Below are 143725 nucleotides of genomic sequence, written 5' to 3'. Positions count from 1 at the left end.
ATAAAATGCACTTTCTCAATTGAGGTTTCTTCTAGTTGGTTTCAAGCTGACTACAATCTACCTACAAAGGGGCATTCCTGAGGTTGGCTCCACCACAGCACAGCTTTTGAAAAAGTGTGTATAAAGGAGTGGCGGACAAAATTACTTTCGTTTCTGTAATATTCCTTTATCTTGATTGGGTATATGACTAAAAAGGATATTAGCATGTGCGATCACTCTCTCCCTCCCTTTCAGAGAGGGGTGTATACTATATCCCAGGTTAGGCTGGAATTCAGCAATCATTGTGCCTCAGGCTCCAGAGTCCTCTGATTACAGGGCTCACACATTGCTTACAGTGACTATTGACTGACTGGTTGTTTAGTTTTATGGCAAGACCCAGCTGAGTCTGAGTGGAAGCCATTTCTGCCCACCCCAGCCTTCCAGTCCCCTGGGTTCCCTCAGCTCAGATTGGTCTAGCCTAGCTCTGGAGAAAATGAACTTTGTGTATGGAGAGGCTCGTCGGCTGGAGAAGTGTCACTGTGAGAGCCAGAAGTTTCAAAAGAAATACCCAGAGCAGCCTGGTGGTAGTAGAAAAAGCTTCCAGAACACGAAGAAATACCGAGTACCTTCTCAAATAAATACCAGGTGCTTTCTCAACTCTACTTTTTGATCCAGAAGCAAATGCAGCTGTGTCCTGCCTTGTTTGTCTTTGTCAGCAACATCATTCCACCCGCCAGGCCATGATAGGTCAGCTAAGACAGAACCACCACCAGGATTTCTTTCCAAATATTGCCTGCACTGGTGAAGTGTGTGCAATCATCAAAGCTGCTGTCCTAGGTGGGGAGTTCCAATCCACAAAGGAGGAGAAGGGAAGCCCCGTCCTTGACTCATCCCCACCTTTCCCTTCAGGACGACACAGCATCTCCCTTCTTCAGGACCTGCCCTTAAACGTTTGAGGCTGTCTCTCTAGGCCCTCAGCGGGGCAATGGGAGACTCAGGCCGCTGGCACTTGAGTTTGTCCTCCATTCCTGCTCAGCTTCTTCACTGACAACCTCTCTCACATCCAAATGTTCTAGTTTCTTCTATTCCCTTTCTAACTGCCCAAAGGAGTCAGAACCTAACAGTCCCTTCCTTTTACTACCTTCTTTTGGTGGGGTAGATGGAAAGGACTAAATTATAGAGAAAGGTAGGAGACACACCAATAGAGGCAATCACCAAACTGATTTGAAAACAAAAATGTACACATTGTTAGCTAACTATATTGAAAACTTGGGCCTAGGATTGGAGTTTAGTTGGTAGGATCTACTTAGCATGAATAAAACCCTGGGTCTGATAGCCAGAATCCCATAAACCAGGCATGGTGGCTCAGTCCTGTAGGGCCAGCACTCTGGAGGTATGGAGGATCAAAGTGCTTTTTTATTTGATTGTATTAATATTTCTATTTACATTCTTATTATTTTTTATTTCTTTTTTAGTTTTCCTTGGGGTCGTTCACTACAAGGGCGAAGAGCAGATACAGAGGGACAGGGAGATGAGTAGGATTGGGATATGTGATGTTGAAATTCCCAAAGAATCAATAAAAAATTATGTTAATTAAAAAAAACAAAACAAAACCTCTTCAAGGATTTCAGTATAAAGATACAGGCAAGTAAACCAATGGCCCTGTTCAGTAAACAAACATTTATTCGTTGTTTGCTTTTGTTTTAGGGAATGCAACCCAGGATCTTGAGCTGCTAGCACGGAGCTCCATCCACCCCAGCCACCTCCGGTCTCACATGAAGCAGAATTACAAGGATGGCACTGACCCCTGGTTCACTGAATCCACAGAAGCTGCTTAAAGAGAATTCACTAGGCATGTGCCAGAGATGAATCAGATAAACCCTGGAGACCCCTTGCAGCAATCTGTAAGCCTTAACACAGAGTTCTTGCAGAAAGAATTATTGACATTTCAGTTTAGAACTTGGCCAAAAAGAAAATCCTCAGCATTTCTGCTACTGAACATGAAAGCAATTGCTCTAGGTCACATTCTCAAAAGCCTTAATGGCTCCATGTTACAAGAAAACACTGGAAAGCTGTACAGGTGCTATGATTAGCTGGTTCTTTGCTCCATCGGGTTTTCCCATTCATCCTGCCCCAGATGTGATTTATGACTGGTACTCACCCTCTCATCTTTGATGACAACATTGCTGCTCACATGCCTTTCCGACTTCCTTTGTTCACCTTCAAGCCTTACTTTTCAGGAGTAAATCAGTGTCACAGTCTGTTGTGAGCAATTCATCAGAAATCCTAAGAGCCTTAAAACCCTGGGCTGAGGATGTAGGTCTGTGAAAGAACATTTGCCTAACAGTGTGAGGCCCTGGCCCCTGGCCAGGGTGCCTCCTCCTAGCAAACAAAATACCACCAGCACACTCACCACTCTGGGCACCTAGCTTTGATTCCTTCTGGGATCTTGTCAAAGAAAGCTATCTGAAAGGAACACAAAACGTAAGCAAAGATGTCTTCTGAAGTATTCCTTCCTAGGAACCCTACTGTCAGGGGTTTTTGTCACATTCCTTCAATAAATATATGTTCAGTCTGCTAAAACAAAATAAATAAATGTCTTCTGAGTCATTATTTCTACCTTTATCCTAAACAATCTTAAGAATACATAAAAGTAGGCTAACATATGGAATCCCCATATACCCACTAGCCACATCCAATGATTCATAGACGCAACTTAAAAAGCATTATTAAAAATCTCTCATTGGGCTAGGGTGTTGTTGCAGAATTTCCTTGTCCCACCAGGTCTTACCATTCTTCACAGCCCCAAATAAGCTATATTAATCATTATGCTATATTAATTATTAAACTTGGCCAATGGCTAAGGCTTCTTATTGGTTAGCTCTTTCTTAATTATTAACCCATTTCTATAATTCTATGTATTTCCACGTGGTCTTGGCTTACTGGAGAATGTCCAGACCTGTTATTCTTTTGACAGCCTACATGGCGTCCTCCCTTGGCACCTCTCTGCCTACCTTTCCCAGAATTCTCCTCTCCTAGCCCCATCTATCTTCCTGCCTCTATGAGCCAAACAGTGTTTTATTCGTCAACCAATAAGAGAAACATATATATATATATATATATATATATATATACACACACACACACACACACACACACACACACACACACACACACACAAGGACATCCCCCATTAGGGTGTAGCTCAGTAGTATTCCTGCTTATGTGTTTAAAATCAAATCCTAGCTATTACTTTATTATTTATTTTACCAGTGCATAACTCCACGTATATCTTTGAAAAACCTGGGCAGGTTTTTCCTATAATTTATTTTTTGTTTTTTGAGACTGGCTCTCTCTACAAAGCCCTGGCTGTACTGAAACTCACTATGTAGATTAGGTTGGCCTTTAACTCAGACAGAACCATCTGCCTCTGCATCCTAAGTGCTGGAATTACAGATGAGTAGCATTATGTTTGGATCAACAGGATTTTTAAACATAAGCTACATCCAGGATATCTAGAAAGAAGAACAATACCCATTCTATAAGCAAATGTCCCAACTTGTCTTAAAATTGAATCTTCTCAGTTGTTTTGTGCAAGTTGCCTCCAGACAAGATCCACACATGACATGTGATTGTAGGAGATCTTATATCTGGAGTGGGAACCCTAACCCTTAACACTTTCCATGACAGTGACAAAACAAGGCAGCTCCAGAAGCTCCCAACCCCAGACAGTGACACTTTCTTGTAACATGAAAAGTAACATACCCAGAGACTGATATTGGGGTTCAAACTTCAAGCTAAAGGTCAGAAAAACAAAGCAGACAGCCACTAATTCTTACCTTTACCTCAAGCTGAAAGGGCTGATTCATGAGCTATCCTTAGCATGGCTGGAGATTGAATGCTCATATCTTCAGTGTGGCTGGAGAATGAATACTTCTCTGAGACCTTGCTCATGTCTTATATACTGCTCATGAGTCCTGGGATTAAAGGTGTGAGCCATAATTCTCTTTAGACTGATTCAATCTTGTGTAGATCTGGGTGGCCTTGGACTCACAGAGATCCGTCTACCTCTTAACCCTGAGTCCTAGGATTAAAGGTATATACCACTACCTCCTAGCTTCTGGCTGTTTGAATTAAAGGTGTGTGCCTGGCTTGTATGGCTTGTGGCTGACTTTGCTTTCTGAATTTTCATGCAAGCTTTAGTAAACCATAAATAATATATCACCACACCTTCCTATTCCTACAGGGTCAATCCAGGCTAAGCCTTCTGTCTGTAAGCCATTGGCCTCACTGCCAGACCCAGACTGGATTTGCTACAGAGCATTGCTGGCCACTGGAGCAACAGAGAAGAGCCTTGAAGGGTCTCACCAAGGCAATTTATTGATTAGCCTTTAAGTTTATTACTCTTCATCTCATTGGCCAGACCTTATCACATAGCGCTAACCAAAGAAGGCCAGAAGTCACAAATAGGGACGGTTCAGTTAATTGCATTCATGGTCACCTGTCTACTTACTTTACTTCAACTGCCCTGTGAATTTCCTGAAAATGGAAGTTAATTCTAGAGCTTGATTAGCTTCAAGCTCAGTCACTGTGACAAGAGTATCTCACAGGCTGCTTGGTGCTTCATACAGTATCACACCAGGAGAAATTCAGTATAATGGACTGCAGCATTAACAGCCTCCACTCCCACAGCTCGCTTTATGCATTTTTAGGATGACTCTGGTCATTGCTGTGTGACATAATCTGGAAATCAGGGCAGACTGGAAACATGCCTGCCTGCACTTGGGTTTCTTCTCTCACTTCCTTGCTACGTTTTAGAATCACTGAAGAGGCTCAGGGTAGGTCACTGAAGTAACTTCCCGGGGCTGAGAACTATCCCAACTGAGGCCACCTAGTTCCAACAAACCTTTGATACTTAGCCTAAATTGTCAGCTGACCACAGAAATTAGCCAATCAGGTACAAACTAGAAAAGACCTGCCAAAATGGTGAGGTGAAGCTGTTGCTTTCTTCCAGGACATTTAGTGCTTGTTTGTAACTAAGTAGAAGCTAGCTTATACATATGCCACCTAGCCCAAAGAAGCCACCGAGTCCTGATTTGCTTGGAAGATAGGAAAGGCTTACAAGGGGAGAGCCAACACTGCAGCTGGAGTCTCTTCTTGTTTCAGGAAGTAGTCTTTACTGTTAAGACTTGCAGATGTCTAGGTGAGGCCTAGCGCTTTACAGAGTGCAATCCACTTTATCCAAAACCTGACAATTTAAATGCTTAGTTTAATAAAAGTGAACACCTTCAGGGCTGGAGAGATGGCTCAGAGGTGAAGAGCACTGGCTGCTCTTCCAGAGATCCTGAGTTCAATTCCCAGCAACCACATGGTGGCTCACCACCATCTGTAATGAGATCTGGTGCCCCCTTCTGGTGTGCAGGCAGAACACTATATACATAATAAACAAATCTTTTAAAAAAGTGAACACCTTCACAGAAACACCCAGAATAATGTTGACAAACCTCTAGTCAACATGAGCCAGCCAGTTGACCAAATTAACCATTACAAATATACTATATAATGGGTTGAACTCCATTCTCCACATGACACAATAAAGTCATAATAACTGAGGCCATGAGTGTGACCCTACTTGAGCCTTCAGTGCAGATATGACTAGTTAGGATCAGATCATACTGAGTAGGATGGACGCTTAATTCGATACAACTGGTATTCTTAGGAGGGGAGACATGGAGACAGAGGGAAGAAGGTGGATTTTGCAATTTGGTTTTTTTTGCTCCATTGGTCACTTAAATAAAATAAAACAATAGTAAGACATAGTCAGAGAAGTCTTACTCAATCATTCTATCCACTTCATAAAAATATCAGGACATAAAATGATGTCAATAATGACTGTTTTGGGGAAATACAGATTATGTTATTTCTTTGACATCTTTTCAAATCATAAATAAGGGAAAAAAATCATCAAAATTAAGATAAAGCATCATGAACCAAAAAACAACAATAACAATAGCAACAACAGCAACAAAACAACCCCCAAAACCAAAACCAAAACCAAAACCACAAATTGGCTTGCTTTTAATCTGGCTGGGTCCCAGGACTGTAGTCACACCTCCCCTGAGTACTTTTCCTCCCCTAGACTCCCATACTGCTTACTGCTTTTACTGCTCACTTAGCTTTTGCAACAATCACTTAATAAATTAAAAACTCAATGCACAGAGATCTGACAGGCTCTATAGTAGATGCTATGGAGGCACAATGAGTTATACATTTTCATATAGAGTCATTTCCTTGAGTAAGCTGTATATTGAAGTCAAAGTTTCCTCATCACCTCCAACACTGCTGACTCACGTAACCAGAATTTCTTTGTCAAAAATACTGAAGAAAATATGAATAAACATGGAAACAGTGGTAAAAATCTATTTAATAGTAAACATACCAAAGAAACATATTGTGCTTCTAGAACTATATTTTAAAAGTAGTTCAGAGAATTTTGTTATAATTACTAGGAAAGACTTGAAACTGCTAGTCCCTCTGCAGAAATGCTATGCACAGATGCAAAATGATCGAAGGCTGAAACAATAATGAATCTCAAGAAAGTGGCATAGCCATCTCGTGCCTGTAAGGGAAAAAAAAAATCAATATAGATGCTTTTAGTAATCCTAGCAAACTATTAACAGGCAGTTGGCAGAACAGAGGCTTTGACGAAGAGTAACTTTCTAACGTGTAACAGAATATAAGGCAGAGTTCAGAAGACAAGCCAGCTTTGTCTAGCAGTTGTCTGGGAGTGATTCATCATGGTATCTATCACTCTTGGTTTTATGAAAAACAGTGGGAGGACTATAAATTACAAATGTACATTGCTGACCAACTGTTTTACAAGTTTCTTTCTAAAGTACTGTTTATGCTAAGTGGTTTCTATCAGTTAACGATGCCTTGGATATACTATCCTGAAGCATGACTATCCTATCACATTTATATAATTTCCCTGGAAACCAATTTGGCAATATATGTAAAAAGCCATAAAATATTTATACTCTTGTACCCAGCAATTTCATTCCATGAAACTTAATCCTAGGAAATAAAATTTTAAAAAGGTGAAGGTCATAATGTCCAGAGCATGTATTAATGTTCCCTATGAATTATTTGTAATGACAGAAAAAAATAAATTAGCTTAAATGTATGTAAATATGTAAACAGTACCTTAAAAACATAATTATAAAGCCTGGGATATAATATTGTTTAAAAAATGATTCAATGTTTTCTACACATTTTTGTTGTAACTATCTGAGCTATATGGTCAACAGGTACAAGAGAGAATGGAATCATTCTGCTATGACAATAATAAAAGAGTGAGTGGTTTCCAGCCTCCCAATCTGCCTCACTACTTTCCAAATGTTCTATATAACCCTCCCCAGTGAGTCTTTAACAGATACCAAAGAATACAGAGGCTTCCTAACCATAACCATAGAATCAGCATAATTAATCTTTAATTGGTGGTCCCACTGGCCTCTCCAGTCCCTGGATGACGAGCCCCAAAGATGCTCTGTCTGTCTCTGCCTCCCCAGCACTGGGTTTCCATGTGGGTGCCACCATGTCCCACATCTTTGTGTGGGTGCTAGAGAGCAAACTCAAGTCTTAACGCTTACACTGTCAGTGGACTGGGCTCTCCCCACCCTCTGTGAAGAGTGTTTGAAATGCTGATTTCAAAGCAGTTGCTGGCAGGATGCAAAGCTGCAAACCCCACAGGTAGGAAGCCACTCTAGATGTCTTGGAGAGCAGCTGTACACCAACACGGGCTCCTAAACACACTTGGAGTGTTTTACTAGTTTCTGTTTGTTTAAAACAAGGGCTTGGCAAGCTAGCAGAGAGAGACAGAGGACTCCTGATGAAGCAGCAGCTTAGGTCAGCGGGTGTTCATTCCACTTGACAAGGAGAGCCCAATGGAATGCTGTCGGAAAACATTGATTCTCTTTCCACTTCAGCTCTCTGGCTTAGTTGTTGCTGATCCTATGCTCTAGTTCCCTTATTTAAACCTCTCTTGTCCTTTCACGTGTAATTAACATCTAACTTTGACATCTCAACCCTTTTAGTCTCCTAGTCTAAATGGCTTACAGAATCAAATGAAAGAAAGTAAACAAATACTTTAAAAATAAATGATTGAACAAAATTAAACAAATAATGAATTCAATTCTGTTCTATCCATGTAGCCACTTTCTCCAGGATTGGTTAGAAAAAAAAGGTGTAATTAATAATACATTTAGCTAATAATATTATTGAGAATAATCTCTAATGGTTAGTAGGCAGAGTATATTCATCATGAATAACTCATACTAGGAAAGTTTAAAATCTAAATTAGGTTCACTAAAGATAACCCTATCTCTATAAAGTATGTACACTTACCACAATTTCTTCGTTTTGAAGCTGCCCCTCTGTGTGTACTAAATCTAAAACACAAATTTAATAGAAATAGATTAAAGTTCAAATATATGAGGATAGCTATGAAAATTTGTGCCCAGCAAAAAGTGATTTTATGGCAAACTATAAATTAAGCCAGATTTAAAGGAATTATCATTATTTGGGGGTTGATTTGATAAAAGACATTTGGATTTAAAAAAAAACTAATGAGCTATAAAATATGCAAATATAAAAAAATTGGTAAAATGCAGGAAACCCCCCCCCTTTATTGATTAAGCTCTTAGTAATTTCAGACTTTTATGGAAGGAGCCATTTTTCCCACAGGAAAATTTCACTGTGATGTAGAATGACCTGTGACATGATCTCTTCTGGTACTCGAGTTTAGTACATACTACTGGAATAATTTACTTAGCCATGAGTTATTTACATTGAGTGTTCTTTCAGAAATGTGAACTATTTAGTTAATATAATAATACCTTTTGACATTAATTTGTACCAAATAATGTACAGAACTTCAAAATCTATCCAGGACCAAAGGGGAAGTCTTTGGGAAATAAGAGCCTAGAAGCTTTTTTTCTGCTCCCTAATGCTTTCCTTAGATAATAAAAAACTATTATCCTCTTCTTTCTTGTGCCTTCTCCTCTGGTCTGGTTATGCTCCCAAGCAATAAATATTTTCCACTTTCTAGCCTGGTATCGTGGTATGTACCAGAAATCCTAGCACTCAGGAGACAGAGGCAGAAGGACTGATTATAGTAAATTCCAGATCAATCTAGACTACATACAGTATAAAAAACTGTATAAAAAGTGGTGGTTGGAGGTGGAGGCTGGGGTCCTCAGAGATGGCTCAGTGGTTAAAAGCACTGACAGTTCTTCTAGAGGACCTAGGTTCTATTCTCAGAACCCACAAAGCAACTCACAACTGTCTGTAACTACAGTCCCAGGGGATCTGATGCTTACCTTTTGGCCTCTGTGGGCACCAGGCATGGTGTATAGATATACATGCAAACAAAATATCCATATACATTAAACAAATAATTATTTTTTTTAAATTTAGGGTTTTTTCTTGAATTATAATATGTTTATACTCTCTTTCTTACATATTTATAAATTAAGTTTATATTGTGGTAAGTAGACCACATGCCCACTTCCTGGTCTAACTACATGAACAGTACAATGCTAAAATAAGAAACCAATTATAAACTAGTCTAATTCATACTTTCCACATTGCCTGCTGCTGTCAAATTTAGGCCTTCCTGGGGTTCCATGTAATAAATTAGCATATTCTCCATATTTCCTTGGAAGGCACTATTGTAACCTGTGCTGTGTTCTAAAGTTCTGCCTGTCCCCCTGGCAATAATAGCTAGTGATCTACATTTGCCTGGTTCACTAGGTTTATGTTTTCTTTTCTCCCTCTAGTTTCATGTGTTTTTATTCTACTGTTTTCATGGTACTTGCTAAGAAAAGGAGATGGGCACATGAAGTCATTATGTATGTTTGTACTTAAATGGAAGATAGAATTTAGCTGATGATGTTTATTAAAAAACTTTTTTGTTGAAACAGGGACTTACTATGTCATGCTGGCTGGCCTAGAAAGATCTATGTAGATCAAACTCAGAGATTCCCCCTACCTCTATTTTCTGAATCTTGGGATTGAGGACATGTGCCACCATACCCAGCTTAGTTTAAATAAATAGTATCATTAGCCAGGAAGGAAAGGCACAAAACCAATATTTGCTTGCTTATCATATATAAACCATTAGCTCATAAAAGCCTCTATTTTTGATAATCTAAAATTTGAACATGTTAACTGTTATATAAACCTTATGTGAAGAAGACTACAAAATTTATATCTTTCTAGGCCTTATCTGTGTTAAAGAATCATTAAAATCACCTTTTATTTACCAAAATGTAGTTGGTATCATAGAGTAAGAGGCCAGGCGTCTACTCCCTTGTAGCACTGACCACGCCCATTGGGGGGTGGAGCGATGGGCGGAGGTGACCTGAGGTAGGAGGTCGGAGGGGGCCAGGAAGGCGCTCTCTTTCTGGCGTGACTCGGACAGGAGAGGATCGGGTTGAATTTCCTGGTGTTCATCTGTCTAGGTTGTAAGTTATTTCTCCCTGAATAAACATCTATTCGGCCTATTTGTTTATCCTGATCCTTATTTACCGCAATACTCCCTCATGCTCAGAAAATACTGGCAGCATACATACCTATTTCAACCCACTGCTCAAAATCGAATGGCTCTTTAGATGTGGTCTTTTCAATCCTCAAGGTCCGCACTGCCATTATAAATAGGACAAATAAATGCTAATTAGCAATTTAATTCCATTTTGTTGTTTCCCTGCTACTTGACTGCCATAGATTGGTGGGTACTATACAAAGTGCTGAGAACACATCCTGGAAGCTAAGACTGTTTTTCCCTAAGTCCCTATGGCAAAATGTAACAATGTGTAATGGCAATCTTGCCACTGTTCATCACTCAGAGCACAAATCTAACAGAGCTTTTCTGAATCTGGTTATTGTCTGGAGTGTTTATATAGTGGTTGCAATTCTTCTGGTAGCCATGGTTGTAAGCCTTTATGGAGAACATGCTGAGTCAGGCATCTTTGTTCATTCTTTCTTGGCTAAAGTCTTTATGAGAAAGGTATTACTAACCCACTTTCCTGATGAGGACACGGGCTTACAGAAGCCAGACAAGGTGTCCAATGGACTAAAGCTAGCAACTGCAGAACAAGAGTTCATTTACACATGAGGCCTTTCTGCTCTAGGTCCTCCATAATTCATTACAGAAGCATACCAAGAATGCAGTTATCTTTCTTCTGTATAAGCAGAAGGACCCCACATGACACCCCCCCACCAAAAACTATCCTTCCCCTTCTCTGTCCTATTCTGGAGGGGCTTGCTTCTATGGATTGTTTCTCCTAGACCAACTAGCTTCTCTTTGGAGCTGGCTAGTGGCAGGCACCAGAAAACTAGAGGGTAGAAAGTGAAAACTGGATATTTTATTTACACTCTGTCCTGCTTCATACCATATCTTTGATAGTGGTCCTGTGCCTTCAAGACTATATAGCTCCTGCTAGCCAGGTCCCTCCATACCGCCCCCAAATCTCTCTGAGGTCTGGTAACACTTTCCTTTCCTAGTCCCAGGACAGCAGTAGCTCCCTGCTGTAGCTAGTTTCTGAGAGCCATTATCCCTTATTCATTCCTGCAGCTCAGGCCAGAATTATATAAGTAGATCTATTAATAAAGTCTCTTCATTTGAAACATCTGGGATCTATTCTGTTTCCTGCCATGATTATGTCTGATACACTTTATCACAGACAGGACTTAATGTTCCAAGGGGAGATTCCATTCCTAATCCCCAGAAAAATGTCATTAGTGATAGAAGAATCAAAACTATCCAGTGGGAATAATCTGGGTTATCAGATTTACGGAAAGAATCTGAGACTATAGGCTAAATGAACCCAGGATGAAGATGTCATAGGACTGAGCATCCTGGCAAGCCAGCTTCTTACATCCTAACTGAATCTTCTGCCAAAGACTTTCACACAATAAGCTGCATGGAAATTATGATGTGCTTTGGAAGGGTTTCAAATTTACAGTTTAAGAGAGGCTAACTGTGCTGAAGGCAGTTAACCCATATTCTCCACCTCCCACTTTAGCAATAAAACAGGGTCCCATGCTGTATAGAAAAACTAGCTCTTTGCCAAAATGTGACATGTGTCCTCTGCCTATGGAAAAATCAAAGAATAATACAAAGTTCATATGTGACTTGCTTACCTAAGTAACTTTGGATCACAAGCTTTTCAATCTTTACATGTTTGTGAAAACAAATAATGAATTCCTGGGGAAACATGCCGGTGGTGGTCCAAAAGGTTTCTGGATTCCTAATGTTAATTTTAAAAGAATAAAAGGAATAGGCAGATATAAAAATTAATCATAATGTTCTAATGAATGAACATTAAAAATGGCTACCGTTTTATTTTAAAATCCCTTTGTAACTTAGTTCTGCCTATGAATTCCCCAACTTTAGTACTTATTTTTAAACTACTGATGGATACCCTCTTTTAAATTGCTGAAACAAAACTGATGTCACTCCCATCTAAAAGTCTTCAGCAGCCCCCTACTGACTGTAAACCCAGCCTCTTTATTTCCATCATTAAAGTACATTGCCTCCCATTACTACATCATCCCATCACTGCTGCCACAGCCAGCTGCTTACAACTCTCAAACACATCATATAGACTCATGCTTCTCTAGCTAACTTAATGAGCTCTCTTGACCTCAAAGCCCTTCTTCCTCTTGCAAAAGGTTTGGTTCCCTACTCCAACTCTAGCAGATGAGAAATTATGTCCTGTGTTTTCCACTTGCCTCATAGCATCCGTTCCCACCCTAGACACATATCTATTGCACTTTTATGGCTCCTATGGACCCAGACACTTGCCTTTCTTTACTTTTAACAGGGTCGTCTTAAAAAGTGTTTATTATTATGTATACAATATTTTGTTTACACACCAGAAGAGGGCATCAGATCTCATTATAGATGGTTGTAAGCCACCAAGTGGTTGCTGGGAATTGAACTCAGAACCTCTAGAAGAACAGTTAGTGCTCTTAACCTCTGTGCCATCTCTTCAGACCTAACCTTTCTTTATTTTTATGTTTTAATAACTATTATAGTAGGGGACCCCTAGTATATGAACAATGTTTGCTGAAAACAAAACATGAAGTTTCAATTAAAGTCTCATACATATACACTATATATACATACATACATATGTGTGTGTGTGTGTGTGTGTATAAAATTTCTATAGTCAATACCGTATATAAAATAGTCTGTTGCATGTATGGCATTGGCTATAGGAATAATCATTTCTACTTTAAACAATATAAGCCTTTTCTTTGTTTTTTGGGAGAAAAAGTTACATATAATAAAAATTAAGTATAATATGTTTTGATGAATGTATATTCTTATGTAACTGATTCACTAAGTTAATGAATATTCTCAATGAGGATAGAGCACTTCCCCATGATTCCAGAAATTCCCTTATTTTTCCTCCAGACAGTTTCTTTTGTTTGTTTGCTTGTCTTTGATTTTTTGAGACAGGGTTTCTCTGTGTAGCTTTGTATGACAGGATGGCCTTGAACTCAGAGGGATCTGCCTGCCTCTGCCTTCCAAGTGCAGGGATTAAAGGCGTGCAGAGCCCTCCAGACAGGTTCGACATTCCCTTAGCCAACAACTGCTTTGATTTCCATCATGGGCCTTGCAATGATTTTTGAAATGACTATTACTTTCTGCAGGAGGGTGAACCAGGGGCCTTGTATGCTCTACGAAAGGTTGTACTGATGAGCCACATCCTTAGCTTGTTCTGCCCCACTCCCCTCAGTCCAAGATGTAACAGCCCTAGCTGCCTGGAACTTGTTCTGGAGACCAGGCTGGCCTTGAACTCACAGAGATCCAGCTTCCTTTGCCTCCTGAATAATGCTGGGATTAAAGATGTACACACCACTGTCGAGCACTTGTGCTGTTTTGTTCTTTTTTTTTTTTTTTTGAAGCAAAGTTTCACAAGTTTGCTCAGGATGGCCTGAAACTTGCTATGTATCTGAGAATGACTTTGAACAGTTAGTTCATCTTCCTACTTCTACATCTCTCCACCTTCCAAGTGCTGGGATTACATGTATGCACCACTACACTCAGTTTATACCATTCTGGGAACTAAATCTGGGCTTCATGCATGCAGGCAAGCACTCTACCAACTAAGCTACATCTCCAGCTTCTGTAACTGAAATTTAGAAATGTTTACTTCCAATTAAGATATAGTAATACAATTAATTTTAATAATACCTTGATTTTTGTATCCACTGAGTTTACTTACTAACTCTACTAATCCCCCCCTTTTCTTTCTTTTGAGTCAGGGGGTTGAGACAGGGTTTAACTATGAAGCCATCTCACTAGCCCGAAGGGCTGTTTTTTATGTAAAACTGGAAAAGTAGAAATAATGTCTATCTACTTAAAAATGCATAAATACTATGTGCTCCATCAGCATAATGAATATTGTTTGACAATAAAAATTAAATAATAATATGTATTACAAAATAGAGGAACTTTAAAATCATGTAAGTGAAAGGATCACAACAGTATCCATGGCAACAGGGTGTGGTAGCTCATGCTAAAATAGGAGGATCCTGGCAAGTTCAAGATTTCCAGGCCAGTCAATTACATACTTAGACTTTGTCGTAAAAACGCAAAAAGGGGGCTAGAGAGATGGCTCATAGGTTAAGAGTCCTGGATGTTCTTGCAAAGGACCTAAGTTTGATTCCCATTGCTTACATGGTGGCTCACAACCATCTACAACTGTAGTGCCAGGGAATCTGACACCCTCTTCTGGCCTCTGTGGGTACCAGGCACACATGAGGTGTACAGACAAAACACCCATACCCATAAAGTCAAAAAAATAAAAAAACAAAACCAATAAACAATAGATTTCATGTGAGATAGGCATGGTGATAGCGCATGTATAATTCTGAGCATTTAAAAAACAAAGGGAGTAGGATTGCTTGAGGCCAGCCCAGGATACACAATAAATTGCTTCATTTAATAACATCCTGCTTTAAAAACAAAACAAAGAAACAAAAAACCTCAAGCCACAATATGTATGTTTCTATTTATATGATTTATATGTACTATGCTTCTTTCTCACAGTGTGGGGGTAGATGAATATTTATTTAACTTCACTGGGGCACTCCTGTCCTAGCCTTCCAAATGCTGAGATAGCTCACATCTAGCTTTGTTGTTTCCTTTGTGGAGTTTCTTTTCTCCCTTTTTACTGACATATTAAGTAGAGAGGACAAAGGCAGGGTCAAGAAGAAGTAACGCATTCATGTTAATCCTTCTTTCTAGGGAAGTGTGATCCCAGGATTGGGGGAACAGAGGCAGAAAGATCAGGAGCTCAAAGTTATAGTGGGTTCTCTGCCAGCCCGATTACAAGAGACTATATCCCCCAAAAACAGGACAGACAATAACAAAAATAATAATAATAATACAACTAACTTCTAAGGAAAGTTAAAGCATTCACTAGGGGCATAAGATAAATCTCCATTATAGGAATAAATTTACAGCATCACTTTCTCCAGGTAACTCTGTAGCTGTTTCCATTTAGATAAAAACAAATCTCTGAGCAGGAAATAATTTATAACTGTATAAATCCTGTTTGTGTTTGCTAGAACTACATAGATTAAAAATCTCTGGGGTTGGAAAGATGGCTCAGCACTTAAGAGCACTGATTCCTCAGAGAACCTAGGTTCAATTCCTAGCACGCAAGTGGCAGCTTATAACCGCCCATAACTCAAATTTCAGGGGATCTGATGCCCTCTTCTGGCCTCCATGGCACCAGACACGCACATGATACAAATGCATACATGAAGGCAAACACTCATATACAAAATTTTTAAAGGCTTTAGGGGGGTATTTGCATAAGCTTGCCTTAGAAAAAATTATCTATCTCCAATTCAAGTGAATGATATTTCTGGAAAGACTTCTATTCTAAATGAACAACTTAAGACAAATCACAGTTCTGTGTGTATGTGTACACTCATTTTTCTATACCAAGTCATTGGGATAAATTACTTGACTTTCACAGGGAATATAAAACAAAGGAAAACAAAGGCAGATATTAAGGTGTTTTTTTGTTTGTTTGTTTTTGTTTTTTTCTGAGACAGGGTTTCCTCTGTGGCTTTGGAGGCCGTCCTGGAACTAGCTCTTGTAGACCAAGCTGGTCTTGAACTCTGTCTCACAAGTGCTGGGGTTACAGGTGTGCACCACCACCCATCTAGGTATTAAGTTTTTTATTCAAGCCTTAAGTTTGAATTATCATACAGAACCTTTAGTTGGAGTTGGAGGACATGGGTGTTAGTTGGTTTTGTTGTTCGTTTATCTGTGTGACTTTTTTTTAACAAATTGTTTTGCCTTTGATAATCCTTTTGTTCATCTTTAAGATGAGTTTGAAAGTATTTTTAAAAAGGTTTATTTGCTTTGTGTGTATATGTGTGTGTCCATGAACACAAGAATGTCTGCTTATGCTATTTGCCCAGACAGTTCCCCCAGAGGTCAAAAGAGAATGTTAGATCCCTTGGAGCTGGAGTTACAGGAGTTTGTGAGCCATCTAACATGACTGCTAAGAAGGAAATTCTAGTCCTCTCCCAGAGCAACAAGCATTCTTAATCTCTGAGACATGTATCTCTTCAGTGTTCCTCCCCACTTTGAGGCAGGGTCTCACTATGCAGTCGAGGCTAGCCTTGAATTCAAGGCAGTTTCCCACCTGCCTCACTCTCCCAGTACTACAAGATTATAGGTATGAGATAAAATGCCCAGTTGAAGATCGTTTTTATTGTTTTGGTTTTTTCAAGACAGAGTTTCTCTGTATTGCTTTGGAGCCTGTCCTGGAACTAGCACTGTAAACCAGTCTGGCCTCAAACTCTCGAACTCAGAGAGCCACCTGCCTCTGCCTCCTGAGTGCTGAGATTAAAGGTGTGTGCCACCAACACCCAGGTGGAGATAGTTTTTATATGTGTTTATCACTTCCCAAATTGTAAAACTCTATACAAATTTGCAGTCACATACATGTGTGTGTATACATTTATATATGTGTACATGTGTAAAAATCACTCATGATTTCGAACATTAGTCAAGTCTAACAAATATTTGGTGTTCTAAATCAACAAAGTAGTTAACAAGCAGTTCAAGATTCTGTAGAGTCAAAGGTAAACAAAACACAGACTGATTTCCAAGAATTTTGCTGAGAGAGGACACTAACAGTATAAACAATTACAAAAAATAAAACCAAATCACACAATTTCACAATAGGGATTTAAACGAATGTCCCTGGAGCCTAGCAAAGACATGAAGTAACCCTGTCTGAGGGAAAAGGTGTTACCAAGGAGCAACAACTGACCTTGAAGGAAGAGGTCTGATCTGATTGCTGAGTTCTTGCTCAAGCACAATATATTATGGAGACTTACAACATCTCCATCTTACAACTGGCTCTACTTCAATAATTAAAACCAGTGTTTAATGTGTACACCTGTCTTCCTGCAGCTCTAAAATTATACGATTCCACCAGTCAAACTGTGGTTAAGTATACACATTGAGAGGATTTAGAAGAGTAATAAGCCAGAATGATGTAAGAGGGGTGTTCTCAGACTAGAGAGATGGCTCAGTAGTTAAGAGTACTGGCTACTCTCCCAGAAGACTCAGAACCCACAAGGTGGCTCACAATGGTCTGTAACTCCAGTCAAGGGGATCTGACATTCTCTTCAGGCCTCTCCAGGCACTGTACACATCTGGTATATAGATACATGTGTAGGCAAAACACCACATCTAAAACCAAATTTTTAAATAAATAAATAAAAGAGGTGTGTTCTCATTAGCCACTTTTTCTTGAAGTTAAAGGTCTATGTAGAATAAACTCTAGGCCTGGCCAAGTGGAAATTGGAATGAAGTACACAATGCAGGATGTTTCAGAATATTTATTTACACTGTAAAGATGTGTCTCTGGCTAAGGATCCTTCTGATTGGTTTAATGAAGGGATAAATGGCCAATAGCTAGACAGAAGAGAAAAGGTGGGACTTCCAGGCAGAAAGGAAGGAGAAATCAAGGCAGAGACTCACGGATTCCTCCAACAAGACACAGAGAGGAAACAGGAATGGAAGAAAGGTAATGCCACATGGTAAAACATTTATTAATATAAACATTAAGTTATAAGAGCTAGTTGGGAAAAGCCTAAGGTAAGGCTAAGCTTTCATAATTAATAAGTCTCTGAGTTGTTAATTGTAAACTGGTGGGCCAAGAAAGTTCAACTACAGCAGGAAAGACCAGAAGTGAGGCATCCTACTCAGCAAAGATGTTGTTTGGACCAGTGAGCAAACAGGCAGTATAAAAGAAATAACAATGTTTATATATTTCTATTTCCAAGAGAATTTGGAATTAAACTAAAACCAGATATTAAAATTTATTCTTCTTTAGAATGAAGTTGCTGTCTTGGATTTTTGTTTTGGTAACCCCCTTTTAAAAAAATCTATTTATGAACTAGACAGACAGCTCAACAGTTAAGAGCACTGGCTCCTCTTACAGAAGATCTGATCTGGGTTTAGTTCCTAGCACCCACATGGCAACTCACAACTGTAACTTAAATCTAATAATTCCAGTTCCAGAGGATCTGACACTTTCTTCTGTCCTTGAGTATTGCATACATATACACATATATAAGCAAAACACCAATACACATAAAATAAAAATAAAATTTAAAACACACACACCCATTTGCAAACTAGGAATGGTGGAACACAACTATAAGCTTGGACTCTGAAGGCTGAACAGGAGGATTTTGAGTTTAAGATAAATCTAGGTTACACTAAGACCCTGTCTTAGAAAACCCAAAGCACAAATAAACAGAAAAAGAGCTGAGGGAACAGCATGATGGTAGAGTACTTGTCTACCCTGGGTCCAATTTCCAACACTAAAAAAGAGAAAAAATTGAAAAAAGAAAAACAAAAAACTGAACCTGTTTGCCCACGGAGGTCAATCTAAGAATTATTTAGGATAAAAACCTTAAATATTCACAACTGAATTAGTTTGAAGAATGACTCCAGAAATAAGATACTATGAAGTCATCCACCTCACTAAATGTTTATTAAACTACTTAATAGTGCCAGTGGTTACAAAATAGGGCTCCCTGCTCTAACCCTAACCCTGGAAGTAGGACAGAAGGAACAGCCACTCTTACCCATCAATGATATTCTCAGGTGGGTGCTTTTCATCACTGGAGGTAGCCAGAATCACCTCAGTCCCTTCAGAACTTGAACAGAGATCAACCTTCCTCATCTCAAAGTGTTTAGCCTGAAAATTTTATTAAAATACAGTCATAAAGAAGCAAACTCTCTATTCTCAACAGAAGAGAAAGCAAAGCTGTTGCCTAGCACACGGTATAACAACCAAGCTATTCAAAATGTGGGAGGGACGTAAACATGTTTCTGCAAACTCTTGCCCTCTCCCTGGGATGACCTATAAAGTACAATGATTCCCACGTCCATATTCCACAAAATGTCTTTGACTACTTGATCTAACATTATTCTGCTTCTAAAATTAAAGCCCTCAGTTATTATATAAAGATAGTTAACAAGCTATGGTGACATAAATTATGGGTGATTTTTTTTATTGTAGTTATATAGCTGTTTTTATGAAATTTTTTAAAATATGGAGGGTAAATGCAGGTTTTTTGTAAGCATATATACTTTGGGGATTTCTGTTTTTGAGACTGGTCACTCTGTAGCCTTTTTGCTCCAGCCCCACAAGTGCTAAGATTACAGACATGAGCCTCCACACCTGGCCGTATTTTTTTTTTTTTTTTTTAATTTTTCTTTCAGGGGGAAATAAGGTCTCTTATCCTCAGGGTTCTTTCTCTTTTGTCTACTCCCTGTGAGTTGGGTTTTCAGGCCTGCCCCCCAGGCTTACTTACAATTTGACACACTATCTTTGGTTGACTTTTTGAGGTGAGAGTTTTGCTTTGTTAGCCATGCTGTCCTCAAGAACTCCTATGCTCATGTGGCCTCCCCCCTTCCGCTTCTCCAATAGCTAAAATTACAGGGACTCATAACAACAGCAGCTATGATTTTGTGACTAAGAACATGAAATAAGGAAAGTGGTAACTTTATTTTAAAATTCTGAACTAGTCATCTGGCCAAGAGACTTAAACCCATCTCTGCTGAAGTCATCATGTTGAGCTCCACTATGGTGGATACAAGAGGATTTTCTCAGATCCTATCCTCTGCTTCTCCTACCTGTTCTGATGGTGATGCAGCTAGATGTAACCTGACAACTCTGTGGGTGCCTCCGAGAATGCCAGAAGATAACCACAGGAATACCATATACCTCCTCTGAAGGTCTCTTATTGACAATTCCCCAGTGCTGAGCTGACTAGCACATACTACATGTGGCTCTTTTTTGCAAGGGTACTAGGTTCAGTTCCTAGCACTCACATTGGGCAGCTCACAACTACCTATAAGCTCAACTCCAGTGAATATGATTCCTTCTTCTGATGTTTTATGTGCGCGCGCACGCACACACACAATACTCAAGATACAAATCGTGTTTCATAAATGTATTTCATAAATTGTGTCTTTATAAATGTCTTCTCCCAATCCAAGCTTGATTTTTTCTTTTTAAATTTGTTTTTGAAACAGCTCCTCGCTATTAGCTTAAACTCTAATTTTCCCGCCTCACCCTCCTGACTGCTCAGGTTATAGATGTACTTCACTATGCTTGGTTTATGGCTTTGGCTTTGATACAAGAGTCGCCTACCCAACTATAACGTGCACACAAAAAAGGTACCAAATCACAAGCATATATTCAAGAAAGCTTTAGGATATAGAGCTTGTAAGAAGCCTCCCTCATCCCTTCCCAATCCTACCTCTGCTTCCTCCCTGCAAGGAACAGTGATCCTATTTCTAACACTGTGAATTAATTCTGTCTAAATTTCATGTTCATGGAGTTTTAGTTCAGGCTTACTGGTATCTGGCTTCTTTCCCTCATCATGTTTATGAAATTTATCAATGTCACATGCAGCACCATTGAGTACGGTTAGGTACAGCTGCAGCACAGCCCCCAGGCATGTCACCTGACATGAGATCAAAGAGACAGGAAGCTGGTGTTAGCTGAAAGCAAAGAAAGGTTTCTTTGGGTTTGGGTACATAAGAGACAAACCCAGTGAAGGAGAAATTAAGCTTACTACTTAATTATTTGAAACCAGAAGTAAACTGAACATCTAAAATTGCAACATGGTCTAACCCAGCATAAGAATTGATTTGTCTCTTACCCCAGCTCCCAGACAAAGGAAAATTTGTGAAAGATGTGAACTCTCCAGGGGAAAATTATCTATTTACTCTACCTTCTGTTGAGACACTACATCAAATAAGGTTAGAAGCAGCTCAACAGATGACTCGGTCCTGGAGTTCCTCATGTGCTAATTTATACTAGAAGTTACGAAGACAACTATTCATAAATCTGTCAAATAATTTAGAAAAAAACATGGACAAAATGGATGAACAGAAAGTGAGTTTCACAAGACAAATGAAAACTCAAAAGGAACAACACAGAAGTTTAGGAATTGGAAAATACAGTTACTTAAAGTTAAGAAAAAAGTTAGCTGGGCTTAACATCACATAGAATTTGGCATTAAGCAAAGATTGGTGGGACTGGCAAAATGGCTCAGTCAGTAAAGGCACTTCCAGCCACACTGATGTGACTTTAATCCCAGAACACACAGTGGAGGAGAGAATCAACTCTGCAAGCTGTCCTGACTTCTACTTGTGAACCATGGCATACACATGCACACCAACACATAAATAAAGAAATAAAGAAATAAAGAAATAAACACGAAGAAAAAAGTAAAGATCGGTGAACATAAATATGGCCTGAAGGTGTAATGTAATGGCAAAGTACTTGTCTGACACTAAAAAATATATAAATGTACATATATATATATATATATGTACATTTATATATATATATATATATTTGCTGCTTTTCCAGAGGATTCAAATTTAGTTTCTAGACACATCCTAACTCCATCTCCAAGGGTTCTGACACTCTTTTCTGTTCTCCACAAGCACCTACACACATACGGCATACACACAGAAACACACACACAGAAACAAAAATAAATCTTAAAAAAAAATAAGTGAAGGGAGCTGGAGAACTGGCTCAGTGGTTAACAGCACTTGTTGCTCTTGTAGGAGAGCCAGGTTTGGTTTCCAGCACTCATGTAGTAGCTAACTACTTTCTGAACTCCAGTTCCAAAAGGTCTGATGCCCTTTTCTGGCCTCTGGGGCTACTATATGTATGTGGTGTGCAGACACACACACAAGCAAAACACCCATTCACATAAAATAAAAATAAATTAAAAAGTAAACAAGTGCAGAGCATTGGACTTATGAGATAAAATCAAACTAGTTTGAAATATGCACAATTGGAATTGGTGTCTTAGAAGGAGGAAATGGAATAATGTAGGAAAAATCATGAAGAAATATGGCTGAAAATTTCCCCAAATCTATAATATAAACTCATAACTCCAAGAAATTCTAAACTTTAAGCTGAACAAACACACAGAAGCTTCTACTTAGGCACATTAGTCGACAGCTGAGAAAAAGAAAAACTGAGCAAAAATCACAGTAACATATCTCTGGAAACACCGATACCTCCAGAGGTGTACTTTATTATGTAGGTCGGCTTTAGTCCAATCAAAATTGACCTCCCAGCACATGGTTCTAGGCTACATCCAGATCTGTGAGAAAGAATGGGAAGCACTAGAGATGAAAAATACACCATTAACACAATAGCTTAACATTTTCTCAAAAACACCGCTGACCTGGGCTGCAAGCACAACTTAGTAATAGAGTACTTGGCTCATATACAAGCATCAAACAAGAACTACAGGAAAAACCCAGGACTACTGAATGGCCTAAAAAATAGCCTGGTGTGGTGGCATGCGCCTATAATTCAAGTACTTAGAAGGGGGAGGTAAGGGGTTAGAAGCTCAAGGATACTCAAGCGTATAGCAAGCTGGACACCAATCTGGGCTATACAAGACCTTTCTCAAAAATAAAAAACAAGGCAAAGGCAATAAATAATACAAAGCAAGAAGAAGGTGATAAAATTATACTTATAGATCATGTTAGTAAAATTCTTAACACCGAATATGAAGTAATATAATAGTAATTCAAAATAGACTAGGGGGCTGATACAACTCAGTGGTAGAGTACTGGACTCTCAAGTGCAATGTCTTGGGTTAAATCTCAGTACTGCAAAACCAGAGACAGATGGTCAGATGGACAGATGGACAGACAACAGAGACACTAGGATGTTAAGGACGCATGTCATAATCCTAGGATTATATAGTAACTAATAATGATTTGGTACAAATGATGGAAGCTTGGTCTCTATACTGTAAGGTAGTGGGACCTTTAAGAGATGAAATGGACAGGGAGGCAAACGGTTACAACAGGCCTCCTAAAGGGATTATTAATGGGTTTTATAGGAATGGATTCATTTCTGTGAATAGACCTGGTCCTTCCCTGCTCTCCTGCTTCCTTCTTTGCCTTGTGACCTCTCCCCTACATGCTATCACCTATGAAGTCCTCATCCAAGTCAAGCAGATATTCGCATGTTCTTTGCCCTCCAGAATGGTATGTTAAATAAACTTATTTTCTTTATTAATTACCCAGCTTCAAGATTTTATTATATAAATACTAAACAGGCTAATAAAAAAGCCAGAAGAAAAAAATGCAATGCCAGAAAAATACCTGACTATACTGAGAGAGGGCAGGTACACAAATTTAAACAAAAACAAATGATTTCCCCATTTACCACTACTAAATTAAACACTAGATTATACTGAATTTAAGAATCAATCAAATAATATTTTCAAGAGACACACTCTAATGTTATGTAGGCTGAAAGCAAATGATAGAATATGGTATAGTTTTTCTTCCTTCCTCCTTTCTTTCTTCCTTCCTTTCTTCCTGGACAGGGTCTTTGTACATAGCCTGAGCTGACTTTGAACTTCCCATGTAGTACACACTGACCTTGCATACTTGATCCTCCTGGTTCATCCTCTCATGTGCTGATTATAGGCCTGTATCACTATGCTTGACAGGTATACATTTTAACACTTAGCAAGGTTAAGTCCTTCTATTTTTTGTTTGGCACTACACCTCGAAAATTATTAGAAACAATTTCATTAAATTTATAGATTAAATTGGAGAGCATTGGCATGCTTCTACAAATACGTGTCATGTGTCTAGTATATGTCTGCATTTACTTAGGATTTTTTAAGTCCTTAAAATATTATACAGTTCTATCAACATCTCTTTACCCATCTTAAATTTTTTTTAACTCTTGATCACTATAGTTCCTACTACTGTTGTAAAGGGGATCTTCATAAAAACAACACTCAAAATTCCTTATTTTTAGCCAAACAATGGGCATTTACCACATTTTAGCATTTAATGTCACATTCGCTGATGTTTTACTTATTGTTGTAAGAATTTTGTGTACTAGTTAAAACTTTTTCTTTTAAATATGAATAAGCATTGCACTCTATCAAATATATGTATTAAGATGACCATATGGCTTTTTAAAAATTTTTATTTATGTATGTATTTTTGTAGGTATGATTGCTCTGTTTGCATGTACATCTGCATGTCAGAAGAGAGCATGAGAGATCCTATTACAAATGGTTGTGAGCCACCATGTAGTTGCCAGGAATTGAACTTAGGACCTCTGGAAGAGCACCCAGTGCTCTTAACTGCTGAGCCACCTCTCCAGCTCCATATGGCTTTTCTTAAGAGTATTAATGTGGCCAATTAAATAAATGTTTCTAATGCTACAATATTCCCAGGTACCGCCACCCTCCCCCCAAAAGTTTATATGCCCAAGATGTATTATTTTTATCCAAAGATTTGATACTTTCATATTTAAATTTTTCTGCCATTTAATCAATTTTTATAGCCCTGAGATTAAGATGATATTTCAAAGAAAATAAGGAGCTGGAAAGCTCTTTTTCTAGTTGTTGAAACAATTTTATATAGGGTAGGGATTATTCGAAAATAGAGAAGTAGTTTATTGGGAGAGTGCTTGCCTAACATGTTACTTAAGTTTGGTAACACACACACAAACACACACACACACACACACACACACACACACACACACACACACACACACGGGAATGGAGGGCAGGGGATATTTGATTCATACCTGGCTAAGTGTTTGTAGGGTCTGTTTATGTTGTTGTTGTTTGTTTGAGACAAGTTCTCACTATGTTTACAATGCTGACCTCAAACCTATATTTCTCCTGCCTCAGCCTCCCTAGCACTAGAATCACAGGTGTGTGCCTATGTAACATCCAGACCAGCACTGCAACAAATTTTTATTATTTCAAATTTGGTAGTTCTATTCCAGATTTCTATACCTTCTCCAATTAATTTTATAATAAATTTTAATAGTTTTATTTATTACTACAGAGTGTGTGCATGTGTTTATGTGAGTGTAAGCCTGTGAAGTCAGAGGACAACTTTAAGGAGTCAGTTCTCTCCTTCTACCTTTAGGTGGGTTCTGGGTATCAAACCCAGATGGCCCAATCTCATATGTACCAAGCACTTTCCCAGCTGAGCCATCTTGTAGGTCTAATATTAATTACTGATAACTTTTAATTCATTTATTCACTTTCTATTATAGTTTAAAAACAGTTATCAATAGTACTGGAGCTGTGTCTGTATCTATACTGTGAAAACCATGTTCTAATATATCTGTGTGCATTTTTCTTGACCAATCTTTCCACAACCTTTACACTATTGATACCAGAGAACTGGTATTGAATGAGTATTGTTAATCCTTATTTAAAAGAGGAAAAAAAATGGAGAATTCCTACATATATGTTGATGGACATAGATGTTAATTACAAACAAAAAACAAATTTGTTGAATTTTTTCAAGAGAAGGTTTCTCTGTGTATCATTGGCTGTTTTGGAACTCACTCTGTAGATCAGGCTGACCATGAACTCAAAACAGATCCTGCTGCCTCTGCTTCCCGAGAGCTGGTGTTTTACCACATCTGGCCTACAAATAAAATTCTTAATTTAGTAAGAATTGAAAATACAGACACAGATAAAATTGAAGGTAATAATAACATTAACTACCAAGTTGCACCAAAGCAGCTTACTTTTTATTTCTTGGAATTTCTACCAATTAGGAACACGTTTGTTCTGAGCATTTTAACAAATATTTTCAAGGTAACTTGGGACCAGGGAAATAAAGGATGGATGACAGTACTTTTAGCTGTTTTATAACTCTTTGAATAGCTAAACTCAGAGAATAATTATTAGCAAAACAAAATCTTATTATCCTATTTAACATTTTTAAAATTTTAAATCTCTTTTTTACAGTGCTAGGAATTGAACCCAGCTACAGAGTAAGCTCCTATCTGCCCCTCCCCTACGGTGGAATTAAGTGAAGATATTTTACATAACATCTTTGTTAATTAAGGGTATAAGAAGTATGCTTATCAACTCTGTACATAACACAAAGCTGAGGTGTCAGATAGTACTGGCTCTCAAAAAGAAATGGTGGAAGGATGGGGCGAGCTCAGCTCTACAGCATGTATGTGCACAGTACATTCATGACCCTGGGTTCAAAGGAGGGAAGATAGAGAACAAGCTGGAAGAAAGTTTCATTGGTACAAGGTCATGCTCACCATTTACTTATTGTCTATGGCTGCCTTTGAGTGGCAGAACTGAGTAGCTGTCACAGAATATAAAGCCTAAAATATTTGGCCCTTTAAAACCCTTGATCTAGATGTATTAAAATTCAACTGGTTTGGTCCATGACGGAAATCAACACCAGACAACACTGTCCCAAAGGTAAAATTTTAAAATGCTAATTTAGATTATACAAAGAGTTAAGCTAGTGCCTGCCTGGCAAGCATGATGCCCCAGGTTTGATCTCCAGCACCCCAACAACAAAACACAACTTAAAAGGTTAAAGAGGTATTATTACATTCCATCCAACAGGGGGCCCACATGTACTAAGTGCCAAGGCACAATACCAGTAATGATTAATACAATTTGTAACTGAAATCTGGTTCTTGTCAGGCTGATAACAGACACACAACTAGTAGCTGGGTGCCACTAGTGTGAATCACCTCTAGAATACTGTGTTTGGTGCTAGGATAGAGCCTTTTAAGGACATTATGCATTTCCAAACTGACAGAAAAAGTTCAGGAGCATGTCTCCCTCCCCAGCACACACAAACAAGTGTAATAAGAAATTTAAATAAAGATTAAAAAAAAAGTTACAGTGCTCCTTCCAGATGCACATCCTCTGCCAAGGATGACGAACAAATTTGTCGTGTATTTGTGATGTGAATGTCTCAAAACAGGGTAAGAGAGAATCAGCACATTTTCAAAAGAATTTCAAAAGGAATGATGTCACATATACTGGGAAGGTGAAGGCTGCTGGATTGGAAGTGAGTTTAAGGCCATACTGGGCTATCAGAGAACTATTCTAAAAATTAAATAAAATAAGGGTTATCATTTAGGAAAATGTTCTCATATTGATGTATACAGTAGATGAATGGGATACTGTGTGTGCTCTACAAATGTTCAGTTCTTTTCTTATCTCATTCTTAAATGAATTAAGATGTATATGGAAAGAGCAAATAAGTACTTTAATATATAATGTATTTCATACCTCCTAGACCCACCAGTATCTATCCTATTAGACAAGGAAGAAAAGGGCAGAGATTGGGTTTTCGTTAAGTTTTTGTTGCAATTAATCAGAAAGAGGCAAACCAACCCCAAGTTAACCCATGAAACCACTCAGCAGGCATGTTTCCATAGCTCCAAGATGCCAGGTTTGAGAGGACATGATTGACCTAAGCAAGCATGAATCCCATCAGGGAACTCTCTACCAAAGTGGGAGGCTCTAGGGTACCATTCTTTCTGTGTTCTACAATCAGGACACTGGGTGCCTTATCCTTCTCCAAGGCCATTGGTTTTCTTCACCCGTGTACACAGTGAGGCCGTTCTGGTACTTCTTTCAGAAAACCTCTGGGTCAAGTCCTGGGTTGATTTTCTTGTTGGCCAGCATCCTTGGCTCTGAGTGCTCTTACATCAGCACGCCCCAAATCCTTTCCTATACCATCCACTGGTAACTCTTGTGTAAATTTTAAAAACTGCCATCTCTGTCTCCCATGGTAGAGACCCAGGCATAATCTTCCCACCTCCTCCACAAGCCCCAGACCCAAGTGATCTAAAATAGCCTAAATGCACCCACATCGACTTCAAATATAATTTGTAACTGTTTTGATTTTGTACGAAGATGATGATGTCTTACATTTGGGTTATTAACTGTGATTTGTAATTGTTCTTCCTTTTGAGGGGTCAAAGCATCATTTCAGGTCACTACAAGGCTCTGGGGTGGGGGTGGGGGCTTGGTCTCCAGGACTGAGAGAGAGATCAGGCCCTCGTCAGGCTGCCCTCTCGCAGCAACGTCGCCGCACCTCCCGCGGTCGCCTGCCGCGTATCCCTTCACAACCGCTCCCTTCCCACCCGCATCCCTCCGCCACCAGACTCCCACCTCTCCGGTGCCCGCCCAACGCGCAGGGTAGACCCACTCGCCTGGGCCTCGGGTAGCTCCGCGAATGGACCTTCGGCTCGCGATCCCCTCCTGGTGTCCCGCGCCCCGCCCCCGCCCCGCCTCGCCCCGGCCCCGCCCCGGCCCCAGCGGAGTTCCCAGGCGCGCGCCCGGCGCAGCTCCGCCCCGCCCTCTCCCGGCACTGGACCCGCCCAGATACGCCAGCTCGCTCGCGCGCCTTACCCTGCTCCGCGACGCCTCGGGGGCCCACAGAAGTCTCAGGGGACACGCCCCTGTGCGGTCACGCACGCGCACCGTCCAGCCCCGCCCCTCCCACCCTTCCCGCTCCTACCCAGCTCGCTCAGACCCCACGGTCCCACCCCACTCTCGACCCCGCCCCTCCCCGCCCCGCCCACTTCCAGACCAGGCCACGCCCCTCATGCCGGCCCCGCGCACGCGCGCCTACCCAGCCGAGGCCTCCCCCGCCCCGCTGGTCCCGCGGTCCCGCGGCGCCAGGTCGCCCCCAGCCCCTCCCTCTTGCCACCCTCTGTGTGTGTCCCACCCTCACGGGCTTTGTGGCCTAGGTGCCGAGCCGCTTCCTGGTCAGCCGCGCTGTGGAGGAAGGAGCCACCAGTGAGGTGCTGCCGCTCGCTGCCCCGGGCAGGGGCACAGGTAGGTGGCGGCCGCGGGCCGGGCCGCTTGCCGAGCCTCGGGCAGTGCGTGGGGGCGGGGGCGGGCAGAGTGTGAGGGGCTGGGGGAGGGGAAGGCCCTGGGGACGAGGTGGAGCTGGCAGAGGCAGAGGTGGGAGGATGAAGATGTAGGGGTGTCTGAGGTGGGCTTGAGGGTGGGGTCGGTGGTGTGTGGGGTTAGTCTGATCGGGTGAGAATTAAGGTTCTGAGCGGAAGAGGGAACGGATTTAGCTTGGGTGAACTTGGGGAGAAGCTTGGGTGGGGGTGCTGGGGAAGGGGTAAAAGAAAAGGGGTTGAGGCGTGCACGGAGGAGAGGAGCTAGGGTTGGAATAGGGGGAGGGGTGGGGCTTGGGGGCAGGGAAGAAACAAGTTGAGACTGGATTGTGAAGTTGGGGATAGTGAGGCGTGAAGAAAGGGGATTGTGAAGGTTGGGGACGCAAAACCGGGAAAGAGATGGAGAGACTAGGGAGCTAAGAGCAACCCTGATGGTGAAGGGAAGAATGGTGAGGGAGGGAAGGATGGGGGCTGGAAAAGGGCGCGGGGAGGCAGATGGAGATGGGATTGAGTCTGGAGGTCTGGGGCCGAATTTTGAGGGGTATAGAAGAGTTGAGGTGTGAGAGGAGATGGGTAGAAAAGATGGGGAGTGGTGAATGGTCAGGGTTACAATGGGGGTGGGGTGGGGATTGAATTTTTTTGTTTTTTGTATGAAAAGCTATAGTGTGGGTAAGACGATAAATCAAGATGTGGGAGAGATTAGCTTGCTCTTGGGGAAAGTAGGGGCCTGGATGTGAGGTGAGTTTCTGCAGCTTGGGGAGAAAGCAGGTAGGGAAGTGCAAGTTACAGGAAAAAAAGAAGTTGTGGCAAATTGAATAATGGCGGTGACACAGAACAATGAAGGTGGATTGTTAGTTGGTTAGAGATAGTTTAGAACTTCTTCCTGTTCGGATTTTTATGTTAAGAAAAAGTCTTTAAAAGCCACTACATTTTCAAATAAACCAAAGGTGTCTGTAGTCTCGGGATGAAGGTCATGGGTTGACAGATGTTTTCCTGGTGTGTGGATATGGCGGATTTCTGCCCTGCCTGCCTGTCTCATCCTTAAGACAGCCCTGGTTCTGTTTCCACCCACTCTTTCCTTAGATGACCACTGTTTTGGCTTTTAATATATTCCCTACCCTCTTAACCCCCAGCTTGAGCCACTCACTGTGTGAGTACCAGAGAGATCAGATGGCCAGCGAGATTAATTTTGAGTGTTTTAAAAACATTTTAAAGGCTGGGTGTTGTATTTTTATTCTTGAGGTACTGCATCATGCAAGTGGAAAGATGTTGTGCTTTGGAGTAATACAGCCCTGTGATTGAATCCAGGCTGTCACTCAGCAGTTGTGAGCCTTAAGTAAGTTACTTCATTTCTCTGAGCCTCTTCATCCATTAAGAGACAATCCTGATCTCATAGGATCAGTGACTGCATGACATCATTTTATGTTGTACCCAACAGTGCTTGCCAGCTGGTAGGTATGTGGTAGCTTTCAATCACATCTGGTATGATTAACAGCAATCATTACTTCGGCCCATTTATTATTCTTAGGAGATTGTTAAATTATCAACTAAGGTTGGGTGTTTTTTGATATTTTTTGTTGTTTTTTTTTTTTTTTTTTTTTTTTTTTTTTCCTTCAATTAGCCACAGGCTCAGCTCACAGTTTAAGCACTATTATCCTGTTGCCTTCTCTCCCCTCAGTAACCAGACTGGGATAATTATGATGCTCTTTGCTTAGAAACTGTCGTGTTTAGTTATTTTATCTTGTCTCTTATTTGAAGAAGCTATAAAGAACTGAAATTTTAAGGTTGTTTCATTTATTTGAAGAAATGATATGCTTTGTGCTAACTTTAGCTTCACTGAGGTAATGTGCTATTGTACCAGACTTGTAAGCTGTTTCTCTGTAGTGGGCTGGAAGACCCACCAGCCTGTCTGTCACTCTGTTAATCTGACTAGAGCTACAAGAGGCCTACACTGAATATTATTATTCTTGCAGATGCCTATTATCTTAATTTTCTAGTTTGAATGAGCACCTCCCTCAAGCAAGAAAAAGCTCTGTCTCTTAAGAGGTCAACTTTGTAATAGAGCACCATGAACAATAGTGAGGGACAAGCAATAACTAGTACAGAAGCTTTATCCTTTATGGTTCTTAAGTTGAAAGTTCAGACATTCATTTAATCCTTAGATCATTTTATAGTACCTCACAAACTTCAGGAAGTGCCTTATTGGGAGAATGCAGGATTAAAAAAAAAAAAAAAAAGTTACCATGAATCTGTAAACTCAGGGTAGTTCTTCAAATGCTATAACGGAAGAAAGCAAAACCTTGGATTACTCTTGGACAAATGATGTAGAATGTAGAAACTGAATTTCTTTTTTTTTTTTTTTTAATCATTTAAAAGGAGAATGACATTTGATGACTAGCCTAAAGATATGATACTGTTGTAACTACCCCCTTTTTTGAAAATGATACTTGGAAGGTAAAGCTGGCAGGATTGGGGGCAGAGTAAGGGATTAGCTTCCAAACTCTGATCCCAACCTACTTGTGCCCTCTGCTGGATGGAAGCGCGCTTCTAATTTTCATGAATCCTTGTCATCCATTTGTCCCATTTTACTGCTGAGTTTATGGAAAGTGACTGTTAGAGATGAGGAGTAAGAGCAGTGCATGTATGGAGAACCTGAGTTTTTGCCTTTTTCTCCCTTTTTTCCTCCCTTTCTGTTTGTCAGCACTATGGTGTGTTGGCCCACCAAGATACATAATCTTCCATAGGATTTGCTTTTCTGCCATTACAGTTAGAGCATTAGACTAATATGGAGGCTTATGCCTGTAATCCCAGCACTTGGAAATCTGTGGTAGAAGGATTGATGTGAGTTTGAAGCCAGCGTGGACTATATAGTAAGTTCCAATCCACACTAAAATGGTGGTGATGATAAAATATTTTCTTTCCTCCACTCTCTGTTTATTTTTTGTCTGTGTATCAAAGAATTTGTTTTTAGGGCCATACCTAGTATCTACTTTCTGATACTTAGGTAGAGTAGCTTCTGAAGATCAAAATATATTTTCTTTTTCTCCTGTTTAGGATTAAGGTCTGTGAGGTTGAAGGGGCAGTGGGAGGTGGCATCTCTTCAGCAGCAGACCCTGAGTGCTGGCCAGAGAAGAGTATGGAGTCTTAGAGCTGGCACTGTTGCAAGACTTTTTTAAAACCGGTTTTTACTTTAGTTGTTTTGTTTTGTTCTTCTCCCTTGGTAGTACCAGTAGCAGTACAGCCCATCATCTGCTCTGCTTTTCTACCACCTGCACAAGGGCTGACAAGTGGGGGGAGGAGCTTGCAGCTGTTGCCTGGATGAGAAGCTGGCTCCTAGCAACAATATCAGAGCACTGAATCTGCCCCTTTGAGGTCTCACTCAGTTCAGCACATATCTGTTGAGTGCTTACTCAGTACTAAGCACCATGTTAGGCCTCAGTAAGAGATAAACCAAGTGCCTTTCCTTCAAAGCGCACAGTTTGGGTACAGTAAAAGTGAACATAGTACCCAGTGCTAAGTGTTGTGTAAAAAGAAAAACACTGGGTGCTCTGGGAAAACAAGACAGACATGGACTGGTTACAGGGGTTGAAAAAGTTTTCCAGGAGAATGGTGAGTGATGTTTGAGCTGAATGTTAATGATGGGCAGGAAATAGCTAGGTCAGGCAGAACAACCAAAAGCGGTAAACGAAGCCAATCTCAGTGGGTCAAGTGAATGGCCAGTTTACCAGTGTAGTGGTGGTAGGGCCACAGAGTAGGACATAGTGGATGAGCCAGAAAGGCAGAGACTCCAGGGCTAGGCTGAGCCCTCTTTTCTGCTGTACTTTATACACATAATTATTCTTGGGAGAAAAATGGATAGCAGTGATTCCCACAAACAGGATCATTGTTTGATCTCCAGAGACTCAGCATATTTGTCATTCACTTAATTGTTTGCTGACACTTGTAAGTGGCTTCAGGGCCACACTGTAGGCATTGCTACAGAAGCTGAGTTCGTTCACTCCAAAAGTCAACCAGAGTCTTTGAGAGATAATTTCAGAGCCCTTTAGAAGTATTGACAGGCCTATACTGTATTAAAATTCATGTTCTTCTTGTTGGAGAAATAATAATGTGTTGCCTTTGCTTTATTTAATATAACAGTTTCTCATGTAAATTGAAATCTTATTTGTCCAAGAAAACAAGTATTTATTACAATTAATTTCTTGGATGCACAATGTTACCAACATGACTGAAGGAACACCAACTGCTTTTTATTTTTTACTTACCTCAGAGTGCTCTAACAGAACCTAAACAGATCTGACATTCTTGAGGACTATAATAACTCTATTTAGCCTTTTTTGGGGGGTGGAGGAGCTTTATCTGTAAATTCAAGTTCAACAACTTGTTGCTTGTGGTTTACTTAAGGCTTATGGAACTAAACTAGTTCCATTCTCCCCAGGGACTGTAATGTGCCAGAGCCCTGTTGCGGAGTCTGTATGAATTAAATGTGGTCTTTCTGTGTGCAAAAGCAGCAAAGACATACCCAGAAGTAAATCAATAAAACAGTGAGCCAAGTGCAACAAAGAGATGTGTGGAAGGTGCCAAAGTAGCAAGGGAGTTACTTACCTCTATTTCTCCAAACTCCAAAGTTTCACTGGGTTCATAATACCCGATGAAATGGAGTATAAACTTTATTTACTAACACTCCAGTATTGGACATTGAGCATGTTCCTATTGCTCTGCTAACATAAACTGCTGCTGCGAGTTAACTTCTAAAAGAATTGTTGCTGCCATTTTGGTAACTTCTGAGTGTGTTTTAGAAGTGAAATTTGAGGTTAAAATTCTGAAAGATGAATAGATTACTAAATCATTGAGAAAAGTGCAAGCAAAAGAGGCTCTTCAGATGGAAACAGTAGGTGCCTTATAGTGACAAAGTTCTCAGCAACTGGTGAGTTTTGCTTTCCCCATAGTGGAGGATCATAAAGGTATGGGCATAGCAAGGTCAAGTTCATGTTGCAGATAACATTTTAATTGGATTTGCTTTCATGTGCCTTTTACAGTTGAAATCAAGGCAAATGGCTTGCTACCTCAACTCAGAAACCCACGTGGATCCAGGGCCTGTCTACGTTCGTGAAAATGGGCAATTACACATGGTCAATCTGGCTCTGGATGGTGTTAAAAACAGCCTGCAGAAGCCACGGCCTTTCAGACTCTTTCCCAAAGGCTTTTCTGTGGAGCTGTGCATGAACAGGGAAGACACTGCACAGAAAGAGAAGACTGATCACTTCATCTTCACATACACCCGAGAGGGGAACCTGCGCTACTCTGCCAAATCCCTCTTCAGCCTGGTGTTGGGCTTCATCTCCGACAATGTTGATCACATTGATTCCCTTATTGGCTTTCCTGAGCAGATTGCTGAAAAGCTATTTTCTGCTGCTGAAGCCAGACAGAAATTTACAGAGCCAGGTGCAGGGCTCAGGGCTTTACAGAAGTTCACAGAGGCCTATGGGAGTCTGGTGCTTTGCTCACTGTGCTTAAGAAACAGGTGGGTACCCATTAGTATATTTGAGTACTTCAGTGGATAAGTTTATCCTGTCAAGCCCCAGGGCTTAGTGGGTTCGTAAACTCTGCCATCAGACAGTACTTTCAGTTTCAAACTTAAACATTCAAAGTACGGGCCATTTCTTTTGGGGGGGGGGGATCACTGGCTGTCTTTCTTCATCTCCTACAACACTTAGCCTTATTTTGAAAATGTTCTGTAAGGATTAGGTGGCTGCCATAGCTATTTCAATAGATAAAAATATTTAGCAACCAACTTCTCTTTTCTCTTCTCTCCCCCCCCCCCCAATTTGAAATATGGTCTTGCTATATTGCCCAGGCTGGTAAAAAGCAGTTGGGTGTGCCAGGTAATGGTGATGCATGTCTTTAATCCAGCTCTCAAGAAGCAGGGGCAGGTGGATTAAAGGCCAGCCTGGTCTACAGAGAGAGTTCCAGGACAGCCAGGCTACACAGAGAAACCCTTTGTCAGAAAACAAAACAACAAACAATAAAACATTCTCGGGCTTAAACTGTCTTCCTCCTCAACTTTTTAAGTAAAAAGTGTATACCATCATATTCCCTTGGAGTCAGCTTTTGTCATAAGAGGACACAGGAAAGACAAGGTATGACCTGCCAAATTTCTCTGGTATACCTTTGAGATTAGTGCTCAGAATTCTTGGTCCTGTTTCAGTTTTAAGAACACTAGATATTGAGTGTTAGATTATAAAATAACTAAAAAAATGTGAGATTAAAATATCAAACATCCTCAAGTTTAGAAATTCAAAGTTAAATTTCCAATACCCAGGCCTGTCTCCTCACAAAGCAGACTTTTCTTTTGTGACTGATTTGCTTTTGCTTGTGTACTTTTATGTGTTTATTTAAAATGTGTATTCTACTATCATTTACAAAAACTTTGAGAACATCTACTACTTTTAAGGGTAAGAATAACCCTAGCAAACAGTTCAAACATGAGCACAGAAGAATGTAGCAGCTCTCTCTTCTCCTATTTCCTGTGAGTCCAACCATTGGCTGCTTTTTTTTTTTTTTTTTTTTAAACTACAAAGATACTCTGAACATTTACATAGTTTTGTGGCTTTCTAGTTTGTCAAACTAGAAATGTAGATAATTAATGCTTCATATACCTATGTTCCTTTCATTCTTCACAATTTGAAACTCATTTGTAATCAGTATTGTAGACTTAGTATTATAATGTAACATCTGAACTTTTTTATGATTAAAAAGTAGTTTGCTATTGGTTAATTTTTTTGTGTGTGTGGTTGTAAAGATCCAACCCAGACCTTATGTATGCTAGTTAAGTGTTTGGTCTTAGACACATTTTCCCAGCCCACCAGTTTACCCTGAAAATGAATAATAAATATGACTTATAAAATGAGGCCAAACAAAATTATACAATAGAAAAGAGAAGGCAGTAACAGAAAATATAAGATAAAACTCAAAACATAGAGAAGAACATAACTAGTCTTCATTTAATTGGCTCATGGAGTTAATGATTTTGCCCCAGGTCAGGTCACATACATTACTTTAAAAAGACAAGACCTAACGACACGCAGAGCAGAGCCTTGGACTTGCATGAAGCAGGCATTTCCTGACAGCTCTGTGCTGTGGCCTCAGTTGTGGAAGGACATGGGGTGGCTGCCAGTGAAAGGAAAACACTTATCTTGCTAAATGACAAAGTCAATTTATTCCACATTTTATCCCGACCCCACCCCATTCCTTCCTTCCTTGGTAGGCTTTTGTACTAGCTTCGTTGACCTTACACTGCCAGTCTCCTGCTTCAGCCTCCTGGGTGCTATTATAGACGTAAGCCACCTTGCTCTGCTTCACTTCTTTGCTTTTATTCCAAGTTATTTATGTTTATTGTAGGAAATTAGAAGGGTGAAAAATAGAATTTGGGAATATCTAAAGCTAAAATTAGAAAGTTTACAATACCACCACAGCAATAATATTCAAATACATAGTTTTATTCACTTGAGAGTGTATGCTCTATAACTGGTATTCTATTTCCCTACTTTCCCCAGTTACCTTTAACAGCCTAAAATTTCCCATGGTTTTTGAAAATGCTGTTTGTTCCTATTTTTCTGTAATATGATTAGTTAGATTGTGAAACATCCCTTTAATTCACATTTGATGAGCATATAAATAATGTAACAGCCCCAGAACCAAAATAATATATAAGTGTAACATTTCTGGAAAGTAGTTTGGAAGTATGTATTGAGAGCCCTAAAAACAGCCACACAATTTGTTCAACCCATGGTTCACATTATGTTTGCTTTGGTGTTTTGAGTCGAGGTCTCACTGTGAAGCTATGCTTGTACCTCAATGTAATGGCTAATCCAGCTCCTCCTCCTCTGAGAGCACAGGGATATACCACCATGCTCAGCCCATAATTCTACTTATTAAGACTGTTTCAACAAGGGTGATGATTACCCTAAAGTAGCATCTATCTTACAGGGGAAATTTAAGCTCCAAGAAGGTGGAGGCTGAAGCAGAAGGCCCAGAAGTTTCTGGCCAGCCTGAGCTACATAGTGAGGTCTTGTCTTAAAAATAACTTTTAATCTGGATGTGGTGGTCCACACCTTTAATCTCAGCACTCAGGAGGCAGAGGCAGACAGATCTGAGGTCCAGGTCAGCCTAGTCTATATAGAGAATTCCAGGACAAACCTGGGCCACAGAATGAGGTCCTATCTCACAAATGAAAAACGAACAATTTTTTAAAAAATCTATTGAATATGATAACAATATTCTTTGCAGCACTATTTGTAGCAGTGAGAAGCTGAAAGCTAGAGAATTTGTTAGATTATGATACAGTCAGATACTGAAGTTAAGGTAATATTCTATGATAATTTAAATGGTGTGGTAAATGTTCAAAATATGATAAATGAGAAAAATGAATCTAGGCAAAATGACTCATACCTATAATCCCCAGCACCCAGGAGACTGAAGCAGGAAGATTACAATGAATTTAAGGCAAGCTATAGAGCTAGTACAAGGCCAAACAGAGTATATAGCAAAAACCCTTGTTCTACAATTTAAAAAAAAAAAAAATGTTTTCTTAGGCAAATGGGTTTTTTATTATTTTGGTTTTTCAAGACAGGGTTTCTCTGTAGCACTGGCTGTCCTAGAACTTACTTTGGAGACCACGCTGGTCCTGAACTCAGAGATCCATCTACCTCTGCCTCCCGAGTGCTAGGATTAAAGATATGCATCACTATGCTTAGCTGTAAATAGACTTTTTAAGAACAACTTTGTGGAATTAGTTATTTCTTTCCACCTTTATGTAGATCTTTGGAATTTTACTTCAGTTCTGAGATCTGAATGGCAAGTGGCCATCTTACTGGTCAGATCCATTTTTTTTTTTTTTTTTTTTTTTCTTTTGAGACAGGGTTTCTGTATAACTCACCTGGCTATCCTGGAAGTCACATTGTAGAGCAGGCTGGCCTCAAAATCCTAGAAATCCACCTGTCTTTTCCCGAGTCTTAGATTAAAGGCATAATCTACTACACCTGGCTAACCCCCATTTTTTTTAAGAACATTAATTTTTTTATGTGGTACTGGTGATTGAATTCAAGGTAATTTGGGATGACTTAATTTTTCGTTTTAACCCTAAATTTTGTTTTAAAAATATTTTTGTATATTGTCAAAAGAACCTTCCAACATCTATATGGAAATATTGCAGTTGGTTTTATTTTTCTTTATACTTTCTGTAGTTCCTTAATCTCTCCCCTTATGATCATGTATTTATGATAAAATGTAGGGAACATTTTCAACATAATCTTATGGATTGTATTTTATTAAAGTAATTCCAAAGTTTGCATTTTTATTAAGGTAAGGGTGAGTTTTCAGTTGTAACCTAAACTCTCTCTTTTGACTACCCAGAAGAATATTAGAGAGTAGGAGCTGTGGAGATGTGTTTGTGGAGATGTGTTTGCAACCCAGAGCTGTAGTGGCAGAGGATGTACTGACTCAAAAGGAAGGGGTCAGGCCAGGGGGAAGGACTTAAGAGAATCAGGCAGGTGAGACACTTGTTTGTGGTCTTGGGGTCAAGCCCATAAGCTGCCTGCCAAAAGGAGAAACCAGTGTCTTTATAGCTGGGCTCCAGCTAGACAAACTCCTCCCTCATGTTTTAATCCTAGTGGTGGTCACAGAGAGCAAGTATATTTTTCCTTAAAATATCACCCTGTGTTAATCAAATAGTAATAATCACCATTACTTAAAAAGTGGTCCATAGACAGCCATATACTTCTTAAATGTTTGCTTTTCTTAATAATTCAGGAAAGAAAGAATGGGAAGATACAGTTTTATAGCTGGAAAAATTGAAGCTCAGAAGGGTTAAGTGATGGAGCAAGTAATTAAAGCTGAGTCCAGCAGGAAGGCTCAGTGGATAAAGAAAGGCCCTTACCTCCTGATGCAAGCCTGTCAACCCGAGTTTGACTCCTGCAGTCCACATAAACATGGAAGGAAAAAGCCACCCAACTCCTGCCATTCTCTCACCACCCGGGACCTCTGTGTGTCTCTTTCTCTGCCTCCTCCCACCCCCAATATAGTAAAAAGAATTCAAACTCAAGTCTGTTTGACCCTAGAATATGTGTGTTCTGTTGTTTCTCTACTGTTTAGGCCTTTGAAAATTGTTTGGAATACTAGCTGTCAGCAAGAATCTGGAGCCTTATGTTCTAGATTAGCATTTAGTATTGTCTATGCCTAGAATGTTGGTCCTTATCCTTAAGTTCCATAATTTTTTGTTGTGTTTTGTTTTGTTTTGTTTTTGTTTCTTGAGACAGGGTTTCACTGTGGCCTTGGAGGCTATCCTGGAACTAGCTGTTGTAGACCAGGCTGATCTTGAACTCCCAAGTGCTGGGATTAAAGTTGTGTGCCACCACCACTTGGACCCATACTATTTCTTAATCACATTACACAGTGTTATGTCTTTCACCCTTATTTAAGAATTACTAAAGATCTTTTTTGGTAATTGATCAAAGGATGTGTGTTTTCCTTTTTCTATTTGGCTTTAACCCCCTAAGTCCTCCTTAACAGACTTCAGTACTGTGATTGGAAGGTAGAAACAGCTTTAATCATTGTGTAACCACAGTTGTCTGAGTAAGTAATGGTTACTTGTGTCCCCAGCTGAGCTGTCTGTCTCTAGGCAATTGAAACTTGTCAGTTTAAGGAGGGTTCCAGTACCTTGGGCCATCTATGTAGTAGGCCAATTTGAGTACCAACAACTTCAGTTGCTTATAGGAAGGAGAGATGTTGACCTCACTATTCCCTTCTGAGTATCCATCCTGTTTTTGCCAGTTAAGCAGCAGCTAAGTAAGTTGTGCTCTCTCACTAACCCTAGCATACTCTTCTTCAGACCTCCAAGGGGAAAGTAGATGAGTAGATGCTCTTGCCACTGTCAAGCTTCTCTGGTACCTAGGAACTTATTCTCTCCTGTTTCTGTCCCACCTAATCTCTTTCATTTTTTTTTCCCCCTGATGACCTCATTAGAAATAGATGAACAACTAGAAGGCAGGGCAGAGCCCAGCCAGGCTGTGGGATGCCATTTTGATCTTCCTCTCTAGAGGCCTCCCTGATGCTTCCTGATAATCGTTGGGCAAGGTGCTTCAGTGCCATTAAGTCACTCGTAATCATAGTTTGTCTTAGTAAGCATCTAAATGAGAATCTTGCTGCTGCATACTTGCTGATAGTTAGGGTAACAGAGCTCCTGTAGTGTGGACAGGTGTGGTGTGGACAGGTGCTCAAGCTTGAGTTTCAGTAAGAAGATAAGATGTGATCTGCTAGATAGCTTTTGAAGTAGTTTTGAGTATATGCAGATTAAAGCTTGGGCTCATGTCTATAATTGAGGTAAGAGACTTACAAGTTCAAAACCAGCCTAGACTAGAGTGGGGCCCTTCCTCAGAGAGAGAGAGAGTAATTAAAGTTTTGAGTACACTAAAGAGTTTGGAAATTCCCAGGTAAAATCCCAGCACAACCACTGAGGGCTGTCTAACTACAAACTGGATATTTTTTCTTGTGACTTGCATTTGCTCATGCACTTCTGTTTATTTAGAATGTTTATTCCACCATTATGTACAGACTTCTGAGGTGTTTATTAATTAGTCTAATTCATGTGATACAGTCATCAGTGATGTGGGCTTATTACATGGTACTCTGGGATGATGGCATGTTGACTGTACCACAAGGTCACAAATTGAAAGTTCTAAAAGGTAAAGACAAGCTATTGATAGTTCTTCACACTGCACAGGTATTTGGTGATTGCAGAAAAACTTGAAGAGATCAAGTCTTTCCGGGAGCTCACCCGACTGGATCTTTCCTGTTGCAAGCTTGGAGATGAGCATGAACTTCTAGAACATCTCACCAATGAGGCTCTGTCTAGGTACCAGCTTATTGTCACTTTAAATAATTGTTTTATTTTTAAAAGGATGATCCAGTGGGATCATCTTAAGGATTGCCTCTTAGTTTTCTGTGTTTATTTACTAATTGTTTTTCTAAAATATTTTCAACCTCTGTTTACTTGGCATAGTAATATAGATTGAATAACTCTTTGGAAAGATGATTGATTTGTTCTTTTTTTCTAAATAACCTTTATTTAACCTTTATTGAAACCATCGGAATTAAAAAATGTTGTTTCTTATTTGCCATTCCTAGTTTATTATAGCAAGAGATAAAATATTGGGGCTGGAAATCTGGCTCATTTGGTATAGTCACTTGTCACCAAACCTGATGACCTAAGTTCAGTCCCTGGAACCCAGGTGCTAGGCAGAGAACCAACTCCCACAAGTTGTCCTCTGACCACCACACTTTTACCATGGCATATGCATCCCTCCCACTCTTCGCTCACAAATTTTAAATACATGTATTACAAATTTACAAAAACTTGGGACTGGAATGACAGCTCAGTGTGTAAGAGCACTTGCTGCTCTTGGAGAACAACTGGGTTCAATTCCTGGCATCCACATGCTGGTTCACAACCATCTATAATTCCAGTTTCAGGGGATTCTATGCCTTCTTCTAGCTTCCACAGGTACCAGGTACCACAAGGTGCATAGACATGTAGGTAGGCAAAACACTAAACACATAAAATAAATGTATATTTTAAAATTTGTACAAGAGTTCAAGGACAGCAGCAGGAAAGCATAGTTGAAAACAGCAGCTTAGCAGGATTTGGGTGGACTTTTATAATATTTAGAGATGTTGTTATTTTATGTTTTTAAGTGAAATGTTTCAAAGCATGTTCTCAAACAGTGTTTAAGTGATACTTTTTATGGACTTTGTTTCTCTAGTGTAACTCAGCTCCACTTGAAGGATAATTGCTTATCTGATGCCGGCATTCGGAAAATGACTGCACCAGTAAGAGTGATGAAAAGAGGCCTTGAGAACCTAACACTGTTAGACTTATCTTGTAAGTTATGGGGTATTATTGTCTGAAAATGACTTTAGGGTCATCCTCCCTCTCATTTGAGAGGATAAAAGGCCTTCTAGGAGCCGTAACAGTCTAGTGACAGACAGGACTGAAACCAGTGGCTCTTGACTCCTGGGCCCAGTACCTTCAGCATCTTTCTACTACTTCCTACAGGGAGGAATAGGCTTTTCGGATTTCCCATGCCAGCTGGTCCCTCCTGTTATGATAAGAGCATACATAAGGACATCTCCTCTCTGGTCATGGTGTCTGTCATCTAGTTTCTTTTCATCAGTATTTATCTAATAAGAAGCTGAATAAATCCACTCCTGTGGTAATTTAAGATTAACCAGAACTGCTGGGTGGTAGTGGCACACGTCTTTGATCTCATCACTTGGGAGGCAGAGGTGGGTGGATCTTTGAGTTCAAGGCCAGCTTGATCTATAGAATGAGTTCCAGGATGGCCAGGGCGGTTATACAGAGAAACCCAGTCTCAAAAAAAAAAAGAAAAGAAAAGAAAAAAGATTGGCCAGATCCATTGACTCAAGTGGTAGGAAGTGAGCAGTTTGAGAGTCTAAGTAACACATCTGTGTTTTTGTGGCAAGGTGGGTTGATTCCCAGAGAATGGAAACTGCAGAAGACAGTTTTGTACCCTTGGACAAGCCACTTGATTTCTCTGAGTCTTGGTTTTGACCTCTGTACATCCCAGGGATGCATTCAATAAATATTTTTGAGCATCTGCTGTATAGCTGGCACTGTGCTTAGCATTCATAGAGGAAGTGGCTAAAGCAGAACTCTGATGTGAGGAGGTAATGTGTAGAAAAGCTCTGGAAAAACAAGATGGTAAGAGAAATGATAGTCCCTTTGTTATAAGTACCTTGGAAGTCTTTTCAAACTAAACATGCACCTTTACTGTAGAGGTGAGATGGTGATGAATAGAGCCTATAAACCATTTCATTAGTTTCACGCAGCTCCAAATGGAGTTATTTGGGAAAACTGCTGCATCACATATTCTGCTCATCTAAGTCCTAGGCAGTTGGAGCTGTGAAGGATCTAATGTGGCTGCTTCATGTTATAAGCAGAGAAAATAAGACCCGTATGTTGGATTAGCTCTGCGGAGTTCACCTACTCAGTACTTTATAGCTTATTGTTTGTCTGGGTGTTTGTTTTCTTGAGTCTACTGTGGGTGTTTTACCAGCAGTTATGACAGGATGTTTCCTTATTTTTGATATCTAGGTAACCCTGAGATCACAGATGCTGGAATTGGATACCTATTTTCTTTTAGAAAACTGAACTGCTTAGATATCTCTGGAACAGGGCTAAAGGTAAGGCTCTTGGTTGGTTTCTTTCATTTTCACAGATTTTATGTTTGTTACTTTGCTTCTATTAATTGGTGTTTAGGAAAAGCTAGTGTTTTTCATGGTCTTGTTTTGTTTTGATTTTTTTGAGATATAGTGTTACTATGTAGGCTTTCCTGGACTTGAATTTCCCATGTAGCCTAAGCTGGCCTCAAACTCATGACAATCCTTAGCTTATTGAATACTGGGATCACAGGCATGTGTCACCATGCTCAGCTGGTTTTGGTGTTTTGGTCTTGTTGGGTAGCCCAGGCTGATCTGGAATTGGTGATCTTCCTGCCTCAGTCTGCCTGGTGTTGGGATTACAGGTGTGTATCACCACCCCTGATTTATGGTGCTCTTTGCTACTCAAAGCAAGTAATTTGTCGCTGTGTTTCTCCCTTACTAGGACATCAAAGCCGTCAAGGACAAGCTCCAGACACACATAGGCCTTGTTCACTCCAAAGTGCCTTTGAAGGAATTTGATCATAGTAACTGCAAAACAGAGGGCTGGGCTGACCAGGTACTCCAGGCTTTTCACTACAGCATTTCATTTTTATTCTAGGTACCTAAAAATTGAATAAACATTAATTCCTTTGATGCTCTTGGCTCAGTTGTAGTCTTCATTCAGTCAGCAATGGTGACCATCTACTTAAGGAGTTAGTACTGGATGTCAGATCTCAGTACGTCTCTGCTATGGTGGATAGACTGGACGTCGTGCCTAGGATGCTATCTTAGTCTACAAATGATTCGGCAAATGAGTAAATTATGGCTTGCTACGCAAAAGAAGAAGAAAATCTGATCTAATTGCTCTTTTAGCAATGTGCTGTGCTTAAGAGAGTTAACTGGCTCACACTGTCAAGGGTTCAAATCTAGATGTTCCCTATTTTTTTTTTTTTTTTTTTTTTTTTTTTTTTGGTGCTTATTTCTTTTTCACAGCCTTCTGAGTAATCTCTTGGTCTTTCTCTCTCTTGACATTTGCCAGTGAATGAACTGGACTTTAACTCTCTTGACTTCATATTGCCCTTCTCCAGATTGGTAAAGTCCAGCCTTGAATAGAAAGTCAGAAAGTACCACTAGGTGGATAGCAGCTCACCTGTGTGGGGCACCTTTCCCCTTCAATACTTAACTGTTGTTCCCTGTGGAAGCATGGAAGACTGTCCTGAGTCCCTCCCTGGCTCTGAGCCAGAAGGCATGATGGTGAACCTGTCCAGCCACCTGAGTATATCATCATCTCCCTGTAGATAAGAAGGGAGACCTTTGTCAATTGTTTCAGAAGGACTTGGAGCCAGCTCCAGACTGGGCATAATGCAGTAATTGCCAGAGTGGATCCTGGGTTGCATCCTAGGTGCATCTAGAGCACTTGCACACGTGGAATGCTCTTGCCAAGACCTCCTGTAGGTTGGTAGCAAGTGACATGGTGGGAAAAGCATGGGTGGTAGAGCAGACTGAGATTTGAGAATCTGCCTCATAAACCCAATAACAAAAACTAGGATTTCTCTTTGGGTTTGGTAAAGACCAAGTAAAACACTTAATAGTGTGACTTCAAAGTAAGTTAATTGGGCCAGCGTAGCTTCCTGCCATCACCTGGGACCTCCAGGGTTTCTGAGTGTATTTCCTGTCCTCCTGTTAATCCTATGCAGGAACTCCAGCCTGGCCCATCCCTGAAGAGGGAGGCTGTCTAACAAGAGCCCACTTCCTTTTCTGCCTCCAAATTCCTCCACTTCTCCAACCCTACTCTATTTCCCTCCTTTCTAAAGGAAACAATTATGTCAGTTTATTTCAGTGGTAAGCCCTTCTCTGTTTATTTTTTCTTTCAGTCCTATTCCCGAATAGGACGTTCAGCTTCCTGTGTCATATTATATTTCCCTTGCTTCCTCACCACCACATCCCCCATGTCACCCTTTGGTGGTGATTTCTTTCCGTGTGTAAATGTCAGTTATCCTTATTCCAGTGAGTGCTTAAACCTCAGGGCAGCTGTGTTCTATTTGTTCTTAGTTCTTGTGCCTCTTTGCTGCCTTTCCTTGTAGTCTGGTTTTAGCCTCCCCTTGCGTAAGTGTCTCTGAAGCTGACAAGTAGTCCAGTGTTTACCTTCTGTGGCTTTACATGACTCTAATATAAGCATGCTTGCCTTAGGGTTTTCCTCTTAGCTGATTCCCCTCTCTTTTGTCTTTTACACTGCTACACCCCTGGTGATCATAGGTTTCTCGGTATCATGAAAGGATACATCTTTCAGAAACTATATGTATTTCCAAATATTAACTACAAGTTTCTTCCTGACACCTCAGAGTCAGTTTGTTCAAACTTGATTTCTTTTTCTGTATTCACAGCTAATCCTTCTGTTTCTGTCTGTTTCTGTATTTCCTACTAAATCACCAAATTGATTTAGTCCATCTTGACTTTTCCTTAGGTCAGTACCCATTTTCTGTATCCAGGAAATATCATCAGGGGTCCATAACTAATATATTCCAAGTGCAGTCCTTTTAACAGCCCTGTGCAATACATGCCATTACTCAACTCTATGTAACATGTTCAAACTCAGAAGTTAAATCTTAAACTAAGGGTCCTCTGGCTAGTAAATGTGCTCTTCTGGTTTATGGTTTTGGTTGGTTATGTCTTAAGTCTCACTGTGTGTCATAGCCTGGGCTCAAATTCACAATTCTGGAACTACAGGTGTCTCTACTATGCTAGGTCTGTATTCTTACTGCTTGAAATGCTCTGTATCCTGCAAGTGTTTTTCTTCATTTATGCTCATTATGATTGTTGTATTAATAAGAGATATTAAATGCAAAGTCCTTGTTACTCAAGATATCTTGAAATGATCATTTAATTTTCATTCTGTCATTCATGTTTGGTTTATATTCAGTCAAATTTCTAAAAAATTAGCAGTAATTAATAAATAAAATTACATTTGTGACAGTTAAAAATAGAAATTGAAGTGCTATGAGACTATAGAAATGTGAGCATTCTACACGCATAGGAGAGATGCAATATTACAGATTGGTTTCAAGGCATAAGGGTCTGGGGATAGGTGAAGAGTACTATAACCAAGATTTTAGATTTTAGTTTAAAGATGTACAATTCATGCAGTTGATTTCCAGCTTAGAACAAGAATGGAACTGGGCAGGAGTGGGCAGGGTATAGTGCTTGCTTCCCTGGTTTAAAAAATTACATTTAAAAAAAAAAAAAGAAAGAAAGAAAGAAAAAGAAAAAAGGGAAGAGACCAAGGGGGAAGGAGAAAAGTTTGAGATTAAAAAGGCAAGTTTTTGTTTGGGTTCAAATCTTTCCAAATTCCTTTTAGATCGTACTGCAGTGGGAGCGAGTGAGCTTGGAAGCTGTTCGGCAACGGAAAGATGCAGAGTCTCGAAAGGCAGCTCAGTACTTCTGTGAGAAATTCTTTGTTTTGAAGTTTTTACTCTTTGGTTTTACACTCTTAAAACAGCCCGTCTACTCTCTGTGGGAAAATTAATTGTAAAATATTGTCTTATTTATGAACACTAAGACAGACTATTCCCTAAGCACTGCCATTAGAAAGGTTGCTTTTTATTATTTGTATCTGTCTCATCCCAAAGAAGACTTGTAGTGGCACAACAGAAAACAGAACATAGATTGTCACCAACAGGTGGAAACAACTAGGGATGTAGTTCAGTGTATAAGGATTGCCTAGCATGGGCAAGGCCCTGGATTCGATCTCAAATACCAGAGCAAAAAGAGAAGTGAAACCCAAGTGCCTTTCAACAGACAAGGGTAAACAGAATGCAGTATTTATATACAAGGGAGTGTGATTCAGTCTTGAAAAGTAAAGACATTTTGGGCTAGGGAGATGGCCCAGTGCTTAAGAGTGCATACTGTGCTTACAGAGGATCTGAATTTGGTTCTTAGCAGCCATGTCAGGTGGCTCATAACTGCCTGAAACTCCAGCTCTGGTGAACCCAACATATCTGGTCTCCTCAGACACCTGCATTCGTGTGCACATATTTATACACATAACAATTAAAAATGATTTTTTTTAAGGTAAGAACATTTTGACAGTGAGATAAGGCAGTCATGAAAGGACAAATACTGTATTATGATTGTTCTTTTGTGAGCTTCCCAGAGCATTGGGTTCATTGAAAAAGAGTAGTGGTTGGAGGGAGAGAGTAGGAAATCAGTGTGTAATAATTACAGACTTTTAGTTTACAAGATAAAGAGTTGTGGGTTGCTAAGATGGCTCAGTGGGTAAAAGTGTTTGCCATGCAAACCTGGCAGCCTGAGACTCATCCCAGATCTCATGATGAAAGGGGACACTAATTCCCAAATGTTGTCCCCTGACCTCTGTACATGCACTGTGGCACATGTGTGTGTACACTCATGTCATATCCACAAACATACAGTAATGCGTAATAAAGTGTCCTGGAAAGCAAGGGCTGCAGCTGGTTGTAGAATGCTTGCCTAGCATGTTTAAGGCCCTGAGTCCATCCAGCTCTGAAAAAAGAAAATCTGGAGAAAGGTTAAAACGGTGAATTGTTGTGTTTATTTTGTAATTTTAAACAAGATAAACTGAAGGAAACAATAAAGGTGACAAAATAAGAATTCAAGGACAGCTAAGCATTGTGGTGCATACCTTTAATCCCAGCATATGAAGATGCAGAGTCAGGTGAATCTCTTGATTGAGTTCGAGGCCAGCCTGGTCTCAAACAGAGTGAGTTCCAGGACAGCCAGGACTGTTACAAAGAGGAACCCTGCCTCAAAACAAAAGAATCCTAGGACATAAAAGTCACTGTAGGGGCAGATCATGTTCCTCGGAAAGCAGTCAGGTCCATGTTTTGACAGGAAATAGGAAGCCAAGAACTTGGGAAATTTGAGGGTGTGCTTTATATTTTATATATGTTATTATTTATTTCTGTGTCATAGGAAGTTGAGAAAATTGATTGTTGGGTTATTAGTTAGACTCACTTAAACCTAGTAAGCACCTTCTCTCCCTCTGTCGTGGCAATGTATCCACGATCTCTGCTGCCCAGCACTCATCCCAGACCACCCCAGGACCTTCTCTTAGTCCTAGGCAATCTCTCAGACTTCGGCAGGCCCTGGCTCACCAGCCCCTTGATACCTTGATACTCTTACAGATCAGAAACGAGCTCTCTCGGAAGCCTCAAGGAAATGTCCTCTGGCAGACACCCACATGAACTCTTCTGGAAAACTCCAGTTCTATAGAGAGAAGGCTCCAGACTGCCATGAGCCAGTGTTGAGCCAAGAGTCAAAGAAGAGCAAGAAGAGAGCTTTCGAGCAGTCAGAGCAGGAGCAGAGCGCGCCACAGTCAGCCAAGCAGAAGTGTGTGTGTCTAGCCGTGGAAGACTGGGACTTGCTGAATTCCTACTGACTGACACATACAGTCAACCTTTCGCCTCATCTCTCAGCACGTGAGGAGGAGAGACTGCTGGTGATTTTCTTTTGGTTTGGATTTACTTATGGTATTAGCATAGCAAGCAGATATTTCTACTTTTGTGGTGGGGGAGGGGGATGCCATGGACGTATGTAATAATTTCTAATGTATATTTTCAATACATAGTAATTTTTTCAAATAAACTCTTTTGCTCTCGTTGAGCTCTGCTTGTGGAGTACAAATTGGAACCACAGGAAGTAGCACCATGTGAACTAACAAGGTTGGCATGATTTGTGCCTGCTACAGTTTAGCACAGCTGACAGAACATAGATGGGAATGAAGCTGCTGCTGACTTAGATGAAATTGACTGAAATGTAGAGCCAAGAACATTGAACCTCGAGTTAAGTGCCATGTTTAATGTCACAGAGCTGACAAGTGAAAGTTAGAGTTTATACTCCTTTCTAGTTGGCTGCAAAGCCCATTCTGTTATGTTGCCTCTCAACAGTAGTTAGTATTTATTGAAATTCCAGCCATTGGGGGATATTCATTAAGACCGGAGTGACTCACAACAGCCTTAGAAGTAACAGGCAGAAAGAAGCTTTTGCATCTTAAGACTTAATGGAAAAGGGGCCTGGAAAGATGGCTCAGAGGTTAAGAACACTAGCTGGTCTTCCAGGGATCCTGAGTTCAATTCCCAGAAACCACATAATGGCTCACAACCATCTGTAATGAGATCTGGTGCTCTCTTCTGGTGTGCAGGTAGAACACTATAATAATAAATAAATCTTAAAAATAAATAAATAAATAAGGCTGTCTGCCAATACATTTTTGTTTACAAAGGCAGGTGGCTGGCAAATTAGCCAGAGTTTGAGTGTGTGCTACCACACCTGGCACTTGGGAGTTCTTGTTAAAAACCAGGTACCCTTGTGAGGACTGGGCAGTTGAGGCAACTTAGCAAGCAGCAACTTGGTGGAGGTGGTGTCATATTCCTTTAATCCCAGCACTCAGGAAGCAGAGGCGGGTGAATCTCTGAGTTCAAGGCCAGCCTGGGTTACAGAGCAAGTGCCAGTACAGCTAAGGCTATGAAGAAAATTCCTGTCTCCAAAAACAAAAGAAAGAAAGAAATGTCATCTTGAGCAGGTATGGAGTAAGCATAAGAGTCAGAATTTCTAGTTGAGCACAGCATATACCTATCATCAAAATTTGGAGGTAGAGGCAGGAAGATTAGGAATTCAAGGCTAGACTTGGCTACATTAAAGGAAAGATTGGCATTTCTAGCAAGCACCCAGATGATACTGCTTGTTTGTAGACAGTTCTGACTATCGAGGCTCTAACCCTGGCTGTATGAACACTGGACATTAGATAGCAAAGACTTTATCCCAGAAGCTTCAGTACAGAATGCTTCCATTTTCAGATGTTAATGACATGTTAAAATGGCAATGAGGAGCTGGAGAGATGGCTCAGTGGTTAAGAGCACTGGCTGCTCTTCCAGAGAACCTGGATTCATTTCTCAACACTCACATGGCAGTTTTAAACTGTCTATAACTCCAGTTCCAGGGGATCTGAAACTCTCACACTAATGTACATTAAAAAAATAAATGGTGATGAAAAGTACTCTGAGCAGAGATAGTGGCCCGTGCCTATAATCTCAGCACTTGGCAGGCTGAGTCAGAGAACCAAGAAGGGTTCAAGGTCTTTTGTTTGTTATTTTGAGAAAGGGTTTCTCTGTATAATTGTAGCTGTCCTAGAACTTTCTCTGTAGATCAGTCTGTTCTCATAGAGATCCACCTGCCTCCGACTCCTGAGTGCTGGGATTAAAGGTGTTTGCCACCACCACCTGTCTTCACAGTCATCTCAACTAGTGAGTTCCAAGCCTGCCTGGATTATAAGAGACCCCCATCTCAAAAAACACACACACAGAGACAAAAATCCTAAAAAAATAGTGTCTGATTTTACTTTTTTAATTGTGGCTACTAGAAAAATGTGATGACATGCATGCCTCTCATTTGTGGATTACACTTTATTTCTGTCTCTACAACATGGTTCTTGACCTTCCTAATGCTTCAACCCTTTAATACAGTTAACTCATGTTATGGTGACCCCAACCATAAAATTATTTCTTTGTTATTTTGTAACTATACTTTGCTACTGTTTTAATTTGCAATGTAAATATTTGGTACATACGCAGCCCCTAAGGGGTCAAAACCCATGTGTTGAGAACCACTTCTGTGGACATAACCAACTTTTAAAAGGGGTTAGCAGCAAGTCTTAACAAGCAACTAAGGAACAGAAAATATCTCAAGAAATTGAAAACATTGATCTGACATTTTAGAAACACTGAAGGTTAACTGAGTTTCTATTAAAGGAAGGTCTTGGGTTTCATTCACTGTTCATTCAAGGTGCTACTACTGTATGATGACTGCCAAATGCTCAAACTTGTACATTTGCAACAAGGTAAACATCATGCATGTTACAGCTTGGAGGTTTTTTGTCTTGGTGCTTTGAGACACTATGTCTCTATGTATTTTAGGCTGGGATTGTTGGTGGGCACCACTATACTAAGCTTAGGATCTTAAATGTACCCAGAAGTTCAGGTGTTGAAAGCTTATTCCCAAAAGCCATAGGGCTCACAGGTGGTTTTGGGTAGGTGACTGGATCATCAGGGTACTAATCTCATTAGTGGATTAACCCATTCATGGGTTTATGTCTTAATGGGTCAGGGTTGGAATCTGTTAGAAAAGCCAGTACTCTTCACTCACTTTATAGTAGTTGGGCTTTCATCTCGCATGCGGGGTAGCCACCAGAGAAGACTGTTCAGACATGGATTTAAGCCAACAGGAAGTTTTCTTAGTCAGCTGGGGACTAGGTGTCCAGGATCCACATGTAGCCCCGAGCCTTTCTCAGAGTGAGTGAGGGATTAGATTTCTGTTTTAGTGTAGGCAGGTGGTGTTGTCTGTCTATGTGCTGAGCTTTATGACCTGAATGGTACTTCCATCATGGAGTCAGTTGTACTAAGAGCTGGATCCCTTACATAACATACTCTTATGTTACATACTCTTGCCTTGGTATCCTGCCTAGTCACAGTCCTAAAAGCTCTGTCAAGTGATTGGACTGACTTCTCAACTTTGAGTCATAAGTCCACCCTTGGAGAAAAAAAGGTGTGTGTGTGTGTGTGTGTGTGTGTGTGTGTGTGTTTAGGCACACATGGACGTGAGGGGGACTTCTTTGTGAAGTTAGTTCTCTTTTATATGTGGATTCTAGGAATCAAACTCACGTCAATAGGCTTACACCGAAAGTGTTTACCCAATGAGCCATTTGGCTAGCACTTTTCTGTTTTGTTTTTAAGACAGGATCTTACTATGTAATTCATACTTTCCTAGAACACAATGTGCATGGAATTAGGACTGATCTCAAACAGCCCTCTTGCCTCAGCCTCCCAAATGCAGGGATAAAAAGCATGTGCCACTGTGCCCACTCTCTACATTTCTTCTCTGAGTGGTTTACCACAGGTATTTTGGGTGTTTTGCTACAACAGTCAAGAGCTAACACAGTCCTGCATTGCTAGCAGGAGTGCAAACTTGTACAGCTGCTATGGAAATCAGTATGACAATTTCTCAGAAAATTAGGGATCAAGCTACCTCAAGACCTTGCAATACCACTTTGGGGCATGTACGCAAAGGAGACACATTCACACCACAAGGACACTTGCTCGACTATGTTCATAGCAACATAGCCAAATCTTGGAAACAACCTAGACGTCCCTCAACAGAAGAATGGATAAAGAAAATGTGGTATATTTACATAATGGAATATCACTCAGCGGTAAGAAACAATGATAACCTAAAATTCGTAGGCAAATAGGTGGAACTAGAAAAAAAAAAATCCTGAGTGTGGTAGCCCAGATCCAGAAAGACAAATATAGTAAATATATCATAAATGAATACCAGACATAAAGATATCCAGCCTACAATCCATAATCCCAGAGAAGCTAGAACCCTCTTCCAGAAACAGATGGAAGCAGATGCAGAGATCCATAACTAACCATTGGGCCAAGCTCTTAAGAGTACAACTGAAGTGAGGGAGGAGTGATAATATGAACAAAGGAGTCAAGACCATGGTGAGGAAGCCCACAGAATCAGCTGCCCGAGCTAGTTAGAGATCACTGACTCAGATCTGACAAATGGGAACTTGCATAAGACTAAACTAGACTCCCTGAATATAGGTGACAATGGTGTGACTGGGACAATATATGAAGCCACTCGAAGTAGGTCCAAGATCTAACTCTAATGCACAAACCGCCTTAGTGGAGCCCATTCTATATGGAGAGATCAGTTGCTCAATCTAGACACGGGTTGTGGGGAGGTGCCTTGATCCTGCCTCAATGAGATGATGAGACAACAGACTTAGTAGGCCACCCTCTCCAAGGAGCAGATGGGAGGTTGTGGGGTGGGGGGGAAAGGAGGGGGAACAGGGATTGGAATGTAAAAAAATATATAAAAACTGCTAACCCAGAAAATTGGTACTGAGAAATGGAGTTTAGAGCTGAGATGTGGCTCAGTTGGTAGAGTGCTTGAGTGGATGTGAAAGCCTAGGTTCAAGCCCCAGCAGCACATAATGGGGACTGAATGGTGGTGAATCAGGTACTCAGGAGGAGGAAGATGAGAAGTTTAAGGTCACCCTCAACAATGCAGTGAGTTCAACTTCAAGGCCATCATGGACTCCATGAGGCTTTGCTGGGATGGGGGGAGGGGGTGGCAGAAGGAGAGAGAGAATGTGAGTGAGTTCATTATAAAGGTGAGTCTGTCCCCACTGGCCACCTTGAGACTTTGTTCCAATTTGCTCCACTGCACGGCTCCCTTATCACCAATTCAGAACATTGAGCCAAGTGCATCTTCTTCCCTCCTTTATTTATCACAGATGTTGTGTCACAAAGACACAAAGATGACTGGCACTGTGCACTTCGGGTTTTTGTGCCCACAAAGTTGAGTTTTGAAATGTTATTTGTGAGCTTGGAAAGATCTCTCAATGGCTAAAGAGGACTGGAGTTTGGTTCCTAGCACCCACATTGGGGAGCTCATGCCTGCCTAGAGCTTGAGTTCCAGAGGAATCTGATGCCTCTGGCTTCTCTGTGTTCTCTCTCTCTCTCTCTCTTCCTCCCTCCTTTTCTTCCTTCTCTTTCTTTCTCTCTCTCTCCACACCTCTCTCTTTCTCTCCCTCCTTCCCTCCCTCCCTCCCTCGTCCTCTCTCTTTCCTTCCCTCCCTCCCTCTCTCTCTCTCTCTCCCACTCACACACACCCCTATTTTAAAATAAGTATTTAAATGTTATTTTTAAAATGCCATTTAGGCAAACAGTAGCTTACTTTACCTAATTCTTAGTACCAATAAATAACTTCAACTGTCAAACATGGCATATATTGTCAGCCAAACCTAAGCCTAATTTGATCACCCCACCCAAAGTACACAGCAACACTGCCACATCGTCCTTGCCTGTGGTCAGCTCTGATCACAGGGACACCTGGGATGTCTCCAGACATCTTCACCTGCGTGCGTATTTGGAAAGCAAATCTTCCTCACGTATTTAACCCTTCAAAAGGACCCTTGAGAACTTCTCAGAAGCACAGTATACTTTTAAAGCTAAAAGTTCCTTTCTGTCGTTGTTTTGTTTTGTTGAGACAGGGTTTCTCTGTGTAGCCCTGGCTGTCCTGAAACTCACTTTGTAGACCAAGCTGCCTCAAACTCAGAGATCTGCCTGCCTCTGCCTTCCAAGTGCTGGGACTAAAGGTGTGACCACAGCACCTGGTTTAAGAGTTACTTTTTCAGCCCGGCAGCAGTGGTGCATACCTTTACACACTTGGGAGCCAGAGGCAAGTGGATCTCTGAGTTCCATGCCAGCCTGACAGCCTGGTTTACAGAGCGAGTTCCAGGACAGTCAGGTCTATACAGTAGAACACTCTTGGCAGGGGCGGGGTGGGATGGGGTCCTTTTTAAAAGTCCTTCTTCCAAGGGTCTCATTTTTCTGTACTGGTGAGTTCTTTTTGTTATTGTTTGTTTTTAGAGACAAGGTTTCTCTGTATTGCTTTGGAACCTGTTCTGGAACTAGCTCTGTAGACCAGGCTGGCCTCAAACTCACAGAGATCTGCCTGCCTCTGCCTCAGGAGCGCTGGGCTTAAAGATGTGTACCACCAACACCCGGCTACTGATGAGTTCCTTAAAAAAAACTATTTCTTGTGACCTAAACAATTCATTTTGTCTCTCAGTGAGAGTCTGGGCTTTACTTTAGCGATTGAGAGAAAGGTCAAGAATTTATGGCCAGCCTGCAGATGGTAGTCTTGTTAGTGCCTACTCAGTGCCCTTACAGTACACACAGTCAGTTTCCCATTCTGCTGTAAAAAAATTATGACAAGTATAATATAGCTAGGGTAATTCATTTGTGTTTGACCAACGTGGGAGGTTCAGTTTTTTTTCTTTTTTTTTAAAACTTCCCAGTGCTAAGGATCACAGGGGCCTTGTATATTCCAGGCAAATGTTTTATCATTGAGCTATATCCCTGGCTCTTAGGATAAGCAATTTTATTTATTTATTTGTTTATTTATTTATTTATTTGCTTTTGTGTTTCGAGACAAGGTTTCTCTGTGTTGCCCTGGCTGCCCTGGAACTTGCTCTGTAGACCAGGCTGGCTTCACACTCAGAAACCATCTGCCTCTGCTTCTTGAGTGCTAGGATTAAAGGCATGCACCACTACTGTCCAGCCAATTTTTTTACCTTAAATTTTCTTTCTGGTTGTTTGCTGTTTGTTTTTTATTTTTAATTCGATTTTTTGTATTGTTGTATATGGTATGCATGTGTGTTGTGTGGGTGTACATGTGTGGCGGTAAGAGGAATCCAGTTGGAACTTGTCTTTTGAGACTTTTCTTCCCCACCACTGATTGATTTCTTTAGGTGTGATTATTTGCCTGCATGTATGTAAGTGCACTACATGCATGCCTGGTGCCTGTGCAGGCCAGCGAAGGGTGATGGAGTTACAGGTGCTTGTGAACCACCTAATGTAAGTGCTGAACTTGAGTCCACTAGGACACATGCTCCTAACTACTCAGCCACTTCCAACCCCTCCTTCCATAATTTATGTAAAACATATTCAGAAAACAAAACAAAGAATTGCTGGGCAGTGGTGGCTCACACCTTTAATCCCAGCACTCAGGAGGCTGAGGCAGGAGGATCTCTGTGAGTTCAAGACCAGCCTGGTCTACAACAGCTATTTCCAGGACAGGCTCCAAAGATAAACAGAGAAACCCTGTCTGGAAAAGCAAAAACAAAACATATTCAAAAGTATAATAGCACAAACTGACATGTGTATTATACCCTTAGTGACAAGCCGAGCAGCAGCTTCCTACAAAACCTGGGATTTGTTGTGTAAGCACAGAGACTGTTACCGTAGGACTAAGGGAAATCAGAAGGATTCTTTTTTAATGTGTTGGGGATAGAATGCAAGGCCTGTGCAAGCTAAGCAAGTGCAGGAAGACCCAAATGTAATCCAAAGGGTCCTTATCAGAAGGAGGCAGAGGGTCAGACTCAATAGTGAAGCTTGCAAGGAAGTGGGTTGCTCTACCACCACGGCTAAACCCTGAGACTCGGGGGAAGTACAGGAAACGGGAAAGCAAGAGGCATTTAAGGTGACCAGGCCTTGGCTTTAACCACTAAGCCACCTCCCTTCTCAATCACGGGAAAAATAAAGCCTGGGGTGTCTGGCTTCTTGACAAGCCTGGCAGAGGTAGCTTGCAGATTGCTTTCTGATCTGAAGATTCCTCCACTGACTATATCTTCTGGAATGTTGCAGAGAAACAACCATACCAAGTCAAGTAAACAGAGCACCTCACCAGAAGGGATGCTGTTTCTACTCCTTCCACTGAAGGGTTTTGGCAGCCACAATCTGGCAGAAACATGAAGCCCTGGCTGCAGGATAGATCTGTCTGAGAACATCCTGGCAACATTCTGTCCCATGTGACTCCAAGCAAGTAGAGAGCAGTAGCTCAGATTTTCCAGGGTAACCTGCATGCCTGCCACCTTTACTGTCTGAAAATTATACTAGACCCCAAGGCAGTAATTCTTAATCCACCTGGTTAAGACCTGGATATGCCTGTACTCTCTCTACTGGAAAAGAGAAATTACATTCAACAGTTCCTAGGATGGGCTGGCAAGATGGCTCACTGGAGGGGTGCTTGTGTGCCAGACTGACAACCTGAGTTTGAGCCATGGATCCCGCAAGGTGACAGGATAGAACTGATAACTAAAAGCTGTCCTTTGTCCTTCACGTGTGTACTATGTCATACACAAGCCTGCACTCACACACTTAGACACAATGAAAAAGACAGACAGACAACAACTATCCTCTGTAGCTGACCTCTGAGGTCAGCCCAGAAGGATCAGTTTTAGCCCAAGAATCAGAAAATCCAGTTTAGTTCATCTTTCTGCTACTCACTAAATCTCTCTGTCTCGGTCTCCTCATCTATAAAAAGAAGTTAACAATGAACTTCTTCAACAGAATTGTAGAAATTGAATGATAGATTGTGAGTGGAAGTGCAAGCCTAACCCAGAAAGTTGCCAATTATGAGTTCTTTGTAGACTCCTAGATGGGGAAGCCAAGGTTCACTGTGGTTGTCAATCTCGTGTCAAGATGACTCAGATAGGGTGCCCAGGTGTGGTCAAACACCAGCCTACATGCTGCTGTGAAAATACATTGTTTGTTACTGAGGATCAAATTCAGGGCCTTGCACATAAGCAGGCACTTACACTGAGCTACATCTCCAGCCCTGCTAATTTTTTTTAATATTATAATAACATCATTTTCCTTCTCTTTCCTCCATCCAAACTCTCCCATGTATGTCTCTATTCTCTTTCAAATGTATGGCCTCTCTTTTAAAAATTGTCATATATTTTTAATATATTTTATATGTATATATTACACATATACATTCCTAGATATCAGCCCCTTTTTTAAAATATGAGCTTAACATTGAAATTTGTAAATTTGTACCCTTCAAAATATGCATATTGTGCTACCAGCTTTGAAAGAAAAGACCAAGGCCTCTTGAAGAAGGGAGACTTGCAGACTGTTGGCCTGCCCTAAATACTTCAGATTGCACAGGCCAGTTCATTAAGAGAAGTCTCTTGGATATGTAGAGGTAGAGAATAGAGGCAGACAGACAGAGAAATACACACATAAATTCCCCCCTGTTCTGCTTCTCTAGAGAAACCTGACTAGCACAGTCATCCCTTTACAATCATTGGGCACCTAGAGTGGGCCCAGGTATGCAGAACAAATGAGACCATTTCTGCCCTGAAGGAAGAAACAGAAGTGACTTCCCACACTCAGCTGAATGTAGCCAGTACTGTGATTTCTGCATGCTTTGGGAACTGTTACCACGGCAAGGCACTAAAATGGGTAATCAAGAGCTGTGAGGCGGGAATGTTTCCCAAATGATAACGATGCCCAAGTGGGTTTGAAGGATGAACATGAGCTAGCAAGTCAGGAAGGAGACGGGCTGTGTGGAGTGTGGAAACTAGCGACAGTGTTTCCACATGAGAAGCTCAAGGGAGCTGTGGGTGGGCAGACTTGGTGGGGGTTGAGAAGAGTTGCCTGATAAAGCTAGAGCGGTCAGCAAGGACCACTTCTGGAAAGGCCTTGGAAATCACTGAGCACTGAAGGCCTTAGCCAGGGAATAGGGAACCGTGTTTCAGAAGGGCGCCTCTGAAGCTGATGTGAGATGAGGCAGAGGGGTGCAGAAGAGAGCCTGCTCGCTCGCTCGCTCGCTCGCTCACCCGGTGTGTATTGGCTGGCCCTCTGCTCAGTGTTGAAGAGCCAGAATTGGCAGACATCACAGCTGCGGAGTGTAGTCATGGAGCTGTGAGGACGTAGCGCCAGACAGCAATCCTGTAATTAAAAGCGATGAGCCTGGAAGACAGATCGAACAGAAGCCAGGAGTGAGAATAAAATCAGGCCAAGAACCTGGAGTTATACACCAGGCACTCGGTTTAGAGGTAAGCTTTTCTCCACAATCTGGGCAGTCATCACATTCCAGGAGGAAATGAATCCCTCAAATAGATGGTGGCAAGCAGATGACTAAGTATGAGACCCTCCAGGAGGGAAGCAGAGGATGGAGTGAGGGAGCAGAAATGCTCACAGGACGGTGCACAGTTATGGAAACAGGAAAAGAATGATCAAAATGGCAGGGGTCCTCAGCTGTGGCTGCTGGGCAGAAAGGGCAAGAGAGACAGACAGTTTGACTGGAAGTTGAGAAGGTAATCAAAGGAGAACCTGAGAGAGTAGGGGCTGTCTTTATGTCAGTATGCTATGAGGAACAAGCCCTAGAAGAATAAGTCACAACTGTCCTTACCTTTCAGGATAGTAGTGGCCATGCCAGCTGGACAATATCACATCAGGAAAAGAGGAAGCCAAGATGAATGAAAGTCACTATGTCCAACTCTGCTTCCAGGTTTGTTTGGGTATCTAGAAGCTGACCCAGTAAGGAAAAGCCGAAGGCTTTGGGGCCATGCAGCTTGAAATTTCTCCAAGGATGTAGTCCCCAGCTTGCCAAGGAATGCTCTCCTGGAACCGAGGAAGCAGATAGGTTTTCTAGATCGAGATCTAATCAGTGAAACTGAGTAGACTCAACTTCCCAGAGTCACAGCCGTCGGAGGGAGCCAGTTCTTCCTTGTTGGCAGAGGAACGGAAGGCTGCCTGGCTCTTTAGCAGGGCTGGTGTGCAGGCAATGTAGTCCTCAGCTAGGAATGGGATTTGGTGACCTTCAGGCCCCCTCCAAACTTGGCAGCCTCAGGTTCCTCTGGCCGTCTTGAAGGGTTTTATGAAAAGATCAAAAAGATTATTTTATGGCATTTGATTCCCAGCAGGACAAAATTGTGTGTGTGTGTGTGTGTGTGTGTGTGCGTGTGCGTGCACACGCATGCACCCACGCTCGTGCCTACATGTCTACACACATATATATGTGTATTTATTTCTTTATCTATCTACTTATTTTTTGTTTTGTTTTGTTTTGTTTTAAGACAAGGTTTCTATGTAGCCCTGGCTGTCCTGGAACTCACTTTGTAAGTAGGGAGTAGACCAGGCTGGCCTCTAACTCAGACATCTGACTGCCTCTGTCTCTGCCTCTGCCTCCTGAGTGCTGGGATTAAAGGTGTGCACTGTCATACCAGGGTTATGTATGTCTATTTATAGACATCATTTTATTTTTATTTTGGGGTGCAAGGTTTCTCTGTGTCACCCTGGCTGTCCTAGAGCTTGCTCTGTAGACCAGGCTAACCTCAAACTCAAAGATTCGCCTGCTTCTGCCACTTAATGCTTGGGGTTAAAGGCGCTATCACCAACCAGCTATATACATCCCCGCCCTTTTTTTAAAGACTTATTTTTTTTATTATGTATACAGTGTTCTGCCTGCATGTGTCCCTGCAGGCCAGAAGAGGGCACCAGATCTCATTATAGATGGTTATGAGTCACCATGTGGTTGCTGGGAACTGACCTCAGGACCTCTGGAAGAGCAGTCAGTGCTTTTAACCTCTGAGCCACCTCACCAGCCCTATATACATCCTTTTAAAGAAGAAACAATGCCACATAATGTACATTCAGTTTAGCATAGAATAGGTTAGTGTGTCCTGACAAAACAGCATGTCTATCAAGAAGGAAATCATTGTCAACGGCTTTGGTTTAGTGGTTCCCAGAAGTCATATTTGGTGCCTGTTTTAAGAAGAGAAGGAGGAAGACAAAGAAGAGGAAGAAGACAAAATCACTCTATCCCTTCCTGCTAGCCACACCAAAAAGGATGGGGTAGATCCCCATCCTTTGAGAAACTGGATGATGATGATGATGGGTGAGGACTAACAGGAGTCCTCCAAAAGTGCTGGGAAAAGGGTGATTTCAATACCTGACTTTCATTTCTAGATAGCTTATTCAAGTTAAAACTAAAGAAACCTGAGAGGTAAAATACCCGACCACGCAAATGTACTTTACACACGTCTACAGAACATACATGCAAAGGATACATAATACATAGCTTCTTCAGCCTTTTGGCAAAGGATACATAATACATAGGTTCTCAGCAGTCCTTGTGACCAGCTCTAAAATAGACCACATCCCAAAAACAATCAAGCTTTACTAATGGGAAGAAAGAAGACAATCTTTTGTTTAGTATAAGATGGTAGTGCAGTAAAATCAGAAATGCACAGAGAAGAGCTACAAAAATTACACAAATACATGAAAACTGAACAAATACACTGTCAGTCACTGAAGAAATCAGAGAGAAATTAAAAGTTGCTAGAAGCCAGTGGCGGGGGAAAAGTACAAAACTTTTGGGATCTAGCCAAGACAGTCCTCACAGGAAAGTTTCTAGCTAGAGTGCAAAAACTACAAAGTTCTCAAGTGAATTTCAGTGCTACTTAAGGTCCTAGAAAAACAAGAACAGACTCAACTCAAAAGTAGTGCATAGCAAGAAGTAATAAAGGCCAGAAGAAAGAAAGAATTAGAGAGCCATGGAGATACCTCTTGGAGCAGAGGCACTTGTCACCAAGCCCAACATCCTGAATTCAGTTCCCAGGACCCTTGTAATGGAGTGAGAGAACACAGACACACACCACACTAAGTGTGATAAAAGTTAAATAAGAAAATAAATAAGATGGACAAACTCAAGTCAAACAAAATAAAGACAACAGATACAAATTAAATCAAATAGAGGGGAAAAATATTCCAGTGAAATAGAGGTAATGATTAGAGAATGTTTATAAAATTTTATTTTTAAAACTGGAAAATCAGGGCTGGAGAGATGGCTCAGCGGTTAAGAGCACTGGCTGCTCTTTCAGCGGCCCTGAGTTCAATTCCCATCAACCACATGGTGGCTCACAACTATTTATAATGAGATCTGGTGCCCTCTTCTGGCCTGTAGGCATACATGCAGACAGAACACTATACATAAGTAAATCTAATAAAAAAATGGACAAATCTTCTCTTTAAAAAAACAAACAAAAACCTGGGAAGTCTTATAGAAATGGATACATAGGAGCTTCCAGAATTTTATAAGGAAGGGTATGCAAAAGGACAAGTAATACTCAGTGAGGTTAAAATAGTAATAAGTCTTCCAACAGAGGCTGGAGAGAGGACTCAGCAGTTAAGAGCACTTGGGTTCAGCAGAGGATCTGGGTTCAGTTCCAGCACCTACAAGGCAGCCCACAACCATCCATAACTTCTGTTCCAGGGGCTCTGACATCATCTTTGGCCCCCGTGGGCACTAGGTGTGCACAAGGTTATAGACATACATGCAGGCAAAACACCCCTATACATTTTTTAAGTCTTCCAACCAAGAAGAGCTTAGGACCATATGGATACCCTGCTGAATTCTACCAAACTTTTAAAGAGCTAAGCCCAAGCTCCCAGACTGCCCCATGAACAAAAGGGGAAGGAACCCTGCAGGAAGATATTCGCCCTGTAGCTCTGGCCACGCCCATTTGGGCGTGGTCGCAGGTGGGTCGGGTCACCTAGGGGCAGCCTGGATGGATGCTTGACCTGGGAACTTATGAAGGCCATCTGCATGTGTAAATGCATTCTTCCCGAATAAACTTCACTTAACCTGTACTGCGGCTAGTGAATCTTGATTCCCACGCAATAGAACACTGTCACTCTTGTTCTATAAAGCCAATATTGCTCTGATAGCAAAATCAGCTACAGATACAACAAAAAAGAAAACTATAGAATAATGTCCCTGATTAACACAGACAAGGAGTTCTCAATAAAATCCCTGCAAACCAAATTCAAGACCACGGTAAGATCATACACCATGACCAAATTGGTTTCATTCCAAGGATGCAAGTTTCGTTCCACGCACACAAATCAGTGTAGGTGAAATTCAGGACATCAACAGACAGAAACCACATGAACAGGACCAGCAAGATGGCTAAGTGGATAAAGGCACTTGCTGCTAAGCCCTGATGACCTAAGTTCAATTCCAACCAGCTCCTTTAAGTTGTGTTTTGACCTCCACACATGTGTTCTGGCACATGCATGTGTGTTGCACTTAAGTGTATTCATACATACAAAATAAAGAAATGTGAAAAAGAGTCACATGACTATTTCACTCTGTGCAGAAAAGCCCTTCAACAAGTTCCACCGTCCCTTCAGGAGAAAGGGAAAGGGAATGTGCCTCAGCATGAGGAGAGCTGCATTGTTCTCAGTGATGAAAAAAAGGAGAAGTCTGTTCTCTCCAGATCTGGAGCAAAGCTGGAGTGCTCATCCTCCTCAGTCCTATTTAATATAGAGTTTGAAGTCCTAGCTGCATTGGTAAGACAAAGAAGCAATAGCTTCCTAGGAATATACCTAATCAAGGGAGTGAAGACCTCTCCATGGAAAATTTTAAGAACATTAAAATTTAAGAAAAGTTTAGAGACTAAAATTAAAAACTTTTGTTATAATACTTTTTTCACACATACCTGGACACTTCTCATGCTTTGAAAGAAGTCTGCAATACTCTGTGTAATAGTGCATATTCTTACAGTACTTTATAAAATACTTTAACTGTTAAAAATACATTTTTATTATAATAAACTCCTGCCAATTCGTTTGGTGTCTTATTTACGTGTGTGTGCATGTGGATGTATGTGTGTGTGTGTGTGTGTGAGTGTGTGTATGTGTGTACATATGTGTATATGTATGTGTGTCTGTATGTGAGTGTGTGTGTGTGTGTGTGTGTGTGTGTGTGTGTGTGTACACGCAAGCACTATGTCATGCACACATGCAGGCTCAAGCTGACAAACTGTGGAGTTCAGAGGACAATTAGTTTGAATCTGTTCTCTCCTTCTACCATGTGAAATCTGGGAATCGAACTCAGATCTTCAAGCTTGGTGGCAAGTACCTTTATCTCACTGAGCCATCTAGCCAGCCTCAGATTTATCCTTGAGGTACTGCAGTGCTTGTTTTCCAGTAAGGACCACCCTACTTAACAGTGGTCCCGCCACTGAGTTGTTGGCATGTGCCTGTCTGTAATCCCTGTATTTGGGGGCTGAGTCAGGAAGATTGTGAGTTCAAGGCCAGACAGAGCCACATGGCAAGACTGTGTCTCAAAAAAAAGGAAAGCAAGCTAGTTCCCAATGTAAAAGTAATGGAGCTAAGGCAGGGTGGTGGTAACACACACCTTTAATCCCAGTACTTGGGAGGCAGAGGCAGGCAGATTTCTGTGAGTTCGAGGCCAGTCAGGTTTACAAAGTGAGTTCCAGGGCAGCCTCCAAAGCTACACAGATAAACTCTGTCTCAAAAAAACAAGAACAAAACAAAACAAAAAGTAATGAAGCTATAACTTATCATTAGTTATTTTTACTATGTGTGTTCAATATTTTGAGACAGGACCTTCTGTCCTGCCCTCCTAGCCCTGTGTGTGTGTGTGTGTGTGTGTGTGTGTGTGTGTGTGTGTGTGTGTATGTGTGTGTGGGGGGTATAGACTCATGCCAGACTCGAATACAGAGTGAGTGGAGTTAGTGTGGCCCTCAGGTCCCCATGTCAGCCACCGGGCAGTGCAGCTTTGGGCCAACCCCTGTCCTCTCTGGGAGGTGGTGTCCTCTTGTCAAAAGCTGGCCTGAGCCTCTTGCTGGCTCTAGCCAATGTGGTTCTGTGAGCTTAAGGATAAGAGGAGAGCCCCCAGCAAACAGAGATGGTGGGCCGTTAACCCAGAGCAGATTTTCAACCCAAACCCTGGGCCCAGCTGGAGCCCTTCATGTTTGCACAGCAAAAAGACCTGTTGTATTTAGAGCCTTGATCTCCGGGCTGGGGCCAGGGAGGCGGGGCCAGGGCAAATATTGGCACTGGCTGCTGAGCTGTCTCTTCTGGCTGTTCTTTGGCCTGGCACCAGGGGTGGGTCAACTTGGCCCAGGCCCCAGGCCTTTATCTTCCTGGAATACCTTACAGAGAATTGTTTGGGTGGTGGCTACGACACCTTCTCCTTTATGAAGGGAAGGACCAATAAACAAGAAAAGAACAAATGCCAGTCACCTCCTGCACAGCTTCTGTGGCACCTGCCAGGCTCCGGCTTCCCACCTGGGAGAGCTTCTAAGAGGGCGAGGCTTCAGGAGGGTTACCGTAACCTCTGGACTCGGGCCTGTGCACCTGGAGCTCCTGACTCTTAAAAGCTTTGTGTTTTTAGGCAAGCAACTCCATCTCTCTGTGCTTCCGGGAAGTGTGAGCAACTATGCCAGGCCCGGAGTGGTGGTAGTGTGGGAATGAAGTGAGGTAAGCTGATAAGAGCTTACAGGAGCGTGCAGCGGCAGGGTGAAAATCTGACAAGAGCTGCAGGTCCACTCGGGAAATCCCAGTCTTCGGCATGAATCTTTACAGATGTTCCTGTGTTACGGGCAGTTTCCTGCCAGCCTGGTCCCAAAATAACACACAGACTCTATTAGTTATAAAGCTGTTGGCCAATGGCTAGAGCTTCTTATTGGCTAGCTACGTCTTCGCTATTAACTCATTTCTATCAATCTAAATGCTTCCACATGGTCTTCCTGGGGGGAGAGAGAGAGTCTGGACCTCTTATTCTTCTCACGGCCTACATCTTGACCCCTCTTCCCTACTCTCAGGGAGCCTGCTCAGTAGCCTGGGCTGGATCTTTATTCCCCAGTTCTCTTCACATGAAGAAATCCAGTGTATTCTTCCTGCCGAAAGCAAACTGTGGCCTGCAACCAAGCCCCCGCTGCAAAGCCAGTCCCCAAGGCTCTGCACACTCCAGGCACTGAGCCTACCATGCTCCTTCAGCAGCCAGGCGCCCCCCAGCCCCCGCCAGCATCATGCTCTAGCCTGTTCCCACCTATCCACCTTTCCCTGCCTCCTACCAGGCTGGGTCCTCTCCAAGGCCCTGCTCGACCTCCACTTTGATTAGTCGGCCTTCACAGATGCCCTGAGATGGTACACGACAGTGAAGGGTTCCACAAATGTCACACTACACAATCTTGTTTGTCCTCGATGTCACAGCATTCATCAAGCTGCCTTGCCTCTTTCTGATAGGTTTTAATTAATCAATTTATTTATCGTGCGTGGTACATGTGTGCATGTGTTCATGAGTGTGTGTGTGTGTGTGTGTGTGTGTGTGTGTGTGTGTGTGTGTATGTGTATGCACATTTGGAGGCCAGAAGTTGACGCAGGGTATCTTCATCATTCATTCTCCACCTTAATTATATTTCCCTTTATTTTATTTTTGTGTGACTGTGTGGCCGCACATGTCAGCAGAGGACAAGGCCCTATTGGTCTCTGTGTTTGTTCTCTCCTCGTGGGTCGTAGGAATCAAAATCAGATTGTCAGGCTTGGCAGCAGGAGCCCTTTCCTGCCCTTTCCTGCTGTGCCATCTCACTGTAAGCTGAACAGAAAATGTTGGCCCTCTGCTAGCCTACATACCCCTACCCAAACTCTGTTAAGTTACATCCCCATCCATACTAGAAGTTTGGAATAAAAAACTACTCAAAGCCAAGCTTGCCTGCACACATCTGATACACCTTAAAATAACAGGGTATAAAACAGATGAACCCACGCAAAATTGTGTTGCAAAAAAGACAAATGTAAAGGAGAGAGGACAGATGAGACCTTGATGGCCTGAGAGACTGTGCCCTCCTGATTATTCACAAAATGGGAAAAAGGGTCATGTCCTAAGGGTTATAAATGCTCTCGGTATCCATGAGGCGAGCCTGCCATTCTGGGCTGATGCCTTGTAAGGCCATCAGATAAACTCATTTGCTTTTGCTCTTCTGAGTCTCCAGCACTCTTATTATGAAGTGAGGACCTTTGTTTTTCACATATGCTCGTGCTTTGGCCACACCAGACTGTCCATGGTGAGGAGAACTGTCACATGGATCCCATGGACTAAGCATGGAGTGCCCCTCCTGAGGACAGCCCCTGCCTTCTGCAGAGAAACCCAGCTGAAGGGTCAAGCTGCGGTTGACCGCCCCTCAAGCAGGACCACTGGGCCCAGCACTCCGTGCACTCATCCTTGCGTGGTGTGACATGGGCTCCCCACAAGGACTCACACTGCTCCTGTGCTGGGACCCAGGCCTCTTCTCTGGGGGCCCAGCTCCCAGCTTGGTTCAGAAACGGCTGAATGAAGGCACAAATTAGCGAAAGGACAAACAAATGGCCAGAGCTCCCCTGCACCTGGGATGTCACTTTGTTCAAACCTTACAAGACACTAACATAGAAAACAGTTCTATTAATGTCTAGCGGGCTATCTCTGCGTCCTCCAGCAGGAGCCCTGCATAGCCAGATCCCAAGTCTCTCTTTCAGGATAAGGACAAGTTACTTTTGGTTCCTCAAGCTACCTCTTTAATATTCAACCCTGTACACAGACTCAGGGGAAGGCCCTGAGTCAGGGTTCCACAGACCGACTTTGAGTCCCAGTTCCAGTGTTGAGCCTGGGCCTGTTTCCTCATCTGCCTAATGAGTACACCCATCCCTGCCTGCCTAGGTGCTGGGAAGCTATTAGGTATGCAGGGAGACGGCTCACTCAGGCTTCAGGACCAAAATAGAAACCCACAGGTAAGTGGGGTGAAGCAGGGCCAAGGCTGAAGGCATTGATCCTGTCTCTGGGCCCCCCATTCTGCAGCCACAAGCCGCCAGGAGATTGGGGAGCTGGAAGGATACCATGCGCAGTCCCATGTGATCAGTTGGAGGCTGCTGGTGAGTCGAGCAACATGCGACAGTGGCCTTTGAGCTCAGCACTTCTGCTTTAGGCACTAAATGGATGGTAAATGTGTATACTTTGTTTTCTGTCCATGGGAGCTAAACTCCTCTGCTTGGCATTATCTGTCTCTCCAAATGGTGACTCCAGGCCTGCCTTGGAGTCAAGGAGCATATTTCCTCTGTGTGGTCCCATTGACCGGCCTAAAATGATGGAGGCAGACTCACCTCATCTCTGTTAGAAGCTGTCTAACATTATTGGAGCTCCTCAAGTAAAGGCTGAGACACTTGAAAAGAGGAAAGGTAATTCAAATTACAGACAATGGGGAGAAAGCGGCTAGATGACGTCGAAGTTTCCTTCCTGCCCTTGTGGTCTAGGGTTTGATGCGCTGATGAAAGGTCACGGAGCCAGCTTCCAGGCTGCTGAGGGAGACTCACTCAGGGTCCAGGACAGACGTACTCGTCTGACCAATCAGAGCAGTGCTGCACATGGTCCCGGCACAACACCCTCGGGATACAGCTGCAGTACTTGAACACAGTTGGAGTGCAGCGCCACCATCCGGGGCCACAAGGCGGGCATGCAGTCACTGGGGAGATAAGAGTCAGAGGAAGCAGCAGCTGCGGGCCCTGGGCTCCCCTACACTAGGGAACTCTCTGGCTCTGCAGCCTGCCATAGCTCCTGTAGTCTTAGGCCATCTAGTGTAGGGTGACCATGTTCCTGGTTTCCCTGCAGCAGGGAGAATTGAACACAATTCATAGGCTGTGTGACCTGCTTACCCATCTAAGCCTCAGTTTCCATCTGCTCAATTGTTGAGTAAAATAAACTAGGCAGATAGATGGGCATTGGTGGCATACACCTTTAATTCCAGCACTTGGGAGGCAGAGACAGGTGGATCTCTATGAGTTCGAGGACAGCCTGGTCTACAAGAGCTAGTTCCAGGACAGGCTCCAAAGCCGCAGAGAAATCCTGTCTCGAAAATCAAAAAACAAAACAAACAAAAAAGGCAGAGCTCAGACATTAACCGATGCGTAGATACCGCTTTACCCAGCTCAGCTTCCTGCTTCACCCCGACCGCTGCCATAGAGATCCCTCAGATGCCCTGGGGGTGCCTCACTCTCCTGTCCCCTGCCTGTGCTCATGGCTCCAGCTTTCTGCTTTACATACCAGCCCTGACTGTTCTCCCCCTCCGTTCTCGACATTTGGGATTGCCCACATATGAATTGTGGCCTCCAGTCCTGCCCTGCCCCCCTCACAGGGCTTCTGGGAGGGTGCCCAGGACAGAAGGCTCCGATCCAGAAAGCTAGGGCAATGTCTTTGCTCAGTCCCCGTCTGTGCCCTGGTGTCCTGTCAGCACCCCGGAGGCAAGTCCCCTCACAGGAGAGCTTCTCCTACCCAGAGACGTCCAAGTGGGAGTGGAACCCTCTTCCCAGGGGCAGGGAAAGTGTGCAGGGGACTCGGGGCATCCTGCTCAGCCTCTGCCCCTGTCCACTGCCTGGCTCTCTGCTCCTGCCCACCTGTGCCCAGACCCCCACCTGGGCTCAGTTCATCCGAGCAGTCCCCACAGTTGTTGGTACCATCACATTTCTGGTCCGAGTAGATCCAGGAGGCTGGGTCTCCACAGTAGGCCAGGAGGAAGCTGGGAAAGCTCCGGGGCACATCTCCTAGAGACGGACAAATGGAGCAGGACAAAATTCACCTCTGACCACAGTAGCTGGGCCACCTGCCACTGGATCACTCTGTCCAGCCTGGCAGTCAGTTCTGGAAAGGGCACAGGACTTCTTCCAGGAGGGAGGTCGGGTCCAAGGAGTGGAGTGTGTTTGCTCTGTGTACCTCTTGCTGGGTGGCAAGAGGCCTGGCGAGCACCTCCGCTCCCCACCCGGCCCTGGTGGGTCCCCACCCTCAGCATTGCATGTGCTGTCACTGCAGAAGCCCTCCTTGCCACCCCTGCCAGCCCCCACCTTCAACCCAAGGTCAAGTTCTTTCCCACCAGGCAGCCTCCTCTCTCCAGGACGTAGCAGGCAGAACCCAGATTCCTTACACTTAGGCCCCAGTGTTCCAAAGTAGCTTCCACGTCAGGTAGTAGCACACGGGGTGACCCAAATTCACACAAACCCAGGCCAGTCTCATGTAGTGACCGCCCCATCCTAGCATTTAAGCAGAGGCCAGGTAGTCTCTGCTGGGCTTGCTGGAGCGGGGTTTGGAACAGGAGCTGCAGTGTGGACCAGGTGAGATTTTTGTTATTGAGACAGGGTCTCACGTAGCCCAGGTGGCCTAAAACTTGGAGTGTAGCAGAGGATGACCTTCAGCTCCTGATTCTTCTATGTCCACCTTCCAAGTGACGAGATTACAGTGTGCACCAACACTCTTGGATTTGGGCTAAGTGATTCTCTGGAGTCCCAACCCCTGGTGTGGGTCTACCTACTCATTCATACATCCATGTTTGTTCTGCACAGCCAGGCTCCTCTCCTAAAAACAGGTGTCTCCTGAGTAACATAGTAACCCATGAGTAATATTACTATTATATCCAGTATTATTGCTGCTATTATTATTTTTTATTTCATCCATTCAATTGTTTTTCATTCATTCAAGTAATGCTTTGTTTGTTTAAGTAGGATTTTGTCATGTATCCCAAGCTGGTTTCAAATTGGCAATTTTCCAAACTCAGCCTTTGGAGTGCTGGGGCATTCACTTGCTCATTGATCAGCAAGTCATTCTCGACATCCTCGTCCTAGTACCAGACCTCCAGTACCAAGCAGACCAGAGCAGATTGCCACAAAGGCATTCGCAGCTCGATGGGGGTGGCAGATGTGATGCCAGTGTGAGTAGGGCCAAGTCACAGGGAGGCAAGGGTCTGTAGGAGCCTCAAGAAGGACTACTGACCTCCAGCAGGAGCCAGGGAAGGCTCCCAGGAACAGGTAGCCTGTGGACTCTGCCTTGAAGGGTGGCCACAGATTCTGAGGAGTGGCGATGACACTGAGTTCCCTCAGTGTATAGCAGAAGGTCCTGGCTAAGGCACCATGTCACCACAGGCATGGGGACATGGAGGCAGTGCCTAAGAATGTTCCACTGGGCTGTATGGAGCATTAAGGAGGCTGTGGGGAGGGGGATAAACAGGGACGTGGAACTGAGAGGTTACTCACGGCACAAGTGTTCATCCTCATCCTCACCATGGGGACAGGTGCGAATGCCATCACACACCCCATGGGCTGGGATGCAGTGCCTTCGGTCATGACATAAGAAGCCTGTCCTGTTGGTCGTTGTCACACAGGACTGGGTCTCTGTGGGAGCAAGAGAGGCCCCAGAATGAAGGTGGTGCTTGTAAAGGTGGCCTTGAGATGGGCAAGGTGGACTCTGTACAGGGTCCCCCAGTGAGTCCCTTTGAGCTCCTTGGAGGTCCTGGGGCAGTGGTGAGGCCATAAATTCCATGGCATCTGTGGGACTGAAGCTGACACTCTGTTACAGCCACATCATGGCAGGCATAGGTAACATGGCCCCTCCAGCCTAGGTCCTTTGTCTACAAAATAGAGTTAGAGCTTAGCCCCAGGGATATGTGGAATGTCAGGGTAGTTCTAGAAACTGTGGATCCCAGGGTGTGCAGAGGGGTCACTGGTTTGGTCACACAGGAAGCATTGAGGGTAGAATGCCATCATTCACATGGCTTTAATGGTGGATCTTCTGGAACCAGTTTAGCTTGATGCAAATTATATATTTGTGCTGTCTAGGGACAGAATGTCACAATCCCATCCAACTGGGTATACCTTAAGAGTCTGCAAACTTCCATGCTTTTTGTTTGTTTGTTTTTTAAAGATTTATTTATTTATTGTGTACACAGTATTCTGTTTACATGTATGTCTGCAGGCCAGCAGAGGGCACTAGATCTCATTACTAGATGGTTGTGAGCCACCATGTGGTTGCTGGAAATGGAACTCAGGACCTCTGGAAGAACAGTCAGAGCTCTTAACCTCTGAGCCATCTCTCCAGCCCAACTTCCATGTACTCCTAAGTTCCTCCAAGTACTCCTAAGAAGTGGTATGCTTAAATCCTTCCAGAGAAGGAAAGACACTCACCCCTAGGGGTAGCCCCAAGATTTAAAGGAGAAACCAAGGAGGTGGAAGTCATAGACTGTGCCAATGGGCACATGTGTGAATGGGGGAGGGGAAGCAGCAGCCTGTCAGCACATTTGTGCTAGTATGAGTCACGTCTCAGTTCCCAGAGCTACCTCTGCCAGTCATAGGAAGCACCCTTAGGGACACACTGTCACAGATGCAAACAGGAAAATGAACACATTCACACGCACACACCGGCACCTTCGTGCACATGCATAAAGACCACAGATGCACAGACAGACATGTACACACATGCTGACACAGGCACACAGATACACTGGCATGCACACGATTTACACATAGGCAGCCAGGAACCTGCACACACATGGGTGTTGTGGAATATTAGTTGAAGACTGTGTTACATTTGTTTATGCTGTGGAATATTTGTTTAATGATGTAAAGATGTGCTGTATTCTTTTATGTTGCATTTGTTTTACTCTGTAAAGCTGTGTAACTTTGCTTGTCTTTTTTAAAAACACCTGATTGGTCTAATAAAGAGATGAATGGCCCATAACAAGGCAGGAGCAGGGATAGGCGGGGCTGTCAAACAGAGAGAATACATAGGAGGGGAAGGAAGAGGGATGATCAAGAAAAGGAGGAGAGAGGATGCCAGGGGCCAGCCAGCCAGCCACACAGTCAGCTACAGAGTAAGAATTAAAGAAAGGAATATAAAGAGGCAAAAAGTAGATGGAATAATTTATGTTAAAAATACCAGCTAGAAACAAGCCAAGCTAAGTTATACATAAAAATAAACTTTAATAATTAAGAGAAAACATTTAAAATGATGCATGTCAAGGATGTGCAAAAGGCCTCTCAGACGTGTGTCCATGCATGCACAGGTATCTGTGTTTGCACCAGAAGGAACCACTCGAGAAGCCAGGCAAGGCTAGGGCTCCCATCTCCCTGAGCCTCCATGCCTCCCTCTTGCCACCCTGACCTGGTATGCGGGGTGGACGTCCGAGGATGATGGCCACAGCAAGCAAGGCGGCAAGCGTGGCCAGCAGTAGCAGCAGGAAGGCCGAGAGGCAGGCCCCCCTGCGTGAGCAGCAGAAGGGGCCACAGCCTGTGGAGGGGAAGATAATGAGAGATGCAGGGATCCCCCAGATTCCACCCACCCCTGCAGGGAGCCCTCTCTTCTCAGGGAGCACTAGGGTTAGAAGAAGTACTCCTAAGTCCCGTCTCCCCGTCCTGCCTGTTCTCCCCCATCACCAAATGCCATTTGCTGGCTAGCCTCTGCCCCACAGAGTCTGTCTCCCCTCTCTGCCTTTCCTAGTCTATCCTTACGATCAGGAGAATAGGACAGTAGACATCCATGTAGCCAGCCTGTACCAAGAATGAAAGGACACAGGCTCATCACATCCTTTATTAACTGGGGCTCAAAGAAACAAATGTCCCAGTCACCCTGTACTGGGCCGAGGCATGACACCTGTTTGATGCCTAAACCCAGACCTTATCCTCAACTCCAACCTAAAATTTGTTTTAGTGCCATCCAGAATGCTGCCTGGAGTCCAGCTCCAGCAGGTCCTGGCTGGGCCACATAGTGAGACACTTCACCGTGGTTCGATGGGGGCTGATTTGTTGAATGTTTACTCTAAAGCAGCAGGTGCTATTGTGAGCTAAGTATTGGCTGTGCATCTACCATGTGCTAAGCTCTTCTCTAGGCACTGTGGAAACAGCGGTAATGGAAGTAGTTGACAGCTGTCTCATACTCTGGAATCGTGCGTGGTTCCCTTAAATCCTTTTTGTTTTCAAGACAGGGTCTCACTACGTAGCCCTGGCTGTCCTGGAGGTTGGCCTCAAACTCAGATATCTGTCTGCCTTCACCTCTCAAGTGCCTGAATTAATGACTGCACCACTATGCCTGGCTCAGCTCCCCTAAAGCAGCTTTGTTAGGGACCTTCTGGATGCCTTGCTCTGTAGAAGGCATGACAGTGGCTTTCCTTGCCCTCGGAGAGCTGGAATCTACACTTGGAGAGCCAGACACCATAGGAAGGAATGTGGAGACTCGGTCCCCTGTGCCAGGCCGCAGAAGGCGCAGGGGCAGGTTTGATTCATCCCTGTGGCCCCTGGTCAGGCAGGGGCATAGCTCTCAGCTGTGTGTGTGCAAACCAGAGACACAGAAGACAAGGGAAGGATCCTGATTTGGGTCACCTGCCAGCAAGACCTGAGCCCGCAGAGTCAAATGAAAGGGTGGCTAGGGAAATGTGGGCAGGGCCCTGAGGAGCTTCAGGCGATGCAGAGGCCTCAGGAAAACCAGCTGACTTATAAGGTGGGGCAGGGCAGCGGCCTCAAAGAGCAGGCTTTGCGGGCAGTGGGTGTGGGAGGAGAGGCCTGGTAGGTGGCTAGTGAAGATGCAGGCACGAGAGTGTGGGTCAGTAGAGGAGACAGCAGGCCGACGGGAAACTCACTGTTCATCTAAAACCTGTAATCCTCCAGTCTCGGTGGCTCCTTTGTGGTCAACAAGTACAGGGTAAACTTGGGTCACCAGGGAGATTGTGTTGAAACTGGGTGGGAGAGATTTCTGGCCAGCCAAACGCTGCTCCTCAAATATTTGTACAGTTGTATGCAAGGCGGGCTTGCAGGCAAGCCTGGAGCAACAGGCAGCGCTCTTGCCCAGGTGGAGATGCCCACTTTACAGCCAGAAACTCCTTAGCTGCTGCCCTGGGACAAAGGAAGAAAAGCCACACCTACTGCCACCCACACTGAATGACAGCTTGGAAATAGCCACGGGCATGGAGCAAGGAAGGCTCCTGAGGTTTAGCAACCTCCTTTTCAATGCTGGATTACCTTGACCTGATTACCTAACTTAGCCTCAGCTGCCTCTGGTACCTGACTCACCCACGGCTGTCCCAAAACTAAGGTCTGCAATTCCAGGCCTTTAAGGGCAGATCCTTCATAGCCATTCTTGGCATCTACCTTCTCCTCCTTGCTCAGCTGAGGGCCAAGATGGGGCCCATGGAGACATGCAGTGTGTATGTACTGCTTCCTTATCTCATGATGGTCCTGGCTGCAGGAGTGGGGAAACACAATAGGTACAAGTGTGTGGTCCTAACTTACTCTACCCTAAGGTCAACAGAAACACCCAGATCTAGCGTGGGGTCCTTGGTGTTACAGGTTCAGTGTGGTGGCCTACAAGGTAAAAGGCACATAATAGCCACTCAGAAGATGCTAGTAGCAGGAGAGAATGAACATTTCTATCCAGCTGTCTGTGTGGCTGGGCAGGAAGCTGGGGGCAGACAACATCACCATCTAATTACATTGGGACAATGGGGGTCACAGCAGTGGCCTTGGACTCTTTCTGTACCGAGCTTCAGGGTAGTCCCTGGGGACAGACGCACAGCACCCAGCCTGATGGCCATCTCTGTTCTTACCTTCCCCTCCAGGGCGGGCTTTCCCTCCAGCAGCAGTGTGCACGGCATCTCCCTGCCCAAGAGACCAGAAGCAGATTGGGCAGACCGCTGGTCCCTCACAGCCCAGGCTCGTCCTGCCTGCTTCATGTTCCCACACTCTTCACCTGTACAGCAGGTGGCATCTTCCCAGTACCTACTCCTCCTCTGTCCTATTGACACAGGCAGGTCCTCCTAGTGACAATGCCCTAAAGGGTCTGGCTTCTGTCTGCCTTTTAGCTCTCACTTGGAGTGAGTCCCCAGGGCAGATGAATGTAGCCTTAGGTGCTCTGGTACCCCCTCCCCAGAGTCCTTTCCTCCCCAAGGCTGTCCCTTAGGTCAGGAACCAGTTCAGACTCAGGTGGCTTTTACCTGGGGGAAGATCTTGTTCATGGCTCCCAACTCATGTCCAGGAACTGGTGAAGAGTAAAGAGAGCTCAGTGTATGTCCTCTGTCTTGTCACCAAGGGCAGCCTGGGGGAGGGAGGGACAGCAAAAGGCTTTGCAGGGCTGTTCCCTCCCCTGGGACACTCCCATCTCAGGTTGCCTCCCTGGCAGCAAAGGAAAGGGTAGGGGTACCTTCTCCTAACAAGCCTTTCCCTAGGTTGCAGGTAGACCATGACAACCTGGGATTGGAATCCTCATCCCGTTCCACAGATGACAAGCTGGTGTTTCTGGAAGGGAGAAAGTGCCTAGTGCCTCAAGTCGCTGTGAATGGGAGAAACGAGCCGGTCCTAGCCCATCTTTCACCTCTGTATCAACAGACTGCAGGAGTGTAGGCCCCAGCTGTAGGAAGCCATGCGCAGAAGTGCCATGAGTCTTGGTTCAGTGGCCACAAGGCAAAGTTCACTGATGATCTGCTCAACACGTAGGTGGTCTTGATCAGAATGTGCTTTTCTGAGGGCTAGCAGGAAGGCTCGGTGGGTAAAGGTGTTTGCCATGTGCACCTGATGACTTCGGTCCCAGAATGAATGTGAGAGTTCAAGGAGGGAACTGACCCGGCAAAGTTGCCCTGACCTCCCAGCGCATGCTAAGCACACTCACCCAGCACACACAGGCACACATCAATCAATAAATAAGAGAAAGATTATTCCTTTCCCAACAAAGCTAAAATGTAAATAGATTCGTGGATTGCTGAAGCATGGAGATACACATTTTTAACTTTTTGGATGCGCATGCCTGGGTGGGAGCTAACTGTTTTCCAGACTATCTTCCATCCCAGCAGGGGGCAGATTCCTTAGCAACCTAGTCCACAGAGGAGACTGAGGTCCTGGAAACAGAAGGTAACACCAAAGGGTGTTACCCACCTCCAGGTGTTCAGGAGTTCCCCTCAGAGATCCCCTGCTTGGCCGTTTCTCTTGCAGTGGAAAATATAAATGCTGAAGCAGGAGGGTAGAAGACCCCAGGGAGAAGTGAACTGGAGAAGCTAAGCACGGGTTCTCACAAGGGCCTTGCCAACGGCCTGGGAAAGTCCCCTGGAGTGGAGGTTCCTCAGAGTTGGGTCCTCTGACAACAGAGAGTGGGTTTCAATGGGAAGGACCCTGACCATGCTGGTGTAGAGTGCGAAGTGAGACCCAAGGAAGTTTCCACTCATTGGTGTGGGGCCCTGGGTTCTGTGAGGCATTCAGGGACGCTGGTGACGACGCATCTCTAAGGTGCTCACTCACCTGAGGGAACAGGGCACTCATTCCATTCAGCCATTGACTGAAGCTGTTGCCAATTGTCTATCTTAGCTTCACTGGCCTGTGGTAGGCAAGGGAGGCTAATGGCAGCTGCAAGCCAGGCTCATAGCCATGAAAGGGAAAAGGCTGAAGGGGATAGAGATAAAAGATACTACCTAGATTTTTTTTTTTCCCTGCCAACTAGAATCTACTAGTAGAGGGCATGTGGAACATGATTTCAGAAGGATGTTGAGGTTAAGTTCTATGATTAAATAGTAATGTCTGCCACGGATGGCACAGTGGAGAATAGAGTATATTCTTGGATCAACACATGCCCTTTATTTAGTCTCAGGCTTCCATGGCCTCCTGATTCTTCAGTGTGCCTTCATATTTATTTATTGCTGTTACTTTTTTTTTTTTTTTTTTTTTTTTTTTTTTTTTAGCCCAGAATGGTTTCAAATTTGTGGTAATCTTCCTGCCTCAGCCTCCCAAGTACTGTGATGGGCATGAGCTAGCGCACCAGCTTTGGTGTTCTTTTATAGGAACATTCCTCATATTGTTCAACGCTCCCTCTTCAGTGCAGGTATGGCCATGTTAGACTGGAAGAATCCCATCTCTCCAGGGCTCTGCTGTGACCAGGGACCCTTGAAGAAAGGGCCGCAGGGGTCCTGCACATCATTTCAGCATATATTCATGAATACATATGCCTAGAGTCCCACTGTAGGCAGCTGTGACATCTTGGGCACTGTCAAGCTGCTCTTCAAGGTGCCGTGCCAGTCTGCACTGGGCTAATAGTATGTAAGAGAGCCTTTCCTCAGCCTGTGAATTCCCCGGGTCCTCCAACATCTGCAGGTGTACTTCATGTGACATGTGATGGTTTTATTTACTACTCCTCCCACTGAAGTAGATAACTGGTGCACGGCACAAGATTCACGGGACTGGCTCAGATATAGATTAATATGATTTTATTTGGGGGGGATCACACCTGAGCAGGCCCACAGCTGAGGCCCAGAGGCAGTGGAGTACAGTCTTGTTCCAGATCTGTTGTGATGGGCTGGCTGCCAGCCTGGAAATGTGACTCCAGCAGATTGAATCCAAAAGAGCCAGTGGAATGGGAAGCCCTGCTTTACCCCAGGACAAGCAGGTTGTCTCAGTTATCTGGTCCCAAGGAGTGGCTCGCCCATGACCAAGGGAACCATGAAAGCTGAACCCTACTGATGCCCAGTTCACAGACATCAGAAATGCTTGCTGAAGACCTGTTCACTGTTGCTATTGGCCCCTGGGGGAGGTCAGGAGGGTAACATGGATACCCACGGTGCTGCAGAGGTAGGGTAGGGGCCGGTGTAGAGCTAATGGATGATCTTCTGTAGCGTGACAATCTCAGAACTGCTGTGAACCTGCTGGTCTATGCTCTGTGGTAACTATGCTCTGGCTGTGGACTCCCCCCCCCACTCCCCTTCCTTCTTTTTATGATTTGTGTGTGTGTGTCTACCTCAGAGGCCAGAAAAGGGTCTGAGATCCCCTGAAGTTACAGGTTGCCATGAGACACCTGACCATGGGTGTCGGGAACTACACTACCAATGACCATCTCTCAGTCCCTTTGTTCTTTTTTTAAATTTATTATTTTATGTGTACAAGTGTTTTGTCTATGTACCATGTGTGTGCCTGATGCCTGCAAAGGCCAGAAGAGGGTTCTTTTTTTTTTTTTTTTTTTTTTTTTTTTTTTGGTGGGGGAGTCACCTTGAACTCATGGTGATCACCTGCCTCAGCTCCCTTATGGTGGAGTAACAGATATGAGCCACCAAGCCTGGTCTGAACAGCCTGTCATCTGGGCGGCACACCCCTCTGCTGTCTTCCTTCCAGGCCGGGAAGCTCTCCCTTCCTAAAGCCTTCATTAGCATCCCTCCCTGTGGCCTTACTTTTCCTGGCATTCCTTAGCATCTGTCCACACTTTAGCTTGAAGTCAGAAGGGGCCCACTGGACATGGGATGCCTGGCTTTGGTTGGACAGGCCTGGTTTTCCTTCTAACAGGTTACTATTTAAGGAGACAGGTAGCATCTCTCCAAGCCTCAGTTATTGCATTGGAAGAATGGGGTAAGAACAAGAGTTGTGAGCAGATGGATTAAGTCCCCTCTGGGATCTGAATGTCTCCATCTGTTTCCAGTCACAGGGAGACGTTCTTGAGAGCTGGGGCTTAGCACTGGGAGCATCTAAACTAAACAAGCACCCCAATTACAGGGGCCGGGAGCCAGAGAGCATTGCATCTGGCTGTCTAGGAAAATGGCCCAAACCCTATCTCAGCATTCACTGTCCTCGGGATGCCTTCCACACCCTGGAATTGCAGCAGTTTGTCTCCCCAGAGACTGCGCTGTCAAGTATAAGACAGAGGGTGGTCCATCTGCTTTCCTTACCGGGATGTTAGAAAGCTTCCTCAGCTGCCAAACAGCTCAGCTGGAAGACCGCTATGGGTTCTAGTAGGTAGATGCAAGTTGCTATAAGGGGTGTCAACAAACAAAGCCTCCTGTGAATTACCTAATTAGATGCTTGCTCAATTCAGATGTTGCAAATTTTCTTAAAGTCCATACACTATGAACTCAAGAGGCATGGGGCTCCAGAAAGAGTGACTTGGTGCACCCTCAGGAAGCCTCATCACCAGCTTTTGTTTAAATCTTTCCTCTCCAATCAGTTGCTGACTCCTGTCTCCCCAAGTCCTCAATTACTGCCAACACTGGGAACAGTCGAGATCCAGAAAGCACACACAGAAGCATTAAGTCAATCCAATAACCTGAGCAAGCAAACAATTAACTTAGTCTTACATGTCAAAACAAATAAACAAACAAACAAACAAAAAAAAAACCCCAAGACAACCCTCCACCAGTGGTCAGTGGTTGGGGAAAAAGCTAACTCAATGTTCCTGCGATTTTAACTGAAGACTGTAACATCACCAGTAGAGCCCACATGGCCGTAGGTGTTGTAAACATTACTTTAAAAACTACTTTGAGATCACAGAAGTGTTACAGCTACCTTTTGATGTTATTTTGTATGAATGGAAGACCCGTTACTACATCAAAGTCTTGAAAATATTTTGATAAGCATTTAATTTTAAGTGTCCTTGTAATCCTCATATTTAGTTTTATGCATTTGAAAACATAATTGTGAGAGGGTTTCCATAGACTTCTTCGTAAGATCTCCTTTTTCTCCAAAAAAGGACTATGGCACAGAAAAAGGTTAAGAATCCCTGTTCTGAGGGACTGGGCGGATGGCTCGGTAGGTAGTGTGATGAGGACCTGAGTGTGGATCCCCAGCACCTACAGTGTATAGAGCCACAGGCCTCTAATTCCAGTGCCAGGAGACAAAGGGTGAGGAAGACTTCAGGGGCTTGGCCAGCCAGTTTAGCCAAATTGAGACCCTGCCTCAAAAAATAAGATGGACAACAATAGAGGGCCCGGATGTGGACCTCTGTCCTCCACACATGGATACACAGGGGAATACATACAGTCATACATATGCACACCCCTCCCCCCCAAAACATCCCCTGTTCTAAATAAGTCAGTCCCTAACAGCACAGGAAGGGCACTTAACAGAGAAACACAGGAAAATGGCTATCAAAATTAGGAATTTCAAGTAAGGTAAGAACTGTGCCCCAGAAGTCACTATTATATAATGTCAGAAGCCATCCGTACTAACTACACGTCAGCTTGTCACAGAAGACAACACAGTTCCCAGTGCCTCAGCCTTTACCACAGGCCACACCTCACCCCAGACTAATGTAGAATAGTCAAGGAAAGATTAAAAAGTAATCAGAGCTGACGATACTCAAACAGGACAACAGGATACTTAGCAACCGGAAGCCCGGGGGAGGGGCAGCTGAGGACAACCTGCCCTGTGGCTGTGGGACTGAAGACAGTGGTAAGCAGATTGGAAATGTGGCTCAAAAACTCAGCCCAACAGGAAGCAGTTTCATGGTTGGGACCTGGGCTTCAGTCTTCTGTTTGTTTGGCACCTCCTAGAGCAGTGGTTCTTACCCTTCCTACCGCTGTAATCTGTTAATACGGTTCCTGGTGGTGATCCCCAACCATAACACTATCTCATCGCTACTTCTTAACTGTAATTTTGCTACTGTTATGAATCATTGTGTAAGTATCTGATATACAGGATATCTGATATTTGACCCCCAAAGGGGTCTAGAACCAACAGGTTGAGAACCACCAACTTAGATTGTGAGCATGATGCAGGGTCCTAGGCTTCCAACATCATTAAGGGGAGCAAAGGCTAAAAATGTAAGTAAAGAGAACAGGATGGTAGGTCACTTAATAAAACAGTGTGGAATAAGGTGCATAGCCAGAGGCTGGGGCAGGAGAGACCTGGCTCAAGGCTACACTGAGCTACATCGTGAGACGTCTGCCTCAGAAAATCAAGGGCTAGGATGTAATTTCGTGGTAGAACACTTACATAGTATGAACAAGGTCCTGGGTTTGGTCTACAGTGCAAAACAACAATGGGGCTAAGGCATGACTCTCTGCATTTGCTCCCACTCCCCAGGCTACTCCACACAGCTGTCCCAGAGTCATTCTGTGAACCGTTCTTTATTGAGACCCTGTGGCTTAACTCCTCTGCAGTGACTCTCCACTATGCTTGGGATGAAGGCTTAATGAGGTCTTTCATTATTCATAGCTATGACATGCATGAACAACCTGCAGTCCCTGCTTCTTGTCTCTCAGCTTAAGCACATCATACCCAGGACTTGCAACCCTGTTCCCTGTATCTTCCCTGGCTTCCCCATTTCCCTCCAGGTTGAAGCTGGGCCACCACTTCCGACAGAATTAGTGATCCCCACAGGCTCTCACATTTCTCCAGGCTCAGATATGAACCTGCCCCTACAAAAGAGTCATGTGTCGGGACCTGGCTCACGGCCTCCTGTCTTCCAAATCTAGACAGACTGCCTTACATTCTGTGACCAAAGTCTTATCTGCTTAGCTGTCAACTGTATTTCCTTTTGACCTAGAGAAACCTGACATTTCAGCCACAGCATGAGTATGAGGCACCCTAGTGAAATATGGCACTAATGCAGCCTTTACCCCAAGGACGTTGGTTAGATAAGGAATTCAACATTTCCTGGTGTGATGACAGAGACTCACACTAAGATCTGGTGTATGATGGTATCTGACATTACCCTTACTCTAAATCTCTATTACTAGGGCCTGGAGAGCCAGCTCAGCAGTTAGGAGCACTGGCTGCTCTTCCATAGGACTGGAGTTTGAGTCCCAGCACCCACATGGCAGCTCACATGCATGTCTGTAAATCCTGTCCTGAGGGATCTGATGTTCTCTTCTCACTTCTGTGGGCAGCAGGCACACAAGTCTGCACATACATACAGGTGAAACACCTGTCTACATAAAATAAATATCTAAAAAAGCAAAAAGTCTATCACTGTTGGTAAAGGAAGAGTAATGTTAGATTCTACCAAGTCAATCTATACTTAACCCTATATCACAAGAGAATACTTTTTACTGTTAAGATGTCATTTTCTCTAAAAATATCTTGACGCTATTTTAAAGAGGACAAACAATTCCTTTGAAAAAATTATTTCAACTCTGACCTGTGCAAAAACCGTATCAAATGGAATCTCAGGAGAGATTGCTGAGGGGGCTGTAGCACTAGCCGTGTGAGTCAAACAACCTGAGTTTGTCATGTGAGTTCCTAGAACTCACATTAGAAAAACTGAACAAGCTGGAAGTTCTCAAGCCAGCCTGCCGGGGGTAGGGGGGTGTACACAGTGCAACAGCAGAAATCCTAGGAGAGGACAGCCCCAACCCCATGAGGGAGAGAACTGACTGCTAAATGCTGTCCTCTGACCTCCACACACATGCTGTGGCATGCGAATGTCCCCCACACCCACCGTGGGGTCACACACACTTTAAAAATTGCATCAAATGCCACTTCTGAGGAGGACATTTTTGCTTCAACCCCAGCTGTCAACCTGCCACAGAGCAGCAGATGCACAGCATCTGAGGACTCTCTGGGCTGGGAAAGGGCAAGAGGGAGGGAAGAACAAGAAAGTCTGACACTCAACTTTCAATACATAATTATTCAAATAAAGTTTAATGATTTCAATACAACTGAAAATGTAGTGTCATTAAATAACGTTTTCTGCTATATTCAGAGTACACATTTGGAGGTCATTTCTAGGTAGAGGCATCGCATCCTAAGCATTCAGCTTATGAAGTAAGATGACTGCAGCGTCACAGCAGAAGGTGGGGAAGACAACGATCAGCTCATAGAATTTAGAAGATAGGAGAAAACCAAAACCAATGCAACTAACAAAATAGCTACTGATATTAGTAAAATAAAAATACAACCCAATGTCCGTGTCTTGTCTTAAATGACTAGAAAAATACAGGTAAAGTCAGAGCAAATAAAGTCTTCAGAGTCGGGTAACTTTATTTGCATTTCATAGTGATTTTGTAAGGCCTATATCCAATGAAACCATTTTAAAAAGCTCTATAAGGAATGGAAGTTTATGTGTCAATGACACTTCTTTATAAAAGCTTAGATTTCTGAATGAGTGAGATTCACCTTGGTGGGCAGAGGCCCTGCTTCCTCGTGGTCTTCAGTTTGAGATCTAACAACCACAAGAGAGGAAGCTGGGTATCTGCTCAGCTTTTGTTCATTCATAAATTCCAAGTCACCATAGATGCTCAGCTTCTGCAAAAGAAAAATTAACACATCATTAACTTGGATGCTCAGGATCTCTCTAATTAAGTCTCCTAATAACAATGCCATCTCTAGAGCTGCATGGTGCGAACTTCCAGTGCTTGGGAGGCAGGGAAAGGAGGCTCCTTATGAGTTTCAGGCCAGCCCCTGACACACAGCAAAACAGTCTCAAAACACAAAATAAACAAAAGCAACCTGCACAATTAATCTATGGATATTTGGTTTGAAAAATTCTATTCATATCTTTGAGAATAGAGCATTTTGGGGCGGGGGGCTGCTTTGCTTTGTTTGTTCTTCTAGACAATGGAAAATGTTTTATGGATGAGACTAAGTTCCCTGTAGATGGCCCAAGGAAGTTTCCCACACGTCCTAATTTAGATCTTAGAGGCATAAGAAATGAGTACCAGTAAACTTGATTTGGATTAAATTAAGTTAACGAGGCTGCATCAAGAGGTTTTACTCTGAAGTTTTGATGGATGCCTCAAGTGATCAAGTCCCCTGTGACCTTAAGTCTCCTCTTCAGTAGGAAATGATTTGCTGCATACAAGGAAAATGACATGTACTGCTTTAAATTTTAAATGTCTCTAAGAACACACATTATAAATGAGACATTCCAACACTAGTAAAATGATCTTCATAAATATATACAATTTCTCATAATGCTACTTTCAACAAGAAAACGGGGTCTGAAGAGATGGTTCAGTGGTTAAGAGCATTTGCAGCTCTTACAGAGGACCTGGGTTCAGTTCTCAGCACCCACATTGGGCAGCTCATAAATGCCTCTAACTCCACCAGGAGATCTGGTGCTCTTTTCTGGTCACTTTAGGCCCTGTATGCACATGGTGCACATACAGATAAGCAGGCACTTAAAGAAAAGAATGAAAAGCAGAAAAGTGAGGTGTTCCCCCAAAGAATTTAGAAAAAAAAAAAAAAAAATGAAGAAATTTCACAGAATTACCTAATCCAAACAAAACCCATCAGAGCAGTGATATCCTGTCATGAGAAAGATCATGTCATCAGAGAGGCTGGAGAGATGACTCAGCAGGTGAGAGAATGCTACCCTATAGGAGATGGGTTCAGTTCCCAGGAGCCACACAATCACCTGTACTCCAAGGCCCTCTTCTGGCCCCCATGGGCTCCTCACACAGTACACATAAACTCACACAGGAGTGAGTGTACATGCACGCGTACATACACACACACACACAGGAACACGCACATACGCACGCACGCGCACGCACGCGCGCGCGCGCGCACACACACACACACACACACACACACACACACACACACACACACACACGAACACCCATACGCAGAATACATCTTTACAAGAATTATCTGAAAGGGAGGAACTGTGTGAGACCACTTCAACAAGTACTTCTCAATCAAGTGAGGGGATGGGAGGACAAACCATGAAGGACCAGTCCAAAAGATACCCGCTTTCCCAGTGTTAAAGCAGGCACCAGGATAGCAGCTTCTGACGCCTGGCTTATGACTCCAGGCCAGACAAAGAGGTCAATGGCTGTGGAGTTAGGCTGAGTGCCCTTTGTGGTTCTACTATTTACTGGGATGTGAGACAGTTTCAAAAATTTGTTGCAGATTTCCTATCTGGACAGTAGGGATGACAATAGCAGCTCACAAGGTTGCAGTGAGGATTCAAAGAGCAAACACATGGAAACTCTTAGAACAGTGCTCAAAAGAAAGGGCTCGAGAGTTGTCAATTAAGTTTGGTGAGCAGAACATAGGCTGTGGTGTACTTATCAAGGCAAATTCCACTCAAAGGCTGCAATTTAGTCTCGGCAAGAGGCAAACCAATGTCCATGTGTATCTTCATTTTACAGTGTGCCTGCCAGGGTATGAAGAACAAATATGGATCAAGAAAGAAGGGACTAGGGCTTCACAGGAGTGAGGTAAATTAAGAATTTATTACTACAGGTTATTGATTTCTTGCTGTGAAGATTTTGAGTACATGAAGATGTTCAAAGGGAGTAGTGGGCAAAAGCAACTCTATGCAAGATACTGAATTCCAACTTTACCAGGAAAAATAAAATGGCTAAAATATAAGTGTCTGGGAATACAGTTCAGTGACTGAGCACTTGATTAGAATATACAAAGCCCTGGATCTGACCCCCAAACTGCCAAATACAAATATTAAATTAATATTTAAACATACACACCTGGGAACTAAGTAAGAAATGTAACAAAAAGACATCATCAACACACTCATGAACAGATGAGTTCAGGCTGTCTGCTAAGCTTAACTACCTGAGTTCAAATCCCAGGGCCCACATGAAGAAGGAGTAAAATTACCCCCACAAGTTGTCTTCTGACCTCTACACACTTTGGCACACACCCACATACACATACATACAGATATAAATGGAACAAAAAAAGTTAAAATAAATAGGTTAGTTCTGTTGAAATTTACCAACTTTTAACTTACATAATCCTCCAATAGTGAATGTACTCTTTCTGTACTGGGTAAGACTGTCTACTTTTCATTCTGCTAATCCACATCTGACTATCTATTCTTCCATTCCAAGTTTAGGTCAAGGTACCCCTCCCCCTATTTAAAAGCCTTATTTAACAATCCCAGAACAGTGCTTTCCATTACATTTTGTACAACTACCATTTGCATCTCTTATTCACTTTACCAAACCAGGTGCAATCCCAGCACTCAGAGACTTGTTAAGATAAGAGCAAGGCCAGCCTGGACTACATAGTGAATTCTAGCCTAGCACAGGCCATCAAATAAGATCCTACCTCAATTGCAAAAAGAAAAAAAAAAAAAAAAAAAAAGCAACTAGGGAGGGGGGAAGGAAACATGCTCAAAGGAGGCGGGAAGTAGAGAAAATGATGAGATGCATGTAACCAAGCAGAGCATTAACTGGGAGAAGAAAAGGAAACAGCTGGAGCAAAAGCAAATGACAGATGTGCCATGGTGAAACCTTCTGTTGTATGCTGACTTACTAACAAAAGCAAATGCCAGGTGCTGTGGCCACGCCTTTTACACCAGAACTCAAAAGGCAGGTGGGTCTCTATGAGTTCCAGGATAACCTGGTTTACATGGTGACTTCCAGGATAGCCAGAACCACATGGAGAGATCTTGTCTCAAAAAGCCAAATGCACAATCAAAACCAACCAACCAACAAAAATACTCCCCCAAACAAAAAACAATGAAACCCTTCAGGACTCAGAATGTAGTACAGTTGGTCAATCACTTGTCTAGCAGTCACAAAGCCATGGGTACAATCTGGATCCAGTGGTACATGCTCAAGATGCCAGCACTCAGGAAATGGAGACTGGAGGATCAGAATTTCAGGCCACCCTGGTCTATGGAGTGAGTTTAAGGCCAACATGGGTTACATGAGATCCCAGCATCAAAACAAACATTGAAATGAACTTCACTCCAGTCTCAATATCTTCATAGCTAAGTAATCACAGAAAGACCAGTCTTTCTAAGGCTGCTTGTTCATATATAAAATAAAGCCTACTGTGTGAATCAGGCACAGGGGCAGGAAAGATGGTGCAGTGGTTAAGAGCACTGGCTACTTCCAGAGGACCAGGGTTTCATCCCAGCACCCACATAATGGCTCACAACCATCTGTTAACTCCAATTCAGGGGATCCAAACTTTTTTCTGGTCCCTGTGTATACTGCACAAACAGGCAAAACACCCACACACACAAAATTAAGGAAAAAAAAAAAAAAAAGTCCGGGATGCTAGTGCTGGCCTATAATCCCAGCCTTGAATCTTGTCTCGAAACGTAAAAAAAGGGGGGAGAAGAGATAGCTCAACAGTTAAAGAGTACTGAGTGCTCTTTCAGAGGACCTGGGTTCAATTCTCAGCATCCACATGGAGGCTTACAACTTCCTGTAACTCCAGTTTCAGGTCATCTGATGCCTGCACCAGGCACATACATGTGGGATACAGACATACACGCAGGCAAAACACTCATACACAACAAATTTTAAAAAAATTAAAGAAAAACAAGGGGGGGAATCTTGCAATAGATTATTGCTGGACATTAGGTTGACATACAAAAAAATATTCTGCAAATCTTAAAGACAAAGTTGATGCTAGTTAGTACCCTGTGCCAGGTTCTAGGTATCTTTACCTGCTGTCATGCCAGTGACTTACTGCAGATTCCATTTTCATTTTCCTCATTGTTTTTTCCCTATGGTATTTTAGACACATAGAACTCTCACTTGTTTCTGTTAGATTTGATGTCAGCAGACATTATCCCACATTTAATTATATAAGTAACTTGCTAATCTTGTAAACTAAGTTGAATCAGGAAATCACACTTTCCCCCCCAGACATCCTTTCCCTTAACAATTATTTCTTAGCCAGGCATTGGTGGCGCACGCCTTTAATCCTAGCCCTTGGGAGGCAGAGGCAGGTGGATCTCTGGGAGTTCAAGGCCAGCCTGGTTTACAGAGCAAGTTCAAGGACAGGCTCCAAAGCCACAGAGAAACCCTGTCTCGAAAAACAAAACAAGCAAACAAATAAATATTTTTCTTGGACTATTTAAATTTTAATTACCAAAGAAGCAAGTCATAATCTCTTTGAGGTTAGCTATCAGAACACAGGAACACAGAATCACAGGCTGGTTTTGTAGCCTCTAAATGTTATTGTGGCAATTAACTCCTTAGTTCTACAGGGCTCCGCAGTCTTCTCTCACACCCCAGCTTAGTGAGCAGTGCTAGTTCTCTTTAGTGGAAGAGAAGCAGAGAGGGGCACTGTGCTCACGCCAATCAACAGATATGTCATGCAATGTGAGAGCACCATGCCCAGGGTACAAACTTGTGGTTGTCATGTGTGCCAACCTCACCTCAGTAAAACCATAAAATCTCTCATTCTGTTATCAGGGTCTTGTTTTTCTAGTCAAACAAGGCACTTAAAATGGTTATTTCATGTGGGTCTATTTCCAAATAGCCCAAGGGTTAAAATTAGATTTACCTCAGGGGGAACATACTGCTCCACGGCTGTAGCAACAGCTGCACAACAGATCCACAGCAAGACCATCACCGAGAGGACAAGAGTCGTGGTTAAAATCCACCCAGAGTTACTGTAAAAACAACAGCAGTCAGTCACATGTCTCACACACTTAGAATATAAAACTCTGTGCACTATGTCTACAATTATTTAACAAAACATATATTGCAAGGAAATATATCTAGTTTATTAGGATGATTTGATGTTCTTCTATTTCTAAAATTTTTGTAGCCTTGCTACATAATTCTTACAATAATAATTAATAATGACGAAATGAGACATACAGATTTCCTACTACGCATATAAAATTACCTCACATTGCTGGGTGTAGTGGCACACACCTTTGATCCCAGCACTCTTGAGGCAGATGCAGACAGATCTCTGAATTCCAAAGCAGCCAAGGCTACACAGTGAGTTCTAGTACAGTCAGGACTATATAGTAAGACACTATTTTTTTTTAACTAAAGTAATAACCCCCATCAAATTACTGTAAAGAGCATTTTTATTTACTTTTTTGTTTTTTAAACAGGCTTTCTCTGTATAACAGCTCTGGCTGTCTGGAAACTAGCTCTGTAGACCACACTGGTATCAAACTCATAGAGATACACCTGCCTCTGCCTCCCAAGTGCTGGGATTAAAAGCATGCCACCACTGCCTGGCCATTTTTATTTTCTTTTGAGACAGGTTTCATGTAACCCAGGCCTCAAGATTGGTGTGTGATGAGGCTGATCTGGGGCTGACATCTTCCTACCTCACTAGGATTACAAGTTTGGGCCATAAACCTGAAGAATACATTCATTCTGATTACTAAATTAGACAAAGCAGGCAAGTACTCAATAAATTGAACATAATGTTTCTTAATTTTCAGGTTATTGCAATGATACTTATTTAAGAAAATATCCCTAAAAGTTAAGGTAAATTATGAAATGTTCATTTGTTTTATGAAATAATTCAAAACAAATTTCCCGAAGTCAGTTTTCTTAGAACATTTCAAGCATGTAGAGTAAATGGATTATAAAGCATTTTGCGACCATTATATTTTCCTTATGATTTAAAAAAAAAATCAAGGTAGGAGGGCATTTAGGACTCTCAAAACCTGTGACAATCCCTAATTCTAATGTATTCATTCATGGCCAAAAGACCTATAATTATGGATTTCCACTGATCCATCCACTTTTTATATCACCCTAAGGAATGGCATGGTAGTCATTGCTTGTCTCCCAACAAAAGAGGAACAAGGCTGTTGGAGAGGGAGCGCTAAGCCTGATCTCAGGAATCTTCTTGGTGGAAAGAGAATTGTCTTCTGTTCTCCACACCTGTACTGTGGCATGCACACCCATGCTCAAACAAATAAAATATTTTTAGTTTACTTTCAAAGAAGCAGACTTTCAGAATGCATGCAATTCCCCTTTGATGCTGTTTTAAACATTGCAATTTTAAAAGATAACAGTAAGAAATGTTAATGGAAGATCATGTACTCTCCTTTGCATGGTCTAATCCTGTCCTAGAACTAGAGCTCACTACTATCTGGGCTGTAGCAACTAATAGAGACAGAAAGTTAGGGCTCATCTTCAAGTGCATCTTTTTCCTTAGCCTCCACAGCAAAGCAAAATAGATCCTGTAGATGCTCAACCACCTCCACCACCTGACCTCCCTGCCACTGCCCTACATCCAGCCTCATGATTTCCTGCTCACAGCTCTCCAGCTTGGTCCCTATCTATCCATTATATACATGATTCTTTCTGACAATCCTTATTCAAATGTAGGATGTATCATAATAATTCATATTTATACAAAGAAACTTCTAGAGAATAAACTTCTAGTTAAAAGTTAGTTATTTTCTAAGTAAAACATTTAAAAGATTGTTAGATTAGGGCCAGTGAGATGGCTCAGTTGGCAACCATGCCTGCTGCCAAACTCTGATGACTGGAACCCACACAGTGGAAGGAGAGAACCAACTCCCACAAGGTGTAAATACACACGCATGCACGCACGCATGCACGCAGTTAAAATTTCACTGTAGTGTCCTACTTGACCAGAATGACTCCCTGAACAATGCACTGTGAAATAGAATGACTTGCAGCTTTATTAAAATGCCTGGTCTGGTACACAATATAGTAGGAAACAAAATGCATGGCCTTTCTTTTATTCCTTTCCTTTTTCTGTGGGATAAAGAGAGAAGGTAGGCTCAATTAGCATGCCTATGAGTAGAAGCACATACACTTCGATAAAAGCCTCTTCACTCCATCAGAGTGGGGAGAGAATATAAGGCAGCCATCACTCCCGCCTCCCTGTTTTCCTGTCCCCAAAGAATTACTGGCACAGATTTGACATCCCCTAGCTCTTCCTAGTCTGTAGTCCTTACCTATCTCTTCTAACTGCTTATCTATCCATGCAGATAAAAATCCAATCCCTAAGTCATTTGGACATATTTTAAAGTCGAGCTTACTTTATTTATTTTGAACCTAGTGTGAGTGGGATCAAAGGACGCCTTGTGGGTGCTGATTCTCTCCTTCCATCATGTGTGTTCTGTGACAGAACTTAGGTTGTCAGGCTTGGGGTTACCACTAAGTCATCTCCAGGCCCCAGGGCAGCTTAATTTAACTGTCTGGAAAAGGCATTTCTTAACACAAATCAAAGAATTCTGACAAGAACTCCTTTGTACTGTGGAAAAACTATCTATTCTGTTTGAGTTTTACTAAGTAACAAGAAGTAGAGGTAAGAAAAGAGGCTGGTCAACAGATAAAACTACAGTGAGAGAGTGATTTCTGTCCTACTGAACAACAGTGTAACCACAGTTAACAGTAATGCATTGTTTCAAAATGGCTGCAAGAGAGGATTTTTCACTGTGATTTCAAAGACATGTAGATGTCTATGGTGATGTGTATGCTCATTATCCTGTCTGATCATTACACGATTCATACTGAATCAAAGGAGCACACCATACCCCATATATATGTATGTGTTAATTTTTTAAAATGTGTTGTATTTTACTTATCCACGTGGGGAACGAACCTATGCACACAATGGTGTAAGTGTGGAGGTCAGAGGACAACTTGTGGGAGTTGGTTCTCCCCTTCTACCATATGGGTCCCAGGAACTGAACTCAGATTTTTGGCTCGGCAGCAAGAACCTTTAACCACTGAGCTATTTCACTGGGCCAACTTTTCTCTTTTTGGTTGTTTGTTTTGTTTTTTGAGGCAGGGTTTTTCTATGTAGCCCTGGCTGTCCTGGAACTCACTTTACAGACCAGGCTGAACTCAAACTCACAGACATCTACCTGCCTCTGCCTTCCAAGTGCTGACCAGCAGTTTGTGTCAATTTTAAAAATAGTACACTTAATACCTTGTAGTCAGACTAATCATTCAAAAGTGCAAGTTTGGAAAGGAAGTTGAAAAAATTACCTTTTTTAACTATTAAGCTTCTAATTTAAAATTAGAAATTTTTATATACAGAAATTATATTTATTTTAAAATCTAATTTAAAAATAACAAAAACAGTAAGATTGACATAAACCAGAGTTTATCTTTTGTGTATATATTAAAAAGAAATACATACAGAGATAAGCATCTTAAAAAGCTATCACTTTCTTCATCTTCAAGGTAGTTCCTGTGTGCTTGTGAATTTCTCATTTGCAGATCTGAAACAGTAAGGCACAGATATATGAAATATACATCCTAAATGCTAGTTTCACTGACTTCTTCTAGATATGTAGAACCTATAGGTAATTTTTGTGAGTGTAATCTGACACATTCTACGTGTTAAAATTCCTTTGGCACCTCAAAAACAAGTGGGTATTCTACCATATTATGAATTTCCTGCCTTACTTTCAAATGTTGTCTGTTATGTAGCACAGAGTGGCCCTCGGACTCACAGTCATCTGCCTGCCTCTGCCTTCTGAATGCTGGAATTAAAAATGTGCATTACCATGGTTGATCCAAATGTTTTTGATACTGATGTTGTCTGTTTACATGTGGACTTGAGCAACAGAATTTGTTTTATTCTATGTAAGCATTATCTACTCATTCCCACTCAATAATCAGTAAGTTAATTATATCAATATGTAAAATAAGGGAGTGCATTTTCAAAGGTAAATTCTGCTGTAGCCTGATGTTTGATGTTCCTATGATTTAAAATTCACATCTAGCCTGGACATAAAAAGAGAATAGGGAACTCATACTTTCAAGGTAGTGTCACTATTCAGTTTATTAGGGAAAAAAAAATACTGCTTGGTTAGTTTATATTCAAAGCATGCTTTGGAACAGTATTTAGAACAGTACTTTTCTAGGTGGTCCTCATGCTAGCAGCAACACCAGGATGCGGAACTTGTTAATTGCAAACCCTTAGATTGATTCCCAGATCCAGTGCATTAGAAGTCAGAGGGGGCAATTACAACAGATCTGACAGTTAAAGTTCATCTATCTATTTAGAATAAAACTTACAGGACATTTTGCTTAAAGATGGTTCTCTCAAGTTTGTAGACTCCTGCTCCAACTGTGGTGCATACTGAATTTCTGGTTTAGACTAAAATGATAATGAAAGCAATTAAGTCATTTGTACCTTAGGAGCTGTTTGTAGTAACAAGTTCCAGAACACACCATCTACATTACCAACATTTAAATAGAAAAAAACAGTAACAGAAAGTACACACAGAAAAAAGAATAAAACACATTCTTTAATACTATTATCTTGTAAAAATGAATTCCAATTTCAGCTGATTAGAAATAATTCAGCAGCTTGACTAAATTTTTAACAATATATATTCTAAATATTATCTCTTTTCTCACCTGAAATGTTCTGCTCTTCTCTAACTCTACAGCTGACACACTACAGGCAAACATTCTATATTTCACATCTCTAAGCCTCTGCATCACTGCAAAGGGACTTTCTCCATCCAAGTTACATTAGAGTTGACAAAGAGAGAAAGAGATAATCCTTTGAAGGATTGACAAGGGCTCCACTCTTGAATATTAACTTAGACTTTGGGACACAAAGCTCCTGGATAAATTAAAAAAAGAAAATTTTTGTGTTTTCTTACCATCAAATTAAGCATAGAGGATCCAAACTCAGGATAATGCTAAAAATCACTAAGTAGTCAAACAGAAAACCACTCAACTGGCAATTAAAACCTGTGACTTGGGGATGGAGAGATAGTTCAGTGGTTAAGAGTACTGGCTGTTCTTCCAGAGGACCATGTTCAATTCCCAGCACCCACATGGCAGCTTACTACTGTAACTCCAGCTCCAGGGTATCCAGCATCCTCACACAGCAAAAACCAATGCACATAAAATAAAAAAAAAAAAAAAATAGATTTTTAATAAAAGCTTTAGAGGAAGATAGTGCTACAGCACAGTAGATTGCTGAAAAAATGAAGAACTCATTGAATAAAAGGAAACAGGATGTTAGGGTGGTATATGGGTCTAGAAGAAGTACCCCAAGTCTAAGATGAATACTATTAGTAACTGGCAGTATTACTTTAAGGAAGCTGGATGCTCAGCTTCATCATTAATAAGCAGGGGTAATACAATTTCATGAAAGTATTTAAAGATTTCGGATAACAGTCAGCTCTCTTTATCTGTGAGTTCTATGTCACTGCATTTTATATCCATGATTAAACCAATCATGGGGGGAAATCTGAATTGAGTATGCATAGATGTCTTCTCTGTTATTAAACAATGCAGCATCACAATTATTTGTGCAGATTTCACACTGCGTTAGGTATTATAATCAGATGAATTAAGGAGCAGTCATGTGCTGCATGACTTCTCAGTTAACTGACTGGATATTCAACAGTAATGCTGTAATAATATTATCGCCTAGCAATATTATAGCCATCTCAGCTTAAGAAAACTGTATTGTTAAATGACCCATAACTATATAGGGAGGGAGTTTGTAGATTATATGCAAATGCAATGTTATTTTATATCAGGGAATTAGCATCTCCAAATACTGGCATTCTTAGAATGCTATAACAATCCTTCATAGGTACACTAAGATAACTGAAATAACTTTCTAGATTAGTACCTATCACATATTAAATTATTAAACAAGAGAAAAATTACCTCTCTAGAAGGCAAAATATATCTGTACAAGTTCTCTTACAGGATGTTATCATGCCATAATGCCTTTTTCTAGTGTCTGTGCTTTATATATCACTATTTATGTTCAAAGTACATGATTACCTTCCTATCTAGAGTTTACATTTAATAAATTTAGTCACTATAAAACTGAGAAGATCAATTTATAACTATTGAGCTTGAGGTCAGGCTTTCAAGGGACAGAAGGAAAGGTAATTACATTGTGTCCTGCTGCTCAATGTTTCCACAATTAAGCAGCACTATTTGACAAAAATATTTAAGTGATCAATTACATGGTTCTATGCCAAGACACTCATGTAAGACATGTTCATTGACTATTGCTGTATTTAGGTCAATTTGTGAGGAACAGTTGTCACCTGGAATATAACTATTTTTCCATCATCAGCTTGAAGATAAAAAGTCCATGACGAGGTTATGAAGCTCTGTGCAGAATCCATCATGTCACTCCAGAATGACCTCACCAGAGTTAGAGGGAAAAGGAGATGCATTCTTGGCATCAGGGACATGAGCTAAACAAACAAAAATGTTTAAGTAGTAAGAAATATATTATTTACAATAAGTATATGCAAGATAACATAATGGAGATGATCCAAATCTTCCTGGGAAAGGTTACAGATAATTACACTAACAATCACAATCATCAGCATTATACTAAATGTTGTTGCTGATGCACTTGAGCTATGGTAAAGCTTAACATCCCAGGATACTTAAATTCACTAACAAACACCTTTATATAGAGCCCATGACCTCTATCAGGATAAGCTCCAAACAGGAAGACTCTTAAGGTCTCATTAAATAAGAACCACCAAATGACAGATTTGAATGGGAAAGGACAAATCATATCATTCTTATCCTTAATGTTCCCATGTAGAAGAAATCATGTCTTAATGAACATCAAAGGAAAAAAAACATATTCCGATAATGAGATTTGATTACAGTGAATGCTGAGGGGGTATTTTATGGTTTTAATAAATCTTGGTCTACTGCCAAGATTTTAACACCAACTAGTACCATCTCAATCTACCTCCAATCCTGACTCCTTAACTTATTAGCAACATTGGCCCCAGAGCACAAGTTCAGAATGTGGACTGTTGCACTCAGGGATAACTTTGGCTCATCTTACATTAGGAGAGATGTCATCAACAACTGTTACAGTGCAAAGAACAACTGTCAGAATAAGATCTGTATTCAGGATCCAGCTGTCCATGAGGCCTATCACAAATTCACTCAATCAAGTATTTATTGAGGTTACAAACTTAAAGAGATCAGAGACCAGGTATTTCTATTTTTATTTTTTGAGATAGGATATTGCTATGTAGTTTGGGCTAACCTCACACTTGCAACCCTCCAGGCTTAGCATCCTGAAAGCTGAGGTTATAAGCATGTCATATCTACATACCATATCTATTGTAATCATCAATGTACCCCTGTGTTTAATCAGAATATTTTATACAGGAAAACGAGGAACACAGAGCAGTGTGTGTATGTAAGGATGGGAGCCTATTGCAAATAGGGGTGAAGGTGGTTAAGATTTCACAAAGAAAACAATACTTCCCCAGAGCCAGATTTACTAGACACATGGGAACAGGAGAAGAAACAGAAAGTATCATGCCAGATTAAAAAAAAAAAAAAAAAAAAAAAAAAAAGTTTGTACAAATTCCATGGAGGGCAACTTTGCTCTATTCCTCAAAATTAAAATTTCACAAACAAGCAATTCTAGTCTTATGTTCTTATTTTATAGATATACTCACAAATGTATAAAATATGTAACATAAAAGAAAAATTAGAAAGAACCTTCATGTTCAAAAACAATTGGCTGCTTTGGTTGAGTGTGATAGCTCAAGCCCATAACCCTAAAATCAAGGGTATATACCAAGTTCAAGGCCAACCTGGGCTACATGAGATCTTGCCTACAGAAGCCAATCCTCAACACAAGGAGCTATTGATGTAGAATGTCATATGGCGAAAGAAGTGAAGTTCTTTACATGTTTATATTAACAAAAAGTCATTGACATATCCTAGTATGTGTGTACAATACTTCCACCGAGTAACCCTGGCTGATAGCCTTGTATGTGTGTAAAATACTTCCACTGAGTAACCCTGGCTGATAACCCTTGTATGTGTGTACAATACTTCCGCTGAGTAACCCTGGCTGCACAGTGGAGCAAAGCCAGCAGTCACAGAGGAGCATTTCCACAGATGGAGAGTACAAAAACAGACACACACACTCTTCAGGAATGTACACTCTTAAGCCTCTTACTAATGACTATATTTCTTACACACAACACTGAAAAATTACTGTCCAAAAATTAATTAATTAAAAACATTTTTCTAAAAACTGAGGTCTTTTCCCTGGGATAAAGTTCATGAGGTGTAAGGAACTTTCGTAGAAGACAGTACAGAGGTTCTCAGAAGCTACAATATGATAGGCAGCTTGTACTCAACCCTATGTCTAACTGGGAACTATTGAATTACATATGATAGAAGGATGACAAGATTTCCATTTAGAAAGAAAGATCTAGGCCCAGGATAAAGGATAGAAGGAAGAACTAGGAAGGGTTAAGATGGAAACACAGCCTGGAAGTTAATTGAGCAATACGGATGACAAATGATGCTGGTCTGACTCAAGGCAGTGGAAAAAGTGATGGCAAAAGGGACTCAAATATCAATTTCTCTTAGCCATGGACTATGAGAATATGGGGGGGCAAATACAATTTTTGACAGAAAAGCATTTTAAGAAAGTATTCCAGGGGGCTGGAGAGATGTCTCAGTGGTTAAGAGCATGGACTGCTCTTCTAGAGGACCTGAGTCAGATTCCCAGCACCCATGTCAAGTGGCTCACAACCCACCTGTAAGTCCAGTTTCGGGGAATCTGACATCTCTGGCCTCCATGTGCATATCCCCGAACACACACATACACATAATTAAAAGTAAGTAAATATTTTTTAAAAATATTACATTAGCTTTTCCATCTGCAAACATAATTTTGATTGGTGAAAACTAAGTATAAAATCTAACAGTAAAATAAGACCATGCTGGCAACAACCACATCATGTAACACAAGTTGAAGCATGTAAGCAGGCAGCTTGGAGAGGCAGTATTGTCTCTTACTTGTTCTTGTCTCAATTCAGCAAATGGCAACTGATCCTGGCAGCCAAGATGGCAAGCATATTGCTCATCAGGTTGGGAATATGCTTCGGTGCATGCTGAAAGAGGAAAAAGCAAATTCTTAGAAAGAGAAGGGTGGTAAAGACGAAGGCTACAAAAGGGATCTGGCATATTATAAGGGTGTCAAGATACAAAGACATACTTAAATATTTCATATGTTTAAGCTGCCAAATTTGGCAATGGCAGGAAATACTTTAATGGAATTCTTTTACCTCTCTCCTACAAGTCCAATGTCTCCTGTACAAGTCTATTAATTTCATAGCTGGGCTCGGGCTATATGATGACATTCACATAAGGGGTCCTCACAGCTGAAGTTTGTGGAGTCCTGAAGTTGCCACTGAAAGTTTAAAACCATCATTTGTTCGCTGCAGCTCTCAACCCAGGCTGAGGGACTAAACCCCTGACTATTGAGTTTTCTAGGCCTCTCTTTCTTTTTTCTAGGCCTTGTATAAGCTACATAAGTATTCGACCAATGTCTACATTTCTAGTCCTCTTTTGTTCTTATTTTGAGACAAGGTCTTCCTAAATTGCCCAGATTGGCTTTGAACTCGCTCTGTAGTCCAGACAAGTCTTGAACCTCCCAGCCTCAGTCTCCCAAATAATTAGGACTACAAGCCTGTGCCACTAGGCCCAGCTTGATTTCTAGAAGTCTAAAATGGAAAAAACACTACCTAATATAATTAATTAAACAATAAGGTATGTTAGATATTTGTATAAATATTTGTGATTGCTCAGAAACAAAGCTATCAACGCAACAAGGTGTGGGGGAAACAAAGCAATCAGACTGTTATTCTAAATTCTAAGAAAATGGAACTAGAAAATGTTCTATACTAGGCAATTTTAAAGGGCTAGAGCCACAGCTCAGTGGCCTGGCATACACTAGGTCCTGGGTTTGATCCTCAGCGCTAAAAAGACAAGAACAAGCTGAAATGAGCTCTTTCAGATACACTCACTTCCTTTAGCTCATTGGTCATTTCTTTCTTATGATATAGTATTTCACCACTATAGCAATTTCATCTTTCTTCTCAACTCATGTAAGCAGCTGTAAAATACTTCTTGGGGCTCTAGATAAAATGAACATGTTGTTGGGTATTTGTACACTGTGTGAGGTGTGTTGTTGTGACTGATGTAATAAAAAGCTGACAGACAATAGCTAAGCAGGAGAGATAAGTGGGATTTGGGGAGATAGAAAGGAAGAGGAGGAATCTAAGCTTATGGGCTACTCCCAAAGACATGGAAAAGAAACAGGAGGTATAAGATGGAAGAGAGGTAATGCCACATGGTAGAGCATAGGTTAATACAAAGATGGCCAGTGAGGAGACAGCCATAAAACTAAGGTCATATTATCACAGAATACTGTATGAGAACCATGTCAGGGGAAAGCTGTGCCCGCTACACAGACCATACTGCCAAAAAAACGAAAAAAAAAAAAAAAAGGACAAGATTCCATTACAGTTCTTTACAAAGTTAAATGTTCATTGTGTCCTAATTGTAGGTTTCTTTTATCAAACATATCTCTTTCACCAAAAGGTAAGAATAGTGGTTACCTGGTGACAAAGCCTCTGGTTATTTTTACTGGCACGACTGATAAAGAATACTCTTTTAAACACTTCAGAATCAAAGGCCTGATTCAGTAAAAACATTGGAGCTATGTCAACTAACAGACTGACTGAAAGCTTTAGGGAAATTATCCTATCCATGAAAAGGTGGTAGTGAATTATGAGTTTGATAATTACCTCCGAATTTGTCTAAAGAGAAGGCTTGCTTAAACAAAGGAGTCCTATCCATAGCACAAAATAAACATTGTCTCAACACAGATGGATTAAAGCCCATGACATTTTTAGCAGCATCTATTAAAACTCTGATTTTATAATTACAATATGGTGGGTGACTAGTTTAAACAGGATGTCTGTCATTTTCTAGGAAAAATACATAAAAACCATAACTCAACTAAAAGAAAGCCCCAATGTTATGCACAGCTGATGTCATTAGCATAGTATCTTACCAGATTCACATTCCAATTTGGTCCGATTTAAATCAATTCCATCATCCACAAACTGGCAAATTGAAAACAGCCTGCAACCTCTCTGACATGCATATAACTCCTCTTCCTGGGAAGTTAAAAAAACAAAGACAATTATCAAAAAATAAGACTTTTAGCTGGAAAAAAAGGTCAAGAAGTAAGCAAAGTTAAGTGTTTATTTTAAATTATACAATAAGTTTTGTACTAAAGGGGGGGGGATGGTTTTAGTTCCTAAGTTGAATTATTTGGTTATAGACAGGGTCTCTCTCTCACACACTAGGCTAGTTTCTAACTCCCTATGTATGTTTGTTTTCAAAGGAGTATTTTATTTTTATTTTATGTATATAAATGTTTTGCTGGCAAGTTATGTCCTTGTACCGCCTAAGCCCAGGGAAGCCACAAGAGGGCACCAGATTCCCCTGGAACCAGGGTTACACAATGAGCTGCTATGTGGGTGCTGGGAATTGAATCCAAGTAAGTCCTCAGGAAAAGCAGCTAGTGTTCTTAATTGCTGGCACACCTGTCCAGCTCCTGATCTTGTATTTTTGATCTTCCTGTCCGTACCTAGAGATGATGCTAGAGACTAAGATCCCAGAGTCTTGTGTATGCTAGGCAAGCACTCTAACAAGTAAATCCCTATTTCTTTATTTTAAAGTGTTAGTAAGAAAAAAGCCAAGTAGCTAAAAGTACTGCCCTTTTTGTATATTTTGTGGCTACAATACAGGTAGGAAAATTGGAACTAGAAACAACAATGACAGCCGGGCAGTGGTCGCCATGCCTTTAATCCCAGCACTCGGAAGGCAGAGACAGGCGGATCTCTGTGAGTTTGAGACCAGCCTGGTCTACAGATTAAGTTCCAGGACAGGCTCCAAAGCTATAGAGAAGCCCTGTCTCAATAAAAACAAACAATGAAAAAGAAATAACAATGACAATTAGAACCCTGAACAAGGTAGAAAGAAGTTAGTATATATCCAAGGGTTAGTGCATGTTTAGCTACATCCAAGTGCATAACCACCAGCTCATTAGCAAAAGTATCAGAACCAGCTTCATATAGCAAATGGCAAAACAAAGGCCTGACCAAAGATGTGGTGATGTTACCTGTCCATACAAATATTCATATGGAAGGATTTTCATGTTTAAGAAATATTATTTTTTAAAAATGTATGTGTATATGTGTGTGAGAGAGCTCATATGAATTTATGTTATATGTGCACGTGCAGGGGTCTGGAGAGGACAGAAGAGGACATCAAAACCCCAGGTCCAGAGTTAAGAGGAGTTTGTGAGCTGCCACACAGTTGCAGGGAACAGAAGGCGGGTCTTTTGCAAGAGCAATGAGTGCTTTAGTGCTCTTAACAGCTGAGCCATCCTCCAGCCCCAAAGATTTTTATTTTATTTTATTTTATTTTGGGTTTTTGAGACAGGGTTTCTCTGTTTTAACAGTCCTAGTTGTCCTGAAACTCACTTTGTAGATCAGGCTGGCCTTGAACTCAATGAGATCCACCTGCCTCTGCCTCCCAAGTACTGGGATTAAAGGCATGTGCCACCATTGCCTGGTCTTTTATTTTATTTTTTAAATGGCTTCCTTGAACTGAGACTGCAAACAAGAGCAACAGAGTGACATACAGAAACAGTTACTGCAATCAGCCAGACCAGAATTAAATTTTTCTGGTTAAAAAAAAACAAAAAACAATGCAAGTTACTTTACCTGTTGCAATCTCAAGTTTTCTCATCATGAAATAAGACAACACTATTATCTCCAAAATATAATCCTGCGAGATTGCTAATCTTAACAAAGAGTATGAGATATATGAGGTGTTTAATAAATATTAGTAACATTATCATGTTTTTTATTTTTATAATAAGTGTTTTAAATGTAGAAAATAACAAGTACAAGCATTGAGAGGATGTGTGAAAAATCAAAATAGAATGGTCCTTTTTTCTCCTTTAAGATAGCTCTTTATGCTTAGAAAATAGTAATTGCATAATGAGACTATAAACAATGAGATCAACAAGCTTTTCTTTCCTTTTATGAATACAGTACTTTAAACAAACTAGTATATACGAGGGAGCTCTTGTAACCTTCTGTGTGATCCACTGTGTACAAACTGGCAGGCACCTAATGAGAAAACATGCATATTCCAGTTAGCAACCATGGAGTACAGCAGTGTGCATTCTTTCCCCAGAAGAACTAATAAAGCTAGTGTAGTAGCAACAACCCATATGAAGAGATGGCTGCAAGCCTAACATGAAGTTTTATTATACAACTTTGGAGGTGGCACATTTTGTGACCTTGGTTCTAACTACATTTATTGCTAAATTAAAAACTACATTTCATATATGATCAGCATTTAGAGTTTATAGGCTTTGTAGACAGCCAAAGGATTGTGTTTTTTGGAGCACCACATATTTCCTTATATTGCTCACAGGAAGTAGGAAGAAAGAGCTCTTACCATGAACTATACTATACCAGATGACATTTTATTCTCAGATACGCTTACTCCGTGTCCCAACTGGCCTGAAACTCTTAATTCCCTGTCTCACTCAGCTCCTGAGTATTGAGACTGCTCACATGTGACTGCTCAGCTCAGATGGTCTTTCTTTTGTTAAACCAGCCCTAAAGTCACCCAGGACCAGCATCAGAAAACCACATGGCATGCTGAAGTCTAGTGTGTTGGGATTTAGCTCTGAAAGCTCAGCCTTACCACTTATTCTGCACACCCTGGGGCAAGTTAAGAACCTCTCAGATTCTCCATGTCCTCAAGTATTTTGTATTCTACAGAAATCCAAATATGCTTTTAGGACAATGCCTAACAAACAACCACAGGTAGCTATTTGTAATGCAACTTCATTATGAGATGGTAGTATCATACAGTAGCCAGCTTGAGAGACTCAATTTCTACTCCACGATTTCTTAGGTATAGGACCCTGGGAAAGAGGCTTAACTTTTTATTTCCCTTTTTGTTCATTTGTTTTGTCTCGGTTTTTCTTCTAGACAGGGTTTCTGGGTAGCTTTGACTGTCCTGGAACTCAGGCTGGCCCTGAATTCAGAGATCCATTGTCTCTGCCTCCCAAATGCTGGGATTAAAGGTATGCACCACCATCGCTGTCCACCAAGAGTCAGTTTTGAGATGGGCACATTTAGGAGTTGAAGACAAGAGAACAGGAAGTGAGCTGGAGGTCATCTTGGGCTATATGTCAAGACACTGTCTCAAACAAACACTCCAAAATATGAATATAATCTAGAATTCAGAGGGTAAGGCAGGAAGGAGGACGGTCATGAGTTCCAAGAGATCATGTATCAAAAACAAAATAAATTTAAGTCTAAGACAGACAGGGAGCCAATGAGTTGGAGTTCTGATTAAGAACAGCATTAATTGCTAGGCATGGTGGCACATGCCTTTAATCCCAGGGCTCAGGAGGCAGAGGCAGGTGGATCTCTGAGTTTGAGGCCAGCCTGGACTACAAAGTGAGTTCCAGGACAGCCAGGGCTGTTACACAGGGAAAACCTGCCTTAAAACAAACAAACAAACAAACAAACAAAAAACAAAAAAACCCAGCACTAATAAATAGGTGAAAATAACTTATTAATATCACATCAACTATTAGAAACTAGTGAATGTTCTAACAATACTTAAGGCAGCTCATGTGGTGATGCTTGTCTGTAATCCCAGTAGCACTGGGAACCTGAAGCAGGAAAATGGAGACTAAACTGCTAACCTGGACCATAGGGAAATTCTGTCTCAAAATAAACAACAATCAAAACAAACACATCCAAGAAATATCCAGAGATTCCTGCTACACACGTCTTTCAAATTATTTATGTTCCCAGCATTCTGGCTTATACTACAAATTGCTAGGAAAATCTTAAAAGAGGGAATCAAACACTAGCACAGTATAGGATAAATTTCAGCCTAATTCTAGGCCAGTCAACACTGATGAACTTTCTTGTAGAAGCCTTTTAACGATGTGATGTTTTCAGACTGAAGTCTTAAAGTCAAGATCCTTCTCACTCACTCCCCAAGGTTGGCCCATGGCAGGCTTTGAACTCATGTCCCTCTGACCTCTGACCCTGCAGACTAATTATGGATGTCCATTACCATTACCAGCTCTTAGTTTCTCTCAAGCATTTATTAATTTCTGACAGTAAATTTAAGGCTAATCCCATTTCCTAGAATTTTATGGAGCCTTTTATGTCTTACATACCCGCAGGTATGTAAGGTAAACAAAATGGTGGGAGGTACAGAATTTACAATTTTTAATATCAAAAAGCACTTGTCAGTATGCAATATTAAGTCACTGGAACTGTCATCCTAGCCATTCTGTAGCTAAAGGAGGCAAAGAGGGACAGCCACAATGGTTAAGCAAATAGCACACAGAAGACGAAAGAAAACAAGGATAAAAAAACACCAGCATCACCGAAAGTGCTTACAAAGCAAGGTGGGGAGGGGTATATGCCCTAATTATATATGGGAAAGGGGTGGGGAGAGTCAACAAGCAATTTAAAATGTTGAGTAAACACAATTCATAAGAAGCTGAAAAACAACTTAAGAAGGCAGAATTAAAGGCTAGGCAGCGGCTACGGGGAGGAGCCATGGTAGGACTCGGTCCCTCCTCTAGCTACAGAGTACACATCTTCCACAGGACGGTCGCATTTTTGGTCCATTCCATGGAATCCTCATTTTTTTTTTACACTGAGTGACGAGGTTTATTTTATTTTATATTTCTTTTGAAGGCAGAAATATAACTAACTGCTGCCTCACGGACACACATCCAGTCCCCTGCGGCAGAGTCTCACACAGTCACTTAACACAGACAGGAAGTCCTCCCTTCCAGTGCGTCTCACAACTCCCGAGACTGACTTCACACTTCAGACCGCAGAGGATTGTCAGCTTGTCCGGCTCCCGAAACACAAAACGCTCCCGACCCAGAAAGGCGCACGGTAAACACGGGGAATCAACCTTGTGTGCACGCGTGCACTCGCGCCTTCCTCCCCACCCCCGCGCTGCTAGCAGGTCAGGACCTCGCATTCATCTTCATTCCACCCCACCAAGTGACGATTCACTGCCTTGCGGCCCCGCAGGCTCCCGGGGGCTCGCCCTTTTCTCATCTTTGTGCCCCGCAGCCTATCACCGAGCCCCGCAGCACAAACTTCCGGCAATTACAGTAGGAGCTGGGTGCAGGCAGGACCCGGGAGAACTGCAGCTACACCGAGGGGGTGGGGGTGGGCAAGCAGCTGAAGCGCAGATTCACCACTAGGGTCCCCGAGCTGACACTGGTGTGGGAAGCCGAGACATGGGCATCGAGGGATGAGAGAAACCCGGTATCGATGGGCCAACCTACCTTGGGGTAGGTGTGCAAGGGGTAGGTGAGCTGACAGGCCCGGTGACAGGACGCCGTGTCCCCCAGGACCGAGTCAAACGCTTCGGCCGCTGCAGTCCCCGAGCCTCCGGCCAGCGCCATGGTCAGCAGCAGCAGCGGCGGGAGTCCCAGCTGGGCCTGGACCCAAAGCTTCTCCTTTGGCGCCGCCATCTTGTTCCCCTCTGTCACAGCCGCTCGGCTTGTTGCTGTTTTCTTTTCAGGGTTTCTCCTGCTTCCGGGCCAGCCCTTTTCCCCGCCCCTCGGGCCAGCGCTTCCGACTCCGCGAGCTCCTCGGCTCCGCCCAGGCCCGCCCAGGCTGCTGCCTCCCGGCCCACCGCCGGGACTGAGAACCTCTCCTGGGCGGGCTTGAGGACCCGGCCAACCATCTCGGCTGTGGGCTCGGAGAGGCGCCCGCCTCCTTCTCCGAGCGAGGCCGACTCGGACCTGTAATTCGCCGCGGCCGGGAGCGTGCTGGGGAAGTGGGGGTGTGTCACCTCCTGCAGCCACGCCCGCCGCGCGCCTCGCAGCGCGTTGTGGGAAGTGTAGTTCTTGGGAGTCACCGCCGAGGAACTGGGCCCGCGAAGAAGTGTACAAATAACTGCGAAGCGTGATTGGACTGGGGATCTCGGGGGTCAGGAGACCAAGCTGTAGGCAGACTGATTTTCCCGGTGGGTCTCACGTTGAGCTGTGACTTGATAATCCCTTTCCAGGTCTCCGAGTGCTGGGGGGGGGGGCGGTAAGGGAAGGATGGGGTTCTTGTTCATGGACCTGGTTGTGGGTCCTCTGACCACCGAGCTGTGGTTTCTGGTGCTGCTGCTGCTGCCGCTGTATTGTGCCACGGTCTGGAGATGGTTGTTGTTGGTCTTAGAGTAACTCTTGGGATTGGGGCTGCCGTGGAGTGGTTGTAAAGAGGGCCTCACTGAGCCCAGTAGAACCCTAACTCTGGCACAACTCAAGTCACTACACTACCCCGGGTATTAGAATCCTCTTCTCTCCCTTAGCGTGTCCTTCTGGAAACTAGGAAACTAACCCAGGAAGTAAACTTATCGTATGGTTTCAGTGTTTGAGAAGAGTTCCTTTCTCGAGAGGAAATCTTACTTCCTGTAAATACCACCCAGGAGTCCCCATAATTCAGGAGTGTTTAGAAAATTCAGTCGTGTCACTTTTGGGAATACACATCTCCATCTTAATTAAGTTTCGCCCTGTTTCTTGATCAGAATACACCTCAATCGTAGTCGGAGCCCCCAACAATGGATAAATTTGTCATTCGAACGCCTAGGACCCAGAATAGCCCGCAGAAGAAACAGCTCGGAGGAAAGGTTTACAAGCAAGCCACGATTGAGTCTTTGAAGGTGAGAAGGGATCTGGGACCACAGAAAATGTGCCAAGGACTGGGATAATGAGACAATGCCAAAGGGTCCTATTGTGGGGGATCATGAGGATTTCTTACTGAGCACATTCCAGGGACCATTTTTTTCTCTTTCTCGCATACCCTGTACAAACTTTGATCAATTCCTGTTCCTCTGCTACCCTGTATTAATACAATTACTCTGGCTTTAGGGTAAGGTTGCTAGCCGATAAGATCACCACCACCACCCCCTACTTGATTAAAAGGTTTTTTGTTTGTTTGTTTTGTTTTTCAAGACTGGGTTTCTCTGTGTAGGCCTGGCTGCCCTTGAACTCGCTCTGTAGACCAGGCTAGTCCCAAACCCAGAGATTCCCCCTGCCTCTGCCTCCCCTGCACTGCACACCATGCCTAGGTAAAATGTATTCTTACAATGTGTGTCTGTGAACATGGTGGGTGTGTCACCAGAAGCTTTGGAGCTAGAGCAACAGTGGCTGTGAGTGACCTGAAGTGGTTGCTGGGAACCAAACTGGGGTCCTCTGCAAGAGCAGTGTATGCTCTCAGCCACCCCTGAGCCATCATCTCTCCAGCCCAAAAGGTTTTATTGCCAGTAATGTTGAAGTTCCAAGGAGTATTCTATATGCCCTAGAGATAAACATGGTAAAGAGTAAGTGGTGGCACTTTAAAGTGCTTTGGCATCCTATCGGCATATGCCTCTACCACTCCTCCTTGGGCCACAGGGACGCAAATGTACTCTTTGCTCCCTGGAACTAAGTTTGATTCCATCTAGTTAGGAAGAGGCAACGAGTATTTACAAATAAGCAGGGAAGCTAAGTGTGCTAGTGCACATTTGTAGACCTTGCACTTAGAAGGCTAGTGCACAAAGATGGAGAGTTCAAGAACATAATGTGTCACATAGCAAAACTGTCTCAAGGAAATAAATGAAATATACTAGGGATGGCTCAGTGCTAGAGTGCTTGCTTGCCATGCGTGAAGCCCTCCAGTCAGTCTCTAGCACCACCACACCAAGAAAAATTTAAAAGCAATACTCATATAAACACTAAGTTAATCATGATTGTACTAAAAACGGCTTGCAGTGAAACTCTTTGGCCACCTTGTACCTCTTCTGCATTTCTGATTTAGTTGTAGCTTTCCTGGTTGGTTTCTCTATACATGAGATTCTCAATATTTGTGATCCCTAGAGTTCTGCATTGGTTTGTATGTTGATTCAGGGTGACCATATCTATCCCAAGGTTCTCTGTGTGTAACTGACACACCTGTACCTCCAGTCTACATTTCTAAAAGAGAGAGAGGATCTGGGAATAGGAACAGTGGTTCTGAGTACTTGGTTTAGATCCTAGTTGTATGCTTTTTCTGGGTGCCCCCATAGGCTTACCAGACCTGTATTAGAAAACACTGAAGAGGAGCTACCAGACTGGTCTGGGGGATGGGGACAGTGCTAGGGATCAAACACCAGGCCTCTGAACTGCTGAGTAAGGGCTCTACCGCCAAGCTGTATCTAGATCACCAGCTTCTGTACCTCTCCGTTCTTTTGCATCTCCAATCCCTTTGCCAGCAATGCTCTTATTCCATTGTCTTGGAAGCAGTACAGTGTAGTGATTAAGAATATGCTGCAGCCAGGCAAGTAAGATGGCTCAGCAGGTAAAAGCACTTACTGCCAAGCCTGAGGATTTTAGTTCAATCTAGGGAACCACATGGTAGTAGGAGAGAACTGACTCCCATTAGTGGTCTTGCTGTCTATCTCCCAGGTACAAAACCACTCTGACGGAGCGGGATGATCTTTGTATCATTCTTGTAGCTTAAGTAAGTTCCTCTTACTGCACTTATGCTTTCCCAAAGTTACTTCTTTGCGTGTCTACATCCTGCTATACTCCAAGCTTTTTGAACCTGTGTCCTAATGGAACAGGGCTTGACATATAGTTTATTTTCCTAAACAGTCAGTCATCTAGGACTCTAACATTCTCATGTGACACATGAGGCCTTTCCTGTTTGGCTCCAGCTTGACTTACATTGTGGCTCTCCATTTATGTGAGGACATTCCAGCCACCCTCCCCTTCTTACTTTTTAATGTCTTCATTTTACTTTTGTCTCCTTTAAGCTGTTAGGGCTTTCTTTTGATGCTGGGCCCTTTTCCTGTAAAATCTTTCTGTTTGTTTTTATAGACTTAATTTCTACTTGTTTATATACTCAATTAAGAACTACTTTCCTTGCGAAACTTAGCTCATAAGTTACATGAATATAGGGACTCTGAAACATTCACCTTTGTACCCTTAGAATATATTTGTGCCTGCTATATACTAAGAAGTCACTAAAAATTTGTTAAGATTGAATGCTGCGATATTTCCTGCCTCCTTTAAGGACATTAATCCTCCCATCTTCAGTACTCTTGCTCCCTCTTTAAAATTTAATTTGTGTTTTTAGAAACGTGTATGGGTGCATGTATGTGTGCACACCATGTGCATCCAGTACCTGTGGAGTTAAGAAGAGGGAGGGCATCAGAGCATTTGGGATCTGGGGTTACAGACCATTGTCAGCTGCCTTGTGGGTGCTGCAAGCTAAACATGGGTCCCCCAGAAGAACAGACAGTGCTCTGAACTGCTGAGCCAACTCTCCAGACCCCATTTAGAAGGGTTTTGATAGGAAAAAGCAACTTTGTGCCCAGCACTCTGCTGGGTACTACTGGGAGCATACGAGAAATCTGAGATCAAAATAAGAGCCCTCATGAGACTCCCATGCATGAGAGCATAAGACCAATATAAAATCATGCTGTGTTAAACTGTATATGATTTAAAGGATTTTCTAGGTCCACTCTGTGCCAAGTCACTTATTCCAACACACCAGCATCATGTTTTAGCTTTAGTTTTTACTTGTCCTGAGACAGCACCACAATGTAGACCAAGCTGATTTGTGATCTTCTTGCCTGGCCACCCTATGTTGGGTTTAGAGGCATAGTGTAGCTAGTCTTTCTCTGTCCTACCAGCCAGCTCCTAAATCACAGCATGGACACTTATTATTAATTATAAACAATCAGCAGATAGTTTAGGCTTGTTTCTAGCTAATATGTTTTCAATTAGTGGTTGTTCAAGAGGAGACTCAACAATCCATACTTTTATCTCATCATTTCCATATCATATCCCCCTTTTCTCCTCAGAAAGAGATTCCTGAATCTAGTCTCCTTTGTTTAGTTTTTTCCCTGACCATGACCAACAACAGTTTGTAACCAACCCCTCTAAACAATGACAAATAACCATAACCCACCAAATGACCAAAAAACCACACCCACCCTATCTCTAGGGAATGTGGGAATTTTGTTCTCTAGACTGCTTCCTGTTGTCTGGGGGCACTGACATCTTTAAGGGACCCTGAAAAATTTAAGATAATGGTCAGTTCCTGGACAACTAGCTGTTGTCCAGTCTCTGTGTAATGAAATAATGTAAGGGTTAGTTAAGGTTCTGGCTAGAGTAGTCTGTGATGCTGGATCATCTCAGTCAGCAGCCTTGAAGCTGTTCAAATACACAACTCTGAGGAAACTATAATAGAGGCACTTTGAGAGGCTGGGCTACCCGTTTTCATTGGTGTCTGGTCCTTTTCTGAAAACATACAAGCTTTCGAAATATATGTATGTATATATCTGTGTGTGTGTGTGTGTGTGTGTGTGTGTATCTGCATTAACACAAATATGAAATGTGCAATGTGCATAAGTCAGTTAAAGATGATTTTTTGCTGTATGTTTGAATGGGTAAAATTTGTGTCACTTGTATTGTAGCTTTTTTCAGGTTTATTTCCTCATGTCTGTAGCCAGGATTTCCAGGGGCTCTTCCCCCATCAAATCTGATCTTTGTCAACCTTAAATGAATCCACAGCCTTTCGTTTTCTATGGAAACAAAAGCATAACCTCTTCCCTAATGTAACATATTTTTTGATTTCCAAGTTAAGACATTTAAAAAATATATAGGTTGGTTTAATTTAGTAGTTTTTATAATCTAATGTCTCTCAACAGCTATTGTTTGCTCATCAGCAATCAAAAGATTTAAAGTCAATAGAGCACCACACAGGATCACAGGATCCAGATTCCCTGTGTATTTCCCATCTCTACATGGCTTACTGTCTCCTTTTTTTTTTTTTAATGATTGTCTATACCTTTATTATTTTATTATTTATTTATTTATTTTGAGACAGGGTTTCTCTGTGACAGTTCTGGCTGTCCTGGAACTTGCTTCATAGATCAGGCTGACCTTGAAATCACAGAGATCTGCTGGCTTTATCTTCCTATTGCTGGGAAGAAAGGTGTATGCCACCACCTGCTTCTAACTAGATCTTGTAACTTGAATTAGCCCATATTTTTATTAATCTACATTTTCTGTGTCTGATTCATTCCGTATCTGGCTGATTTGGCCTCTTCTTCTTTTCTCTGCTCCGAAAATTCTGCTTAGCTATTGGCCACTCAGCTTTTTTATTAAACCAATCTGAGTGACATATCTTCACAGTGTACAAAAAGATTGTTCCACGACAGTATGTGCCACTGTGCAGACTCGCATTCGGGTTTAATGCAAGAGTGAAGGTTGAAGCTGTGTTTTCCTCATCAGTATCAGGATGACTCAGCCTGCAGACCTGTCGTAGAACTCACAAGCAAATGCTGGTGAGAGGGCTGACTGAGCCATAGTTTTTGTTTTCCTCCTGTACAAAAGAAAAAGGCACCAGCAGAATAACTCCATGGGTAAAGGCACTTGCTGCCAAGCCTAACTAAGGACCTGGGTCTGATGACCCAGGACCTAAATGGTGGAAGGAGAGAATCAACTTAGAACCAACACACGCACCCTATGACCTATGCATACACAAATGAATAAAAATGTAAAAGTAAGATTTTAAAGGCTTGTATAGTAAGGATAAAGCTCCAGATAAGGTAATTGTGGTAATGATAATGATGGCATTTGTTGAGTCTGTTTTCATAGATAGGACATTATATGATGCTTTACAGATATTAACTCCTCTTTAAGTCTTAGTAACAGCTATGAAAGGTATGGTTTTATCATTTACAGATGAAGAATCCAGAGGCTGGAGACATAGCCTACTGGCTAAGAGCACTGGCTGTTCTTCCAGAGGACCTGGAGTCTCTTCCCAACACAATGACAGCTCACAACTGTCTATAACTCCAGTTCCAGGATATCTAGTGCCCTCCTCTGACCTCTGAGAGCACTAGGCATTGGTAAACAGACATGCATGTAGGCAAAAACCCATACACATTTAAAAAAGAAAGGAAGAAAGAAAGAAAGAAGCTAGTGCATAGAGACATGATGTGGTTTACCTAAGGCCAATGCAGCAGTGAGTGGCAGAGCTGGAGTTTGAACTAGGCAGTGTGAGTCCATGCAGTCTGACACTAAAACTAAAGAGAAATCGGAGTTTCTGAATGCCAGGCTGGAAGGTATAAAAATCTTAGGACCATTTTACTTCTGTTATCAGCATATTACAAGTAATTTTGCCATAGTCTTATCTCATTCAATAAAAGGGATACTTGGTGGAGCTCATGTAGTGCACATTTAAATGGTAAAGGTTAATTTGGTTAATCTCATCTTACTCCTTTAGGAAGTGATTAGTTCCAAGATCACTTTTTTTTTTTTTTAAACTATTATTAAAAGATAGAGACTGTGCCAGTTCTTTCAGGTTTAGCCCTTCAGAATGCATTATGATTCTTTCCCTTGTAGGAACGATGCACACATTACTGCTTATGTATACTTGTCTTTTGTAATCACCTGCCAGCCTGCATTGCAGTCATCCCTAGCTGTAAGACCAGACAGAAGACCCGTCTTCCCAGTGATAACGGTTCAGTATTCAGACTAGCTTCCCCAGTTGTAGTCTACAGCCGTTTCTCTTGTGTCTGTGTTCTGAGTAATGCTGGTAAGGGACAGAGGTGTATGCTTATAATTCTGTAATTCCAGCACTCAGAAGGTGGAAACGGAAGTTGAAGGTCATCCTCAGCTACCTTTCGAGCTCAAGGCCAGGAACCTGGGCTGCATGCCATCGTACTCTGCCCTCCAAAAATGAAAATAGTTACTCACAAGTTATATACTTCTTTGATGTCTGTAAAATTCTTCCCCCCCCCCTTCTCTGGTTTCAGCTCTTACTCTTCAGACCTGAAACTATTGTATCTAGCTTTGTTTCATTTCACCTCCTGTCCACTGAGGATGGGGAGTTAAATAAGAACAAATTGTTCTGACCCTCAAGTTGTAGTCTGGTAGGGAAGATAGTCTTGCTCATGAGTGCATGCAGAAACGTAGGCACAGTAAATGGTCCACAAAGAGGATTGTGGTCAATGACAGTAGAAGGGAGAAGAGTTGATATTCAAGAGAGTCTTCAAAAGACAAATGGTTATCATGCAAAGGAAGACCATCCCAGGAAGTGAGTGTGAAATACTGTCTTAGCAGGTGCTGATATATCCTGAGCATATAATGACACTCAAAGAATCTCAGGTCATGGAAGATCTCGGAAGATCTCTTATATCAATCCAGAAGGTGGTGGCACACACCTTTAATCCCAGCACTTGGAAGGCAGGAGCAGGCAGATCTCTTGAGTTCAAGGCCAGCCTAGTCTACAGAGAGAGTTCCAGGAGAGCCAGGACTACACAGAGGAACCCTGTTTCCAAAAAGCAAAAACAAACAAAGGAGTTTGGACTTATTTATTCCATAAATCAAAATGATCTGATTTGGGATTTCTAGCCTGTTTCCAACTGTGTCTAAATGCTAGATTAAAAGTCTTTAAATAGCCAAACATGGTGGCTCACACCTTTAATCCCAGCACTGGGGAGTCAGAAGTAAACAGATCAAGGCCAGCCTGGTCTACATAGTGGGTTCCAGGGCAGCCAGAACTACAAGAAAGGGAAATCTTAAGGTACCAAGAAGAGACAGGAAATTGAAACCTGGACCTTAAATAGAAGATGAAGTTGAATTTGGGGGGTGGGGTATTGAAAGTGGCTATAATGCTTAGAGGATAGACTTCAAGGTCAATTTGGGACAGGCTTCAGAGCCTCATCTGCTGGGAGCTGGAGCTGGCACCCATGCCCCCAGTAGAATTTGGAACTAAAATAGTTCTACCATGTTTGTGAAAAGTGAGATAGAATAATTCTGCCTACCAGTTGAAGAAAACAGTGTGAAGAGTGCCATCTTCTTGGGGTCTTAGGTAAGAAAAAGAGTTGACTGTAATACATTAGAACCACATGCCTGTTACTATGCATACAAACTGAAAAGTTAGCATGAAGTCTAGTGTAAAATCAGGAAACTCTAAAAACTTGCAGAGGCAAATGTAAGTTTCCTATTAAAACATTTCACATCCTAGAACACACAAGACTCAAGGAAAGCAATCCTCTTTAAAGAAGAATTCATAGTTAAAACAAACCCTGTGAGATAATAAACTACGAAGAAAGTGAATGAACAGGTAGATATAATAAATTCTCTGTCCCAAGAAATGGGGACAAGAAAATAATCTGAAATCTTAAATATGCTTTGAATGTTCACAAAGATTTTAAAAAGGAAAGAAATAAGAATGAAAAAGGAATAATTTATCCAAGAAAAATACATGTTTGTTGAGCAGAAACATACTGAACAAGTTAAAAGTAGACGAGATGTAGCTAAAGAGAAAAATGGGGACTTGGAAGCTTGATAATGAAGAAACCATTTAGAATGCATCACATAGAAATAAAAGAATATGAAAAAATAGGAGTTTTTGAAAGAGACTTGTCAGAAGATTGGCACAAATATTTCTTTGGATGTGTGTCCTAAAATGGTAGCATTTAAATGACAGAAACACGAAACACTTACTTTATTTATTTATTTATTTTGGTATTTTCAAGACAATTTCTCTGTAGTTTTAGAGTCTGTCCTGGAACTCACTTTGTAGACTAGGCTGGCCCCGAACTCACTTGCCTCTGCCTCCTGAGTGCTGGGATTAAAGGCACGAAATACAATTACTCTTAAACTATGAATAAAAAACAGGGTTAAAGAAAACTCAGAGCCAAGGGTGATGGTTCATACCAGTAGGTTCCAGTACTCTAAAAGTTAAGACTAGAAGATGGAGAATTGAGGCCAGGCTAGGGTATGCAGAACCTGTCTTAGAACAAAACAAATTCAGTCTGTTTAACAGATGATAAGAAAGGAGACAAGGGCTGGAGAGATGGCCCAGAGATTGAGAGCACTGGCTACTCTTCTAGAGGTCCTAAGTTTAATTCCCAGAAACCACATGGTGGCTCACAACCATCTGTAATGAGATCTGGTGCCCTCTTCTGGCATGCAGGCAGAACACTATACATAATAAATAAATCTTTTTGAAAAGAAAAGGAGACAAAAAGTAAAGGAAAAATATTTCTAGAAAGTAACAAGTGCAGGTGAACTAAATAGGGTATTGGAAAAGAAGATCTTTACACTGCACTGGGCAGAGGGGTGGGAGAGTGCAACAGCAGCACCCACTAGAGCAGGACGATCTAGAGAAATTTAAAGTGAACAGGTTGGAGATAGTATACAGAAAAGCCAGGAGTACATTGAAGCAGTATTTTAACTGAAAATATGTGGGAAAGAAGCCCCTCTAAGATGTGTGTCTAGAATAATTGGGACTATTCAGTACTGCTACCATGGGTCAGCTCTGACTGCATTAACATGAATACACCAAGAAAACACACTGGATAAGAAAAACTTGATAATTATACCTTTCGATAGAAAACAGCTCCTATGTAACTCAGAGTCTATTTTGTTTTTTGAACCATTTAGCACTAATACTAGTTTCTACTGCAGCAGTACATAGGAGAAGCTTTCTCTCCCAGTTTTGATTGAGTCTCCTGGGGGCTGAGGACAAGGAAGAGATATAAAATGATGCTTTTAGATGAGAATCTAGTGCATCTCTCTGGAACTTATACAGGCAATACATGAAGATCAGTTTCAGAATCCTGAACCCACTATCTACCATAGGCCATAGAGAAGGTCCAAGTTAGACTAAGGAAGAGAGGAGAGTGTAAAGTAAGAGCTCCTCTGGCAGTTTCTCTGTTCCTGGAGTTGGTCAGCACCCAGACCTGACCTGGGCTTGGGAAGTCCAATGACAGTGGTAGATGATGGTAGAGGGAGAAGCAGATGCCTTGCCAGGCTGTTATCTTGGGGAGTTTTTTAGGGCAAAGATATGGGCAATCATAGGAGAGAATGCTGGATGGCCTGGGTTCGAATAGGTGGCCGAGTTCACAGGCTGCTTAGATTGTGAGGCACCTACAGAGAAAGATTGTATTCAGAAAGCGTATAGAATAATGGGTTTCATTATGACATTTTTATTTTCCTTTTTACATTTATTTATTGTGGGTGTGTGTGTGGTGTGTTCAGGGGACGACTTATTGTTCTACTATGTAGGTTCTGGGAAATCAAACTCAGGTCTTGAGGTTTGACAATGCGTCTATCCTCTGGGCCATCTTACCAGCTCTTATGGCATTTTTCATACATGTTTCATTCTATGTTCCTACTTACTTCCCACTGCCTTTCCCCACTAACTGGTCCTCTTCCCCACAAACAGCCCCCTTCTGCTTTCACGTCACATATATTCCAACACTCTCTCTGTCTGTCTCTATATATATGAGAGAGACAGACAGAGACAGCTGTAAGAATCATTACCAATATAACAGGTGCTTCAGGTGAGTTCCCAGTAGGCAATTCTCCAAGGAACGGCAGAAGTTATCTTGTTGGGGGGAGTCATCTTTAAATGCCCGCCAGTTCAGAGAACACCAAAACCTGAGCAGTGTCAAGTCTCTTCCTTGCTCTCCTAGCTTTGAACCTAGAAGGCAAAACCAAAGCAGGCAGGCAGAGCCGGGACACAGGGAAACGTGTACCCTCCAGGCTGGAAGCAGACCCCATGTCCTCCTCCCAAGGGAAAGAATGTATCTTAATATCGCGTGGCTATATTGAAATTCCATGTAGAAAAGTGCACACATGCTAAGTATCTGGTGTGAACACATTAAGATAAACATTACCAGAACCCCAAAGCCTCCTATGACCCTTCTTGACCCCTAACTGCCCACCTATCTGGGGTGATAGTGATCCAAGATAAGATGTATAATTTTCAGTTATAAAAAGCTACTTTCTGTCTGCCACTTTTGTTCTTAGTGTAAATGGTTTCAAAACTACAGAAAAATCATAACCGTACAAAAGCTTTCCTGCCTTCTTCCCCTGAATTCCTAATTTCTAGTGTTTTATACTTAGTGGAAGCATGAGAGTCAGCTGTAAGGTGCTAGCTTCTTCTGGAAAGGAAAACAGGAAATGAGTTTGTTGAGGGGGAAAAGGGACTTAAGTTTTATTATGCTTTATTTTCTGGGGAAAGTCAAAATAACAACCTTTTTAAGTAGTGGATTGTTCCCTGTACCTTTCTGTGTGTTTGAAGTTTAAGGAAAAAAAAATCTTTCAGAAAGAAAACTTGGGTTTTCTCCTCTGGGAAGTGGGGAACTGTTTGTGTGATTTTTATTGTTGAAGTAACCATGGTTTTATGATGTCTCTGCTCCGCACATACAAATTAAGACACTTAAATGAGCTATGAGGTTGATTCACCTAAGCATCGTTTCTCTTCACCTCTCTTCCTTAGTATCTCACTGCTAAGTGCCCAGTGGTGTCTGGCATGGTGAGATTAAAAGTTGCACTTTTCCTAATAGATGCAACTCTCCTCCTGATATGCAGTAAGCAGGACCTGCTTTTAAGCAATTACCCATCATTGGGGGCCATCAGACACACTGTGCCTTGGTTCAGGTCATAATCAATAATTCATATGTCAATAGGAGAGCCATTAGCTCAGGTGAAGGCAGATGCCTTTCTAATGAAAATGTTCCATTTTCCAAATGACTTTTCTTTTTCACAGAGAGTTGTGGTTGTTGAAGACATAAAAAGATGGAAAACTATGTTGGAGCTTCCTGATCAAACCAAAGAAAACCTAGTTACAGCCTTACAAGAATTAAAGAAGAAAATACCCTCCAAGGAGGTGTTACAGTCAACGAGGATAGGTATGCTTCTGCACTCTGTGTGTTTCCCCTTCTTCCTGAACATCACGAATTATCTGGCCCATCTGAGCTTTTCACACTCACTAGAGGGGACCTTTGTTTAGAATGTTTTACTAGTCTCAGGCTAATACTTTTGTAATGTACAGTAAAAATTCAAGAAAAGAAATGAAGTGGAAAATATACAAAACAGAGTCCGCAATCTTTTTAATTTTTTGTTTTCATTTTATGGTGTGTTGGGAGGGGGTTTGGGTGTGTGCATAAGGAGGTCAGGGGACAACCTAGTGGACATTGGTTTGCCCCCTGTAAGAAGTGGCAAGGTTTGGTGGCAAACACTTTTACCCACTGAGCCATCTTACCACACCTCCCCCACTATGTGATTCGAGTGAGCAGAATTACTCTGTTCAGTTATTATATAAGGTTTTAAAAGCCTGTATTCAATTTCTGTACTTACTGTATAGTACTGGTAAGGGACAGTGACATATAGGTAACATTTTTCATGTGCTCGATGCTGACTATGCAAAAAATGATGGAGACTTGGTTGTGACCTGGAGGAGCTGAGGGTTTGGTAGAGAGGTGAGGGTGTAGACAAACAGGGGTAGTACCTTGCTGCAGCTATAAACAAGTACATGCCACAGGACACTGTCCTCTGTTCTAATCTGGAGAGTCGTCTGTATGTGGTCAGCAAGGATAGAGCTACACAGTCTCAAGACTTCAGAAAAACTTCATAGAGGAAGTGGCTTTTCAGTTAAATCATGAAAGAAACTCAGCTTAATCTGTCATCAGTGGCAACAACTGGCAAAGCCTGGTTTATAAAACAAAATGAAAGCAACATCTACCGCTGTGTCATTCATTATAGCTTTGGAAATATTTCAAAGGTAAGTAAGGGACCACGTTGAATTGCCATTTTAGTACAGTGGATAATATGCAAGAGAGGAACAACATGTGTTCCTCAAGCTGCTCTCTGTTCCCTGGAGAGTGCAGGGCAGCCTTTCACAGCTGCTGCTTCTGCCCTCACTAGAGCAGCCATCGCCTCCTCTGCCTCCCCTTGACCTCTTGTCCCTGAGAAGTGGGAGAGAGCCACATCACACTGTCACTAACAGCTGGGAAGAGCTGTGCAGAGTCCCTGGGGAGCCCCCAAAAGTCTTAGAGTTGCACCCCTGTAATACAAACCAGCATCTGAGGAAATTAGATGCTTAAAGAACATAAAACCCTATCATTATAGCCAAGAAGATGCTCCCATCTGTGGCAGGATTTGCTGTCTTTATAGGTTGTGGTCACTAGAGGGCAGTAAGACCATTCACATGAGCCTGTAAGGCCTTTCCACCAGTAGAGGGTACTAGTGTTTAATATTTTATGACCTGTTTATTTATGCACATAGATATACATATATATGATCCTATTTAGACACATACCACAGATACCATACGTGCTCAAATCTTAAATCTCAATAATAAGATAGGATTGTCCTAAAAGGCAGGACAGGTGATCATTTTAAAAACCATTTCTGCTTGACCTTTGAGTATAGTTGTGAGTGCTTTCCAGAATGGGTGTGTCGGATATTCAGACATTACAGCTCAAGGGCCATAATAGAACTACCATGAGATTTGACTTAGCAGGAACTGGAATGCATCCAACTTTTGAATCCTGACCTTACTCAGCCTTCCCTAAACTTGAAATTACATGGAATAAAGGGGGGATGGGGGTGGGGTTGGTTCCTTTACAGTTATATCAGGTGAAGATCTAACTTGGATCATTTCCTGAGAATGTTTGTGCTTCAACTTTTAGCCTTCCTGCCTGGCTCTACCTTGTGGGGTGTAAGCAACAGATATCTACAGTGTCTTCTGTGTGCTGGGAGCTGTGGGGTATAAAGGGAGACAGAAACGGCTCACTTCTTGGAGCTTTAAATCTGTTGAAAAGATGGGCAGGATAATAAGACTTTTTCTGTTGTGTAGTACAGTGCTCTGACGAGAGGGAGATATTAGCCAAGTGTGTGGACGTACGAGAGAAGGTGTTGAAGAGTATGTCAAGTGTAGGGTGCATCATGGAAGCTGTAGAGAGGGTGTAGGTGGCAGAGAGAACATGGTCCTATCCCAAAAGCTCCGAGTTGTGAGGTGTGTTTAAAATGTAACATGCCAGAGAGAGTATGGCAGGAAATGAGCCTGAGAGACAGTCTGGGACCAGATGGAGAAGGTTTTTTGTCACCGATTCAGAACTGTTTGGTTATGACAGTATATTAGTTATCTATTACTTCATAAAATTGTCCTAAAATTTAGCAGCTTAAGAAAGTATTATTTCCGCCAGGTGGTGGTGCAGGTGGCGCACGCTTTTAATCCCAGCACTCGGGAGGCAGAGGCAGGCGGATCTCTGTGAGTTCATGACCGGCCTGGTCTGTAAGAGCTAGTTCCAGGACGGCCTCCAAAGCCACAAAGAAACCCTGTCTCAAAAAACCTAAATAAACAAACAAACAAATAAATAAATAAAAATAAAAGAAAGTATTATTTCACATAGTTTTGCTGAGGCTCAGCAAACCGGGAGCCAGTTTGTCTGAATGGTTCTGGCTCAGGAAGTGCTTATTTTGGTTTAGTGTGGTTTAGAATGGCCTTAAACTCCTGATTCTTTTCTCTCCATCGCCTAAATATTGTAATAGATGTGTACACCACTGCTCCCAGCTGTTCATTGTCTTTTAAGAGCTTGTCATCAGGTTGTTGGTTAGAGCTGCTGTCTTCTGATGGGCTTCCAAGATAGTAGGTGTTAGAGGATTGCGTGGAGAAGGAAGGCCCTTAGTTCCTCATCACATGGGCCTTCATCATGGCTCTTCCTCATATCAGCTGACTTCCCCAGAGCCAGTGATCATGAAAAGGACAAGAATTGAAACAACAATCAATACAGAAGCCACAATTTGCTGGTTTGTTTGTTTCTTTCTTTGATTGGTTTTTTGAAACAGTTTCATTGTATAACCCAGGTTGGCCTGAAACTCCTTGTGTACCCAAACTAGCCTAAACTTTGGGATTATCTTGTCTCAGGCTCTCAAGTGATGGGATTACAGGTGTGAGCCCCCATGCCTGGTTTCCATCGTTTGTTTTATAGCTTAATCTCAGAAGTAGCACACTATCATTTTCATTGTATTCTGCCTGTGGCTGCATCTGACTAACCCTGGTATGTTTTGAATGGAACTACACAAGGTGGTTACCAGGGTATAAGACTCACTAAGGGCTGTCATGGGTACTGGCTACAGCAGAATGTGTTCCTTTATATTTATCCCACCTGTATTTCCCAGACCTACAAGTTCATGTTTATTTGTTGAAAATTTATAACCACTCTCTCTTCCAATGTGCTTTTACTTTCTCTATCCCCTCCTGAGATTCTACAGTAAAGCTATGTTAACCCTGTTCTTCATATTTTTATCTGTCAAATCCTTTTTCCCCTGTCTCGTCTCTTTCAGCAGTCTAGGTAATTTCTTCAGCTATGTATTCCAGACTACTAATCCTCTCTTCTGCTGACTCTGGACTCATTCATGAGTTCTTCATTTTGAAACTGTTTTCGTTTTTTTCACGTTTCCTATTTTCTCTAGAATCATAAAACATCTCAGAGGAAATGTCTAAAAAGATACAACTTTTCATTCCAGCAGTCAGGAGGCAGAGGCAGGTAGATCTCTGAGTTCGAAGCCAGCCTGGTGTCCAGAGAGAGTTCCCAGACAGCCAGAGCTACACGGACAAACCCTGTCAGAGAAACCCTATCTTGAAAAACAGAAAATCAAATCAAAACAAAAACTAAGATGTTGGATGCATAAAGCTGAAACTAAAGAAAGATTGTAACCATTTCAGTGGGAAAACTTGATATAGTGAGGAGTTGAGGAGACAAAACTAGATAAACCTTTGCAGGAAGACTCTAAGGAGAGCAAAGAGCCAAGTCCAAAATCCGGAAGCACATGAATATTTAAGGAGTTTTTAGGACCATACTGAGAATGTTGGCCAGAGGGACAGAAGAGAATATTGTCACTAAAATGAGAGGGTCCGTGTTTGGAGAAAGGCATTGTCAGCCATGTATCCATGGTTATCACTGGACCAAATAAGCTTAGTCTAAGAATGGCACTGGTTTATGAAATAAAGTCATTGGTCATTTTAGGACAAGGCAAGGTTGGGGGCAGGAGCTAGAGGAGCAAAGGGGGTGCAGAAATGACACTGAAAAAAGGAAAAGCTTTTGAGAATTGTTGTTAAAGAGAAAGGTGGCAGGATGAGGACGGGAAAGGAGACAGATTGAATAAGAACAAGATTTTAAGATAGGGGAGAATCGTAACATGTTGAACACTAATGAGAAGGATCCAGTAGAGTGAGAGGAGTTAGCATTGGAAAAGCTTCCACGGCAAGGTCTCTGTGTTAAAACTAATGAGCAATGTGAAGATCAGCGAGAGCCTTGCCTCATTTGATCTGTATTTTATTTTCAGTATGGAATAATTCATTCACTTGACACATATCAAGGACCTTGATACACCATGCCTTATGTTGAGTGCCAGAGGATGATGCCCGGTCCGTGTTTGTAAGATCCTCTTAGTTCCTGCTTAGAAAACAAGCATGTAGGTGTATAATTGTGATTGACTTTGGAAAATACGAGAGTCAGGGCATGTACTGGAGTCGGTGATGGTGCAGTTCACTCTCCTCTCAGTGAATTGGGAAGAGTCTTTGTAGAAGTGTGGTTTTGCTAGGTCAGAATGAGCTCCTGTTCGTTGCAGGCAGAGGCATGAGGAAGTAAAGGAAGCCTAAAGTCCTGAAATGGCACATTTCATTAGAGTGTGGATGCATTGTGAGAGTGGCAAACGCAGGTCCAGATGGGCCTTTGTGGTCCACATGGGCCTGCCTGGTCCAGGTGGGCCTGCCTGGAAAGAAGCTGAACAGCCAGACAGCCAGCTGAGTCTGGACTTTGTCCCTAGCACCGTGTTTTCTAGTGTATATTTCCTGGAACTCTGGTCCAATAATGTATCTCTTGAAGAAAGGGTGCTGGGGTCAGGTAAGCTTTGAAAATGTTGTATCACTGCCTCCCGTTTTGGAGATTTCCGCATAATTTCTCACATGAGGCATTTGTTCAGTGCCTGCTGTGCTAGCCACCTTTAGGGTGTCATCCCAGCCTAGCATCCTAGAAAGACAGCCTTGAGGAGAAATGATCAGAAATTATCTAGATCTAGTTGTCTTGTGGGTATTTCTTTGGGAGATTATCTTAACTGATAATTGGTAAAGGAAGACCCAGCCTACTATGGGAGGCACCACTCCCTGGTTTGAGGCCCTGGATAAATGATAGAGAAAGCTAGCTGAGTGCAGGCAATGGAGAATTCTGGCATTTCTTCTCTCTTTGCTCTTGGCAGGGCCTGTGAGGCTTTAAGTTCCTCCTTTGATACCCTGGCAGCAGTGGGCTAACCTGGGACTGTCAGCCACGTAAACCCTTCTTCCCTTAGTTACCTTTTGCCACAGTATTTTATTACATCAATAAATGAAACCAGAACACCTGCCATGTGTCAGGCACTGTAATGGATGTCTGTGATCGACACCGATGAAGATCTCTACCCTAGCTGGGCATGGTGGATCATACCTATGACCCTAGTGCTCAGGAGACTAAGGCAGAGGATTGCCGTGGGTTTGAGGCTACCCTGGACTATGTAGTGAGTTCCTGGCTACAAACACCATGTCTCAAAATAATAATTAATAGCAAAAGGAAGCAAGGCACCAGGGAAGAAACATACCATTTGTGTAGTGATAGATGATTGCAGTTAATGGAAAGTAGGGCAGATGCAAAGGCCCAGCAATGAATGTGTTGGTACAGACAGAGTCACTGAGGGTGACATCTGAAAAAAACACGCAAAAGATGTGTGTGGGAGTGAGCCATGGGAACAGAGTGTGGCACTGGTCACCTGGGTGAGACATAAGAAAGCGTGAAGGACCGGGAGAATGGAGCAGAGACACAGCCCCCCAGAGAGCCCTTAGCTGGCCTTGGCAAGGACCAACTGTGGAACTGGGGAAGTGAGATAGCCCCTCACCTCTCTGTTGTCAGAGCCATCTCCTTACTGCCTCTCCTGCCTGCACACAGGCACGGATCTTCCCCATCTTTCCCAGACACGTTGTTTCTCTTTTTCCCTTCATAGCCAAAATCCTTTCCAAGTGATCACTACTCACAGTGCCCTGCTTTGGCCTTCTGGTTTTCCCGGCGGGCTTCTCCCACAGTCACTCTTCTCTCTCAGGACACAGTGATTTTGTTCTGTTCAAATTCAGTGGTCTTGTCACAGTTCTCATCTTCCCAGACCTGTGATTTGAAACCATTGATTATTTTCCTTTCTCTTGGCATAAGTCACACTGAACTGGCTGCTACCTCTATATTTTTAAACGGTTTCCCTCCTGGTTCTTATCTCAGTTTGTAATTACTTATTTAATTATTTACTTCTTTATTTTCTATTTGCTAGGCAGTAACTCCATGCCAGCAAGACCATGCTGTAGTATGTACCAGTGTGTCTCAAGCTTTACTGCAACGGAAAAGGAGTGTAAATCATTCTTGTTCCTAAGTGGAAAAGGACAGGATTGAGCAGGGGTTCTCCATGGCTCTGCTCACCTTCCTTCTCTCTTTCTTTCTTCCTCCCTCCCTTCCTTCCTTCCTCTCTTTCTTTTTTGGGGGGAGGGGTTCAAAACAGGGTTTCTCTGTAGCTTTGGAGCCTGTTCTGGAACTCACTCTATAGACCATACTGGCCTTGAACTCACAGAGACCCGCCTGCCTCTTCCTCCAGAGTTCTGGAATGAAACCTGGCCCATCTTCTTTCTTGATTCAGTCTGATTTTCCCCCACAATCAAGGATGCTTCTTTAGAAAGAGCAGCTCGACCTCTAACTGCTGTCCCAGCATACTTAGCCTGTGCTCATGGCTCCAGCTTACTCAAGGCCTTCATCTAGACTGCCCTGTTTGGGAATCCTGGATTCTAGGAAGGTTTCCCTCATTCGGTTACCTACATTTTTCCTTAAAATACCACTAATCCAATGGGTCAAAAAAATAGGTCATTTTCATTTACTAGTAGAGTGTGTTTGTAATAGGTTTATCAGCCACTTTTTCTCTCTCCTTTCTTTTTGTAAATTGTGTCCTTGGTTCATTTACTGATAAGAGTACCATTTTTCTTTTAAAATATGTGTCTTCATACATTTCACAGTGTGTGTCTGTAGAGTAGAGGACACCTTTTGGAAGTCTGCTCTCTTTTCACCACAGGGGTCCTGGGCAGCGAATTCAGGTGGGCAGGCTTGGTGACAAGTGCCTCGCTTTACCCACTAAGCTGTCTTGCCAGCCCACATTTTTCCTCCTGGTTTCCATGAAATCCATTTAGCTGCTTCAGTTTATAAACAAGGAAACCCACAGAGCTGATGTGACTTTTCCAAGGTCACAGAGTGAGTGAACCTCAGGAAGGTAACGGAGATGCCAGCGTCCTTCCAGACTAACTCGCTGCGCTGTGCTCTGGATGTTGGCCACATGGCCCTTCTCTGTGGGTTCTGCCATCTTCTCAAACCTCTTTTAAATCAGAAGGTAGAGTTTTCTTTTGTACCTCAATTGGGAGCTTCCTGCTGGTATTTCTATTTAGTCAGTTTCACTAACATTTTGAATTTTTTTTTTTTTCCTCAATACAGTGTTTCTCTGTGTTGCCCTGGCTGTCCTGGAACTCACTCTGTAGAGCAGGCTGGCCTCGAATTCACGAGATCCCCCTGCTTCTGCCTCCCGAGTGCTGGCTGCTTTTGAATTCATACATAAACTCTTTTCATGGAAGTGCCCAGCTCAAGTGAGACTGTTAGACTAGGAATACATACTTGGAAGTAATTTTCTAGGAAATATCTGTTTAGGATCACGTAAATGAACGAATTCTCTGAGTTAAAGGAATAGCTACAAGGCCAAAGGATTGAACCTGGAAGAAAATTCATGGTACAGAAGTGGGAAGAAAGGGAACATGACAGCTATGGGGAGGCTAAGGGAATGTAGCGAGAGGGAGAAAGGCAGGGCAGTAAGTGGCATGTGGGCCAGGGACAAGTGTCTTCAGAGGCATTGGAAATGAGTGGCCCTAAGACTCTCAAGGGTCAGGGAAGCTGAGGGCCAGCTATGAGAAGACCTTTGAACCTTGCAGTTATTGGGCCTCTGTGAGTGGATTCCTTTATCATAAACCAGTGGGCAGAGGTCATCGAGCAAACAGAGGATGAGGCAATGATGACGGCTGGCAAGCAGGCATACCTCACTGTAATTCTGCATGTGAGAGTCAGGGGAAGGTTTTGGTCAGTTTTGCCGACCTGATTTCAGTTGCCTCGCTGCTTTAACTCATGATTGGTTAACTACAGTAAATAGCTACTCATATTTATAAAGTGCTGTCACGTCCATGACCCGTTTGACCCATGTAACAATCCTGTAAAGTCATTACAATTATTTTCTCCATTTTGAAAATGAGAAAATTGAAGCTTTGTGAGTTTAGAGTAACTTGCCGCAAGTCAGACAACCAAGTGATAAGCAGCAATTCTAAGATGTTCTTACGCCATGTCCTGCCACTTCTGACATCTGAACTCCCGCGAAGCGAAGATGTTGGCAGGGTCACATTCCTTCTGAAGGCTGGAAGGGACAGTTCAGTTCCTTTTAAAAAGCTACCTGCATTCCTTAGCTTGTAGTCCCCTTTCTCCGTCTCCAAAACTAGCAGTAGAGCTCTCCTCACAGCCCATCTCTCTGACCCACCCTTCTGCCTCTTCCATATACCCTACTTTGTCCCCATTCAAGGGATTGTTCAGCCCGCGTGATTACATGGACCCCACTTTGGAAAATCAAGGCTAATCTCATCTCAGGGTCCCTAACCTTAATCATACCTACCTGTAAAGTGTCTTTTGCCACGTAAGGTAGTGTAGTCACAGAGGTGATACGGGCATCTCTTGGGACTGTTTCAGGCCTCCATGTTCTTGATTCCTTCTTACGATAGATAGTCTTACCTCCTTAGGTAACTATAGAGACTCTGGAGAAATACTGCCAGTTCTCTGGTGTTCCCTGGATAGTTGAATTGACTCAGTTGTTCATAGGGCCCTTTGGGGATGCTCTTCAGTGATATCCTAGAGCCTGTAATAGCAGCATGAGTCAGTGTGTTCGGTGTGTTAGTCCTGCCTGGAGGTTTTTGGTGTAGAGCTGTGTCTTGCTCAGCATTCTGGCCAGTGCCCAGCCTGGGCCTGGGATATACCTGGTATTTGGTAATGTTTGCTAAATGACCTAACGGCTGCTTCCTGTGGGGAATTTGTTTTAACAATGTGTTAGGATGCAGAAACCCTTAACCTTAAACCCAGGGGACCTGACCTAGGTCATAAGACCAGCAGTGACACTGCTTACTTTAAAACATAAACTTCATGGAGCAAATAATGACTTTTTGCAGATCATTAACTTCCTTGATGTAGCTACTGACCAACTTGTAACCTTGGGGAAAGGTCATGGAACCTCTTTTTTTTTTCTCTCTCTCTCTCTCTCATTGAAATCAGAGAAGGTAGGACTGTTTGATCACCAGAGGTGATAGACTAGGACAAAAGCTGGGCTGCTCATGTATGGTCTTGGCGACCAGCCCTGCTTTTCACCTTGCTTCTTAAGATACTTAGCCCATAATACCTCAGGCTCTTTTCCTGTAAGATAGGGAGTTGTCTAGCATGTACTTAAAGTTGTCCTGGGGCTTGCAGGAGTTAAGTTAGAGACTGTGTTGGTCAGTTCTCCGTTGCCATGGCAATCCCTAAGAATGTCAGTTCAAAGGAGGAAAGGTTGATGCTGACATGGTCAGTCTCAGCCATGTTCCCTTGGCCCCATTGTTTCCAAGCCCTGGTGTGGCAGGGCGCCATGGTGGAGCATCGTGGTGAAGCAAAGTTGCTCCTCGTGTGGTGGGAAAGCAGGGAGACAAGAGGAACATACCCCCTTCAGAGGTGTGTCACCAGTGATCTTCCAACTAGTCCCACCTTCCAAAGTTTCCACCACCTTCCAGAAGCACCACCAGCTGGGGACCCGGCCTTCAGTTCGTGAGCCGTGGGAAACATTTAGCTTCAGCACAACAGACTTGTACAGTGCTACAAAGCCAGCTCCCTTTGTGTTCTGAAATGTGTGGTTCTGCCTCTGTTTTACTAGAAGAAAGGAGTCCCTCAAGCTCACTCTTCATGTCCCTCCCTCCTCCATTTCACTCTTGTGATGCGATTCTTGCCTCTTGTTCACAGTGTCCTTCCTTGATACCTGTGGGTCCTCCCTACCTCTCTGAGCATGATCTTGTGGGAGCTTTGTCTGACCCCTGAAGGCTAAAGGCAGTGACTTCATTCTCCTGGCATGATTATCAAGCCGTGTGCCAGTTTCTCAGGATCTGTCCTCTTCTGATTGGAGAATACTAAGAAGGTGCATTGCATTATCTCAGTAGAGCCTTGATGAAAACTGTGTCAGGCCCTTATGAAAGAGCAGTCCAGGATGTTACTGGTTGGGAGAGTGCTCCCAGTGTCACACAGTTCAAATCCTGGGCTCAGGACTTCCTAGCTGGGAGACCTTGACAAATTATTCTACTTCAGCTTTCCATTTATAAGAGGATACAGTAGAGGGGTTTGATTTATTGTTAAGTAGACGGACTAATCCGCATAAAGCCTGATGTGATGGGCAGAAGAAATTCTGAGCAGGAGCAAGAGCAGAATCAAAAACTTCATCTTCTCAGTACCTTTGAATTCACCTTATTACAGTAGAGCTTTTATTTGCAGTTGTGTCCTTTTCTCCATCAACTGCATCTGTGTCTAAGTGTCAGTACAAAACTAACTTGTAACTGAGCCAGGTGTGGTAGCTCACACCATGAATCCCAGCACTCAGAAGGAAGAGGCAGGTGAGTGTGAGTTCAAGGGCAGCCTGGTCTACATAGTGAGCTCCAGGACAGCTAGGGCTGTGTGTGTGTGTGGGGGGGTAACATTTGTCAAACAACAGACACATAACAAAAATGGTTATGGTTTGATTCAGTTCAGCAAACACTTACTGTCTCATTTGTGATAGCCCTGTGCTGAGGACTGGGAATAGTACTCGAGTAAGGTATGGGTTTTGTCCTTAAGATGTGTACAATTTAGAGGAGAAAGTAGTTATTTATTCTAGGCAGACCTGGGGAAATAGGTCTGTGATAGAACAAGTGTAAGGACCCGAGTTTGATATCTAGTACTACCAAATAACAATAACAACAACAACAAAAATAAATAAAAAGAGGCGAGCCTTAGTGATGCACACCTTTAGTCCCAGCGCTTGGGAGGCAGAGGCAGGTGGATCTCTATGAGTTTGAGGCCAGCCTGGTCTACAGAGCAAGTGCCAGGACAGACTTCTAAGCAATAATAAGAGAAACCGTGTCTTGAAAAACACGGAAGGAAGGAAGGAAGGAAGGAAGGAAGGAAGGAAGGAAGGAAGGAAGGAAGGAAGAAGTTAATTTTAGGCAGAAAGAGCCATGTGAGCTAAGACTCTGAAATGTGACAAGGCCAGACAGCATGACCCCAAAGCAGACATGCAGTTTTAATTTCTGTGGAAGAGCTGGGGATGGGAGTAGGGGAGGGTGACAGAGGAGAGAAAGGCCAGAGTGGCCCCGGTACCCAGAGCATTAATGCTGTGCTTAGAAGCTAACTTGAGGACGTTCGTTCTGTGATTCACATTCTCCCTCACTGTTTTTCCTCCTCTCTCCCCTCTTCTCTTTGTCTTTCTCTCCCTGTTCCCCGGCAGCTCCACCCTATCCCCATCAAATTACCCTAAAACAGTGTTATGGCTTCAGGGTAGAAGATGAATTGGGAAGGACCAGATTCAGAAGTTGTCCAGTTGCTGAGCAGATGCTGTACTACTAAGCTACATTGCCAGCCCTGCCTAGAATATTTAAATAGCTGCTGTCTCCGCTGAATTGTAAACATGTTAATTGGAACTGTTTCAGTAGACCCAGGGAGAGGTGATAAGAATGTGAGTCAGGGCAAGAGGAGGAAGAGGAAGGATGTAGGAAGTGTTAAAGCAGTGGACCTGTGTCTTGGAATAAGAGAACGGGAGCATAAATGATGATGGGTGGTGTGAGCAGAGATGTTGAGTCTGGGGTACTTTAAAAAGAGGAGGTGTCCAGTAAGACCCTGAAGACACAGGCCCATGCCCAGGGGCCTTTGGCTAGAGACACACACTTGGGAGACATCTGCTTGCAGTTGGAGGTTGGACCACGGGAGCAGGTGAGAGTACCTGGGTCAGACAGGTAGAGAAAGAAGGCTGGGGTGCTCAAGAAAGTTAGTCAGTGTCTGGAGTGAGCACATACCCCGTAAGGGACAGGTAGTGTCCAAGAAGGATTGGGAGAACATAGTTCAGAAGGAAGAAGGCCCCAATCTCGGGTGCCACAGAGAGGCTATGCAGTGCCAGGACAGACAAGGCCCCTGGATTTGACACAGGACTGCATCTTGACTCTCATAGCTGGAGAGCAGCACAAGATACGATGAGGTCCTGAGGTCCCCGTGGTGGGAAGGGCACGCCCCCACACACTGCTGCTGTTAGGGGTGTTATGTGCAGCCTCTTGTGTGAGAGCTGAACGGCAGAGGAAGAGGTCTGCCACTCAGAAGAAACCTGTTAATACTTTTATTGTAAATTCTTTAAGACTTTTTCCTCTGCATATAAACAAATAGGTATAAGTAATTTTTAAAATATTGGCTCACACTGAACATACTCTTCTGCCATTTCACCTGATTGAGAGAATTGAGCATCTCTTATGGCCCTACTGTAGAACTATCTGCATGTTTACCTTTTGTGTCTGTTTGTTTGTTTGTATAAGAGGTTTGTAGTGTGGATTTTTTTTTTTTTTTTTTTTTTTTTTTTTTGTGTAGCCCAGGCCTGCCTCCACCTCCTGAGTGCTGGGTTGCAGGTGTGTACTGCCTTGCACAGCTGACTTATTCCAGTTTGTAGCAACTGTACACTTGCTTCCCTTGGAATGTACTATAATTTTTAGTGAGTTGGACCCCTGAATGATGAGCTCATAGGTTGTTCCTAGCTTTTCCCAACTTCAAGCAGCACTAAGGTGAATGTTTCTGTTCACTTTGACAGGGTGAGTGTAGGCTGACCTCTGAGGATTGTCACCTGTTCAGCTCTGTCCCCAGGGCTGGGCATAAAGCAGATGCCCTGTATCTGTCACAGTACCTTCAGTTAAGATGCCTCAGGCCTGCAATGTCTTCTTTCTCTTTGTGTTTTTATATATTTCTCATTTTGGTGCTGGAAATTACACCTATAGCCTGGAATATTCTAAGCACATGACTCCCACTTAGTCACACCCTTAGCTGCCATCTTTGTGTCTTTGGCATTCACATCCCTGAGCAACAGCGGAAAGAACTGTCTGCTGAGAGGATAATCTCCGGGACATGGAGATTCCGCCTGTAGAAAGTGAGGGGCTGGGAGTGAGCCCCACTTTTAAGTGGTGTATGTTTCAAAAGCACTTTCCTGAGCATGCATTAGCCGGAAAACACCTTCAGACATGGCCAGTGAGGGATGTGTCCTTCTCCTGGTGATCGTCTGCTACCTTCTCCCTGGTCAGCAGGAAGACAAAGAAGAACCCTTCATAACCAATTGGTTAGAGTGGGAAGTTAGGCTTGATTTTATATTGCCATTATAGAGTTATCATCTCTTCAGCAATACTTTATTTTCATCTGCAGGATTCTGCTCACAGAACCTTTTAAAAGTGAGGATAGTTTCTTTCGAGCCCTACATGACTAGTGCCCAGCCTAAAACTGTGTACAAACGGCCTTTGGTAAATGTGTGGGGAATAGTGAATCAGGAAGTGTTGGGCTGTACATTTGGCATAATTGGGGAAATGGTTTGACTGTTTCCCTAATTTAAATGTGTTTCCCTTTGTTCAGTGATAAGTTCAGTGATACTACATGGTAAGTCCATCCTTCCCTCTCTTTTAGATGGGATCTGACTATGTTACCTAAGCTGACCTCAAACTCAATGGGCTTACATGATCATCCTCCTGCCTCAGCTTCCTGAGTAGCTAGTACTACTACAAGCTTGTGCCATTGCATCCAACTTTATATTAGATTCTTAAATAGATGTTTCAGGCTTATTTTTATTTCACAGATTCATTCACTCATTTTTAAGTAATGTTGCTTTATAATGTGTTCTGATACCTTAGAAGGCTATTTGTAGGAGGTTAACCCCTCTGTTTCAAAATAGTATTTTATGCTCTTGTGCAGCAAGAGTTAAGTCTAGACTTAACTTCCAAATTTAAGTCTAGAACTGAGTTTTGTTTTGTTTTTTAATTGAGATCCTGTTAAATCTATAGGCTCTTCTTTTTGGATTAGGCAGCTTTTGTTTGTTTGTTGTTTTAGATAAGGTCTACTGTAGCACAGGCTGGTCTCACACTTGAGATGTAACTAAGGATACCTTGAACTTCCAGTGTCTTGCCAGTGTCAAGCTTGTGTTAATATCACAAGCTTGTTTCTCTACTGGTGTTTTTATGTGTACCTTTCCATCTCATTGAATGATGTAGTCCCCTTTATTAGGGGGTTCTGTTAAGTGATTTAGTCAAATATATACGACTGTTCCTGTGGGTCTCAGCCAGCCTGTGCTTGCTGATGGTGACCCAAAGAAGAATGCACTCCTCAAGAAGCTCACTTTAGTTCCCAGTACCCACCTAGCAGCTCACAGCCAACTGTAACTCCAGTTCCAAAGGCTCTGACTCCCTCTCCTGACCTTCACAGGCACCAGATACATACATGGTACAAATACACCACACATGTGCAGGTAAAGCCCTCATACACATAATATATAAAAATTAGTGATGAGAAGCAATTGAGAAAGACATCCTGACATCAGCATGTCAGCTTCTAGCCTCCATGCACCCCCAATGTACGCATATATACACAACACCCACACCCACTCAAGAATATCCCTTTAATAAGTTCAAATAAGTTTTTACTTAAAATATAGTAAGATTCCAGTCAATGTTTAATTCATTCTCTTTTATTGCAACTTTGGAATCTTTCCCCCTTGTTTTTGTTGTTTGAGACAGGGTCTCACTATATAGCCTTGGCTGGCCTGAAACTCGATGTGAAGACCATGCTGGCCTTGAACTCATCAAGGCCTGCTGTCTCTGTCTCTGCCCTCCTGAGTGCTGCTGGGACTAAAGGTGTGTTCCACTACACTTGGCCTCCTTTGTTCTTTCTACTTTACGACTTGCTGCATTGGTCAGTTTGGTTCTCCCCAGAGATTGTCTCATTTCACCCTTATACATCCATTTCACTCGGGCGGGTGGGCAGGCGGGTGGATGCTTGCACAGGAGTCTTTGCATCCTTGCGTATGTGAGTTCCCCTCAGTGCTTTCCAGAGGACAGAACTGTATTGCCTTTTGATTCTCTCTGTTCTAGGTCACACTGTGAACAAGATGGGCAGGCACTCAGATCCAGAGGTGGCATGTCTTGCCAAAGAAGTTCACACGGAGTGGAAAACTTTCTTTGAAAAACATTTGGATAGACCTTCTATTGAAGTGCGAAGTGATCCAAAAACTGAATCATTTAGAAAAAATGCCCTGAAATTACTCTCAGAAGCCTTGGAACTGAAGGTAAGGCTTGAAGTGTGATTGTGGGGGTCCCTGATTAAATGAACCTGTCTTCCCACAATACACTCTCCCCATCTTCATGCAGGCCTATTCTGCACAGTTCTTCTTGGGGCTAGAGATGGTGAACAGTTAAGAGCACCACTTGATGCTCTTGCAGGGAGCTCCAGTTTGCTTCCCAGCATCCCACTGAGCCCCTCAAAAACCACCTGTTAGGGGTATGTTCAACCACCTGTATAACTACAGCTCCAGAGAAAGTGATCCCCTCTTCTGGCCATTAGTTACCCACAATGCACAGGCACATACATACACACAGATATATAAATATATATATATATGTGTGTGTGTGTTATATATATATATATGTTATATATATATATATAAGTTTTTAGGTATTAAATACATTAAATTACTAGGTTATCCTTGAAGGGTTTTGGACTCGTGGGTTTAGGAAGACAGTGTTGTGTTTTGTCTTTGGAACTACCAAGACCGTGTACCTGAGGCGCACTCCTCAGCATTGCTGAGGCTTGGTCTCATCTGTGAAAGAAGAACCGCAGTCCCACCACTAAGCTCTTGGGAAAGTTAAACGAACAGTTTATGTGAAGGAGTCTGTGGTGCCTGCTGGTTAGAAGTCATTCAATAAATGTTGGTGTCTTCAAATTTCAGTTCTTTCTCTTCCACTGAAATAAAAAGTTTTAAATGTAAACTATCGGTGGCAATAAAGAGGAGAGACTCTCCTCCCTCATTATTTGTCAAGACCTGTACTTTCAGATCTGAGACATAAAATCAACTCAGTGGACATATTCCATTCCCCCAAAGCTGGAAGCCCAGATAATAGCAGTGGCTTGAGGTATACATGCTGGAAAAACTTTTGCTCATTAATAATATTGATCATGAGCCAGGCATGGTTAAAGCCAGCAGGTAGAGGCAGGCAGATCTATAGGTTCATCTGGGCTACATGAGACTCTGTCTTGAAAAAAATAAAAAGTAAAGTCGCTAATATTATTAAAAACTGATATGTAGCATCCATATTTTTCCTATTGTAATTTCTCCTTATTGTAACATTCTTAAAGATTAAATTAACAAGTACCAGGGGAGGTGTGGGGAGGGGCACAGAGGAGAACATGAGGGATCAGGAAGATTGAGGCAAGGGAAAAATAGAGAAAGAGTGAGAAAAGAGATTCCTGAATAGAGGGAGTCATTATAGGTTTAAAGAGAACTCTGGCACTAGAGAAATGTCCAGGGATCCACAAGGATGACCCCAACTAAGAATCTGAGCAATAGTGGAAAGGCTACCTTAAATGCTCTTCCTCTATAACGAGATTGATGACTACCTTAAATGCCATCCTAGAGCCTTCATCCAGTAGCAGATGGAAGCAAAAGCAAATACTCACCGCTAAACAGGAGCTGAACTCCTGAAATCTAGTTGTAGAGAGGGAGGAGTGATGAGCAAAGGGATCAAGACCATGCTGGGGAAACCCACAGAAACAGCTGACCTGAGCAAGTGGGAGCTCACAGACATCAGTGTGACAGCTGGGGAACCAGCATAGGTCTGAACCAGGCCCCCTGAATGTGGGTATCATTTGGGAGACCAGGGCAGTCTATGGGACCTCTGGCAGTGTTTATCCCTAATGCACTGACTTTGGGAACCCATTCCCCACGGAGGGATGCTCTCTAAGCCTAGATATATGAGGGAGGGCCTAGGTCCTGCCCCAAATGATATGACAGTCTTTGATGCTCCCCCTTGGGAGGCCTCCCTGGGAAGTAGATGGGCAGTGGGATGGAGGGAATGGGAGGACAGGAGGGAGAGGGAACACAGGAGTCTGGGCCTGGCAAGATGGTTCCCTGGGTGACAGCATTGGCAGCACAAGGCTCATACTTTGAATTGGGTCTCTGCAATGTATTTAAAGGTGGAAGGAGAGAACTGACTCGATAACATTGTTCCCTGACCTCGGCACGCGTGCTTTGCCATGTGTGGCCACACATCACACGCATGCACCCCTTCCATGCAGGCAAATGACAGCAAGCGACCTTTAAAGGAAGGAATTGAGAAGCCAGATCTAAGTGCTGTATCTGTACTGCACTTCCTTTTTGCCTCAATTATGTATCCATGAAAAAAAAAAAAAAAACAGAAAAAAAAGTCACCATTGAACCTGCCACCTAGATGTAATGAATGTTGTTAACATTTTGGTGTGGTTCCTTTTATGGTGAATTATTATAGTTTTTGAAAGAAATGTCATCAGACAAGCTATGGTTTCCCAGGATTTATTTAGGGCAAATTATTTGCCAAATGTTCCATATTTTTATTGATTATTTAAATAACATCCCAGAAAATTGACATAATTATTTACATTTGTGTTGTCTCGTGAACCTTACTCAATCTCAATTAGTGCCATCTTGTATATCCCGTTCTATACATCTTTATTTTTCACATGTGACTTTTACTGTCTGTCTGATAGTGCAGAGGCTTGCTGTGCTGTGAGGCAGCTTAACTTTTCCTAAAGAAAGCTTCTGTAGGAATAACGAGAACACATGTGAAAATTGTAAGTCATTTTCCAGAGTATCGATTAGCCAACAGATTCGCTATTTTAAATAAAGCTTATTTTTTGAAATAAACCAGGATTACTGCAGAAACATACAGTGTGGTCTATAATACGTAGTTAATGTGGTGGTAAATACCAGTTCCCTGTGGTATCTTTTTAAGTAAATGATAATAACGAAGCCATGCTTGTAAGGATTAATGAGCAGTTTGCCTGCTATATTAAACTCCATAATAATTATCCTTTTAGTTTATCCATTAATTATCCTTTAAATGGCACATCAAGTGGTAAGCACTCAAGTGTTACAAAGCGAAGTTTAAAAAGTGATACATTCGTTAGTGCTTTCTAATGTAATTGGAAAGAGTAGCAGATTCAGTATAGCTGAATGGTTTTGTCCCCAAAGAGTAAATTTTTAAAATATGAAGTATGTATCTTACTATCTTCCTTGCCCCGCAAAAGAAAAACAAACAGCCTGTCTGCCTTACATGAACAGCCTTTGGTATTTTTGTAAAAAAAAAAAAAAAAAAAAACTCAATATACATAAGTTAACCCTGTACCTGTCATTTCTTTATTGAGGTAAATCCATGCCCAGCTAATCCTAATCTTTGAAAGTAGCAGCGTTGGTTGCATCCACTTCAGACACCAGGGCTCCATAAATGTGCTCGCTCACACGGCAGCAAGCCGAAGTTTCCGGCCCGATGACTGAGACATTTTTCATTGTCTTACATGTGTTTTTACAAATCCCGAGTCTCCCGTGTTTCTATTTCAGTTCATGCTTTAACAGTGAAAGTCATATGTGACGAATGTGCATCACTAAAGGCTCTCTTTATCGAGCTGCGAAATTTGCGTTCCATGTTCATGGATTACTTCCTTGTTCCTGGAATAATGGAGCAGAGGAATCAAATGGCTGTGTTGAAGCCCAGGCCCCATCCCCTTTCCTTTCTCCCTTCCAGGTCTTTGTTCTTCTGTCCCTCAGATCTTTCCTCATGAGCGTCCCCCGTAGTGTCACTCTCTCACTTCCCCTTCCTCATTATCCACTCTCCTTCCTACCCCACGGCCTTGATCATTTCCCTATTATGTCATTAAAAAAAATGAACGTGATTCTAAAGTGAGCCTGTATCATTAGAGTTGGGACACTGGCTGGTGGCCCAGTTGGTTGTCAGATGTTGCTAATGAGGTCCAGCTCAGGGGTATGTTCTCACACGGGACTGTTAGGGTTTGGTGGGGTTTTTTTCCTCCCCTTCTTCTTTGTTTAATGGATTCAGACTGTACCCCTGGCTTTGACCAGCTCTCTCACAAATGTACCCAGTGGTCAAAAAGAAGTGTAGGGAACTGTGTACAAATCCAGCTGTGCTAAGGAAAACCCTCATATGGTTTTTCGTAGTGAATATTGAGGGCAACAAATATGGGATCCATTAGGTGCCAGGGAGAATGAACACCAGCATGAAGATTTGCCTCCCTGACCTAAAAAGCTCACTGCTCCTAGCTTAGTGCGTGTGAGCGACTAACAGAACTACAAGGCAGACAGCAATAGTGAGCCTGGTGAGCAGATGTATACGCACACAACAGTATGATCTGGGAATTCAAGAAGGCTTCGTGGAAGAAATGGCAGGTGAGCTACTCTTATAAGAGGGCTAGAATTTTATGAAGTAGAAAACACAAATGAAACAACTCTAATCCACATTTTATCTGCTATGGGAGTGATATTATTAAAATGCAGGAGAGAAGGAAGGCATGTATGGGGAGGAAAGGATAGTCACTCAACAGGTATTTGTTGAGCTCTTATACATGCCTACACCTGAGCTGGGCACAGAAAATTAGGAAATGAATCCTGTGTATGAGGTCAGCCCCAGAGGTGCTCACAGTCTGCTGGGGAAAAAACACACAGTGACAGCAGCATGTGAAGGTTTTGCACTGAGGGTAAACTCAGGAACAAGGCCTTGAATTAGAGCGTTTACATGGCAGTTGATTATGGCGCTGTTTCTTGCCAAGCCCATTCCTCTGAGAACACTGCTTGGCTGTTTTATGTCTTCACCCAGCTATATATGCCCAGTTTGTCCAGAATTGAACAACTGAATGACACACACTCCACCCATGGGCACAAACAGATAAGGGCAGCAAATCAGATTCTTCATCACCGAGGAACAGGAACTCAGGAATACCAAGAAGACCGCGCAAGTGTTAAACATACGGGGTGGTGATGGGGTGACACCACACCTAGCTGAATTGCCCCTTGGTTATCTGTGCTAAGTGCCGTCTCCTTCCCAGACCATGTTTAGGCTGTCGGAGATGTTACAAGGGTGCACAGTTGTGGGTAGAGAGATGTGTGGAATTGACAGAATCGGGCAGTGAGAGTTGATAGTGGGCATGGTGCAGGGAGGGGACAGAGTCCAGCAGGAAAGAGACAATACCAAGGGAAGCAGGGCAGGAACCCAGAGGCCGGAACTGAAGCAGAGGCCTTGGGGGAACGTGGCTTCTTGGCCTGCTCTGCCTGCTTTCTTATGCAACCCACAACCATCTGCCCAGGAGTGGCACGCCCACAGTGGGCTGGGCCGGGCCCTCCCACATCAATCATTAATCAAGAAAACGCCCCCAGACTTGCCTATAGGCCAGTTTGATGAGGGTGTTTCCTCAGCTGAGGTTCCCTCTTCGTGGACCCTAGCACTTAGACCATGAACAATTCAAAGCATGATCTGGTAGCTGTACACAGTAACTGCCTCCTTTTCCCCGGTGTTCTTGTCCCTGTTCCGTTCAGCAGATACACCTCACAGCAAAATCTCTTTTTCTCAGAGTCCCAGAGAGACTCGGAATTGTTCACCCATAAGCGCCCATCTTTCACCTAACGCACCACGTTAGGACCCACTGCACTAGGTCAACATCAATGGGTCTGGACCAGTCATGAGTCCCCCTCATTTCCTGCAGTGCAGGGTGTGCCTGAATTTAGCAAGAGGCATGGTGCCCCCAGCTTCCTGGCACAACACTGGTCATGCTGCCCGGGGCCTGGGGTTTGTTTTGCTGGGTGCAAGAGCAGCAAGTGTTGGTAACTGACCTTTCCAACCCCATAGTGTGCTTCAGACAGGTTGCTACTATGTAGCCCTGGCTAGCTTAAAATTTGTTATGTAGCCCAGGCTGGCCTCAAACTCACAGAGACCTGCCTGCCTCTGACTTCCAAGTCCTGGGATCAAAGGCATGCATATATTGTGCCTGGCCTTCTTTATTTATGTTTTTATTGAGTTTTGTTTGTTTGTTTGTTTGGTTGGTTGGTTGGTTGGTTGGTTTTGATTTTAGATAGGTAGGTTCTATGTTACCCAAGCTGACTTCAGACTTGCAGTCTTCCCAACTACACCTCCTTAACGTGCAGCCTTCCTGCCTCGGCCTCCTGAGTGCTGATATTAGGGACATGAACCTCCATTCCCTGCTTGACCTTTGTGTTTCGAATAGTATGGTGCCTACCTGTGCTAGCTAAAATGCCCCCACCAGATTGGTGCATGGAAAAGCCTGTAGAGCATTTTCTTAGTTAGTGATTGATGTGGGAGTCTGGTCCACTAGAGCTGGTACCAGCCCTGGGCTTGTGGTCCTGGGTGATAAAAGAAAGCTGGCTGAGCAAGCCAGTAAACTGCACTCCTCCATGGTCTCTGCATCAGCTTCTGCCTCCAGATCCCTGACTCTTCCCATGATGGGCAGTGATGTGGAAGTGTGAACCCTTTCCTCCCTTCCAGTTGCTTTAGTCATCGTGTCTATCACAGCAATAGAAACCCTAACTCATCCAGGCGTACTGACCCACACTAAGGGGCTGGGGAGGACTAAAGAGGGAAGAGGAAGTGAGGAGTAAAAATGTGTTCTAGGTTGTGAACAGTTTTCTTTCTGTATGGAGGTGAGGGGAGTGAGGTACTTAAAGCTTGACATACCAGCATGACAGTCTTAGAGTGTTGTTACTGTTATGAAACACCATGACCAAAAGCAACTTGGGGAAGAAAGGGTTTATTTGGCTTATATATCCCGAATCGCAGTCCATTAAGGGAAGCCAAGGCAGAAACTCAAGGAGGGCAGGAACCCTGATGCAGAGGTCATGGAGGATGCTGCTTACTGCCTTGCTCCTCATAGCTTGCTCAACCTGCTTTCTTATAGAACCCAGGACCACCAGCCTGGGGTTGGCACCACCCACAGTGGACTGGGCCTTCCCACAATGATCACAGAACAAGAAAATGCCCTACAGCCAGTTGTGGTGGCACACACCCTCAATTCCAGCACTCAGGAGGCAGAAGCAGATGGATTTCTGAGTTTGAGGCCAATCAGGGCTACACAGAGAAACCCTGTTTTGGAAAACAAAAAAGAAGGAAGAGAGACGGAGAGAGAGAGAGAGAGAGAGAGAGAGAGAGAGAGAGAGAGAGAGAGAGAGAGAGCACTCCCTACAGGCTTGCCTGCAGCCTGCTTTTATGGAGCCATTTCCTCAGTAGAGGTTCCCTCTTCTCAGGTGACTAACTTGTGTCAAGCTCACATAAACCAGCAGCACATTGTGATTCCTGGGGAAAACCAGCCCTTGCTGCTTACTACAAGGTGGGCCTGGAAAAGTTGGTATAGCCGCAAGTCCCTGACCAGCCAGCCACCCAGGCAGTCCTGGATCCACATGTGAACACAGGTCCTGTCCTGCTTTTGATTAGGTCTGGGGTCTCAAGCTGGCTCAGGCCTGAGGCAGATCACCTCAGCACTGCTACAGACCCTGTCCAGCTTCCAGACTCAGCAGCCGGGGAGTCTGTGCGGAAGGGCGGGCAAACAGACTCCGGAATTGGGTCTGGGTCTAGCCCTGCCTCTTGACCCCATTTACCTTGGAACCTCCTCCTCAAATGTAAAACTGATAGTCAGTTATGAATATTAAATGTGAACATGATTCATAAGCTGCACTGTGTGCATCTCAGGGTCTAGACCAGCATTTCTAAAATGCTATTCAAAGTTGAAAGGCACTTTTAAAACAAAGAAGTATGCACCGTGTCTCTGATTTATTATCCTTAGACCCCACTTCCTGGTTGGTAAAGCACAAGCCTGGTGTCGGTTGCTTAGTTCAGGCCGGTTTCCTGTTATAATGGCAAATATTACCACCCGGCAGGGGTTGTGAATGAGGTCCCTGTCACAAAGCACATGGCCTTGTTCCTTAATTGCCAGGGTGGAATTAATTTGCTCTTCCTGTTTCTCTTGTGACAGGAAGTAGATGTCCTTGAATTTCAGTTGATTAATGGAGGCCCCAGAGCAGAGTGCGCCAGGCTCTCTTGCTTTTAATCCTTATGTAACGCGAAGCCCTAATTTGATAATTTTGCTGTTTTTCAGATGGATCACCTACTGGTTGAAAATATTGAGCGGGAAACGTTTCATCTCTGCTCCCGGCTCATTAACCGGCCTTACCGGAGGACGGTGCGAGCTCTGGTCTTCACATTAAAGCACCGAGCTGAGATCCGGGAGCAGGTGAAGAGCGGGGCGCTGCCGGTCGGCACGTTTGTACAGACCCACAAAAAGTGACCCGAGCGCGGGCCCAGCGCTGGGCCTCGCTCCGCCATTCAAAGACTCTTTTGAGTTTGGGTGATGCGGGTGTCGGCTGTGCTGGATATTCCCATGGTGCCATTCCTTCAGACAGACCATGGGGAGCCCTGGGAGACGGGCCTGTGGGAGCGGCTTCATTAGCTGCCTTGGGCTGGTGCTGCCTGACGGGATGCGCACGCAACGGCTGTCACTAGGAAGCACCATCCAGTTGCCATCACCCAACACAATGGAAGGGTGACAGGTTTCACTGTGAGCTTGCCAAGGACACCTCTAAACTCCCCCATGTCAGGCAGATGAAGTTACCACTTTATTTCGCCACCCTGCAGGTAACTGAAACTCAATTACCGCTGCTGCTCACTCGGTTCCATCCCCCTGAGTTTAGACAGCTCCGATACCTCTCAGAACTCCCCTGTCTGTTCTCTTTGCTCAACCCCAGGGGTGAGCCCACTGGAGCCTGAGACCAGCCCTGCTTGCCAGCGCTCACTTATCTGAGCCTTTCAGCTCTCCCCGGAAGACCTTAGGGGATGGGCTCCTGAGCCCCCATGCTGAGGCTTCTAATGAGGAGCTGGCCTGAAGCTTCTGCACCTCGGGGTTTATTTGAATACAGGCTCTGAAGAAGATGCATAATGAAATTTCACTTGCAGACTTGCTGCAGTATGAAAAGATGCATATGTGAAGATTTTCAATGAAATATGTCTACACAAGCCTGCTTGGGTGATTATGTAAATTGTACTTGCTCTTTAAAAAGAGATAATAAACAAATATACCCAAACAAGTATAGTTTCCTCATTCAAAAGCACTACAGAGCTGTATGGTGGCTCATGCCTGTAAACACTGGGAGTCTGAGGCAGAAGGGTTACCATGAGTTTGAGGCCACTTTGGGCTATGTAGTGAGTACCAAGCCAGCCGAAACTACATAGCAAGACTCTGTCTTTAAAAAAAAAAAAAAAAAAAGAAGGGTGGGCAACGAAAATGGCATTGTGGGTTGAAATGGGGTAGTAAAGTTAATGGTGGGACAGGCTGAGTGTAGTAGTGAATACCTTTTAATCTAGCATTTTGGAGGCAGAGGCAGGTGGATCTCTATGAGTTCAGGTCAACCTGGTCTACACAGTGAGTTCCAGGCCAGTCATGGAGCCTGTCTCATGTAATTAGATCCTATCTCAAAACACATAAATACACATATATGTAGAATCTGAGGGAGGTATGAGACCCAAGAAAGGCCATAAACTAAAGTGTGTGGAAGCACATTTGAGTGAGGGGAAGGACAGAAAGACAGAGACGTGGATGTTCAAAGGAAAACGGATTGGGTAGGAAGCAAGGGTGGAAGGCAAGAGCTGAGGGCCTTGCAAGTGTTACTCGGTCTGAGATGATTGGTGAGGTCATATATATATATATATATATATATATATATATATATATATATGTTATTTTTTCTTATTTTACATATCAATCCCAGTTCCCTCTGCCTCCCATGCCCCCCAGCCCCTCCCATCCCATTCTCCTCTATTGGTGAGGTCTTACAGTTACCTATTCTATTAAGTATTGTCTTCTCAGTAGTCCAGATTTAGTCATGTTTGACATCCGTTTACTAAGCACTAAGCCATGGGTCCCAGTAGATAGCCAGCACTGGCCGCAGGTGAGACCGGGGCTCACACAGCAGAAGCATCTTGTTCAGTTTCCCCAGTGCCAGTGACTGCTGGTGGTGGTTAAAAGCCAAGCAGGTACCATGTACCCAGAGCTCTGGCAACATTACAAAAACATTACCCAACTAAAGGTAAGAAGAGCAAGACTCAGAGAAGTGCCCCAACTCAGACTGGTCTGAGTCAGAACCCACACCTGTTGACCTGCATGTGTCTTGATTGTATCGAACCAGTTTCAAGCATCACCTGTCTGCTGGGGGCATTCCCAGATCATATCTTCAGCTTCTTACTATGTTGACCAGGCTGGCCTTGAACTGCTCCCCAAATTTCAGATACCTCTTCAATGTCCCATGGACATCCATGATATAGAAGCCTTCTCAGTTACCACTGTGGCAAGCCACGCATCCCAGCTACAAACCTGGGGACCAGCCTGGCCCCACAACTCCCTCCTGCAGTCCTAATGGTTTTATTTCCTGAATGCATTTAGACTCCTCTGTCTCCACGGCTGGATCTTCAGCCTTTGTCCTCCTTGCCCGGATGACTAGATAGCCTCCTGTCTTATCCTCTCCAAATTTGCCTTTCTGCCATAAACAAATGGATATATCAAATCTGGGAATCCTGGCATCTGTCCTCCAGTGAAGCCATCAGGATCACTGTCACCTGCAGGATAAACCTCAAGCATCTCAGTGCTATTGGCAGGCCTGGCTCCTGCTTTCCCGAATCAGGCTGGAGGCTGCTAGCCTTTTGTTTTGTTTTGTTTTGAGACAGGGTTTCTCTGTATTGCTTTGGAGGCTGTCCTAGAACTAGCCCTTGTAGACCAGGCTGGTTTTGAACTCACAGAGATCTGCCTTCCTCTGCCTCTCTAGTGCTGGGACTAAAGGCGTGCGCCACCAACGCCC

General features: G+C 42.8%; 5 protein-coding genes across 8 annotated transcripts in view; 2 read left to right on the top strand and 3 right to left on the bottom strand.

Annotated features, from left to right (window-relative positions):
* Positions 1 to 29276, bottom strand: part of Ift25 (intraflagellar transport 25) — a 31914-nt gene extending 2638 nt beyond the window's left edge. Inside the window, exons 1-7 of one of the 4 annotated variants that reach the window (XM_051188373.1) lie at positions 28585 to 28675; positions 25987 to 26068; positions 19180 to 19292; positions 12181 to 12287; positions 10611 to 10679; positions 8383 to 8426; positions 6384 to 6598 (exon numbers count right to left, since the gene is read on the bottom strand). In XM_051188373.1, the coding sequence (XP_051044330.1) occupies positions 6485 to 6598; positions 8383 to 8426; positions 10611 to 10679; positions 12181 to 12287; positions 19180 to 19292; positions 25987 to 26007 (468 nt within the window). In that variant the 5' untranslated portion in view covers positions 26008 to 26068; positions 28585 to 28675 and the 3' untranslated portion in view covers positions 6384 to 6484. Of the gene's footprint in view, positions 1 to 6383; positions 6599 to 8382; positions 8427 to 10610; positions 10680 to 12180; positions 12288 to 19179; positions 19293 to 25986; positions 26069 to 28584; positions 28692 to 29143 lie in introns of those variants that run through there. The other 3 variants (XM_051188377.1, XM_051188376.1, XM_051188374.1) reach the window with 3 other exon arrangements.
* Lrrc42 (leucine rich repeat containing 42) lies at positions 29110 to 49175 on the top strand. The gene is made up of 8 exons (XM_051188372.1): positions 29110 to 29253; positions 34361 to 34845; positions 41101 to 41232; positions 42140 to 42258; positions 43492 to 43580; positions 44002 to 44115; positions 46894 to 46978; positions 48698 to 49175. The coding sequence occupies exons 2-8, from the start codon at positions 34376 to 34378 to the stop codon at positions 48949 to 48951; spliced, it is 1263 nt and encodes a 420-aa protein (XP_051044329.1). The 5' UTR covers positions 29110 to 29253; positions 34361 to 34375; the 3' UTR covers positions 48952 to 49175.
* Positions 49176 to 68092: 18917 nt separating this feature from the next.
* Positions 68093 to 76847, bottom strand: Ldlrad1 (low density lipoprotein receptor class A domain containing 1). The gene is made up of 6 exons (XM_051188323.1): positions 76814 to 76847; positions 75133 to 75249; positions 72699 to 72824; positions 70796 to 70933; positions 69188 to 69316; positions 68093 to 68241 (listed from the first exon to the last, which is right to left on the bottom strand). Exons 1-6 carry the CDS (start codon positions 76845 to 76847, stop codon positions 68093 to 68095), a joined length of 693 nt encoding a protein of 230 aa, XP_051044280.1.
* A 6033-nt stretch (positions 76848 to 82880) lies between these two features.
* Tmem59 (transmembrane protein 59) lies at positions 82881 to 105459 on the bottom strand. The gene is made up of 8 exons (XM_051188370.1): positions 105152 to 105459; positions 99794 to 99899; positions 97732 to 97826; positions 94977 to 95129; positions 92965 to 93046; positions 92081 to 92162; positions 88487 to 88595; positions 82881 to 83512 (listed from the first exon to the last, which is right to left on the bottom strand). Exons 1-8 carry the CDS (start codon positions 105338 to 105340, stop codon positions 83357 to 83359), a joined length of 972 nt encoding a protein of 323 aa, XP_051044327.1. The 5' UTR covers positions 105341 to 105459; the 3' UTR covers positions 82881 to 83356.
* Positions 105460 to 105740: 281 nt separating this feature from the next.
* Positions 105741 to 141961, top strand: Tceanc2 (transcription elongation factor A N-terminal and central domain containing 2). Its single transcript, XM_051188371.1, has 5 exons — positions 105741 to 105837; positions 106387 to 106521; positions 117402 to 117543; positions 132927 to 133120; positions 140977 to 141961. The coding sequence occupies exons 2-5, from the start codon at positions 106420 to 106422 to the stop codon at positions 141163 to 141165; spliced, it is 627 nt and encodes a 208-aa protein (XP_051044328.1). The 5' UTR covers positions 105741 to 105837; positions 106387 to 106419; the 3' UTR covers positions 141166 to 141961.
* The last annotated feature ends 1764 nt before the right edge of the window (positions 141962 to 143725 follow it).

This window comes from Phodopus roborovskii, unplaced genomic scaffold, assembly GCF_943737965.1.
Source record: "Phodopus roborovskii unplaced genomic scaffold, PHOROB, whole genome shotgun sequence".
NCBI classification, from domain to species: Eukaryota; Metazoa; Chordata; class Mammalia; order Rodentia; family Cricetidae; genus Phodopus; species Phodopus roborovskii.
This window is presented reverse-complemented; position numbering and strand designations above follow the sequence as displayed.

Coding starts and splice junctions, on each gene's coding strand:
- Lrrc42 (XM_051188372.1), top strand. CDS start 34,376: ATGGCTTGCTACCTCAACTCAGAAACCCACGTGGATCCAGGGCCTGTC. Junction 41,233..42,139: donor ACCAATGAGGCTCTGTCTAG/GTACCAGCTTAT, acceptor TTGTTTCTCTAG/TGTAACTCAGCTCCACTTGA. Junction 44,116..46,893: donor CAGAGGGCTGGGCTGACCAG/GTACTCCAGGCT, acceptor AATTCCTTTTAG/ATCGTACTGCAGTGGGAGCG.
- Ldlrad1 (XM_051188323.1), bottom strand. CDS start 76,847: ATGGCTGAATGGAATGAGTGCCCTGTTCCCTCAG. Junction 70,934..72,698: donor ACGTCCACCCCGCATACCAG/GTCAGGGTGGCA, acceptor TTGCTCCCACAG/AGACCCAGTCCTGTGTGACA. Junction 69,317..70,795: donor TGAGGATGAACACTTGTGCC/GTGAGTAACCTC, acceptor GTCCGTCTCTAG/GAGATGTGCCCCGGAGCTTT.
- Tmem59 (XM_051188370.1), bottom strand. CDS start 105,340: ATGGCGGCGCCAAAGGAGAAGCTTTGGGTCCAGGCCCAGCTGGGACTC. Junction 99,900..105,151: donor CCTTGCACACCTACCCCAAG/GTAGGTTGGCCC, acceptor TTAACTTCCCAG/GAAGAGGAGTTATATGCATG. Junction 95,130..97,731: donor CTGAATTGAGACAAGAACAA/GTAAGAGACAAT, acceptor TTGTTTGTTTAG/CTCATGTCCCTGATGCCAAG.
- Tceanc2 (XM_051188371.1), top strand. CDS start 106,420: ATGGATAAATTTGTCATTCGAACGCCTAGGACCCAGAATAGCCCGCAG. Junction 106,522..117,401: donor CCACGATTGAGTCTTTGAAG/GTGAGAAGGGAT, acceptor TCTTTTTCACAG/AGAGTTGTGGTTGTTGAAGA. Junction 133,121..140,976: donor CAGAAGCCTTGGAACTGAAG/GTAAGGCTTGAA, acceptor GCTGTTTTTCAG/ATGGATCACCTACTGGTTGA.